Below are 144,179 nucleotides of genomic sequence, written 5' to 3'. Positions count from 1 at the left end.
GACTAAATACGCGTTTTCGTGCCCACCGTAATTTTTATTTAAAAGAAATATTTGTGAAGGATCGGTTAGGTAGGTAGCTGATTTTAAAGAATGGGCACAATCTTCACAATTAAATTTTTCCAGCACTTTCTTTACTAGATACCCGGCGTAATACGAATTGCCACATTCTTCTAAAGAAGTTTTCGTCTTAAGGGACATTTTGACTTGATTTTTTGGTATATCAACAATATTTTCAATTTCAGGGGTATCATTTGTTCCCAAACTCGTTGATGGGTTTGCTTTTTTTTTAGAAGAATCAATTAAAATTAATTGTTTGCCAGAATCAGTTTCACAATTGGAATGTTTTGAGGGGGTCAATAAATCCGTTACGCTTTTAATTCTGAAAAATAATCGGAAAGATCTAGCCGTAGGATTAAGATTCCAGCCACCACGTTGCCGAGCAATTGAAAAGAAATTTTCCAAAAAATCCTGATTTAATCTGTTAGTTGGCAAAAAATGATTTTTTTCTTTTTTTTTGTCTTCATACAAAATTTGAATGGCAGTTATGGACTGAACCAGACCTTTAAAACACGGCGGCCTACTTTTTGAAATTTTCTTTATTTGTTTTTTTTATTTAAAGTTTCACTCACTTTTATTAGAGACTCGAAAACACGTCTTCCTTTTTGCAAAATATCTATAACCCGTGTGTTTTGAGAACTTATTCCACAGTTATAAGGATTTTTTGAAAATTCTCCCGTTTCCCTATCAATAAAGCCTTTTGTGACATACGTCTTAATGGCTGCAGCCATTGTATTAGAAAAAAGTTGTAGTGCCAATTTACAGGACATCTTTTCAAACGCATCAGGATTAATATGCTTATCAGTTATTTTTGGAAGAATTCTGGCCGATTGAGATGCCTTGTCAATTTCATAGATTTTTGCTATTATACCAAAACAAATATTTTTATTAAATAATTCAAATCTTATTCCTGATTGCCAATTATTCCTGATGCTTTTGAAAAGATGAGGAACATCATACAATGCAATTATCTTTTTTCCGTTTACATAAAAGTATGGTTTATCTGTATTGACACCTAACAATTTCATTGCGCCTGTATTATTCGTCCCTTGGTCACAAACTACAGCAACGGGTAAAAATCCAATTGTATCTAGAACACTACGAACATATACAATTATTTTTTGTAAGTTTTCTTTACGAACTGAATTCTGGGAAAAAAAGTAAGCTAATGGAAATTTCCAATTGAAATATATTCCCCTCATAGAAAAAACAAGAGCGTGATTAGCTTTTTTCTGAGTCCTACCTAAAGGTCCTAGGTCTTCAAATCCCTCTATTAGATCTAACTTTTTATTAAATTCTAAATTTTTCTTGATGCTTATTTCATCAAAAGCTATGAGACATTTTTTTTTCATTTTTTTTTCATTACCATAGCTTTTTGTTTTAAAAAAACTTGAATATCTTCGTCAATGCCCATTTTAAAATCATTTTGTGAAATCCAGTTTTGAATAGTTGACAGAGCGGGTAATACGATGCCTTTTTTTCTCAAGAAAAGGTAAGCCGATGAAGATTTATAGTAAAATGATAAACAAAATTCTTTTTCTTTTTGATTCCAAATCACACGTTTTTTACCTCTTAACTGCATTCCAAAAAAGTTTTTGCCACTGGTGATAAAAAAGTTAACAGCGGTAGCGGTGATGAATACATTAATTTGGATTTTTCTATTTTATTTTGTAATCTGAAAATATTTTTCTTATAAATTATATTCTTTTTTGTAATAAATCTAATTTTTTTTCTAATTTTTTATTCGATCTCTAACCATTTATGATATTTCAATTTTAAGCAACTGAACACTGACCAACCGGCATAATTATTAAATGCCTAACATTGAATTTTTGTCACAAAATATCTTGTCGCTTTGTAGGTTGGTGGCAAGAGGAAGAGGTGAAGCACCCCTTGGGCCCCATGCACCTTAACCCCAAAATCTTAAATGGAACCACCCTTTTTGTGGTACCTCAAATGTTCTTTTTGAGTAGTATTCACCTGCATAAGATTTTTTCAAAATTTTATACAGGGTCGCATTAAAAGTTTTCAAATTGTCACCCTGTATATACTATTATAATAAGACCACCATACCATAAGCATGAATAGCATATTTTTACATAAAAAATAACGAACCCTCCTTATTATTATTTTAAATTATAACCAAAAAAAAGAAGCTTAATTCTTAAAATCTAAAAAATACTTACCACAATTTATTATCCATTGGTCACAAATATTCTTAGTTTTAACTGGAAACCTAAACATTCGAGTTGTAGAGTTTCTTCGTGAATTTCCACAATTAAAATATTCACATTTACCACCACTCGGGCAGGTTTTTTTTGGAATAATATTCATTGTTATGCAATACTTTAATACAAACTCAAAAAAAAAACTTAAACTTACACTAAACACAAAAGTTTAAACTAATTACAAAACAAAACGCAATCAATTGTATAATAATGTATATCAATTATAACACAAAACAAAACGCAAATACCTCGGCAAATTGCAACCAAAATAATATCGTAGTTTTAACCCCATACCTCAGGTTTTTTTTCTTCGAACAACAAGCCGAGATACCGACCGGCGCCGGCTTCCACCAAACTTGGCAACAATGGCGACGTAAAACGCCGATGGTTAGCTCGCTCAAAAAGCCGGCTAACATTTGGGGTCCCGCGATTTTACTATTCGAATGGGTATCTGTTGCGTTAGCTAGTTAAATCTGTGATAATACCTTAATTTCGGCCCATTGTTCACATTGTTTTTTTTGTGAGTCATACCACTTCCTAACATTACCCCTTATTCTAGATGTCGCGAGTTTTATGATAAAATTGTTGTCCCAATTATAAATGTTGCTAAGTTCATCAATTTTGGTTATCCAATCTTTCGCCGTCATGCTTTCATTGGAGGCATCAAATATAGGTATTAAAGACTCATCGACAATTAAACTGGCATAAGTACTTACAGATTTCTCCTTACGTAATTTTTCACTCCGTTTTAATTGCCTTTTTAATTTTTTTATTTGTTTCTCAGCACTGTCCGAATCACTAGATGATGAACTAGAGGATCGTGTTCTACTTCTTTTCTTATGTTTTCCCATAGTAGACGTGAATAATTCCACCTCTGAATTGTAAGAGTAAAAGTTAAACACTCATCATTTCCCAAAATAACATTTATATTCCCGTAATATTAATTATAACTTATATATTTATTATAATAACGAAATATTCGTAGCCAACAAAATATTCGACAAACTTCAGCCGATATCTTTTTGTCACTGCCTCCTGCCTCGCTGCGATTCTCCACCGTCGTGGCTTATCGCTGACGCATCATTTTTAGAATTCCTTAACACTAATTTTTAAAAAAGTTTGTTTAACAAAGGAAGGACAGTTGTCTGTTAGTGGAACACACATGTTCCACATCCAGACACTGCATGTTCCACAATAAGACAAAAGGTAATAATGTTTTAACGAACTTCTAAAGTTAAAAAATATACTTCAAATAAGACTGTTGCCGCTTTGTTGTTCCCACATATGCTGGTTTTGGTAACACCGTCTTAATGTTTTCCAAACATACCAATGAGACGTCTTCTATTTCGGGGTAAATGAAGCTGTTATTATACTTAACGGACTTTCTCAAAAATTTGACCTCGCATTCCTTATCCTTTTTACATAACACTTCAGCTATGTAATAATTTTTTTCTTTTTGTCCATAAATTCTATCAAAATAAAATCGCCAACTTCTGGCTCTTTATTAAGCTTATCTAGAAGTGGTGGTGGATCGATTTCTCCTACAAAATCAATATCATCGTCGGAACTTTCGGTTACAAGCATCGCCGCGTCTTCATTTTCTTCGTCTGTTGAGTCTTCATCGATTACTTTTCTTTTCATGACCTTATTCTTCTTAACACTTTTTTTTCTTTCTCGCTCCATTTGTTTAGCTTCTAGGGCGATCTTTTCTGGAGTGTCCGTGGCGATAATACTTTTAGCTTTTTCTCTCTTCTTTCTCTAATTTTTTCGTTCTTCAGCTTTTGGCTATCCTTTACATTGTTGTGGACTTGCGAAAGTTTCTTTGTGATTTTGTGTAGGTGTTGTGTTTAAACTAACTGATACTGAAACTAAGGAGTCTGACATTATATTTTCTTCAATGCATTTTAATGTTGATGGTTGATTTGGATCCATAAGTTGTTGAGCTTCTTCATTGTTTTGATCCACATTCCTATCAGTTACGCTGCTAATTGCAAAGTCGTCATCTGTAAATATGAATTTATCGAAGGGATAAATCCCAGTTTTTCGAAATTCGGATTTGATATTAGCGGCAGTCATCGATTTTTCAAATGCATAAGCAACACAGTCAGCGATATCAAAAATAGAAACAGGTATCCCAGGGTGCTCTAAAAGCCATGTTTGTAAGGCAGTATTGTAGAATGATTTAAACGAAAAAAACACCGAGACATCTAATGGTTGCAGCTTGTTGGAAGTATGTGGCGGTAAGATCAAAATGATCACTCCATTTCCTTGGCTAGATTTATTCCTTCTATCGTTAGATGACTCTCGTGATTGTCAAAAATTAGGGGAGAAGGGTTTTCTTTTGTGCTGGACGTATGTTTAATGAAGTGCCTTACAACGCTTGGAAGCAATTCACCAGCCATCCATCCAGAATCGGAAACCAATCCCAAAGTACCATGCGGTGCTCCATAAGTCATTCGAGGATTAAACTTTTTTCGTGGCAAAATCATGACTGGTGGTATTGTATTCCCGGATGCTGATATAATACAAGTGGTGACCAGTAAACCTCGTTCGGGGCTCGTGCAGGAAGAGACCTCCTTGATCCCTCTCTGAGCAACAATCTTTTTCGGTTTTTGGACGGTTGTGGTGGCAGTTTCATCTAAATTATAAATTCTTGTACCGCTGTAAAAATTTCCATGGTTCTGAAACACTTTTTCCAAATTTTTGAAAAAAAGTCCAACATTGTGTTTGTTGAATGATTTCGCTCTGGAGAGGCTACATCCTTTCGGCTGGCGAAGACTTAATTCTGCATGTCTGGACATAAATCCAAGGAACCATTCGCGTCTAGCTTCCTTGTTTGTTTGCCAATTTTCCGGAATTTTACAATTATAAATAGTTGCCATTTCATAAGTCAGTTTTCTGATATTAATGACCGTTTGTCCATAACACATTTTTGAGCAAGTTAATATGTAATCGGCTAGGGCTTTTTCTTGATTTTCAGAAAAAACTTTTCTACAAGCATAATTTGGAGCCATTTTAATTTCTTTGGTGGGATTCTGTTTTTGCCTTTTTACATATTCATAAACCATTTGAAATTTTAAATTGTATCTTTTAGCTGCTTGTCTTAAAGATATCTTCTCTTCGGTGACTGCTCTAACAGCAGCTCTCATGGATTGTTCATCAAATTGCCCTTTATCGCTTTTTCGCTGACGTCCTCGAGCCATTTTTCCTGAAATATAAATTAAATTTTTACAAAAACAATTACTTTTTCAACAACACTCCAAACGTTGTGTTCCACAATCATGCTGTCTAAAGGTGGAACATGCTGTCTAAAGTTGTGTTCCACAATCATGCTGTCTAAAGGTGGAACACAACCTACAATACAAAACTAAATTTAACTGTGACCTTCATACATAACCTACAAAAGTAAACTTGCTTATAAAATGTCGACAAAATAGCCGATAAATCTGATGTAAAGGTTGTTTTTGTAATACTAGTTTCAGAAGAAAAATTAGAGCATATAATATCATATCAACGATAGAAAAAACTTACCTTGAAAAACGATTTTTTATTAAAAAATGCACAAAACCAAGAGAACAGCGTTCAAACTTTGTTTACCACATCGGCGTGTATGACCGCACTATCCGAACGAAAAACGTCAAACTTGCGGCGGGAATTTCAAAATTACATGCTTTGTCTGATTGTGGAACATTCTCCCCTACTCTATGTTGTCTCAACGAAATATACATACAGGGTGTTCATTTGAAAACATTTTCCCACCACGGATTTATCGAAAACCACTTTTTAAAAAAAAACGCCGAAATACGTCAAAAGATTTGTCAAGGGGGACAACTTTCTAACCTAAAATTGCTTCACCCCTTTCACCCTCTGCCCCCCAGGGTCATCCCCTTAAAAATTTTAAATGGCAAGGGGTATCGAGTAATAGCTTGTTTAAAAGGTCTTTCGAAGTCTTTTATTTTGACGTTTGATTTTTTTAAATCTGTCGATTCGTTTTCGAGAAAATTAGAAAAATCTTTGTTTATCTTAATTTGTTCAGATAGAAAACAAAAACATGAAAATATCAGTTTTTATTTCAATAAGTGTTCAAAATGTTGCCCGTTAGGGTTTGCCAAATCTACAATTCGTTTATAATTTAAAACGGAAACTACCAACATAAACAGCAATTCCGAAGATTAGACGTGTAAAAAACTAAATAATAACCTGAATTTTTTTCCGCATTCTTTTCATCAACCCAGATATCCTAAGCGAACTGTATTTATTGTTATACCTGCTTAGTTATTTATAGTTGCTAAGGAAAATAAAGAATTTATTTTGCCGTCAGTTACATTTGTGACAGTCTTGGAATAGTGAAAATTTATTTGTAGAATTGAAGATTTTACTTCCAAAATGGTTTACACACTAGCGGAAAGAGTGGAAATTATTCTAATTATGGTGCCCAAAATCAATGTGCTCGGCAAACTGCCGTCACGTTTAATGCCAGACATCCGGAGAAGATAACTTCGCATAGGTATGTTTTGGACCTTTTTACTAAGTTTACTGAAATTGGATCTGTCGCAAATAAAAAACGTGATCATCGGCGAATTTTGGATAAAGCCGCTCAAGTTGAAGTTTTGAGTCATTTTGGAATAAATATTAATACTTCATTACGCAAAATTGTTGCTGCCACTGGTATTTCATTAGGCTCTGATCACACAGTTACCAAACTTATGGTGTACAAATTTCATCGATTCAAAATGAAAATATTGCCGATAATATAAGAGTTAACCGAAAACGATTTCGATAGGCGAGTTGAGATTTGTAAAAAAATGACTGAAGCGATTAATGCTAATACTATTCATGTAAAGAATATCTGCTTCAGCGCTGAATGCATATTTTATCTAAATGGATTTGTTAATAAGCATAACTGTAGATATTGGAGCAATGAAAATCCTCATGCATTTGTAGAAGGGCATACCCAGTACCCTCAAAAAATTAATGTATGGGCAGGCATCTTAGGAAATAAAGTGATTTGGCCATTATTTATTAAGGGAAATTTAAGTGGAGACATTTATTTGGATATGTTGGAAAATACCATCAATCCGCTTATCACTGAATCCATTGAAAACCAAATCGATGATGATCGAAACCCTATACTTGATGGGGCTGAAATATATTTCCAGCAAGACGGCGCTCCTCCTCACTATGTTCTTCCCGTTCGGCAATGGCTAGACGACGAGTTTCCAGATTAATGGATAGGGTGAAGGGGGCCTATAGAATGGCCTGCTAGATCTCCTGATATAACGCCGTTAGACTATTTTCTATGGGGTCATTTGAAATCTATTGTGTTTACTCCCCAACCTCAAAGTTTGGATGAACTTCGTCAACAGTGGGATATCATCGACAGCTGCCATGATATCCCACAACATGTTTTTGAAAATGTCCGTCGAGAATTTGAACATCGCCTATATCATTGTTTGGCCAAAAATGGGCAACATTTTGAACACTTATTGAAATAAAAACTGATATTTTCATGTTTTTGTTTTCTATCTGAACAAATTAAGATAAACAAAGATTTTTCTAATTTTCTCGAAAACGAATCGACAGATTTAAAAAAATCAAACGTCAAAACAAAAGACTTCGAAAGACCTTTTAAACAAGCTATTACTCGATACCCCTTGCCATTTAAATTTTTTAAGGGGATGACTCTGGGGGGCAATGGGTGAAAGAAGGTAAAGTAATTTTAGGTTAGAAAGTTGTCCCCCTTGACAAACCTTTTAAAGTATTTCGGCGTTTTTTTTAAACAGTGGTTTTCGATAAATCCGTGGTGGAAAGTTTTCAAATGAACACACTGTATATAATTATACATACTTTATTTGTTTCAGATCTTGAATAGGCAAAAAGAGACTTACACGAGAATCTTTCAACTGGACCTACTGTAATATGTTGGGAAAGTTGGAAATGAAACATGCTACCTTAAGAACGGTTAAAAAAGTTACTATATTTCTAGAAGCTTTTACTGGTCGATTACTGTTTATACATTTTTCACATTATCAATATAATCATAATAAGTGCCTACGTAATGGCATAATTAATATGTTATTAATAACATTACTAATCTACTTACAATAAGCACGTTATAATATACAGTATGTAATAATTATATTAATACCTAAACTATACCTATACTACACCTTCTATGTAAAAGACAAAAAGAAAACTGAAAAAAAAATTTAAATCTACTAATAAAATATCTAAGGTACATATATAAACTTATTATACAAAGTATGGCTTGACTCTATTTTTATGTAATAAAGTAACCTGCCATAGCAATTGACATAGCCCTCGAAAAAGAACTAGGACTTATTTTAAGCCCCATAGGAATCCTTGTCATTTGGAATTGGCCCCTATCAGTGGCAAAAGCGGTACATGACCTACTTTCTTTTTCAAGTTCAATTTGATAGTACCCTTAAGAAAGATCTAAATGTGTAAAATATCTTGCCCCTGACAAAGAATCCAAAATATCAGTTATGCAAGGCAAAGAGAATTTATCATCCTGTATACAATTGTTTAATTGGCGATAATCTAAAACTAAACGCCATTTTTTATTTTCTTGGTTATCAGCATGTTTTGGAAAAAGCTAATAAAGAAGCTGACCAGGGTGATCTAGCTTCCTCAATAATTCCCTTATCATCATCATCATCATATCCTCTATTTGTTTATTTAACTCATGCCTTTGAGCTTTTGGCAATCGATATGGTTTAACATAAACAGGCGGTTTTCCTTGTTGTAAATGGATTTTTTGTTTGTATATATTAGTAGTAGTAAATTGATCGTTATCCAAATAAAATACATCTGAAAATTTTGAGCAAATTTTCTGAATTGAAAACTTCTCAGATTGCTCTAAATGGTCTAATTGTAATAAATCTAATATTTTATCTACTCTATCTACAGTTTTTCTAGTACTTTCAAATGCACAAATTTTGTAATCACTCAACGATTTAATTTTCGGCCTAAAATTTTTAATATCTACGACATCCTCACGAACATTTAATATTTTAATGGGTATTTTATTAAGTTTAGGGCTCGCTACGACACTAGCAACAAAAATTCCCTCGCATATTTTTTGTGGCAATATAATGACATCTCTACTTAAATTATCAACATTAATATACTTAATAATTTCACACCTTTCCGTAATGTGTAATAAAAATCACCTTGCGCATACGTTGACCCCGAAATACCATTAATTTTAACTTTACTTGCATAACTTATATTTTTAAGGTTTTTAACTCGATCTTTAAAAAGTACACTGATAGATAGCTCCTGTGTCGATTAAAAGTTTGAAAATGTGATTTTCGTATTTTGCCCAAATAAAATGTAACCCATTTATATTAGTTATATATTCTTTATTGGGGACGAAAAAATTTTAACCCTGAAGAACCTGCGCCATCTTGTACACTACTAGACTGTTCTTCTTCATTCAAGTAGTATGACTTATTTCCTCTATAACCTCTGTTTGACTGAAAATTACCTCTATTTGAATGGAAATTGCCTGTATTTGATTGTGAATTGTCATGATTGTCAATTGAGAATTGCTTCTTGGGTTATAACTATTTCCGTTTCCCCTATACGAATTAAAATTTTGACGAAAATTGGAGTTGTTATTAAAACTTCTTACCCCATAGTTTCCCCGTGGAGTAAAATTCGTACCTCGTAAATAATTTTGCCTACCAAAATGCGATTGACCTCGAAAATTGTGATACGCATATTGTATAAAGGTTTTGAACTTCTATAATCTAATCCTCGTCCATTGCTCCAGCAATGGCCTCTGAGAGAGATTGATAATTCCGCGCCCTTATAAAGGTAAGCGCAGACTAGCCAGAGGCGAACGAGCCGCACGCGCCTTCCAAATCGCATTTTTTTTTCGAAGTGTATACACTGTACGGTGAGTGAACGCGACGAATTTTTCAGTTCACGGTGAGCTTACGAAGTTAACCGGTCCAAGAGCTTAGTCGTACTTAGTGAATATTATATTATACAATGAGTGATGAAGAAGAAATTGTTATTATTAGTCTATTGCTATCGGAAGAAGAGGTTATCGTAAGAAAAAAATGCAAAATATGAATCCATAATATATGTAAAAAACGATTAGCCAGACAGAAGAATATGTATTATCAGAAGTAAAATCCGTTGGATTTATTATATTGGGAGAACTTTGCCGATTATCGGTAGCTTCATTATTAGCCAATCTCATTTCAACGGAATTGACTATTTCAAATAGCTTGGCTTTAATGCGAACTTGTTCTCTTATGCAAAAACCTTTGACCGTGTCGGCCATTGTCAGAAAAAAATCAGTCAGGAAAAATTCAGTTAAAGGGGTCTTTCCTTTGACTTTCACATGCCAGATATTTTTTTCTATAGAATTGGAATTTTTTTTATCCAAATACTCCTTCAGAACTACAGCTGCAGTTGGTGCCTGCTGAGCGTGTTTTCGCTTTCGACGATTTATGTTAGAGGCAGTAGAAATACTAGAGGATGACTGATTTAGTAAGGGGCTTTGCTGTTCGACAGTAGGCTCTACTTCATCTATATCGGTGCTTGATTCTGCTGAATGAAGACTTGGGGGCGAAACAATATTCTATTGACTTGGGGGAGAAGAGATATTTGAGTGTGTCTAAACGACATTTTTTAAATATTTTATATTTTTTGGTAGCCTTAAATATTCATACATATTTATATAAAATTATTTATATTAGCCGGTCAAGGTGTTTGCGATGGATCTTAAGCTCACGTTTGCTATAAGTTCGCAAGGTCGAAATTAGTAAATAGTTAAAATTATGATTACGATGCTCACCTTGATTTGTATAATTACCTCGAATTGTTATCTTAAGACTGATATAAATAGTTGTTAATTTTTGTGAATAAACCAGTATTGAGTTCTACACCCAGTAGTTCTTATTGCTCAACCTACTACGGCCAAGCCACCCTTGGCTGTAAACCTATAGTGAGGCTGCTATAGGGTAGTAGGGAATAAAAAAGGTTTAGGGATAAGCCCTAGATCTTTTCATGGTTCTTTTTTTTTTTTTTCTAAATCTAATGAAACAAGCATGCAGAACTATAGAATTAAGTCTATACCTAATATTACAGATTACACTGACCGATCCTACTAGAATTAAAATGAGACGTTTTTATTTTCTTTTTTTATTTTTTTTATTTTTATTTAATTTGGTCTTGAACCATTTGTGCAATCATCGACACTATTGCACTTCCATCAACAGCTGGTGCACTACCTCTTGTAGAAGCAGCCTGAACGATGGACAGCACCTGTGTATCAACCCCTAGTGTATCAAGGAATTGAACATCATCCTGAGTTAATCCAGCATAAGATGTTCCTGTCTTCTTCTTCAAAGGCACTTTTAACGCATCCTTAAGGATTGTAGAGTCACAGGGGGGAATGGATGTATGTCTTTTTAACCTATCTAATGATTCTTGCTCGACTTTTGCTGATCTAATATTACACCAATACAAAAGTTTAATCCAGGATATGATGCCATATCGAGGCTTGGAGAACGAGGAAGAAGTAGTGTATAATAACAAAGGTCTGGTGTCTCAATATCTGATAAATAATGAGCAAATTTATTCTTCAGGTCACGAGTTAGATCATCGGCAGCGGCTCTGATCTTTTTTACTTCATTCAAAATCGGTTTGATAAGATGTGCCTCTGTTTCTGCATTATTCGCAAAGAGGAGTGCTCTGGAGAAGATTGCTGTGTCATGATCTTGGGCAACAAGGAGAAACTGTTTTTTTAGAGATGAAGCAAACATGGAGTTATTGGAATCAAGTTCAAAATAGAAATATGTTCCTAACGATAGTTTTAATTGGTTATTCTGTAGCCAGAATATATTTAATATTCCAATGTCTTTGTTTAATTCGGGGAATTTATTAGGTGTAATATATATTCCACTCTGAGCTAGAAGGGCTTGAAATTGTTTGGATTCCCACTCTGGTCCCTGATCAGCATGTGAATCTGCAGTTATACTCGGCTTAACAGCAGTAAGTAAGAACGCTCGCTGAACTATTGTGACCTCAGCTTCTGTAAGCTCTCTACTACCTTGATTAACTGCTGTGACAGGATGAGCTTGGATATTTTCGTTGTTAAATGAATAATTTAGAATTTGGTTCATTATCTGTGGGAAGTCTTTTGCATCTGAAAGAGTTGCAACAAAGCATGAAGCATAAAAGTTGATTATACTGGCCTTTAGAATTTCTTCCGGAATTGCCCGTTGAGAGCTTCCTGGACGGAGAACAGTCTGAGGAAGGTTTAGAATATTCTTCCTAATAGCTTCCTGTATAGCAAATTCTGCATCTTTTACATTGAATGGTAAGTACCAAGTAGTGGTCTGTAACTGTGAGTATTTTGTAGTAACAGAAATAGTAGTTTTTCCATCTAAATATGGTAATACTAAATCTTGAATCTTTTTTTCTATAAGTGTGGGAAAACAGACTATAGTGCTTCCGTATCTTTCTCGATATTTGGTATATGTAGACCGTATATTTTGAAATGACCAAGCTGATAAAATCAGACAGTGTTTTATTTTGGCAGAATCTGAAGACTGGAAGAGTCCATAATAACGATAAACTGCTCCTAACGGAATAAATGCAATGTTGCCAAACTTTTCAGTTTTGCAGAATATTACCTTATTTTAGACTTTAAGCACTAAAACTTAACGTATTTAAAGAAAAAAGTCTTTTTGAAGAAAATAATTTAAACAAACAGCTGTTGTCCCAAAGTTACAAGCCAAGTCACAAAGTAACCCCGGTTTACGGTATATAGAATCTTACCTGAAAACTAGATCTTTATTAAACAAATAATAATAGTTTTGTAAATTGCAACCCTAATCTGGAAATTTACCACAGGTTACAGCACTATAATCTATTCTATTATGTCCTGTTAGTTTGTTTTTTTAATAATAAAACACAACACAAATTGTCACAACAGTATATAATAAGAAACTAATCACTATTCACATAAAAAGAAAGTCTATTATGCGGATAAATATCATAAACTCCCACAAAAATATGAATTCTATATGTTTTATGTAATTCCCAGCTAACTACCAGGAAACGAAAAGTAAGCACACTTTTTTGCATATAGTGCTGCCATCTGTCAGTCAAAATAAAAAACAGAAAATAAAATGGGACAGTGTTACTAGCGCCAAAGTGGACGCGATCCAAACCTTTCCCGTGGCGCAAATCCCCATTTATGTTTTTTTCTATTTTCCTCTTTGTGTTCTGTGCGTTCACCGGCCTAAGAATATTTGCAGTTTCCGTGTTACCCTCAGATTGCGAAATTGTAAGCTCAACCAATATTTCTTCTATTGATTTGCCAAATTTGTTTAACTATTTAGACCCCTGTTTAGCAGAATTAAGTTTGACTGATATTGCAGTTGACGATTTCTTTGAAATAAAATGCAACCTAATATCTTCAATCAAATTAGCATTATCGCGATATGTTTGTTTAGGTCTTATTTTTGCTCCTTCAGAAAGACGTGTTTTCAATACATATGTGGTTAGCAACTTTTTACCCTCGTCATTCAAGAGCGAATCATACCAACAAATTGCATCAATGAGCTGCTTTGTAACAACCTCAGAACTATTAATTACAGGCAGCAAGCTAGCTGCTGTTTTAAGGTCAAAGTTTTCCCCCATTTTTTCCTCTTCCGAACAACCACAATCGGTATTTAAGGCAGAGTTACTATCGCTCTGTTTAGACGATTCCGTTTGTTCAGTTTGAGCTAAACTTAGCCTACTTCCTAAAATACTACCTATAGCCTCGACATATTTTTCTATATTTTTTACATATTCCCTTACTTCACTAAGAACTTTTTCTTCATGTAAATCACTATTAAATCTTAATTTTAAATCTGCAAATTCATTTTTTACCATATCTAATTTACTCACATAACGTTGTGTCTTTCCTACGTTCTTCCTTCTATCGTCTGGATCTTTCCCTAAATTCCTGTGGAATACCTTGACTTCCTCTAGGACGTACCTAAATCCACTAGGCACTGGCATGGACACAAACAATACACATTTTCACGACTTTACTGTTTTTACACTATACTATACTTGGTCTACTCCTAATCACATCTTCACGAATCTTCCTCTCCAACCGTTTTTTACATCTTACATAACAAAAAGCAAAAAAAAAAACATCTTGTCGGACTTGCATTGTCTTATTTATTTAATGTAACAGGACGTTCAGTTTACACTTGATAACGGTTGGAGATACTTACCAACCGAAACGTTGTGTTACATTAAATAAATAAGACAATGCAAGTCCGACAAGATGTTTTCACTGTACCATTGTACAGTGAAACAGTACAGTACCACCTTCAAAAACAAAAAGCAAAAATACAGACTGCTACCACTACTACCAGCAATACAGTTAGGATATCTGCTACACGCCACTAAGCAACACTGGGCTGTTGTTCCACCACTGTTTCCACTCTGAACAATCACGGTCTCCTCCTTAGACTGATTCTTCCCCATTGTGGCTGTGTCTTCTTTACTATTATTTTTTTCTTCTAGGTGCTTGCGATTTCATTGCATTGACTAAAATTAACTTAAGACTCCATTTTTCTCCGGTTTAACAGGATCGCCATGTAATATGTTGGAAGTTGGGGAAATTTTAATAATTAAAGAGAAAAATGATCTATAATAAAAGTTGAGTTTTATTCAACATTTCATTCCTTAAGCCATAAACCATATTTGCTCTATATTTCTCTGCAGCCATTAGCATGCAGTTATTATCCATTTTATACATATGTTTAATTTTAATCACAATGTCTATAATAAATAGTTTACATTTACACTTCTTAGGCAAACAATCTTTACTCTCGTATAAAGCAGATATTATTGGGACAGTTTTCTAAGAGCTACTGTTTATATGTGGCGATCAGTTTAAATTTGTACATACACTTAATCCGAAATATTTCATAGAGAGTATTTATACCTGAATTTTCTTACATACTTAACTTATGAACTGGTTTATTCTTTTGCTTAATCATAATACATTTTGTTTAATCAATGTTTTTAATTTATTTGGAAAGTCATATAAGATATGTATTTAGAAAATTAATAAGTTACAATATTTTGCAGAACAGCAAACATATCTGGTTTCTAAATTAGTATGCTAGCTGAAAGGGAGGACAACAGAAGTCCAAGGACTAACCCTTTTAGCACACTTACAAGTATCTTTTAGTTTCACATAATGCTTTCGGTTAATTAAATATGTTAAATCATCTATAATATTTTCACTAGATTAGCTATTTTACAGTTTTATTTTCCAGTATAAAAAGAACATGAATACTTACCCAATTCTCTTAAATATTCCAAGACTTTTCTCCACAAATGAAAATGCCAATCTTTTGCCAAGTTATCCATTTCAATGAGTTCACTCGTCATCATCAGACTCTTAACACTACATTGCTGTAATGTTTACATGAAAAACCAGTAAGTTTTTCTGCCCTCCCCAACCCGCTATATTATTTCAATGGTATAGGTAGGAAAAATAAATGATGACCACAGTTAAATAATTAAGTAAAATCATCTTTATTTCAGGAACACTTATGTTACACTTACATATCTCTTTATGTGATAGAAAAGAGAGATTTAACAAAAATAGCTGTTCTTGCACCTAATATATTCTTGCATGTGATTAGAAGAAGAGGAAACTATCATTGGTACCCAAGTAATAAAGAATATTAAGTCACAACAATAAGATTAAAAAAAATCTCTCCAGTTTTAGACTGGCTTTTTCTGCTTCTTTTCACTACCGTCTTCCACCTTATCATCAACTCAAGACTTGAAACATCTTGCTGCCAGAATCTGCATTCCTCCCCATCGATAGTGCCACACCTGGATGCTATCTACTGCTTCAGTTATCCTCTTTTTAAAGCCTGCCATCTGGCTGACCTGTTGCTACCTCACCGATCCAGTTTTTAGGTTATGGGTAACTGAGCATTCAGACCAAGTGGTTTGTTGCCAGTCAGAAGCAAAAACATTACGCTACCCTTGTATGGACACTAATTGTTAGACCCTACAGATATCTATTTGTTATTCATATTTTACTAGGGATATATAACTCTAGTTGAATTTCCTTACTCTTTTAAGGTTACACACCTCTTGCTTGAAACGCTGAAAACTGATTATATACTTATATGCAAGGTGTAATATAACATTTACAGCGTTTAGTTAATCGGAAATTTGCCAGTCTTTAACCCTCCGTTGGTAAGGTTGGTAATTGTCACAAGATTGGTAAGCTGGGGTATAGCATACCCCAATAAAAAAACAAACATGTTTCGAATATAAACTAGACATTTTTGAAATATTATCAATAAAAAATGTTTTTGTATTGGTCTGAAAGTAAATAAAAATAAAACACATGACAAATAACCACCAAAAAAAAAAATTAAACGTTTATTTTCAAAAGACCTACATTTTTACAAAAATTTCGAACAAGACGCAACCAGGTATTAAAAATATATTATTATTTTGAAAATATTTACTTAAAAATTAATTTTTGATTAAGTATAAACTACAAATAACTAAAGAAAAATATAAACTAATACATTGCTTTATGTTTTATGTACTATCTATAGAGCTACACTGCCCTGCTTAGGCAAGTTGTCCTAACTGCTAAATAGTAGTTTTGAGAAATCTCTCATTTTAATTTATTTGTATGCACTATATTTTTTTACTTATTTAATCCGAATATTTTTTTTTCTGAAATATATGGTAAAAAAAATAACACTATACCTCAATTTAGGGTTAGGTTTATTAACTCTCTTTATTCTGCAAAATATTTGTAGTTATGACAATTTAAACTACAGAAAAATACAAAATCCTAAGCTCAAATATCACAAGTGAAAAACAAATAATAGCAACTAGGACCTAAAACAACTTAAACAAAAATAGATGACAAGGTACATATACAGGGTGTTGGGTTCATTATTTGCTAAATTGAATTGGCTGAAAGAAGAAGTCATTTTTCAACTCTTCTTTCAGCCAATTAAATTTGCCAAGTGATGCACTAAACACCCTGTAATTTTTAAAACTATTCATTTTTAGTTCATATCACAAGAATCATCAATTTCCCAAAATAAAAGCCTCTTTGGTGGTATCATTATACCTTTAATTTACTGATTAAATTGTTTTTTCTAATTAAATTAATTCCCTTAGGAGCATTTTTTTGTTTTGCCGTAGTTAGCCCATATTTGCAAAACTTAGCCAAAATATATCGTCGCACAGTGACGACTTTTGCTAATCTAGGGGAACAAAAGTATTACTTTGTAATAGACACAATTTTTGTGTGCCAAATTTATATTTTATGCATATATTAGTAAAGAGAAGTAATTTTTAAGCAGTACCGTGCGCAGGGGGCAAGCCCTCCCCCCTCCTAGTGCTCAAAAATTAACTCTTTTAAAAAGCAAATCCCTCCAATACTTTTTGGGTATATAATAGTTAGGTTATTTTAAAAAAATACCCAACGACCCCCCCCCTCCTCCCTGAAACACCCCTCCCAGAACCACTGTTTTAAGCTTACATTTTTTTAATATAAAACAAAAAATATCTCAATATTTTTTTTATTAATTGAAAATATTCTAAGCTGTCTTTAAAGATCTGTATTGTAGTATTCAAGTATTTCTAATTAAAATAAATTAGATAATAATTATTCTTTTGCTTACATATTACAAAAAAGATAAATATTTTCTTAAGTCTAAACACAAATTAAAAATTGGCTACAAAATTTTGGTTTGAAAACAATAGATACTTGAATAGTATGTAAAATAAATTAAATAGTTATTCTGCACATATAAAAAAAAGTTCAATAAAAATTAAAGACTTAATCAGTCTCACTGTCACTATTATTATCGCTATCGATATCGCTCTCATAAATTCTTTCCAATTCCATATCTGGTGCTTTTAAAAGACCCAAAGCCTCAGGTGAAAACTGTTTTAAAGGTTTACTAGTTTTATTTCTAAAGCTATTTATTACTGGATCTGATGCCACTAAAAGATGATGCATTAAATCCTGCATTGTAGCTTTCCTGGAAAATTTTCTGGTGTTGTATTCTCGCACTTTCTTAATATCTTTATGCATGCACTCTTGCGCATCTTCGGATAGTTGTCCAATTGGGATTAACGCATTTTTTATTATGGCTGAGCCATGTACCAAGATTTTATGCACAGTCACCGGCAAATAGTACCAACTGTAGTGTTCTAATTACATAGCTAGAGTTCGGTCTGCATAAATCTGATATTTTTCTGGATCAATTTCAAACCCAGAGGATAGTACCTGAAGAAGTATTGCAAATTTTTTTATTAACTCCAGGTTCACTCCAGTAATTAGGCTTGAAGTTTCAGGATTGTCGAAGAATTTACGGGCCGTATTCCCGTCATTACTGCATCCGAAACCCTGCTTTACAGTGTCAACCAAAATATTTAATTCTTGTTTAAATCTTTTTTGCACTTGTTCTTTTTTCTTGTTTGCTATTTCTTTATCACTTCCTTTTGCTTGCCATTTTTTGAATTCTAATCTGTAAGATATTTTAAGAAGACATTCCATTGTTCTGATTCGTGCATGTAAAGAAGATATACCAAAACTATATACTTCTGACTTGGCTTGTTTATTTAAAAATTTGTTTGGGTCATTCATTTCTTTCGGTCCACAGCCACAAATATAGCACTTTTGTGATGCAATGTGCAAAAGGGAATTACAAATTTTTGTGTCAACCATGGTAAAGGAAAGATTTGGTGTAATTCTTACAGTATTATTATTTTCGAGATCATAAGAACATTTTTTTAACTGTGAAATTTGCGATTTAATCTTGTCTGTTTCAGTTATAATAAGTCCTTCGGTTTCTTTTTTTTGCAAAAGCTTAACTGGTCTGCAGAATCGGGTGCTTGCTGGAGTCGGATTTTGCCATAAAATATGTTGTTTGCCCTCTGACTCATAAGATAATCGAATTGGAACAAGGGAAATTACAAAAATTGCACTGTCATCTTCATTTTCGCAATTTTCCATTAAATAACGTTGCTTGTAGTTAGTATAACCACTGCTTCCATCGCAACCCCATTTTAACAAAAGTTGCAGTTCAGCATCACCATTGCAAAATTGATTAAGAACTTCATTCTGAACGGTACAAAGCCTATTTATGGTATGATCCAACAGCGATTGCAGAATGATTTCTGCAGAAATGTCTGTCACGGTAATATTTTCAGGATAACAATTTTTTTTTGCCTCAATTATACCTTTATCATACGAGGGTAACAGTTTTATACCACGACCTTTTAGTTTTTGATAGACGCTTATATAGGACCTCCTGCTCATTTTACCATCTAAGAACATGGCCAATGCCTCATTCTTTGAGAAATTTTCAAAATTATTATTAGTTGAAGTCCTTTGCTCGGCTTTTTTTAGTGCTGTGGCAGCGGTATTTCGTTCAGAGGCAACCTTTCTTACTATCAAAGCAGCATCCCTTTTTCCCTCTGCATAAAGTTTCACTTATGCCGCATACAAAATTTTTTCTCTTGAGTGCGACTGGAGTAATCCTTCTATTTTTTTTCTTTTATTTTTTTTACAAAGTTCTTCAAAATTTTTCTGTGGTCTTCCCATTTTTGAGGTTGATGGTTGTTCAGCTTGCTTAGCATTCAAATCAAAATTTATTTGTTGATTAAGCCAATTGAAGTTTAATTCTAGAAATTTTTTTTCAATTCGATAACTTTTTTCCCACTTTTCAGCAAATTTGTATCCTAACTTTTTTAGCTTTTCCTTAATTGAATTTTCTGAGTCTTCTGGAAGCATATCCACTTTATATCTTGACAGAAAATATGTATACATTGCTTCATTTTTGATATCTTTTGATTTCTCGGTGCGCCAAGCATCAAACAGGTTTCTGTGAGTAATGACAACCTCATCTAAAAATTGAGAAAAAAAACAAAGTTGCAAAAAGTTGCAAATTTTTATTTTTGTATTTGAAAGAACATTGCCGAGGGACCATATAAATTTTTTTAATTTTACTGGAATCTGCTGGACTCAAAATATATGACTAGTTGTAATCAATTTGTTAAAATTTAAAAAATTTTGACATATCTAATAAAAAAAATTAAAATCTTATATAACGCTACTCAAATTTTAAAAAAATCATACTGTTTGCAAAAGTACATACCTACATCCATTTTATAAAATAGGAACCGAAACAACAAACCAATACACTTTTCACTACGAGCCTTTTACAACTACTTGAAATTGCAAATAAAAACTGCTATAACATAAACACTTCAGAAATGCTTTACATTCTTATCAATTAAACCGATAAGAACTTATAATTTTTTGCTTTTTCGTTTGGATTCATGCGAGTTCGGCATATTTTTAAAATATTTCGAGCAAAAATTAAATGAACTATTTTTTCTAAAAAAATACTTTTGTTCCCCTAGATTGCCAAAAGTAGTCGCTGTGCGTCGGCTGAATGCAAAAACTAGGCAACAATTTTTTGATAGTTTCGAGAAAATGGGCAAAACATTATAAGCGATATAATTAGAACTGCTCTGCAGTAAATGTATTTAATAAAATAGCTTAATTTTTTTGTAAGTTCTTTATTGTGATGAAAACATTACATTTAGTACAAAATTAAATATATATATATATATATATATATATATATATATATATATATGTATTATGCAAGGAAAAATAAATATATTTAAAAATAAAACTAAAGATATCTACTTTTTGCACTAATTTTTTTTCCCTCTTTGTATTGTTTTCTCTCTTTCACCTGTACGTGAAAGAGAGGCACAATACATAATTAAAATAACGTAAATTAAAAGTTTTATCCTTTTATGGTTGCTTAAAGTAAACAAAATTGCTGTGATTCATCATCTTCTTCTTGTTCCCTCCTACCGTGGGGTAAGTTATGGTAAAAATCAAAATAATCACGACTTAATACTGGTGGGTTTGTAGAAAACAATGACATTAGGTCATTATATTTTTGCTCAGTTATGGGATGGCCCTGTGGATAACAAGGTAGAATATTGATTGACTGCCTACGTAAAGTTTTTTTTTTACAATCCACCTGTCTAAAGTTAGCTTCACCAAAAGACTCTTTGCACTCATATTGGTAAGCATTTTCCTTTCTAAAGCGAAACCAGCAGAGCTTTTGAAATGAAACAGGCTCATTATTAATATCTGTTTTTCTCATGGTCAACTGGCTATTGGCAAATGCCTTCCAATCAAAAAAATCATTGCCCTGAATGTCATGAATTGCATAGGGCTGATCTCCCCTTTTCCTTGCACTTCTGGCAATAGTCTTCCAATCGCCTGGCCACAGTGCTTTACCAACCCTTTTAAATTCAGTGCCTATAGCGGAGTGCATTGAGTCGCACTCCATTTCGCTGTGACCAGGTGTCCAAAATTTTAGATGGATCGTTTTTAAATTGCCTATTACTTGTACTGGATGTATGCACATTGCAACAAAGTACTTGTTAAGGTTTTGTCCACCACATCTATCACTAAAACACCTTATTTCTTCTACAGAATTTGGCAGGGATTTAAAATATCTAAATAAAAGACTCGCTATTTCACAACTACCTCTACCTCCTTGGCTCTCGTGCCACATAAAACAGTCTCCTTTTCTGTTACCAACGTTATAAATTGTAAAGTTATAAGTGGCTAATCGACGTTTGTAAAATAAGGCATTGTTCGTGGGGCCACTAGGACTAAGTAAAACTTGTTGCAAGTCAAAATTGCAACTGACAATTTGATCATTGGTAACGGCAATTTCTTTGTCCGTACGTTTTTGCTCTCTGGCGGATTCTTTTAATTATTAATGTACTTTTAAAATCATTTGCCTCCTCGTCAGTTATATTTTTTTTATTATTAAAAGCCACACAGATTCGACACTGGTCTTTTCTTCGCCCATGAAATCCTAAATTATAGTTATCCTTAAAAATATTTCGATAGGTCGATAACTTTGCTTCTGGCCTTATACATTGTAGGCAAATTTAAAAAAGAATCCAAATATTTTCGTTCAATATCAGCTCTGCAATAATGAGAGGGAACACGTGGAAAACTTTCTATGTGTGACTTTATGTCTTGAACTAAAGTAGGATTCAAGGTTTTACCCTTTCCCTTTTCTCGGCCATCAGAAGCTGAAATATTTTCGTTGGATCGCTTTGCCATGGCAATGTCAACAACGCCTTTTTTTATACCTAAAGTACTCAGAAACATGGGCTTGCATACTTTTCTTCTTTTTCCATCAACGGGAAGAAAATAGCTGATTGAATACTTCCTTTTAGATTCGTGCTGAGTTGTTCTAATTTTTTTCTCGTTTTTTTCCGAATTAGAGAGAATAAAATCCCGTTGGCGCGAGTAGTTGCCCAGCCCATAGTATGCGTTAAAGATTTGAAGCCGTTGAGCCTCAGGGACATCAAAACATTTGAGCCGACAAGATTTTTTGCAGGGACCACCCATTTTAGCAGCAGGTTTTATAACGCCTTTAACTGATTCATATTTTTTTCCCTCATCTCTGTTTTTTTTCCTAATATTTCTTTTCCACAATTCTGGCCTTTTTCTTTTCCTCCGAGGTTTACTAGTTACTTCTGGATGTTCCTCCATTCCAATTAAATTATTTTCACTAATACCTTCTCCTTCATTAGATGCTGTATCTTCCTCCGAATCTGAAGAACTAACTGTGCTAGGAAGATATTCAGAATTGTCTGGGGAAAAATCGCTAAAGCTTTCATCTTTTTTCTTTTCATAATCAGAGTTCCCTGCTAACGTGCAGTTATCTAAAACACAGAATTTTTAATAGTGCATGATAGTTGCTATTACTAGTATAATATTATACCCAATGGCTCCTCCTCAACGGTTTCTTCATTCACATTACCATGATTTAATTCAAGCTGGTCTACATTAAACGTTTCTTCAGTTATCTCATGATCCGATCCGTGCATGGAATTATTGACCTCATCTAAAGAAAATTCAGTAGGGCTGTTAACGCAATTAATTTCGCCAAAATCTTGCAGATATTGTTCATCTTGATTGGCTATAAAATCTACAATAAAAAAAATTAGAATACTAACACTAGAAAAAATTTGCATCTACCTAATAATATAACTTCCTCAGCAGATGCTTGTACTAATGAATCATGACGCGGGCCAGCTATTAATGTATCTTTGATTTGACACTCGTCTCCATTTGAAGAAAGTCTATTTAGTAGGTTGCCTTCGGTACCAAAATAAGTATTAAAATCCAAGTTTTCTTTAGATTCACATTGGTTTCCGATAGTCGTTAAAGATCGGTTCATCGAATCTAGAATTTAAAATACTTGCATATTAAATCGGTACTTATTTTTTCATTAATTTAATAAAAAAAGCATGAGGCCTTACCATTTATTTAGTTATGTCCAATATCTTTACTTACCTTACGCATCATGTTACGCATTAATTCTTAAAATGTAAATTGCAAATTTTAATCATATAAGTACTAATTTCAGTCACTTAAAAAAAATCAAAGCAATTAAGAGTTTTTTAAATAATAAAATCTCACAAATTTTTCCTCTATAAGGTGGCTTTCACATTAAGGCACACCAATAAGCAATTGGAAAATGTTAATAGGCAATACGCAATATTATTTAAGTTCCCTGTCACATTAAAACAATAACAGTATTGCCAGAATTCTCTGACCATTATGTCATTCGACGACTCCAAAGACACAAGAATTTTCACTATTTCTACAAAAAATTTTATAAAAACCTGGAACGGCGCAAATATTTTACGCCTTTTTAATAAAATAAATAAATAAAATAAAATAAAATAAGTACTAACAGTCTAATGCGCAAACTTCTCACAGCACTATTTGCAAAACCGCAATATTTAACGCTTTTCACGGTGCATGTATCGCTATAGCAATAATATCGCTGCAACAAGCAATATTTTTGGTTCAACCCAAGTTTAATGTAAAATTGCGTGTTGCCTATTGCCAGATTGCTTATAGCTGGTTGCCTTAGCGTGAGAGCCGACTAAATCCCCAAAAATAACACGCAAGCAAACTACGTAAAAACCGTTGAAAAGAAAACATAATTCTAACCTAACTTATTTTTAAATACAAGTTTTAGAGTTAAAAATTGGGAAATATAAATCGCCTATATAACATTCAATTACCTTCATCTTTCGGATTTGCCTCAAGCACTAAATTCACCATTTTAACACCATTTAGTATGGTGTTCTAGATTGTTAAGGCAACACCAATATATTTATAATTTATATAATGCTTATTACATAAAAAACAGCACGTAGACGCTGCGTAGTTAAGGTTACTAGTTTAGGATTATTGTAGACGTAAGGCAGTTGTAAGTCAGATGCTAATAAATGTATAGTAAAAACCACTCTAACGCCTTCGATTTACGATGAACCTTTTCCCAACATCACACTATACGCGTAGCACGCCTGACGTGTGCGCACAGCCTTATTTCCTGGATTAGCGACCTATTTAGTTTTTTTGTCAACTCTCCATAAGTACCTTGACTTTACTTCAGGCGAAAACTCCTCGACAATGTCATTTTCTAATATTTCTTGCTCAGAATCAGACTCCTCAGAACGCTGGCTAACGTGGTCGTCAAACTCGCCCTCAGAGCCGGATTCAATGGGTTCCTCATCAAGTATTTCGGGTACCTCTGATGAATTATCCGAAATTTCCCAAAGCCTCAACAACTCTTCTTGCTCTTTTTCATATGATCATCGAGCAGACATAATATCTAAAAATGAAATTCAATGTAAACAAAAAATATCAATAGAGTAATAATAATTATTATTATTATAGGTTTATAACATATTAATATTATACGTAATTATTATATAATAATAATGATAATAATAATTTATATATATGTCGTAATTACCGCACCCAAAATGCCATGTATGCGTCCTTTTGTCGCTTGAAAACACGGTAGACCTCAAAATTTTGCCAAATTATCACGGCTAAATATGCACATAATCGGATTCTACAGAGTCTCTTGAATAATTCCATACCAATTTCAGGAAGTTCTGAGCTAATTTAAGCATTTTATCAATTAAAATAAGAAGCAAAACCGAGCCGATTCATCCACGTTGACGTCATGTTATCAAAACTGCCGTAAAACTCGGCATTAAAATCGCCCGTAGACGTCAAAATCGACCATTTCAGACGATGTTATGGTATAAAAAAAGGTTTTTACCTTATGATTTGTACATGGAAAAATAGTATAAAGCCTTAGGAACAGATTAACATCAACTTTGGACCGATTCCAATTGGTTTTAGTAGTTAAATTTCGATTATAAAAATGGTCTTATTTTCGAAGAAAATCGCCGTTTTCGTTGCCATGGAGACGCGCTTGTTGGGTGCTAGATCATATTAGTTATTGTACCCTGAGAGCCGGGCCCGGGGAGGTACCAATATTCGGCTGTCCCAAGCAGAAACACAGTAACTGCATTTTAGTAAAAGTTGAGAAAAACGCATTTTTGTTATTTTTTGAAAGCCTTACTTTACTATTTGACATAGAGTTACGAAACTCAGCATAACTATTCAGTACGACTTAAGTTACAATCTAAATATAGAATAAGTTGTTTACGTAAATTAAAAGTGAGAACGGCAATAGTATTCATGGTTATACACGGTATTTTTCTGTTTAATTTTTTACGAAATTTAGGAATAAAACCCAGTAACTGAAAATTTTCAATAAAACATATCAAAAACACAGTAACTACTTCTAAGTAGTTTTTAATATTAACTTAACCCATTAGTGCCCAAAGTTAGTTTTTGTTTTATTTTTAAATTATAATTAGAAAAAATACCTTATTATGGGTCTAATAAACATAAAAAAAATGTTTTTTAAGTTTTAATTTACTAGAGCCTTTGTTTTAGGGCGTCCCTTTAGAGGGACGCTGGGCATAAGGAAAAAAAATAATTAAAGCAAGATAACATGTTTATTATATTTTGTATATAATTACATTATATTTTAGTTATCATGGTAAAGCTTGAAACAAATTTTAAGATGCAATGCAATGTTACACTTTTCGCAGATGAATTGACATTTTTTCCACATAAGGCAAATCGGCGGTCGGTTTCATTGTAGACTATCAGATGCCCAATATTATCGAATCGTACGTCATGTAATGGTCGAGGCACTCTGGTTTTTCCTCGCAGGGGTTTAGTACCAAAACTTTTCAAAAAACTTAGCGATATGTATCGTCGAAACGCCAATAAACTAACAGAGTCAGGATGATTTGTTTTCAATTTTTGCATAAGTAACCAAGCATTCACAACAGATACATCTAATAAATATAAGACTAGTGGCCAATACCATTTCCGCTGTCGAAATCTTGATCTATAAGCCTCAACAAGACCATCTAGTTTGTCCACACCACCCATACATTTATTATAGTTGGCTACTATTTTCGGCTGAGGAACGGTCTTCTTAGATCGGGTGACCCTGTCCCAACGAAGTGTGTTAGTTACTTCAGTGGTTTTAAAATTGGATGCAACAGAAACAACTTTATTATCTTTCCATTGTACGAGCATGCTGGTGTCATTTCGATAAAACTTATAGCTTCCCCTTTGCTGAATATTCCATTCCTTCTTAGTTTGTACCGGACATTTCTCTACACGATTATCTCTTATTGTGCCTGTGGCACAATAATTGTTTTTTGATAAATAGTCAAAGAGAAGAAGGCCTGTAAAGTAATTATCCATATAAAATTTATAACCCTTACCTGAAGGTAATTCGACTTGCTCTAGTAAAGATAGTATTACATCTCCACCCAAACCAAATTCCTTTTCTTTTTCTTTGTTCTGATTTTTTCCGGTATAAATCTCAAAACCATACATGTATCCGCTTCTCGAACAAATAGCCCAATTTTTGTAGCAAAATCTTATGGGCTTACCCCAAAAGTATTACTTGGCATAATGTTTTCCATAATATGGCACCATGTGTACTGTGTTTCTGCTTGGGACAGCCGTATTCAGCTGACCGATTTTTTTTGACTTTTCATGGAGAAATGCATTTTCTTGAAAAATGGTGATATTTGAAACAAAACGGTATTTAGTGGATGATAGCCAAATAAATTCCGCGTGTCTGAAGGCAAAAATGGTCTTCGTACGTTGCATAGGTATGCCAGTATTAAACGTCAAAATTAAAAAATAGTGTAGAGGAAAAACTACTCTACGTAGAGGACTGTAGAGTGTATGGGAAAAAAGGTCTTAACAAGTATTAAAAATGTTGAAAGTTTTAAATCTGCAAGTGCTGCAAATTTGGCGATTTGTAAACGACGCTTGGTCGCTATATCGTGTGGAACAGGCGATGTATCTTTCTCCTTATTTAATACGTGAATAATGTATCACCATCTTTATTTAAAGGTATTTGGTTCAGTTTCTCAAAACCGAATTATTGTGAATTGTCCGTCTGTGTTGTTTATAATAGAATAATATATTGAGTTGTTGACAGAATAATATATTTTTACTATATAAACCCTCATAAAATCATCTATATTTTGGTTTTTATAGATGGTTGTAATTATTAATGTGGAAACACTACACATACTCGTAATAGTAAAAATAGAAAGAAAATAAGTGTTTTTAACCACAGTATAAAGAACAAGACAGTAGGTTCACTCTCTTGCGGCCGTTTGAAGTAGGGACTTCTAAACAGTGCCGACTTTTTTTACCCGGTCGTAAATCATTATTTAGTTTCGGCGGCATTCCTTTACGATACGAGGGGTGTTTGAAACATTTTTAATAAGGAATATTTTTATACATCGCGGCGGGCAGCGTGTAATACTACCTACCTAATATTACATACACTTAATTAATAATAACTTCGTTAATATAGCCATTTTTTAAATATTTAATAAAATTTACATAATAATGTGATAACAACACTCAGCATATGGAACTCGGTAATAGTGAAATATAAAAAGGCAGTTAAATAAAAAAAACTTATTAAATGCCTAATTATTTGCTTTTAAAATAGGGGATGAAAGAACAAACCACTAAAATTAAAATAAAACGAAAATAGGTGTTTTACAACCTAGAATTCATATAAATATGCAAAATAAATACAGTTTTACATTGGGGATTATAGTACACATCAATATTTTGAAACTTAAACCCTTAAAAACCACCCTTAATGATGAAAAAAATGCAGTTTTAAGTATGGTTAGACGGTATAAGTGGCTAAAATTTATATCATTCAAATGATTGTAATGCAACTAATAATAAATCGGATAGCTTTCACTATTAAAAACCACCACTAATAACAGAATATTACCAAAAATTTTGCATTTTTTTAGATTAAAATCACGATTTAAAAAAAAAATGTACTCTTAATCGCTGATACTTTTTGAACATATTATTGGTACCTATATATAGTCCGTTGTAGAAGGCTACGCTTTAATTTTTGAAATAAATACATAATTTTTTTTGATAAATTTTTTTAAAACTGCAATTTTTTTTTATTTTATTCCTAACTTTTTTAATTTTTATGCTAATGACTTACAATCAAGTTTATTTTTAAAGTTTTTGATAGTACATACTCGAAAAAATGTGCTAGATATTTGTCTAAAAAACGTTTTTTTTTAAAATTATTTCACGTTATTATTTTACGTCATTATATCTTGTTATCTAAAAAAAGGGGTTATGTTCACACAGTTGTATCTTAGCGCCTATAGCACCTAGATAAATTAAACAAAAGCCAATCTTTTGTTTTTAAACCAACTTTTGTTTATTAGATTTTTTTGTAGGATCTCAATTTTCCGAGATATTTAAGAAATACTGAAGAAAAGCGTGTATTTTTTTCTGTGAACTAATCCATTTTTATTTTTAAAAAAATGTATATCCCCTTTTACTCCTGCAGCCATCTACGCAACATATCGCCGGCATTTTTAAAGTACAAAATTTCCGCACAACGCTATTATAGTTCTAATATTGAAGACGCCCCTGTATAACGCAGTCGCCACCGGGCAGCAAAAAAGAGTAGCATCAGAAAGCGAGTGAGAAAGGCAACATTTTGGGCGGCGCTTAGAGTGATCCTTCTATTCTAGTTTATGTTCGGTGTTTTAACTGAATTTGTTAAGTAAATACAAACAAACATTTAAATAAATATCGTGATTTTCATGGTATTAGGTATTAGGATTTATAAGATTCAAGATTATCAGAATACAAAACAAATATTTTCAAGTGCGTGCATCTATTCCAAGTTGATTGAAACTTTGTCTCATTTTAGATGAGAATTACTTTCTTTCATAAATTTTAACAAAATTCTTAAAGAAATACTAGAAAAATCACAGATCTAACGCAACTATCTTAAATTCTTACCTATATGTAACTTTCTCTTTTGTATTTTTGTAAACATAACCTCTCAAAAACTATAATTGTTTTGTTTCCCTACAGTTGGCACAACTAAAATTTGTCTGAGTGACCAACATCGAAAGGACACAATCACGCAAAATGGCGGCCCCCTAGTAAAGGTCATTTACTTTTCATTGAATTGGCAGTCCAGGTATATTTATAAGTTCGTGCCTACATATGATAACGTCAGGCCAAAATTATTGTGAGCGCTCTGGCCTTTCTAAAGCGGGTTTTGATTGGACGACAAGCATGTAACTATACAGGTCCCGAATTTATCAGGTAGTCTCTACTGGAACTACAAAAAAATGTACTCCATTGTACTTCTTGCTCTAGTCGATGCTTCTTATAACTTTATAGCTGTAGATGTAAGAGCAACGAATACGAAAACGCATTCGGTATTTTACAATAAAAAATTCGTATTTTCAGCAGAAAACTTCAAGGAAAGCCAGAAAACCTTACTATTATCATAATGGCCGCATCTGTTTTACATAATTTTATAAGGAGAAATGAAGTTATAAGTTACAAACAGTTATACAAGTCTTTCATCAAATCTGCATCCACCAAGTCGCCTTCGTGGACGATCAACATATGCAGTGTTTCTAGTGCGGGATCAGTTAAAAAATTACCTAAATTCCCCCGAAGAACGTCTAAAGGTAAGCGCAGACTAGCCAGAGGCGAACAAGCCGTACGCGCCTTCCGAATCGCATTTTTTTTCGAAGTGCGTACACTGTACGGTGAGTGAACGCGTCGAATTTTTCAGTTCACGGTGAGCTTACGAAGTTAACCGGTCCAAGAGCTTAGTCGTACTTAGTGAATATTATATTATACAATAAGTGATGAAGAAGAAATTGTTATTATTAGTCAATTGCTATCGGAAGAAGAGGTTATCGTAAGAAAAAAACGCAAAATATGGATCCATAATATATGTAAAAAACGATTAGCCTGGGGTGAATTTCACACATTATTTCCGGATTTAATGGAGGATAAAGTAAAATTTTTTTAAATATTTTAGAATGAGTTTTGAGAAGTTTGAAGCTCTTCTTAATATGGTACAACCTGAAATAGTGAGAAATAATACACCTTTTAGAGAGGCTATAGGATCAAAAGAACGACTCGCAGTTACGTTAAGGTGAGTATATTACAAAAGTACATATTTATTAAGAAATAAAATGCAATTTGTGGTCAAACAGAAGTTACTGTGGACATTGAGAATCTAAATTATAGTAAGTAGGCTGAAAGTGATTCATCGAAATGTTGTAGTTTTGGCCAGAGTAAATATTTGATTCCCAAGGAATAATATCCTGAGGGACGACAAGAACGTGGCTCCGAGATCTTTCGGTCTTGCGCATGGCTGGAACCCATAGATGGAACAGAAGATAATGTATTATCAGAAGTAAAATCCGTTGGATTTATTATATTGGGAGAACTTTGCCGATTATCGTAGCTTCATTATTAGCCAATCTCATTTCAATGGAATTGACTATTTCAAATAGCTTGGCTTTAATGCGAACTTGTTCTCTTATGGGAAAGCCTTTGACCGTGTCGGCCATTGTCAGGAAAAATTCAGTTAAAGGGTCTTTCCTTTGCCTTTCACATGCCAGATATTTTTTTTCTATAGAATCGGTATTCTTTTTATCCAAATACTCTTTCAGAACTACAGCTGCAGTTGGTGTCTGCTGAGCGTGTTTTCGCTTGCGACGATTTATGTTAGAGGAAGTAGAAAGACTAGAGGATGACTGATTTAGTAAGGGGCTTTGATGTTCGACAGTAGGCATTCATCTATATCGGTGCTTGATTCTGCTGAATGAAGACTTGGGGGAGAAGAGATATTTGAGTGTCTAGTCTCTTCATCAAATAGATAAGAAACCAGAAACGTTAATTCGTTTTCGTACTTCGGAGCTTTCATTTTCTTTGCTGCTTGACCACTCTTTGTCTTGCGTAAGTTAAGGGCTTTTCGATGATTTACCCGGATTCTCGACCATCTGTCTCGACACGTTTTTGCTGAAACAAAAAAAGAACTTAAAATTTGCATTTATTAACATTAACCAACGTTCAGGATTTTGATAATAATTTTGTTCTGAAAAAACAAATATATTAATTTCTTTATTGTAATTTTCCTCTTAATTTCTTTTAATTTAAATAATTTCTTTTGTAGATATCTTGCAACAAGAAATCCCTTTCGTTCTATGGCATTTAACTATCATATGGGTGAAAGCACTATACGAGAAATAGTTTATTCCACTTGCGAAGCTATTTGGAAAAAGGTGCAACCTTTAGTTATGCCGCCACCAGATGAAAATCGGTAGAATCGCATAGAAAAAGAATTTTACCACACATGGAATTTTCGAAATTTGGTAGGAGCTATAGATGGTAAACATATACTTATCCAAGCCCCTCCTCACACTGAATCACAGTTTTTCTGCTATAAAAAAACTTTTAGCATTGTTATGTTATGTTTAGTTGATGCAAATTATAAATTTAACGCAGTAGACGTAGGAGGTTTTGGTAAAAATTCTAATGGAAGCATCTTTAAACATTCCAATTTCGGAAAACGTCTGCGTAACAACGAATTACAATTTCCACCCAATAAATTGTAGCCCGGAAGCAAAGCACTGTTGCCGCATGTAATTATTGGCGATGAAGCATTTCCTCTATGTGCCAATTTAATGAGGCCATATTCGCGAGAGTCAGCCCAAGGTGATGAGGAAAAAAAGATAACTAACTATAGGCTCAGCCGAGCGCGAAATGTTTCAGAAAATTCATTCGGAATTCTGGTAAGAAAATTTAGACTTTTCGTGCACCGATTATCATTGTCTCATGAACACATTAACACCATTGTACTTGCCGCGTGTTGCCTTCACAACTATTTGAGAAATGATAATTGTTACTGGACCGAAAATGACTTAAACTTAGATGTTACTAAAGTTGGCGGATTGCAAAATCTAAATCGAATAGGAATGAAACTCATCAAATGAAGCACTAATGGTTAGAGATGAGTTTAAGAAATATTTTAATTCTCCAGTCGGTTCTGTTCCATGGCAGGTTCAGAAAATACGCGTTGGAAAGCAAAATCCTAGTTAAGAACGGAATAGTACTTTACTTAAAATATATATGTTTTTATTACATACGTATATGTTTTAACAATTTGTTTTTCTTCGTAAATGAATAATAACATTTCACAAAACATTGTAAGCATTTTTTTACTAATTTAAGACGTACGTACCTGTTAATTTCATAATATTTCCAATTTCCTCCCATATGTTGTCCCTACGTTGCAAATTCGAATACTGGGAGTGTTTTAAATTATACAATTCTTCGTAGTTTTGTACTAAACTTATGAGCACTTCGTCTTCCATAATTAAGTTCCAATAGAACAATACAACCAGGAATATAAATAAACAACCTAACCTACAAAGATCGGAAACATGGCAAATTCGTCCGGTGCGATTCGATCTGGCACGCGCACTAGCTGGAATCGATTCAGCAGCATCAGCACGAACCGCCCGAGCCGAAGAAATATTCCTTGCCTTTCATCCGAGTCGCAGTTGCGTCAAGTCTACTCTTGCGGCTCCGGATGGTCTGCGCGCTTTCGTTCTACACAACGATAACAATATTTTGTTTCGGCTCGGGCGGCGCGTGCGGCTCGTTCGCCTCTAGGCTCCAGTACACGTTCGGCCAACTAGTTTGGCCAATGAGTTGGGCCAAATATAGTACAGTGATTACATGCTTGACCAACTAGTTAGGCCAATGCGTTGGGCCAAAACAGCCAAAAAATAAGTAGGTGGACTTGACTCAGCTGCTAAATAGACATTTTTTTGACGATGGATGTGGAAACCATGGCAGCTGCGGCAATTTATTTGCATAGTGCTTTCAATGTTTATAGAAAGGTGCGCCAAACGAAAGTGATTAAAAAAAAATGGCGTAAAAGAAGACGCTGGATGCTGAGTATTCATTGAAACAGGACAAGGTGATTATAAAAATACATCTAGTATAGTTGCATGTTTACTTTATGAATTTATGAGAGTGCATGACGTTAAAGATATGATATGTTACTATAGCAGTATAGTAAAGATGTAAAAATATATGTTTTAAATATTTTTGTTTTAGAGAGACCATGAACAACCAACTTGCGGAGCTTCTTGCAGAACCATCTGGGGAGTTCGATAATTTCATTCGGATGTCATATGCAGATTTTGAAACTCTTCTACAATAAATTTCTCCAATGGTTGCAAAGCAAGACACTGACTGGGGAGAAGCTATACCAGTAAAAATACGACTAGCATTGACCTTAAGATATTTAGCTAGCGGAGATAGCTTCAGAAGTTTATATTATCTGTTTATAATATCAGGTTCACTGATCTCACGCATAGTAATTGAAGTCTGTGTGGCACTGAATGAAGTTCTGAAAGATATGATTAAGGTAAATAAAACTTATTTAATTTTTATATGCCTCATATACAATATCTTGGGAATTGCTTGACGGGGATTGCAAAGAAATATTGTACGCTTCATTAGACTCTGGAGACATTTCTGGTAGTTGAGTATAGACACGAGATTCTGGCTGTATATTTGATGATGGTTGTATAAATTGGACAGGTAAAATTTCATTGGAAAGTATTTGAAGCCGTTGAGTTGGTGCTTGATAAGGGTTATAAGTTGAACGATTTACGTTTACTGATGAAGAATGGCTCTGTGCTGAATCGGATATATATGACCATTCAGATTCATCTGAACTTCACAATCAATCTGAACGAAGTGCCTGGATGAGTGTGTGTGTATGAATGAGTGTAAATATTTTGCTTATTTTGTCGTCTCTTTATTATCATGTTGTCTATGTCCAACATTATTTCTTCACTTTCACTCTCAGAAAACTTCCTCAATTTTGTTGCAAGTTGTAAGAAGTCTACCATACAAGTCACAATCATCATCTTGTCTGGCAGTTTTTTTGGCATTATTATTATTATTATTATTATTATTATTATTATTATTATTATTATTATTATTATTATTATTATTCTAATGCCTGAAACTACAGACGGATGGATTTCCAAGTCACAAGGGTTTAGCTTTCCCCTTTGCCTTGGGGCTATTGATGGGAAGCACATAACTACAGTCATCTTCACATTCAGGATCCGACTATTTTAACTATAAAAGAACTTTTAGCATCGTTCTGTTAGCAGTAGTGGATAGTAATTACTGTTTTTTTGTTTGCCGATATAGGATCCCAAGGGAGGATAAGTGATGGCGGAGTTTTCAATCAAAGTGTTTTATGCCGAAAACTATTATCTAATAGTTTGAATTTACCCCTCCCTAGTACACTTCCGGGTAGTGAAAATAATATACTCTACGTATTTTTAGGCGATGGCGCATTTGCTCTCAGTACCCGTATAATGAAACCTTTTCCCGGTCATTATGCACTAAGGTCCCCGGACAGAATATTTAACCAAGAATTGTGCCGCTCTCGGGTAAAAGTAGAAAATACTTTCGGTATACTCTCGGCCAAATTCAGGATTTTTCAAAAATATATACCTCTAGAACCCACAAAAGCTGCCATTGTTTCGATGACTTGCCTTTATCTACATAATTTTTTTGAGAAATAGTAACTCTTCTCGGGATAATTATACACCTCCAGGTTCATTTGATACCTATAATGTTAACGGAGAACTTATTCGACCCGGTTCATGGAGAAATAATACTGATAACGCTTTTTTGCCATTATTGCCTTTACCGCGTAGAGCCCCGCGTGATGCGACAGACATACGATTGGATTTTATGAACTATTTTTATAGAAATCGTAGATAATTTAACTTTATGTAATAAACATGTTATTTTACTTACACTATTATCCTCAGTGTTAATTAAGCTTCGGCACTCATACACATCCTTCAGAAAGCTGTACAAAGGCTCGTAGAATGGCCAAATGGGATTGTAGAGCTCATCCTCACCCATGCCTGATTTTATAGACTGCATTTTCTTTTTATGATGTAATCTAAAGATAGCCATAAGCGATTCCTTTTTCTTTTTTAGTTCATTTACAGGTACATGCAAATTATCAGCAATACGATTCTAAGCATCATTAACTTAAAATACAAAATAAATTAAATATTTAACTTTTTTTTATTGCTGACCAATAAAAAAATTTAATTGTCTTTTTCGTTAATATTAGATTTGTTTTTTCATTTTATGGCTTAATATTTATTCACATTCAGAGATATAAAAAAATAGATAAAAACTAACTTACTTTGCTTTTATTTTTGTGTTGTTCATGTTTAGGATTCCATATTATTGGTTCATTTTGGTACAAATCTATAAACTTTAAAACTTCTTCGCTCTTCCATGCTGCCATCGTAGCCGTCATTTCACTTTTTACGCCGTAAAATCAACGACCAACGTGTGAACGCTGTTTGGTAAATGGCGCCAAGATCCTTTGATTTGTGCACGAAAAACCGACAACATTCGGTTCGTGGACCAACGCTGGCTGCCAATCACCAAGTAACGCCAAACGGTCCTGTACACGTTGGCCCAACTCATTAGCCCAACTAGTTGGCTGAACGTGTACTGGAGCCTTCTGGCTAGTCTGCGCTTATCTTTATACAAACAGCTGATATTGCGCATGAACAGCAGAACTGAACTTTTAATACCATCAAAAATCCGGGGACTACGAGAACTAATTCTAAATCGGTAACGAACCAATCCGATGTTATTCGCGAACGCTGAACTGTTACTAAAAATTCAGAATTGTGTTACCATGAACGCTCGTGTTTATGTTGCGCATGCAAATATTCCCTGAATCGGTTCGGAATTGGACCCGCGAACAAAGCTATGCTATTGACAAATTGAGGTACTTACACAAATCTTATATCCATTTTCACAACTAACAAAAATGGTGAATATAAAATCTCACAAACACGAACGAATTAAGTTTTTGTTACGTTAAGTGATTTTAAGTAAATCTTAAAATCACTTAATTTCTGGAGATCGGCACGTTCTTGGGCACAAAACAAACTAACATAACCTCAAAATAATAAGTTTCGTACGTCAATGCCAGCGTTGCCATATGGCAACTCCAGTTCTTCATGGGTTAAATACCTAAAGAAATAATTTTAATCAGTCTCATCATCAAAAATCGTCCATTAAAGTATGAAATAAATACTATCAATTTCTATTTAAGAAATGTCAGAGGAATTTAAGAACAAAACCAACAGACGTTTATCTTTCTAATGAAACAATGATTTAATATTTATTTTAATAATAGGGCACTATTTTCTAACTTTCCCTAACATTCGCATAATATAACTTAACCCTCTTGAACAAATCGAAGAAAACGCATTTCTTATTAAATGCAAAAATAAAACCATTATCACAATCATCTCACCAAAATTCGAGAATCAAAAGACCGGATGAAACTCAAGGAAACTACTTGTTTTAAACAAAATTTTTAAGGCATTTTCATTAAAAAAAAAAACAAAAAACCTGATGCAAGTAATTTTTCTATTATTTAACAATTAAATAATTATTACTACGCTCTAAGGAAAATCTCTATTAAACATTATCATTTTTTAGTTATTTTAATTTTGTGCCTCCTTAATAAAAATAACATGATTCATATTAGTTGTAGCTGATTTATAATTAAAATATAGTTCAGAAAAAAATACAAAAAATGATGTGATTATGCCTCCTATTAATAATAGAATTAATGGATAACAATCGACTAGGCTTACGCTAAGAAATACGTTTTTTAATGAGCAACGGGGCTTTTTGGTATATATTAAGTTATTCTCTCTCTGCTGGATTCCACTTTCTCTTATAAGCCTTAATCTGAAAATGAAGACTAAAAATAGTTAATTATTAACTTAATTATCACTAAAAACTATAAAATTATGGGACAAAAAGCTAAGAGAATTCTCTAAAATTTTCCCTCTGGAACTTATAGGTACTTGGGCGACTCAGAGGGCGTAGTTAGAGGAGAGCGGAGTTAAAGCGCCAACGTAAAATTTAATTAAGCAAAATAATTGAATTATCTTTATGATAAACCAACGGTTTAGCCATAAAATCAAATTCAAAAAACGACAAAGGGGAGAGACGCACACATTCTCGTTTTTAAGCTTTTCACGTAGACCACTTACGATTGACAAATAATAACAGATGCATAGATTTCTTAAACTTACAGACAGACCTTTTATAATACCACACATTGGCTATATGAGAAAAATATCTGGAAACGAGTTGCACGTAGGCAACAGTTTAGGTCTCTGACAACAGTTTGAGTCTGACCAGGTTCGAGTTTAAGGTTTTTTTATTCATATACTTTTAATATTTTTGTTTTTTTATTCAAACAAGCGTTCACCTAAATTTAGAATATTGTCACATCACCAAAAGTATTTCTCAGAGGAGAAGATTTTTTCTTTTTTTTTCTTAAAATGTAATCATATTTTTTTAATAATATTGCTAAAAAGGTCCTAGGGTTAAACCTTTTGATGTGACACTCAAATTATTAGAAAACAGTTTTAACACTAATCAAAACTTTTTATTTTATTCTCGACAGGTTTTTCGAAAACGATGTTAGCATCTTTGGGAGAAGATTAAGACTGGTTAAAAAAGAATAAAACTGTTTTAATCTTCTCCCAAAGATGCTAACATCGTAAGCGAAACGTGTCGAAAGTAAAATAAAGAGTTCTGGTTAGTGGCAAAACTATTTTGTGATTTGAATATTGCTAAAATTAAATTAAAGTGCAAATATAGGTTTAATGCTAATAAGCTTATAATCCTGTTGTTATAGTTAAAAAACGTGGACATGCTCCTATCTGTATATTGTTATAAGTTCTCACTGATGATTTTGGCTTTGTTTGTCCAATTCGCTGACTCCAGCAAATGAAATTTGTGGGTGGTGAATTTCTGCAACGATTTAATCACATCAGACCTCCAGCACCATCTCACACTCTCGAGCGCATATTTTTCCAAGGGATATCTAAGCTCTCTTCAAGACGTGAAGTCGGTTAAATCCTTTACTTTAGGCTTGATAGCACCCAGCCAGTTTGCCTTCTGTAGTGAAAGTTTCCTCGGGTAGGCCAAAGGCATTGTTGTTTAAGGTACTCTTCGTTGAAGTTCCAGCAGCGGAATGGCAGGTAGTGCAATGTTGTTTTCTTATCGATCTGGTCTAGTACACTTATTGTAGATGGGCCTCGGCGTATCTCATCTCTAGGATACACACCTGTACCTCGTAGTTAGGCTGACCCTCAGACGATATCATTATTAATATTTTTGTAGCTTTTCCTCTTAGTCATAGCTTAAGATTGATTTCAGTTACTTCTCTAGTCGCTGCAAGACTAAATTGAATAAAATTAATTCTTCTTGACCGTCAAACTTTGACGGATTTACTTTCACCATTACGATTAGAATGAACAGCAGCACGGTTTACTCGGTGTACACGGTTGTCATTTTCAGGTCTTGTATATTTTCTTTGCATTTTTCCAATTCTTTACTGGTTACTTTTCTGGTAAACTTTGAATGGTTTTATTGATTTTTGTCTCCAGGTCTTTCTTAATATTTATTTGGCTGTTGTCTTGTTCTTGTTGTTTTGCATTATGTTCCTCAATAAACTTCGTTAATATCAACTTTCAGCAGTTTCAACAGTTATTTTTCAGACAGACACTGTCTTGAATTTCCTGTTAAAGGCATCCACTAAATTGGTCTTAAGAGAATAATTTGGATATAATTGGTTAGGCACCAATGGTCCAAAAAGATAGTCAGCAAGATCACCGGATCTTATCCTACTTGATTTTTTGATTGAGGACATCTTAAGGAGTCTTTTAAACGACGTCCACTAATAGAGATGACCTAAAAAGACGCGTAAGAGCTGCAGTAGGTCAAATTTTAGAACAAGGATGGTCGTGAATAATTTCAACAATTGCTGTGAGAACAACGTGTATTTTGATTATGTTATTATTATTGTTATTCTATGCATAGTTTAGTTTCTTTGTTTTGCTTTTTGTGTTTATGTCAGTAAATTCATTAAAGATAATCTTAGTGCAATTTACAAAAAGCAATTGATATAATATTTTCAGTTTTGATTATACTTTTTCCATAGATAAATACGTAACTTCGTATTTATCTACGTAACTGTGACACAGAGTACGCTAGCTCTGAACAGCGCACTATTTTCTTTCTACTGATCCAAAGTTAAGATGTTATAACAGAAACTAATTCATTGCGTATTAAATATATTCGAACTTTGTTAAAATATCTAAAAAAATAAAATTCAAGTCAAAACAGTTAATGATTTTTGACAATAACAAAAGAATGATGATTAAATACACTCTTGTCCACCATTTCTAAATACCAGCCATCTAGATCTTTATTAACTTAATCACCCATAGCCATCTAGATTATTTACATTAAAATAACTTTTAACTTAACATGTTAATTAAATGTCAACTTGTTATATGTTGATGAAAAATGAATTTACATGAGCAGAAACTGGTGTAGAAAAATATTCAAAGTTCTATAAAAATAAGAAAGTTGCTATAACTTTCTGTTAAAACTGTTTCTGTTCTTTTTAAACGAAAGTAAAAAAAATTGTAAATTAAGCAGAATCGTGGCTTATATACATATTTAAAATTAAAAAAAAAAAGCTAAAATTAAAAAAAATTAAGTTAGAAAAATTAGAGCCTGTTACATAGTTACTGTGCCACCCAGTATACAATATTGTATTATACCTAATTTAGAAAAACACATTATATCGCACCTTCGGAAGAACAATGACATACATGCGAAACACTAAATTATTCAGAAAATACATTTGAAAAATCAGAAAATAGATTTTGCTATATGTGCTATATGTGAAAACTTACTATTATTATTAAAGGATTTGTCTTATTATGATACTTAATGTAAGCTTGATAATGAATTAAGTTTTATAATTAATAAAGTTTTTTCTACATTTTATAAAATATTGACATTTGTTTCTTATTAAATATTATAAAATTTTATTTACGTCATTGCTCTTCTAACCATTGTAGCAATATTAACCAACATATCTTAAAAACAAATTATATAATTATATATTATTATGCAAAGAAAGCATCATTTTACTTTCAAAAAATATTTATTTTGTTTAACAAAAATATGAACAAAATTCATGTTATGAAAAATACATTTTATTAATAGAGAAAAAACAACAAAAAAAAATCTTAACTTAAAGGTACAGAAATACAATGTATATTAAAACAAAGTGTTAAAAAATGATTCATAAAACTTAGGTATTATGTTTTTTTGAAGCAAACTTATATCGGAATTTTTGATTGTTTGCCATGCTTACCCCGTTTATCTTCCAGCATTATTCCATTGCCTGTAGCAATGTTTTTTATTACGGTGGGTACAGCCCTTTCAGTAATACCAAATGTATTTATCAAAAAGGTTTTGCATATGTATGTTTTAATGCCATTCGATAGATAAAAAACAACATTTGTACTTCTAGGCTCCCCATCAACTGTAATTCATATATATTTAGTGACTAATGGTTTGACGCACGAGTCCAGGAAGTGTTGTTGGCGCTCCAGCGTTCCTAAATGCCCGTAGTCCTCAAAGAATTTAGTTAATTTATTTCTTTGATCTTTTGTAAATTTTTTTAGGCACTTTAATTTGCAGCTCTCTAGGCAGAATTTCATAAGTTTCTTCTTAATCTGTTTACCATTTCGAGAACAGTTCTTTTGGATTGAGCTGTCTTTTCTCTCCTCCCTTTTTTCTTTTCTTTCCTTTCATGGGAGCAGAATTTTCTTTATTTCAAGAAGTTTGGTTGTTTTCGTTTTCGATTCATTTATGTGAGATGAGGACAAAACTCATCGCTATCATCTCCTTAAAAGGCGTCGTCATCTAATTCCTCATATGTGACTTGACTTGGAATTTTTCTTAAAGCGAGTTTAGTAGTAGTTTAATAGCGAGCACAGTTAGTTATCATCGGAGCGTAATATACTTTTTGAGTTTGTTCAGATTCCTTAATTTGTGGTTCTGCTTTGATTGTACTTGCCCTTAGTTACACCGAATCCAATATTGATCCAATTTCAATCTAAATCTTAAAGTGAAATAATTAAAGATAATTTATATCTTTTATTAAAATTCAAAAAAAAAATGTGGCTTGACGATTATTATAACTAAATACTTTAAATAAAATTTCAAAACGCAGTACCTTTTTCCAATTACAATTATGTATATTTAACCTAAGCTGTAAAATAAGTTTATCATTATAAAATATAAACATTAGTAGTTATCTTACCACGTTTCTGTGACACATGCCATCCACATCTGAAGAAGTTGATGACACATGCCATCCGCATCTGAAGAAGTGGATGGTATTTGTTCTTGAGCTGTGCCGTCGAGGTCATGCAGATCTGAAGAAGACACAATATGTCGTCGACAGAAGTGCCCTTTAGGTGTAGCCGAAGAAGTGATGACGTAACGCTGAAGAAGTAGTAATAAGAAGAAGAAGTTATGACTAATTGCCAAAGAAGTAATTATCTAAAGAAGTCATCAGCGTGTCTCATCAATTTCTTCAGATGTGGATGGCGTTCCGTAGCCGAAGAAGTTATGACGCAACGCCGAAGAAGTAATTAGCATAGGGTGTGGTCGGTGAGGGTGCCTGAGGCAACATATCACCTAACTTAATATGAAAACTCTTTGTGGCAAAGCCACTTTTTTTACTATTTGCGCATATTTCTGTTAATTGCCAAGGTTAAAAAAACCAATTTTGGTCTACCGCGCACCTACCAAAACGTCCGTACCGTTTTAGTATAATATTATTACAATCATATTTTACCGTCGAGTGCGAGCAACAAAGCGGTATCGCGACCTTGCTTAAATGTTAATTACTAATTTATATGAGAATAGTAATACTACTAATAGGTACATACTTATTTATTGATAAATACACATGATATTTATTATTCTCTTAAATTAAACGGTGTACATTTTGTAATTGTTTTTGTTGTTGTTGTTCTCCTAAATTATACAACATTTTACATATTATATTACCTAAAATTAGTATAGTAATTATAAAAATGGTCTGTGTTACATACATAAAGACATGGAAATTTGATCTTAAAGTATTTAACTCTAAGTAATTACCACTAGTATTAGAATTTAGATTAATAATTATAGAATTTTCTGTATTTAATCCTTTACTAAAAGTTGTCCAGTTCCTACTTTCAAGTATTGTTCCATTAATGAATCGAAATCTTAACCTATAGTGAAGTCTATGTCTAGAGGTCATTGAGATGGTAGTTGGAATCCATGTAAAAAATATTGGAACTGATTCATTATGAATGCGTTTGTATAGTAAGGGTATCCATGAATTATCACTTGAAAAATTTTCACCTTTCAGTTGAACAAATGCAGACACTATTTCCGGAGGTTTATGAACGTAGAAAACATTTTGTACTACTGCAACTAGTGTTATAAATGTAGGACTTAACCAAATCATGGTTTGTTGTTGAATATTGGTTAATTTTGTTTAGCAAGAGCTTTAATACAAAAACAACATTTATTTTGTGGTGAAGGAGTTCCATCTACGTGTGTTCGCCAATCTGGTCTATTATAGTGAATAAAACATGGTAATTTTATTTGTAAATCAAACTCTTGTCTATAGTTAGCAGGTAGTTTGTTCCAAATAAATAATAAAGTCATGGGATCCACATATTTTAAAAAGAAATCCATCGGTAGATTTTCTAATTCCTTTGCATTCAATTCTCGCACATTTTTCTTTCCACCTATAATTTGTAATAATTGTTCACATAATATATTATGTTTTTCTTCATTATAAATGTTTGTCACACTATCACTATTATTTTTCACTACACACTTTATTCCAAATAAATATTTTAATGAATTTAATATTTGATTCAACATCTTTTGTGGTTATAGTTGATCTACTCAAAACCAAAGAATAATTTTGCTTTTAACAGATTTTATTACATAATCTTCTACTATGTACATGGTTTGGTTTAAAATTAAAAATTTAATAATAAAAAATATATTTAACTTAACTAACATTTTACAAAACATCTTTTTTTAGAATCCAAGAATTATGTGTCTTATCCATTCCCAACCATTTTACGTAAACTTGGTTCCCTTTACGCCGTAGAATTTTTTCAACCAAATAAACGTCAGGATGTTTTACTTTTTGCAACTCAGCCCCATAAAAACCACCTTGAATTTCCACATTATTTTCATCTTGTAGTAAATAGGTTGTAGGATTTGTTAGATTAATTTTTTTCACTTGAAAGATTTCATTTGACCAATTGGGTGTATATCCTTTTGTGAATGCTTCTCTTTGTTTACTTATACGTACATGATCACCAATTTTAAATTTAGGAATTTTTGGATCAACCATTTTTATATGGTTAAAGTGAAACTTTAAAATGTCTTGTTCATTTTTTTCGTTTACTTCATTTGGTTTTTTTCCAATGCTAGAATGTCTTGTATTATTATATTTTTGCACAATATCATCCAAGATATCGATCCACTTATAATTTCCTCTCAAACTAAATTTTTTCCACATTAAAGTTTTTAAAGTTCGATTTACTCGTTCCACAACACTAGCTTTTACATTTGAAAATGTACTATAATGATTTATTTTAAATTTTTTCATTAATTCCTGAAAATGTTTACCGTAAAATTCCGATCCTCTGTCGGTATGTAGGTTGTTTGGTGGTGTTTTAACATTGCTAAGAATATTTGCCATTGCATCAGCCACATATTTAGCAGTTTTTGACTTTATGGGTTTTGTCCATACGTATTTTGAAAAAACATTAATAACTACAAGTATATATCGATAACCTTTATTGAGCTTATGATATGGAATCATTTCCACTAAATCTGCCTGCCATAAATCATTAAGTCCTTTAACTATAACACGTCTTCTTGGATATTTTTTCCTACTTAATCTATGCAGCTCATTAACAACATCTTCTTTTATCTTGCTCATGGTTAATGTTTATTGTTCTATTAAAATAGGACATTTTATTATTAATTCTCCATAAAATTGGTCTATCTGAGATTTTGAATCCCGTCGAAATGCAATTAAATCACCTGCCTTTAGTTCTCTTCCTTCCACTCCACCTTGTTTACAATTTATTAATAAATTTACATGTTGTTTTGGAAATTCGCCGGCTATAATAACACCAGAGTCAGTTGGAAATCGATAGGAAACTCGTTTATCTTGGGTTAAAACGAAATTTTTTTCACTTGGGTCATGGTGACCAAGAAATGGCAATGTTATATGGTAAAATAATTTTAAATTTGCAATGTTGACTAAATTAACTTGATTATCATCATCAATTCTGGAATATTTATGAAATATGTGAGATCCAAACTTGTCTAAAGTCATCTTCGAAATAAACTTTATTTGTACTTATTTATTGTTTTATTCTACTAAAACGGGACATTTTATTATTAATTCTCCATAAAAAAAGTCAATTGAGGATTTTGGCTCTTTACCAAACTCAATTAGATCTCCTTCTTTTATTTCTCTTCCCTCTAATTTTCCTTTTTTACCATTAATTAATAAGAATATTTCTTTCTTTGGATATTCAGCCCCTATAATAACACCAGAACTTAATGGAAATTTAAAAAATGTTTTTTTATCAAATATCAAAGTAAATTTCGCATCGTTTGGAAAGCAGTTTCCCATAAATGTTAATGATATGTTGTAAAACAACTTTAGGGGCGTTAATTGAATGAAAGTAATTGTATCAGTTTTACTATAGTTTTTCCTATTTAAGTGAAGATGAGAACCGAACTTGTTCAAAGACATTTTTAAAATACCATATAGTGGTTTAAACAGTCTATAAAATAACTTTTGCTTCCTTTAGCTCTTCAATAATGGAGACTATTTCATTATTATGTCCGGTATGCCCTGCCATTTGTGATGATATAAGTAATTTTAACCGTTCCACTAACTCATTAGGATCATCATAATAGACATAATCAGTTTTTTTATTTGTTAAATTCATCATCATTCCTCCCCCCTTTTTCGAGGTTATTCTAGTGCTTCTCGGCCGTGTTTCTGACGGTGGTTTAGGCTTAGAAAAAGGAATGGCACTAGATGTGGAAGTAGATCTTAAAATTCCCTTTTTTATCAAGTACGGTTTTATTATTGTTAAGTATTTTGGATCGGTAGTGCCTTGAATCTGTGCCTTTGGATCATAGTTTCTTCTATAAGCATTGCTTCTTTGCAATATATCCATGTAATTGTCAAGATCTTTTGAGGTATAACCGCGAGGTTCTTGAAAAAATAAAAGTTCATAGAGACCGGGTGTACCCTCATAGATTAAATCCTGAATCTTAAAATTTTGTTGCACAAAGTCAGCTTCACTGTCGCCAATTTTCCACTTTTCATTTTCTGCATCATGAAATAGGCCATGCGTATTATCTAAATCTCGTTCACTTTTTAAAGATGCATCAACAAAACCTCTTACAAGCGGATGAAATGCTTCAAGATATTGTTCGTATGCCGGACTTCTGGTTAACTCAAAAATACTCTGTCTAATTTCTTTTGTTGTTGGTTCAGTAATGGTAGATTCATCTAAATTATCTCGTCTCGTAGAACTTAGACGAGGCTCCCTTAAAGATGATTGTTGATTAAAAAATACATCATCGTCATTCTCATCGTTTATTTCAAATGTATCTTCTCTTGTTAAAAATGATGGTAATTCCGAAGGTAGATATTTGTTATAAATATTTGTTTGACGTCTTTTTTGCGGTGATAAATCGGTTTTAAATTTTTGAGGAGTAGAAAATGCTGGCGGTGTTAAGGGTTCTGTTTTAATTTTTTCCTCCGCTTTTACAGCTTTAATTAATTCTTTTAAGGGTTCTGTAATTGGTTTAAATTCTTTTTCTTGTCGAAACTGAGACTTGGCCACATCTGTTTTTAAAGATTTTAGTTTTCGTTTTACAGCTTGACGGGCTTGTATTAATTCTTTTACTAACTTTTCATTCATGTTCGCTTCCAAACTATAGGCTTTAAACTAATTAACTCCTTAGTGATATATCTTATTTATTTAAATGAATAAACTGGTCAAATTTATTTCGATACCTTCCAGTCTCAACACCACAATCTTTATCAATAACAATAAAATCAAAATCGGATCGCCAGCAAGTGGAACAGAGATCTTTAAACTGTTGAAATGACATGTCCATATTTACATGATCATCATAGATATGTTTTAAATTGGTTCCGTCTTGTTTAAATATAATTAGTAGGTTTGCATTATCTCTGATTAATTGTTTAGGAATCGATGAGTACGTTTGACATAGGTAAAAACAGTCCGTATATTTATGTCTACCAAAACAAAAATAATCTCGCATAATACTTTGATTACAGCACACAATATCATCAAATATTATTACTGAATTAGGTTTAACGTCAACTGGTGGTACAATATCCTGCTCAAAACACGACTCAAAATAACCTATTCCCCTAAGTGGTTTTAATAATTTTCTTAGAAATTCATATTTTGGTTGATATAATGATTTAGAATACACATAAACACTTTCAAATCGTAATCCGTTGGGGTGTGTTAATAATGTAATCATTACATTAGTTTTTCCACAGCCAGATGGACCCACTATGATTCCCCGTTTTGATTCACCTCCAAACAACTCCCCATGTTTCTTAAATATCTGCCCATTACTGATATTTAGGTCATAATTTTTCACTGGTAACGAAAACTTTTGTTTTTCCAACCACATATTCAAAGTATAAAAGGGTATTAACTATTATATAAAAATCTATTATGATACTAAAGTTCACACCGAAAGGTGGCTCCTTAAATACTATAATTAATAAATTACCATTTGAATTACACATTCCTGGTTATAATTTTTGTGGGCCCGGTACAAGATTGGAAAAACGTTTAGCTGCCGGTCATCAAGGCGTAAATAAACTTGACGAAGCGTGTAAAAATCACGACATTGCATACAGTAAATTTTCTAGCGTAAAAAGCCGTAACAAGGCCGATAGGATATTGGCTGACCAAGCAATCAATCGGTTTAGGTCAAGTGATGCAGGTGTGGGTGAACGTTTAAGCGCCCTAGGAATTGCAGGTATAATGAAAGCAAAATCCAAATTGGGGATGGGTTTAACAAAAAAGAAAAATAGAAAAAAAGCGTCTGCAAGTAAAAGAAAAAAAGGTATAATCGGAAAGTCTTATAAAAAGTTAAACGTTACAACCAATGGTGCTTTAAAACGTCTTAAAAAAAGGAAAATTTCTTCAAAAAGAATAATTCCTATTCCAAAAATCAAAGGTGGTGTCCTTCCTTTAATTCCAATATTTGCAGGGCTATCTGCCTTAGGCGCTTTAGGAGGAGGGGCAGCAAGCATTGCTAAAGCCATTAATGATACAAAGGCAGCACAACAAAAATTAGAAGAAAATAAAAGACATAATCGTGTCATGGAAGAGATAGCTATTGGGAAAAAAGGAAGTGGTCTTTACTTAAAACCATATAAAAATGGTTATGGGTTATATCTAAAACCAAAAAACTATTAAATATATTACCTCACAATAAGCCGTTAACAAACCTAGATATAAATAGGTATATTAAAAAATTAAACATTTCTCATTTTAGAGGCATCTTCATGCGAGATAAATTACCAAAAGTAATTAGAAAAATTGAAAGTGGAATTATAAACTTGGATAGTAATTCTGGTCCAGGTACACATTGGACGGCATACGTTAAAAAAAATAAAAAAATAAGTTATTTTGATAGCTTCGGTAATCTAAGGCCCCCTAAAGAAGTTATTGCATATTTTTTAAGTGATGGTAATAAAAATTTAATTAGCTATAACCATGATCCGTATCAAACATATGATAAATCTAACTGTGGACAGCTATGTCTACATTTCCTTTATAATAATAGGTAACCAAATTGTTTAATCCAGATAAAAAATAAACAGTTATCAAGAAGCATGTCATCGTTTACCATAACACTTTCAGCTAAAAGTAGCATACTTTCGGCAAATTTTAATCCACCTATTTATTTAGATGATAATTCAGATTATGTTGTGGGTTTGACAAATTTTGAGACATTTTATACAATTCCCAATATTGATTATTCAAATAATAGGGTTTATTATGGAAGTAAAGGAGATTTCATAGAAATACCTCTGGGAAGCTATGAAATTGAAGATTTAAATCAACTACTACAGGAGAAATTTGAAGAAAGGGAAATATCCTTTCTTTTACGTGCAAACAATAATACCCTAAAGTGTAAAATTAAATCATCTACAGATATCGTTTTTAAAAAGGGAACTATTGGAGAGCTTTTAGGCTTTAAAAGTGACCAAACAATTAAGGGTGATAAGAAATATCATGAGTCAGATTTTCCAGCAGAGATAATAAAAGTAAATTCTCTTTGTGTGGATTGTAGTATAGCCGAAGGATCATACCTGAACGGACAACCCGTTCACATTATTCATCAATTCTTTCCCAATGTTCCACCTGGATATAAAATTATTGAAAGTCCACAAAATATCATTTATTTTCCAGTCGTTGTAAAGGTGATAGATAAAATTATTGTAAAAATTATAGATCAAGAGGGAGACGTAATCAACTTTAGAAACGAAACCGTTACCATTAGGCTACACATTAAAAAATTGGAATAATGGCTATCTTATATAATAAAAAGGAAAATGGAATGTTTACAAATAAAGTATATAAAGTTAAACATAAAAAAAATAAATTTAGTTATAACTTTAATTTGAAACCGTTAAGTAAGTCTAATAGAAACTTTTTAAAATCACTTGGATTTATCATATTGTAAAACGTAAATTAAAAAAAAAAAAATGTCCTCAATTCTTAATGTTACGGAAAAGCTCATAATGGATAATTCTATTACACATTATGAAACACATTCCTATGAACCATACCTACCAACAAAACTGGGAAATAACGATGAAATAGTGATTCCCGTTAATGAAGTTGAAAAGTATACTTTACCTGGAGAAAGTTCACTCTATATAGAGGGAAAATTAACCAAGAGTGATGGAACAGTTTCAAAAAAAGCATCATTTATCAACAATGGAGTAGCTTTTCTATTTAAAGAAATGAGGTATCAGCTCAATGGTGTAACAATTGATTCCGTGCGAGATGTAGGTATGACATCAACACTAAAAGGATACCTATCATACAATAATAATGAAGTAAATAAGCTTGAAAATGCCGGATGGTATTTGCCAACAACTACTACTACTACTACTACTACTGAAAAAAAATCAATAGTGGATGAAAAAACGGGTTTTTTTAATGTAAGCATTCCATTAAAAACTCTCATGGGATTTTTTGAAGATTATAAAAAAGTGATAATAAATTCTAAACAAGAACTGATTCTAGTTAGAGATCATACTGATAATAATGCTGTTACGACTACGGAAGCAAATGAATCATTAAAGGTAACCCTGAGTAAGGTATCCTGGAATGTACCTCATATTTCTGTAGGAATATCACAAGAATTGCTTCTTACAAAAATTATTGATAAGAATGTCGACATCGAAGTTGGGTTTAGATGTTGGGAATTAATTGAATACCCAGAGCTTCTTAAAACTAATAGACATAATTGGCCAGTGAAAACATCAACTAAGATAGAAACACCCCGTCACGTAATTATTGCATTCCAAAGTGGTAAACGAGATCAGCTTAAGGAAGATATGAGTAAATTTCATGATATTAATTTAAGGTCTATAAGAGTATTTCTAAACTCTGAACGGTACCCTTATATAGACCTTAATTTAGATATCAAACAAAACAAATTTGCAACCCTCTATGAAATGTATTCACAATTTCAATCCACCTATTATTCAAAGACCGATGAACCGATGTTTAATCCCGAACAGTTTAAAACCATAGCACCAATCTCTTATATAAATTGTATTCATCAAAAAGAATTGCTTCAGTCAGGTCCGGTAGTTATGCGAGTCGAGTTTGAGTTAAATAGTGATTTAGACAAAGATACTTCAGCTTACTGTTTGGTGATATACGATCGCGTATTTACCTATAACCCTCTTACAAAAATAGTGAGGCAAATATAATTGTTTAAAAAAAAATATGAATTTTTTAATAGTGGATGTTCAAGGTTTTAAACTTGAAAACCAAAAGTTTCTTCCTAAAGAATTGGCTGTCTATGATGGAGAAAAAATAAGCCATTTTGTGTTTAAGCCACCATTTGCATTGGATCAATTATCAAATGAAATTATTAAAGAAGCCAAATGGGCAATGATAAATCAACACTGCATTCCTTGGTACGAAGGATATACCCCAGTTTATGAATTTTCTGAAATATTGAAAAATCTTACAGATAAAGAAAATATACATAGGATATATGTAAAAGGAAAAGATGCATGCAAATATGTAGAAAAGTATTCACTGAAACCTGTTATCGAAATTAAAGAGAATGTCGAGGAGAAGGAAAAAGAAGTGGAGATGGAAAAAACTGAACCTCTATGCTTTTATCACTCTCGATCACATTGTTTTTGTGCACTTGTTAATGTATATTCTTTATATAACAAACTAAAGCCTATGTGTTATTAAAAATATATTTTATGATTTAAATAATGCATGTTGTATAATTTCTAACTTTAGTTTGCTGAAAGTTATAGTGAAAGATACACGCACGTTGTCCAAGGTAAACAACTAGCATCATGTATATTTTAGACGTTCAAGGATTTCAATATAAAAAAAGTCCATTTCTTTGTAAGGAGATTGCTATAATTGATATGGAAAATGGTGACGTTTTTCATCATTTTGTTAAATTTCCATTTCCATTTCACTGGTTTCAACGGTTTGATGATAATGCCAGTTTTGAAGGGAAACAAATGGATTGGATAACAAGAAATCTACATGGATTGCCTTGGGACTTTACTGACGTCAACTATTTACCCTTGGAAGGTCTTTATGCATTTTTAAAAGACACTATTAAACCAAATAGGACAGTGAATGTTAAAGGTTTGACAAAAAAAATGTGGTTAAGTAGTATAATTCCAAATAATATTGTAGACTTGTTAGAGTTGGGTTGTTTAAATTTAAATTGTCTTATTAGTCAAAGTGGTCGTAAATACCACTGCAAAAAACATATTTATAATAATTTAAGGTGCGCCAAGGAAAATGTTTATATTTTAAGGGATTGGTATATGAATAAAATTGATTAAATTTCAATTATATACTTGTTTTATTTATTAATTTTAAATGTAAAATTAAAAACGTTTTTAATCACTTGCTGTTTAAAATAATAGTTAATATAGGTACACTTGTTTTATTACTAATCAAATAAGTACATAAGAAAATTTTTGTTTTTTTTTAATTGGTTTTATGTCAAGCCATTTTAAAAAAATAAAGCAATGAATTTAATATCTCGATATTGGATATCTTTACTAGTTAGATTAATAAGAATTTATTTTTAGAAACTCAACCATTTAAAATAAAAAACTGATTTTAAAATATATTTTATTTATATTCATTTAAGTCAAATACAGAGTATTTTTGCATCTCAAACTCATCTGCATCTTCATCAGGTATTTCAATTAATTGGGATGGTCCAGCTGTAGTAGTAGTAGTAGTAGAGTCTCGGAATGTTCGGTTTTCCAAAATTTTAATTTTTTTTTTATTCGGTTCCTCTTTATCTCTACCGTCCGTTAAAGCGTGACGTTCATCCTCTTCCAGTTCCACAGCTCGGTAAAAGTTTACCTCTGTAAACTCCCGCATAGCCTTGAGGAACAGTTGTAGCTCCTCTTCATCACTAGCTGCCACCCGTAAATATTTTACGGGTAAGCCCTTCACTTTTTGTGCAACTGTTTCGTTGCGGGGCGAGTAAGAGAGGTAGAGGTGAACTCTACCCTGTACTATTTTAATATCCTTCTTTCCAAATCTATGAAAAAAAAAATCAAAATTTTTATTTACAAAAATAAAAATATTAACTTTCAATAATAATAATAATAATAATAATGGTTAAACATTTTCGAAATTTTAAATTAAAAAAATACTTACTTGAACAAATTTTTTAACATCACCACTAATAGTTTATTGGATAACTTTTTTCGATCAACAGATTCGAAAATGAAGGTTGATTCTACATTCATTGTAGTAGTTAGTTGATGAAGTTGATGAGTTGATAAGATTAACTTTATGCATAAAACGATGGTGCTTTTATACTAGAAAATTTGCCTAAGCGAGTAATTGGTAATTATTCTAATAAGGTTTTACATGTTAAACAACATTTATGCATCTTAAAGATAATTGGAATTTATAATTATTGCAGATTTATTTATGTTTGCAAAATGACCTTAACATTTAGCAACGTGATGCAATTATTATAATAGGTGTGTAATAAAATAATACCCGTCTTGTTAAATGCGAAAAAAAAAATGTAAATGGAATACATGATATTAGTATATTTATACGAGACATATGAAAATATCTGATTCAATTTAATTCTACAACGTAAACTTATAACACTTATTCTCATCATAATGTCTACTACAAAAGAAGTTAGCGAGTTGAGTGAAAAAATGTTGTTAAAAATTGGCGAACTTGGTAAGCTTATAAAAAATAAAAATGATTATTGCAAGTGGATAAAATTTTTAAATAAAAATATTTTAATTTTAAAAAAATTTTTAAGAAGTCAGGAAAAAATAGATAGAAAATCTATGATTAAATTAGAATCAAATTTAAGTATTTTTAAAAATTATCGAGAACAATTTAAATACAAAAAGAATAATAATAAAAAGGGGAAACAATTAGTTTGGACTGCACTGGAATCATGTTTTAATAATCGTATAAGAACTGGAGCAATTGTTAACTTTAATATTAAGGACCCGCTGATATTTTTCAAAAAAGCTCTTAGATCATTTTTATGTCAAGTACGAAAGGAACTCAAAAAATCTTTGTTAAAAATAAATGTTATATTTTTATGTAATTTTATTAAACCTCAAACTGGTGAAATTGAATTAAAACATTTTACCACCAAAAATCAAATAGTTGATCGTAACACCGATTTGAGAAAATTTTATAATGATTACATAAAAACTAATATTTTAACAAAGTTAGAGGAGTTTCAAGAGAGAGATTCCGGTTGGGCACTGTATGAAATTTTACAATTAAAAATTAATTTTAATAATTATACCCCTATAAATATTGGCTATTCTACTTACATTACGGTGCCGAAATTTATTCAAAATACTAAGGGGGTTCTTAATATTAAAAATAATGATAAATACTGTTTTCTCTGGTGTATTGTGGCCGCTCTTAATCCCTGTAATACAAATCAAAATCCATGTAGAACATCTTCATATCCTCATTTTAGTGAAATTTTAAAATATGACAATATTAGTTTTCCAATTAGAATAAAAGATATAAGTAAATTTGAGAAAATGAATAATATCGGAGTGAATGTATTTAGTTTGGAGAAAAAAGAAGTTGTACCTGTATGTCTGAGTCAATATGACTTTTTAGTTAAGGTTAATTTATTAATACTTTCTATAAATCAAGAGGATAATTTTAATACAGATGACGATGATGATGATGATAATGATGGTTTAGGTCAGCATATCTTACAATTTCATAGAACATATCATTTTGTATTAATTAAAAATTTATCAAGATTATTAAATAAGCAAATTGGTGATATTACTAATAAAAAAGTTTATTGTGACAGATGTTTAAATTATTTTTATTCTGAACAAGTTTTAAATAAGCATATGTTTGCCTGTAAAAAAATGAATAAAATTAAAGTATCACTTCCATCTGAAAGGGAAAAGAATATATCATTTTCACATTTTAAAAATAAAGAAAAAGTTCCATTTGTCATTTATGCCGATATTGAGAGTATATTAGAAAAATATGAGGATTTAAATGTTAATGTAAATAAATATCAAAAACATATTCCATGCAGTATTGCTTATTATTTATTATGTAGCTATGATAATTCTCTATCAAAATTTGAGCTATATACGGGGCAAGACTGTATAAGTTGGTTTTGCTTAAAACTACAAAAATTAGCACATCAATTAAATCCTATATTTTATAATATTGTTTCAATGTTACCCTTGTCGACATCAGAGCAAGAATCATTTAACACATCTACTATGTGTCATATTTGTCAAAAGCCTTTTAGTGAAGATGATATAAAAGTTAAAGATCATTGTCATTTTACGGGTAAATATAGGGGTAGTGCTCACTTTTTATGTAATCTCAATTATAAAGATGATCATATTATACCTGTAATATTTCACAACCTTTCTGGCTACGATAGTCACTTTATTATACGGAAATTGACAACCGAAATACCGGGCTCGGTTACCTTATTACCTGTTAACAAGGAAAAATTTATATCTTTTTCAAAATATATAGAAAATACAAGTATTCAATTTAGATTTTTGGATTCTTTTCGATTTATGTCTAGCAGCTTAGATCGATTGAGTTCCTACCTAAGTTCTTCTGAAAAATATATTACTAAAAGTTTTTGCAAAAATGAGACTGAATTTAATCTTATATCAAGAAAAGGTATATTTCCATATGATTATCTTGATTGTTGGGAAAAACTAAAGGAAAATAGCTTACCATCGATTGATGCTTTTTACTCCAAACTTAAAAAATCTAATGTAACACAGACTGATTATAACTTTGCTGTTAAAATTTGGGAATCATTTCAAATTCAAAATTTACAAGAATATTTAGAGTTATACTTAAAGACTGATATTTTACTTTTGGCAGATATTTTTGAAAATTTCCGAAAAGTTTGTTATAAAACATATGGTTTAGAATGTCTAAAATATTTTACTGCCCCTGGATTGGCCTACGATTCTTGCCTTTTAATTTCAAAAGTTACATTAGAATTAATTACCGATATTGATCAAATAATGATGATTGAAAGCGGAATTAGAGGTGGAGTATCTCAGTGTAGTAATCGTTATGGTAAAGCTAACAATAAATATATGGAGAATGAGTTTAACCCCGATCTGCCATCATCATATTTAATGTACTTTGACATTAACAATTTATATGGAACAGCAATGAGTGAATCGCTTCCTACTGGTGATTTTAAGTGGGTTGACATAAGTGTCTACTATTCGGAAAATATTATTAATACACCAGACGATTCAGATGTAGGGTATATACTTGAAGTAGATTTGGAATATCCTAAGGAACTCCACGATCTACACAAGGATTTACCTCTATGTCCAGAACGCTTAATACCACCTGTCACATCATCAAAACAACCTAAATTATTGACAACACTTTTTAATAAGAAAAACTATGTTATTCATTACAGAAGTTTAAAATAAGCTTTATCTCTTGGCTTACAACTTACTAAAGTTTATAAAATTTTAAAATTTAAACAATCACCTTGGCTAAAAACTTACATTGATTTAAATACAAATTTGAGAAAACAAAGCCAAAATGAATTTGAAAAAAACTTTTTTAAGTTAATGAATAATGCAGTTTTCGGAAAAACTATGGAAAACGTGAGGAAATACAAAGATGTTAAAGTAGTAACTACTTGGCTCGGTCGATATGGAGCAAAAAATTACATTTCAAAACCTAATTTCCATAGTTTAACCATTTTTGATGATGACATGGTTATAATTGAAATGTCAAGGTTAAATATTAAATTTAATAAACCTATATATGCGGGTTTTAGTATTTTAGAAATTTCTAAACTTTTTTTATATGATTTTCATTATAATTATATTAAACCTAAATTTAATACAGATGCCAAACTATTATATACTGACACTGATTCTTTAATTTATCATTTTCACGTGGAAGATATCTATGAATTTATTAGAAATGATATAGATAGATTTGACACTTCTGATTATCCTGTAGACAACATTTATAATATTCCTTTAGTTAATAAGAAAGTATTAGGATTAATGAAAGATGAGAATAATGGCAAAATTATGAGTGAATTTGTAGGTCTTAAATCAAAAATGTATGCATTAAAACTGTTTGATTCAGATAAAGTTGTTAAAAAGGCTAAAGGTATTACTAATACTTCAATGAAAACAATAACATTTGATGACTATTATAACTGTTTATTTCATAAAGGCACATTTTATACACAAGAACATTTAATTCGAAGTAAAAAACATGAGGTCTACACAATAAACCAGAGAAAAGTTGCTCTTACTCCATACGATGATAAAAGAATTATTAATTATATATATACCGATACACTACCTTGGGGTTATAATCAATAAATTTATTTTATCCATTTTCAATACAAAATTTTTATACATTTAAGCCAATCAAGAAGTAAGTCCAATTTTAAAATATACAAAAATCACACCTCACGCATATACACCCGAAAAGGGTAGTAGACTGGCTGCTGGATATGATTTAAAAAGTAATCATGACACAATAATACCAGCTAAAGGAAAAACTCTAATATCAACTGGACTTAAATTTGAGCTACCGAAAAACTGCTATGGCAGGATTGCTCCAAGGTCTGGTTTAGCTGTAAACCACTTTATTGATGTAGGCGGTAAGTTTTATTTTTTTTTTTTTTACAAAAATATATTGTAATAATGAAATTTTTTTTATTAGCTGGCGTTATCGATGAGGACTATCGAGGTGAAATTAAGATCCTACTGTTCAATCACTCGGATGAGGATTTTCACGTTAGAACTGGCGACAGGATAGCTCAAATAATATGTGAAAGGATCTTCTATCCAGAACTTCAAGAAGTCAACAACATGTCCAGCACAGAACGTGGAGAAAAAGGATTCGGCTCCACAGAAAAAAATATGTAAAACAAATAAAGTGATTTGTTTTAATTTTTAAGAAATGATTTTTATAAAAGTAAATAAAATTGTTGTTATTATTATTTTATTTAAAATTATAGATATAACTTAAAAATATATTTTTTAAATATCTAAATTCTTTTACTTAAATTAAATAAAAATATATTTATTTCTACAACAATGTGTTTTATTAAACGTGTTCATCAATAAATAAGTATGTACCTATTAGTAGTATTACTATTCACATATAAATTAGTAATTAACATTTAAGCAAGGTCGCGATACCGCTTTGTTGCTCGCACTCGACGGTAAAATATGATTGTAATAATATTATACTAAAACGGTACGGACGTTTTGGTAGGTGCGCGGTAGACCAAAATTGGTTTTTTTAACCTTGGCAATTAACAGAAATATGCGCAAATAGTAAAAAAAGTGGCTTTGCCACAAAGAGTTTTCATATTAAGTTAGGTGATATGTTGCCTCAGGCACTCTCACCGACCACACCCTATGCTAATTACTTCTTCGGCGTTGCGTCATAACTTCTTCGGCTACGGAACGCCATCCACATCTGAAGAAATTGATGAGACACGCTGATGACTTCTTTAGATAATTACTTCTTTGGCAATTAGTCATAACTTCTTCTTCTTATTACTACTTCTTCAGCGTTACGTCATCACTTCTTCGGCTACACCTAAAGGGCACTTCTGTCGACGACATATTGTGTCTTCTTCAGATCTGCATGACCTCGACGGCACAGCTCAAGAACAAATACCATCCACTTCTTCAGATGCGGATGGCATGTGTCATCAACTTCTTCAGATGTGGATGGCATGTGTCACAGAAACGTGGTAAGATAACTAATAACATTTACAATAATAGTGACACAATGTACATTTATGTCATTATTGCACCAAGAAGATACTAGATTTTATGCTTATGTATAACATAATAACTACTTACGGTGTTGTTGCACTAAATTTCCACTAACCTGCTAGAATAATAACAGCACAATTTACAATCACGTCTATGTAGCACTAAAATTTAAAGAAAACTGAACTTAAATGCACAGTTTAGTACATTTACGGCAATGTTCACACAAAGACTAAAGGTACGGACATACCGAAGATGCATGGATGACAGCGGTGGAGGTCGCGGTCGCGATCGAGGTTTACATCGATGCCTGATAAAACATGCCGAAGATGCTTTCCTTTTAGTCAAAGCTTTCGGCTTTTAGTATTTTTTGAGGTTTAGGAGGAGACTGACGTAATTCGGAACATTTTTATGTTTTAAGTTTTATTATTAAACATTTAACAATGTATAGAAGTAATAGTAGTGATTGTACGTCTGCAGGTGCAAAGTGGTCTATTATATGTAATTCTTCAAATCGAAGGTTTAGTGCTCATCCTATAAACCAAAAAAGACAATATTTGGGGAAATACTATTACTTGTTTAAATAGCTTCGAGATCATCCTGACAGATTCCATGCCAATATGAGAATGAGTCTAGATACAATCCAGTATATATATGACAAAATAAAAATTAAAATTGAACGTTGCAATTGTAATAACTATCATACGAACCCGATTTTAGCTGAAGGAAAACTGGTATTGACAACAAGGTAAGTGAAACTACATTGTAATTATTATTGTATCGCAAAATTTATAAGAAATATTAGTTCCCATAATTAGTTTAACTTTGACTTATCTTTTAATTTTCGAGTAGTAAAAATCGTAGTTAAATAGATAGTCAACCTTTTTTTGTGCAGAATTATTTGAATAAATTTCATTTTTAAAAAAAGTTAGTATTCATATATAATTCCATCACTGGCGCCGTCGTTCGTGTAGGTATCTCGGAGGTTCCTGGTTTTGCAAAAACATTGCCGAAGCCCAGAAAATCGTCAGTATTAACTGTTTGCTGAGACAGTAACCAAGGCAAGAAGACCACAGTTGCGAAGAAAAAAATCCTAAGTGAGTTTTCCTTTCCATTTCCATTATTTTTATATTTTACCTTATACAATTGTTGTGTGTATTTAAAAAAAAATACTAAAAGAGCGAAATAATTCGTTTACACTAGTTACATTTTTAAATTACATTTCATTATTTTTCATCTTAATTTTAGTAAAGTTAATGTCACATTCTGAAATTGATGCTCTTATAGAAAATCTTTCAAATATTACGGTAAATCTTTTAAATTCAAATATGTGTACTCTTACAGTAGCAAAAGAGATTGCTCGTACCCTCAAAACTTTTACAGCAATAGCGATCATTTAGAGTTTTTTATTTTAAGCGTAGATAAGTTTTATAATAGATATTATATAGGTACCACCGATGAATGTCTTAAAGAATTTGTTTTTGCTGCAATTTGCTCTAAAATTACCGAAGAAGCAAGCGATTCCTTACTTTGTAGACCAGATTTGACTACCTAGCCCAAAATAAAAGACGCTTTAAGACGACGCTTTGGTGATCGAATAAATAGACAAGTTCTTGCTCAACAGCTTAATTTTCTGACTCGATCTAGAAGAGAACCCATTTTAGACTTTATCGAAAGAATAAAACTTTTAAAATCTCGTATTTCTTTAAAAATTGCTGCCGATACTACCCTTACTTAAGGCACTAAAGACGCCTTATTAGAACAAACAGAACTAACAGCCGTTACAGTTTTAATCTCTAACTCTCCAAGTGAACTTCGAACTATTTTAATGTTGCATAACCCTAAAAACATTAACGATGCAAGTGCACATGTTTTAAATTAATGCTCGTTCGTTTACTCCACGACAAAATAATTTTAATATTTGCAAAAATAGAATACATTCCCAAATAAGTAACCATCAAAACCATACTCATATGTATTCTATGCCTTCACAAATCCAACAACCTTTAATTAATCATTTACCAGCTCCAAATCATATTTTAAATAACAGTATTCAACCCCAGTCTCAGTATCCAAATAATGCAAGTGCAATTCCTAAACAATAATTTCCGAGCTAACCTGTAAATATTTAACCATGACCAATACGTCAACATTTTCCCACTAATAAACAAGTCTTTGGGAAACCAAAAAATGTATTTTCTAGAGAAAATTCCCATAAACCAACAAATCCCTTAACCCCAATGTATACAACTAGTAGAATACCATCGAAACATCGAAATATCGATATCGATAAATATCGAGATGCTAATATCGATGTATTTGATATATCGGTAAAAATATATCGATATTTAACACAGCGGAAAATATCGATATATTTATACAGTGCTTTCATTTCAAAACGATACACCCTTAATAACTTTCTGAAAAAAAAAAAAAAAAAAAAAACACGTCAAATTAGATATACGGCGGGACGTTTAATTATGCATTTACTGAAGTTCTGTTAATCACCTCCTCACCTCCAGCTAACCTCACTTTAATATGTCAAATGGGAACCCCCATCGTGTGATACATCATAGTAAGGAGCGTAAAATTCTCTATTTAACGAGCGTCAATTTCACTGATTTGGTTATCATCAACATCCGAAGGGAGTTTTGTTTTCTAATTTGGTCTTCGATTACTCGGGACAAATACGTAGTTGTCTTGCCTAATGCTGGAAGATTAGAGTGCTGAATTGAATAAACCTAGAGTCTAAGATCGTCCTCAAGGACAATAAGTGAGAATTTTCAATTTTTCCGAAGCGTTTTTCTATTTCTGTATCTAATGCAGTTTTTAATTTCTTTGCCGTCGCTACAAATGACAGTTTTATGAAAACACTTCTTGAGGCACTTTACCATAGGAATTATTTTGCTTAAAGTTATATGTTTGACCTTTGAAGAGGCTTCTACTGTTAACTTCTCAAATACTTGCAAAATATTTCTAACCTCCTTTAGGTTTTTGACTTCAAGGGCGGATAGCAACGAAGGGAGGCTGGTTTATTCAATACAATCTCATTAACCAAAGGCAGTAGTCCTAAAACCCTATTTAGCAAGTAGAATGTGCTACTCCATCTTGTTTTCACGTCGAGAATAGGCTTTCTTTCTGTGTTTGACGTAGCTCATCACTAGCTTTGGTACTGCGCTTAAAAAAGAGCACTATAATTCGAACTTTTGATATAACTTCTTCGAGTCCACATGATTTTAGAAAAAGCAGCAGAAAGTAGCAGCTTTCTGCCGCTAAATTTGACGTACATTTTTTCCTGATCAATGTGCCAATTCGCCATGAGATCAATTAAGACACTAGAAATGTATTGCTAAGTACGAGCTTCGTACAGTTCTAGCGTCTCTACTGCAACTGATAATAGTTTAGTGCCCTTTAGAAAGTGTACTGTCACCCCAAGAAAACTTCTCATGGACATTGTTTCCGTCCATATGTCCGATGTTAGAATAATGTCAGTTGCGTCTTCTAACTCCTTCTTAAACACAACAGCCAACACATCAAATTTTTCAAAAATAATTTTTTTATAGTATTCCTTGTTGGAACTTTATATAACGAGGAAATTTCCCTAATAAGGTTTCTGAATCCATCTGAGTCAACCGTAGAGAATGGTAGATTGTCTACACATATATACCTGATTATAGCCTTTGTAATCTTGTTAAACTTCTTTCCCCCGATAACCCCGATGATCGGACAATCCTGCTTAATCATATAATATTATTTCATTATTATTGTATCGCAAAATAAGCATTCATAAGTAATATTAGTTCCCATAATTAGTTTTACTTTTACTTATCTTTTAATTTTCGAGTAGTAAAGATCGTAGTTAAATAGATTGTCAACCTTTTTTTGTGCAGAATTATTTGAATAAATTTAATTAAAAAAAAAAGTTAGTATTCATATATAATTCCATCACTCATGTTCTACCTGGGTGGCAGGAGGTAATGAAGGAGCCTGCGTCTACTGATTTGAAGGATAGATAATTTTAAATAAATAGTTTTGCATATTCATTCGAAACCTTAATTTATCTCTAGGTGCCAATTTTTTCACATAAGGAAGAAGGTAATTGAAAAACCCTATATTATCATCATTGGGGTCCTGGGACATTTTGTTTGCCCGTAAGGCTAGTTTTTCTTTTTCAATACCAACTAGCTGTCTCCCAATTTCTATTTGCACCACTTACATCTGAGATTGTTGCAGCCATGTTTTGGAATTCGGAATTAGAACTTATCACATTTGTTATTGAGGTAGTGGTAGATTGTTTAGCGTCACTATTAGATGCCTCTAGATTTGAATCCTCTAAGTCGCTGTCCCAGTATCCTGTGTTTCATCCATTAAATTTGTAGATGAGTGACGAGGTGTGAACTGTTTGCGTAGAAAATGTAATTTTTCAAAATAAGGCTACTGGGAAACAATTTCATCTTCTGCTCCATCTCCTGATCGACCCTGAATTTTCTTTATTTTTTATCCATATTCTTGCCTTACATTTTTCCAACATTTTCTTGCTTCTGCTTCTGTAATAAAAAACAAAATGAAAACTCGGTCTTTTCACGACAACAAAAGTAATCATATTTAGTTGAAAAATTCATTTATACGGATCCAAAAAAATATATGGGAATTAACTATCCTTGCTTCGTAAAGTTTTTCATTTTCTTAACATATTGTTTGTTACAGATATCTTGCCACAGGATGCAGTTTCAGATCATTGGCCTTTTCGTTTCGGATGGGATCCTTAATAGTTGAAAACATTATTAAGGAAGTATGCATAGCTCTATGAGAAGTGTTCCAGCCACTTCACATCAAACAACCCACAACGGCTGACTTTTAACGAATATCTGAAGAATATAAACGACTTTGGAACTTTCCGAACTGCATTGGATCATTATATGGCAAACACAAACGTTCAAATAAAGTGTCCTTCTCACTCAGGTTCCAAGTTTTTTAACTACAAACATTACTTCTCTATAGTTTTGCAAGGGCTAGTTGATGACCACTATAGATTTATTTATATTGGCGTCGGTGGCTACTAAATCAGAGTGAGGGAGGAACATTCCAGGCCTCAAAAGTTTCCAAATTGTTAGAAAAAAATAAATTAGGAATCCCAGAGAAAAAAAAATTACCTCATTCTAACCACAAACTACCTCATGTTTTCATTGCCGATGAAGCTTATCCCCTAAAAGAAAATTTGATGAAACCCTATTCCGAACAAATGTTAAACCCCTCACAAGAAAATTTAATAAAGCGATTATCTCGCCCTCGAAAATGTGTAGAGTGTGCATTTGGAATATTATTTGCGAAATAGCGAATTTTGATTTGTTCAATTGAACCAAACGAAGATACTGCGGATAGTAATATTCCTCCAATTCCAGAAAGATGTAATTTACAACAGTCTAGATCTCATAATGCTTCAACTACCAGAGCAAAACTTATTCGGCAAAAATTTACCGTCAATCCTTTAAATTTACAATAATAATTTGTTAGTATGATTATAATACATAACACCGTATAGGGGTTGAAAAATAATTTTGATATTATAAAAAATTTTATACCTATAATAGAATACTCTGTATGTTATTTAATATACCTACATACCTGTCACTTTCATTTTTGCTGCTATTTTCTTCCACTCCCTTACCAAAACATGCATGTTATGATACTGTTTATGGCGCTTATCCCATAGAGCAAAAGACCAAATCTATTAATTCATTCTTATTCATTGTTTTTAACGTAATTGATAATTAAATTGAAAAATTTGATTGAAAAATTAATTGAACGTAATTGAAGTGAAATAATCGAAACGTCTCATAACTTGACAACAAACAATAATCATAATAAACTAAAAAATAAATACGTTCCGCATTCCCTACTCACTGGAGAATGTCAGGTGATTTGAAATAAAGGTTTGCTTGACATCGAGGTAACGATCGTGACCTCCAGCGCGCTCATCCATGCATCTTCGGTATCAGGTACCCTAACGCATCCGCCCACCTGTAGCCGAAACAAACTGACGATGGTGCTACTTTGACCACCAGAGAGCGTTTTAAATCAAGATTTTGAATACCGACAGAACTGCCCTCTCTTGGGTAATATTTAAGTTACCTTTGCAACATTGTTATACTGAAATATTTTTAATAGTTTGCCATTTTAACCCAAAAACAAGAATATTTGCAGTTACATCATTGTTCTTTCATCCACCACTTAAAAAAAGTTCGTTGGCGAAAAATTTAGTTAGCGAAGTGATAAATTTAATATATTAAATTTAAAAAAATTACCCAATTTTTAATAATTCCTTGTAGGAGGAATTTTTTTGTATTGCATACCATGGATCTATGGTATTTAAGAAATCAATTTCTTGAAGACCACACCTTTCATCTTCAGTAAATTGTTCGCCTAAAATAAACAATTTTAATAGTTTTAACTATGCGCAAATTGTGTAGCAAGGATTTACAAGTTTAAGTTACATTAACGTGTTGAAAAAAGCTTACCTATAGCTTTATAACCAGGACCTAGTTCCATATGAAAAGCAAAAATACCCGCTCTCAATTTTTTAAGTCCTTCGTTAAATTCCAAAAACCCACCGGTTTTTCCTTGAGAGGCTATTTTCTTTTCATATATTGCTTTTCTTATTGGGTCTTTGGCATTCTGAAAAAATACCTGACATAGTATTAAAACATAAAGACAGAAAATTACGGAATAAGCAATTTTTCTTTATTTTGTATATGGTTCAAGTATTTGCTAAGCACGCTTTGTTAAAATATATTATTAAAGCATTATTAAAAAATAATCTGCATTTAAGGAATAATTCTGCCTTGAGAGAGAATCCTGTCTGAAATACATTATTTTAATTCGTAATTAGGTTAACTTTAAGAAGCAACAATTACGATTATTTCACTCATATCTGATTAAGATGTTACGAAAAGTGGTCCTTTTAAAGACCCTGTGGAACAGTTTACAAATACACTTCACATACACATACAAAAAAATTGTACTTTTGCATAGCTTTTGTCGAGGAAGATCAGCAATTTTAAGAGAATTGTAACAGTCAAATCAACCAATTACATAAACGGTAAAATATTAACACAACCAGGATTTATAATAAAATATATTCTGAATACTAAATGGTGGAGTAGTAAACAATGCTTTTTTGTAATAGCCAAAGGCTTACATTGCCTACTGGATCGGTCCATATTGGCTATATTGAAATTAATTTTTAAAAAACTACCGCCAAAAATAACATGGTATTTTTTTATTATTTTTTTGAATAAGGTGTAGCGTTTTATTTTTCTACTCTTATTTTCACTAACGCTCCATTGATATTTCATTAATTTCAATAATTATATTAATAATTTAAGTCAACTTCTTTTATCGATATTTCTTCAAATTCACACTGTAAATGACACATTACTACTGTAACGCATCACTCTCCTGGTTTTATTATTCATGTTTTCTGTTGACGGTCCGTCACTCTTCTGGTTGGTCTTGATTGATGTTTTCTGTGTTGTGTAATGATTGGATTGACATTGACAGCTCAGGCGAGAGGTAGGGTCGTAACTTATTTAGTCGGTACTGCATCCATTTTTCGAGGACTTGTTCCCGTGTCGCAGGTAGAAGCGCACGTAAAAGGTCAGTTTTTTATTTCCGAAATTTGTGAAGCAGGAAGTGGCCAATATGGTTTATAATTTATAGTCCTTAATCTTGTTCCTTTAGGGAACTGTTTATTTCATAATTCTGGTGCAGGATGCCCGAGATTTTGATGGATAGATAATGAAACTTAGCAAGGTGAGTGTGTCACATTTTGAACGCCCTTCATTTTTATCCACAGTGAATACAATGGCAATCGTTGTTTTAGGGTTTTACTTTTCCGTTTTCCTCTTTATTCTTCTTCAATCGTTGATGGCTACAGGTTGTTGATTTCCACGGGAAATTGCTGAAAGCGGTGGAGCTGGAGCCAGAGTTAGAGCTAGTATTAGAGATTCCCAGTCCGGATCCCTAAGATACAAATGGCATACATTCTCAGCCTCGATTTTGAAGGCAAGCCGTTCATTTCTTGGAGGAATATACAGGCCAGTTTATTCCATTTATTTAAATATTACTAACCATAGATTTGTCTCATTTATTTAAATTTTTATTAATATACCTTTTATTTCAATTTAACCTTACAAATATTTAATTATTGTCATAATTTAATATGTCAATTTCTTATCTATAATATTAGTTATTTCTTGTTCAGTATTTTTCAGTACCCTTTTTGGTAATTAAGTAGATATAAAAGGGTTAAAACTGATATGCCTTAGGTAAAAAGGTTCATGAACTTTCCCCTGCGTAAAACAAATATTTACTAAAAACTTTAATAATTGCAATTTATTTTCCAAGTGCTGAAATCTACCTAGTAGTGAAATCATAATTTAAATGTTACTTTTGTCAAATTTATTTTAATCATGTCAACATTATTCATATTTCAATTCATAATAAATTATTAACATTTAACAGATTAGAAAATGAGGTGTATACATATCTTTGGTGTAAATATAATTTGATTGTATTGTTAAGATATTTTTTTTGCCTCTTTAAATCTACTTTATCCAGGGTCATTTAATTGTTAATTGAAACCTATATACCAAGTGTTTTTCTTAGTTTTCTTGCATTTATAAAAAAAAACTAAGTGGCGCCCTCTTATTTAATAGTTATAATCAAGATTATATTCTTTAATAGCCAGTCATAAGTGAACCTTCGAACAATCCCAAGCCTCCAATAATTCTGAGCTACCGTCTGCAAACTCTTGGCCAAAATAGTAACACTGTAAAGTTAACGCCACAAAGGCACCTAATACAAAACTGTATTTAACATTAATTTTAATTTATTTTAAAATTTTTTATAACCATATTTTTTAAGGATTAAAAATCATACTTTTGTAATGCAGTAAAATATATTGTTCTTACATCATATTAACAAAATTAATTTCATCATATTGTGTATGATACTGATCTACAAAATTGGATAAAACGTAATATTTTGCTGACACGTAAATGTTCGGACAAACCGTTTCAGAAGCGGGTCATCTCTCCCTTTGCTTTAATAACAACACTAACTCTAGCACGCATAGTTTCAATAACCTTTTAACACTCTTCCAAAGTAAAAGAATCCTATGTGTGTTATAGTTTTACTCGCAAATCAAAAATGTTTCTCTGTGGATCATTTTTTAACTTCTGCAAATTTTATCTTCTAACAAATTCTAGGTTTTAAGAATATTTTCATATTTAGGAGCGTTTATAATTTCGTACATAAAATAAAGTTTTCCCACTATGAAAGCAAACATGCTTCCCCATACCACTAAGTTAAATATTTAAATTGATATCCTTTTACAATTTGTTTGAGCCCTATTCATTTCATAAATGTTTTTAATTTTTTTTTGTTAAATAATCCAATATTCAGCGGTATCCAACGGTTAGGCAATATTTCGTTTGAATATTAATGAATATTGACTTTTTCAAAATCAATTTAATCAAGATAATTTTACAAGCTAATTTTGACTCTCAATTATCTACTTAATCGTCCAGAATTAAACGATCAAACGAACTTACCTGTGAGGTTCGATCGTAATTATATGAAGCGTCCAATCGGAAGATATCACTTTACCAGGTAGTACGTCGTACGTTGCTATATCGCGCACAAAGTTTAAAGAATATTTCCCCCCCTTCCCCCCATCCGTCCTCTATCATCCATCCAACATTCTGTTCATTTTGTTCAAAGTATTTTTGTCAATTACAATCGTTTGGGTGAGTATATTATTATAATAATAATATGTTGGTTAATTTTGGGTTAGAGTGGGAGTGATATCTTCGGATTGGACGCTTCATATAATTACGATCGAACCTCACAGGTAAGTTCTGCATTGCATAAACATTCTGTTATGCTAGAGGCAGCAGTCGTATTGTCGGTCCTAATCAACAAATTATAATTCTTATGTTGTTTAGCTAAGCATTTTAAAGCATAGTATATTACTTTTAATTCTAAGATGTTAATATGAAATTTCTTATCATCTTCAGACCACCAGCCGTTAGCTACTTTTGCCTCTGCATAAGCCCCCCACCCTGTAAGACTAGCGTCACTAAATATTTCTAAACAGAAAGTATCTTGTTTTATTTCATTGTATGCGCCTAAAATATTTTTCTCCCACCATAATAGATCTATTTTTGACAAAGAAAATAATTGCATCCATGCGTCTTATAATCCATCCATTATTTTTATTTAAAGCTAAGCATTTATCTCTCTCCAATGCTTTGGTGTGAACCCAGCCATATTTTATTGCCGGGCAGGCAGAGCTTAGAGCGCCGATAAATTTAGCTACGTCCCTAATTTTTACATTAGTTTTTCTTTTTAAAATGAGCAAATTTTGTAAAATTTTTTGTTTTTTTTTCTTGCGTAATGTCGATTGTCGATTGTCAATAACTCATTCTGAATTCATCATAACAATACAGATTTTACTTGTAATTTTCATGTTTTAACTCGTTAACGCCAATTTCAATGTGTCTAATTATTCTGTCTTTCGACAATGATTGCAAAACTTTTCTATATATCCTATATTTTTTGTTGGCTTATTTTGTTTAACTTGATGCATGGTTATTGCTGCATCATTGATATTCGTAACTGCAATAGGGTCATATCCGATAATTTTATATTACGATTTTTTCAACATTATCCTATACTATTTTGCATAAAAACTGACCATACAAAATTTCACATCTTTAATAGTTTTCGAAATATTAAACCCCAAAGTTGCCGCGGACGGAAAATTAACTCGTGCTCGCGTTACGTCACTAGGCTTAAACGGACGGTTCGTGCTGTTTTCCGCCCGCCATCATGCGTCAGTAGGTAGAATCTATAACAGCGTTTGTTTATATCAGTTTTCGAAAGTACGTTGCGTAAGTAGAAGTGTTATTGGATATTATTTTTTTTAACTGTGGACATTTAAAAATCGGAAAATGTTTAAAAAAGGCTTTGTAAAAGCAGATTCTTCTAATCTTCCGGAAGTAGACTTGTTAATGGTTATGCAGTATTTTAATTCCAATCATGAATATTTAAGTGCAGAGATGAGAGGATCTAAAATGCAAAGGTAAATATGATTTAATTTTATTGGTATAAAAATTACTTTATTGGTTATGATTATTTGTAAAAATAAGAGCAAATAAATAAGTGTACGTACTTAAAGACGCTGTAAACTGTATACATATTATCACACGTTTTCACAGTAGTGGAATTTCAAAAAAAAATGTATATGGATTATTATAACTGCAAGGAAAAGATATTTCATTACAGAACAAAGAATAAAAATATCCTAACAGTTGTTATCATCCGTTGTCTAGCTTGTCAACGACCAATAAGTGTACGGAAATATAGACTCTTTCTTTCAAAAATGCTATCATAAGTCTCAATATTTCTTTTATTGATTTGATAAAAGTTTATAGTTAAGTGATATTATTTAATGAGCGTTCGCAGGGTTCGCGTGTTTTGAAAATAAAGTGCTGAGAAGTCTCCCTTTTTGATATTGTAGGCATGTAGGCTGTATTACACGAGCTGCAGTCGATTAAGAATTAATATATTGATTAGGTATTATTATCGATTAATACACGAGGCATTTTTTTTGTTCTTGCTGCCTAATAAATAACTTACATGCTTACTCTGATTAAATGAACTATTTTGTTTGCTTTTTCTTTTCAGATCAGCTCGACAAAGTTATGGAGATAATGTGATTGGTTATGTACAACTAAGCCGAGAAGGAGATATTTGTAACGTATTTTCCAAAGTAACTCCAGAGCATAAAATAAATGCTAAAAATTATGTAGTTTCTTGTAAAATAAATGAAAAAGAACATAATATTTTAGAGGTAATGTGCCAAGATTGTGCAGCTTCTGAGGGCGGTTGTAAACATGCGGCGGCTTTTGTAATGTGGTTATATCGTCGAAGCGAAGAACCCTCGCCAACAGATAAAGTTTGCTATTGGAAAAAATCTGTTTTGTCTGGAGTAACTACAACAAAAAAAGTTGTCACAATAGCCGACTTTGGGTCTAGCAACAATACTTCTTTATGTACTCGTATTAATGAGGGACACAATTTAGTTTACGACAAATATATTAATGAGGCAAAAAAAAGAAAGATAGAAAACTGTATTACACGATATTACATCGACGATCCTTTAAAAAAGAGTGCTGCCCTTCACTACTTAAAACATCAATTTATGGCTAGATAAGGTAGCGCAAGAATTTATAAATTTTTGCAAAGTAAATATGGCGCCGGAACTTCTTAAAACTATAGAAATGGAAACCCGAAATCAAAGTGAGTCCAAACTTTGGATGGAAATGAGGTATGGGCAAATAACTGCGTCAAGCCTATGAAGTAGCCCACTGTCATAAAAAGGATGGTGTATTGGTTGAAAAAATACTGGAAGCTAAAGTTTTTCAGACCAAAGCAATGAAACGAGGTTTAAAATTGGTAGATTTGGTAATAGCAGAATTAAAAAAGAAAACAAAAAAATCTTATAAAAAAGCAGGTCTGTTTTTATCCCGAGAATTTCTAATAATAGGAGCATCTCCAGATTTTATAACAGACGATTCTGTTATTGAAATTAAATGTCCATCAAATGAAAATACGTTTTTAAATTATATAGATAATGAAGGGAAAATTAAAGAAAAACCATTACATCAAATTTAGCTACAAATGCATCTTGCTGAAAAAAAGACTGCTGTTTTCGTTGTTGCTAATCATGACTTTGAAACAACTAAGAAAATTACCGTTAAAGTTGTTGTTTATGATAAAAATCGTGTAAAAAAGATAATATACGACGTCATGCAATTTTGGAGTGATTCTGTGTTCGCTAAGTTATAATGATGTAGGTACTAAAAAAAATAAACTTATGCAATAAAATTAAATAAAATTTCTATTTATTAAACCCAAATTCTACTAAGCAAAAATGGTCACAACATTATTTTTTTATAGTACATGTAAAGAGTATTTAATTGTTTATCTTATTTAATTAAAAAATTTTGAATATTGATTATTCCACAAACAATAATAGAAATATTATCTAAATGAGCAACTAATTTATTTTGTATACAAGCATGAGGAGCTAGTATTTCAAATTCTCTTATCCTGCTTATTACCCTTTCGATATAGATACGCAAACTAGCAATTCTTTTTGCCTCTTTGACTTCTGTCTTAGTGCTTTTTGTCTTGCTTAAAACCGACGGTGGCCTTACCAATACTACATTTTTCGAGGCTAAAACTTCTTCTATACGTTTGAAGCCTCAATGCCATATTGCTAATAACAATTTATCATAATGTCAGCTCCACTCTCAGGAAGATTAAGAAAGCCCGATTCATTAACTATAGTTATATCGGACGTTCTCCCGCCAAAGCCTTTTGATATATAATTTATTAATCCATCAGGTGCACATCCAATTAAATATTTAAAGGTATTACATTTTTTGTACTCAGACCACGTGAGGGCCTGTAAAACAGGATTGGTTGGTTTTTGAATTGACACCTCGAAACAATCAATAATGCATTGCACTTTATTATATCTATGCCTAAAAGGTATTGGCAAAGGCTTTTTTATTTCTTCCAGTGGTTTCCATTGAGTAAAGTTCTTAAATACTCTACATAATATGGGCAAAGATTTTTGAAAGATAATGCACAACTCTACTTGATACGCCAAAGTCGTCACCTCTGCAAGCATACGATTGATTAAGCTTAATTTTTTTTAAAGTAATAAAAATGTCAATCTTTGTTAACGGATATTCTGCAAGTATATCAATCAGTAAAAATGAATTTTCAGGTATTCCTAAATATTGTTTTGGATTTTTTCCATCGCATATACTTGTCTTTTTTCCACGGTTTGTTTTATATTATAAGGCTCCAAAGATTCACTTTGCGATACTTGCAATTCAGTTTCAGAACAGGCATCTATTTTAAATTCCGATGAACTACCAGTACTATCACAAATACTAGATGAGGAGCATGATTCAACGATTTCAGTACTTTTGAAATGTTTAGCTTTGATTATTTTAGGCGGTCGCAATAAACTACACTGAATCGGCTTAGATTTTAATGATGGTCTTATGTTTACTTGTACACCAATACTTTTGAAATCCATTGTGCTATTATTTTTTTGGAATTTTTCTTCTTCTGGGACATCAGCTATGTCCTCGGCTATCTCTATGGCGCACAGGTTTATTTTAAGTTTTTTTGGTCTATGCATTCTTCAATAATATCTTGACGTTGTCTCTTTAAGAATGCTGATCGAGAAGAACTAGCTTGTGCACCTTTTCTTCTAGTTTGGCACTCAAAAAAATGAGGAACAACGCCTTCTTTTAATTTAATTTTCACGTTTGGCAATAATTTAAATTTAACATAATTTTCAGCATCTTACTCTAACTAAAAAAAAAATGTACCTATTAATTTCAAAATAAATATTTAGTTTAGTAGTAAAAAATCACTCCTAGCATTCAGCCGTTTAACGTCAAAACACCATATGTAATATTTTTATTATCAGGACTTTTTTAAAAACCATAATACTTTTTACCTATCACTTTTTTACGCTTGTCACTCAATTAACTTAAATTCCTAGACTTAGAACACTCCTCTAGGATCCAAATTTTATTCCGATTCGACAGCAAAAAATCATAAAGAAATAACCTTAAAATTTAATTATTTTTTATATACAAGGCGCTTGGGCTAAAGTTTAAGAATTTTTAACAAAAGCTTTTTCTCTAAACAAGGTATAAAACGAAAACATACGTTGTTTTTCTATTGTACGGCAGTGTTATGTCCATTGGTATTTACGTTTTATTTTTTATTTATGTGTCGTAAAACTTACATTAAAATGATCCTGGCAGCAATAGGCTCCTGTTTTTTCACTTAATAGGACATCCCGGCGCATTGCTCGTTGCCAAAGAATTCTCTTCTTTTTGTCTGTCGGCAAACGAATAAAATATTTGTCCGGTGTTGATGCCGTCGTACTTTTGCATTCAGGAACAATACAATATTTATGTTTGTTTTTATGGTGGTATGATGCTATATTCAAATAAAAACGTCCTCCTACAGCGCGTCGATCAAACTAAATCGGATAATTATTGCAGGGCACAGGGATTTCACACCAGGCGCACTACAAGATTAAGCCTAATGACGTCACAGCGGCTCGGTCGGATTTAGCGTCGCCGCGACTTTGATATTTTTTTAAAATATGATCGGATTGACAGAAGTTGTTAATTTTTGGTAGATTATCTTTTGAAAGGCCATTCTACAAGAAAATTGTATTTTTAGTATACATGGATGTTAAATCACAATCACTGAATTTACTTTTTTTAAAAAAACTTTAATTACATTATACAATTATAACTTTTGGATTTTAAAACAATTAAGAGTTAAATAAAAGATATGATTATTACTACAGTACAACAATAATAATATTAATTAATTAATCATAGAGACATGGCCAAGCTTAAATAGTTTCTGTGGTGCTGATGCTGCAATTTAGGTCACGTAGAGTCCTGGTGGCGTTGTGGATAAATAAATGGAATCATCGTCAACAAGCTTCTTTAGTTTCGTGGGAAACTACGCCTTATTTACTGTTTACTGGTTCTTCTATAATTGAAGTAATTAAAGATGTTTATGGTTTAGAACAATAGTCCTTGTTCTAGAAGTAATCTAATATCTGTGCGACTTGTTGATGTTTTGAAGATCTATTGCGTTGTGGAGATAACTTAGGTTGTCCTATTAGACCACTGATATAACATGGATATGACCCTATTGTATATTTAAGTTTTTTTCAACATATTGAGCTTATCTCCCTAGATTTTGCTTCCGTATTTTGTGGTAAATAAGTATCTATAAATAAACGCTCTAATTTCGGCATAATTTTTTTTGCTGTCCTATGACTCTTGCTTTATATTATGTTTATTTTTGTTTTATCCTACATTTATAATTATTTATTGATGGCAAAGCCATTTTATTCAAGGCGATACCTTAAGGTTAAATACTTAAAATTAGATAATATAAATTATGAATCACTCAACCAATATCTACAATTATAAAAAAACACTAGGAGTTTGCATTTTGTGAAAAACTCCATTCAAAATTTTAAAAAATAAAACTGCAATAAAGTATTTTAAGAGCTGACACACTAGAAAACCCTCCAGAGTGGCGCTTTATGAGACCCAGAAGTCTTATTTGTAATGCTTGAAATGTGTTTAATGAATGATAGTTCGGGGTCAAGAGTAAAACACAAGTCCTTGATATTTTCGGCGGTTGATAACTTATTTAGCTGAATAAAATATTCATAATCTATCTGACGTCTCAGTTTAAAAAATCTCATAAAAGAACACTTCGAGGAATTAAGCTCTATTCCATTTTTCTGACACCATGTCACCAATCTATTTAAATCCTGCTGCAGCAAAAAACAATTGTGAATGTTTTGAACTGAAAGGAATTACTTAAGATCATCAGCGAAGATTTGAAATTTTGAGTGAATGAAGCAACCAGCGATATCACTGATAAAAATGTTGACGACCAGTGGCCCTATATGAGAGCCCTGCGGAACTCCGGAACAAATAGTGAATGAAGCAGGAGGTTTAGCTCAGTGTTTTTCTTGGCTCTAATACCGAATTGCTCTGGCATCAGTAGAAAAGACAGTTGAAAAGTAAGACATCTAGTGACCAGCCTCTCAAAAACCTTCGGTATAACGCTAAGGATAGAAACCGGCCTATAGTTTTTAACGTTAGTTCGATCTCCACATTTGTGAATAGGAACTATATAACTGGTCTTCCAAAGTTCCGGAAATTTTCCGAGCAATAGTGATTAATTGAAAATATGGCACAGGGGACAAGCCAGAACAAATGTGCAGCTACAAAGAAATAAAGGATGGAGGCAGTCAGGACCTGGACACTTGTTGATGTTTAACTGAGACAGTCCAGAATAGACGTCTGCTATTGGGATTTCATAGTTCGATATGTGTGTGTTATTTAGTGATGGATGACTGTCATTAAGATTTACATCACTATCGTGAGTAAAAACTAATCCAAAATAAGTAGCAAAGAGATCCGCTGATTCTGGCCCCATATTTAGAGAAACATTCTCCAATGAAAAAGTATTTGGACAATTATTCGTCAGTTTAGAACTGATATAGTTCAAAAAATATTTGGGGACGCTATGTAAAGAGTTTTCAACCTATTCAATATAATTTGCGTGGCATTTCTTGGAAAGGGTTTTACATTGTGATCGTAACTGGGAGAAAATGTCATAATCTGCAGGTGTTTTACTAATTTTAAACCTTCTACGGGCCTTAAAAATTAGATTGATTAACTCCCTTGAGAACCATCGAGGACATTTTTGACTGGCTATTTTATTGAGTGATACATGAAGGCTTAAAGAATCGTATACAATCTCATATAACCTATTAATCATATCGTTTACATCTCTATTGAATAATTCATGGTCCCAAATATTTATTCAACAATTGATAATTGGCCGATTTGAAATCATAGTAAAAATTATCAGCCTGTATAGTTCGGCGTTCGGTAAGGCATCAGTAATGCTGTCAATGATATTACTGACCATATTATGGTATACGTTGGATGATGAGTTTGGGGGCACATATATAGAACCAAAAATGTACTGTGCACTACCCGAACTTAGCTCTAAAAATGTTTGGAATTATGGTAATTATTTTACCAAGGTTAGAATTATTTTACAAATTAAAGATTTGTTGACCATCGCCAATATTCCTCCCATACTCTTTTTCGTACTGGTTGTCTCGGACCGATCTTTCCGAAAAAGTTAGTAGCCGGTGAATCTCAACTCTACGTCAGATGGGGATAGATTTGTCTCTGTTAAAAGAATAATGTGATTGATTGAGACATTGGTGGAAACATAATTAAGATTAATTTTGAGCGCATTCCTCGCACATTTTAATAAAAGATATTTGGTTTTTTTGTTGGTTTAAGCTTGTTGAGGATACAACTTTGACCGTCACCGATCCGTTTCCCGATCACTTGACAATCGACGGTGTCCCATTTAAGTAGTGAGGCTGAAGTTGACATCAGGGTGAGACCAATGTCAACTTCACCCTCACGTTTGCGGTCTCTAAATCCGTCCATATAAGCCTTTTAACCTCCTGTTATCGCAGAGTAAGGTCAAGGCTTATGTACACACTTTTGTTCTTAAGCTTCTGACGGTTTCGAATAAGAGTTAGGGTATCACTGTTAGAAGATAATACGACCCTATTACCGTGAGAATTATTGTTATTCTTTCTGCCGAATTTCGTTATCCGTACTACGTCCGGTAGATTGTCCGTTAGGGCATTCAGTACAACCGACACTCTTCGTAAGGTCACTTCCCTGTTCAGTTTCAGGAATGTTGAATAAGAGAATATTGTCGGCGCGTCTTTGTCATTCTGTTCGTTGATGTTTGATGTGCTTTGTTCGTTGGTTGTAAATATTTCATTTTCTCGTTTTAGTTTTAATTTAACATTTTAATGAAATATTTCCCTTTTCCAAAACACCAATTTTATGTAATAGCATAGTCAATGGTTTATGAATAGTCATAGTAGCCCTATTTGGGGTTTTCCGTTCTTTGCGGATGCTTTATTATTCTGTAATTTCTGAAATAATATCTATTCATGAAAAGGCATTAGAGACCGCTTTCTCAAGATCTAATTTGTTTTCCGCTTCTGAGGATTTTGACTGATTTTGGTTTAGCTGCACTGAAGAATGCAGTTATTTTCGTGCACATGGTATTTTTAAATAAATATTCGCTACTGATATATCGGTCGACCTATTTTTCTTGACAGAATTTTGTTTTATTTTTTTTTATCAACATCATTTTCCATTTACGTGAGTTGCGAAAGTGCCTAGATTTAAACATAACATTTCGATTATCACTATTTTCCTCTTCCATGTGTTTGGCCGCATTACAATTTTCCATACGTATTTTGTCATCATTTATGTAAACGTAGTCATTTGTATTTTTATGCCAGTTTCTTGTTTTCATTGTCTGCTGCTTTGCATATAATTTCACTATTGGTATATTATATATAATATACACAGGGTAGCCCATCAAAAACGTACCGCAAGCCATTACAGGGTGGGACAAACCTTTCGGCAAAATATAAAAATACGTCAATGTCAGTCAAGGTAGCGAATAAATTGACAATCATTTAAAAATATAATATTGTATATAACAACATTGTTGTATAGTAACATATTGTTGCAATGTTATATAATAATTTTCTCACTGGCCTTTTTAAATCATAGGTGACACCCATACATCATCTTTTTTGCCCATACCGTGTCTAGACAACCTCTGGTATACAAGACCAATTGCACCATTCAAGCTAAACCGTATAAACTAACCAGCGAGTCTCAGCTAAGCTGAGTAATAGCGTAGCCAGAAGTTACGTCTTATTTGTTTGTGCTTCATGTTGCGTTAACCAAAAATTTTGAATTACTTTGAAGTGTTAGAAATATTATTTTTCTATAGTTGGTTAAGTGTATATATAAAAGTATTCTAAAGTAATAGGGACTAGGCCATTTAATTAATATAAAAAATAACTTATTTACTTACAGGAAAGTAAAATCTGCTGTAAACAGTGTCATCAACTCCCAATGTTATTCTTGAATTTAGCAAATCTTCTAAGGTTTGTATATTTGATGAAGATGATTGAATCAAAGCCACTATATTCGCTGAGTAAGAAACATAAATAAACATTAAAGATATTAATAAAAATACAGTTGCCACTCTTCCTGGAATGCTAAAAATAAATACATAGTTAAAAAGGGAATAAGCATAGAGAAACATAATTGTATTACCTTGATGGCAATACCATTGATGCTTGCTGACACACGGCAATAACCGTTAAGAAAAAAATATTTCCAATTGAAGTAGTTTGATTTATATAAGTGGAGTCCTATAATAAAATACAAATAGGTATATTAATACTGAGTTTAATTATTAGTATTAGGAATATGGGTAAAACAAAAACACACTAATAGGAACTATTCTTTTATTTGTGCTTTTAGGTTTGATGAAAATAGAATTACGAATGAATTTCTTTTTTACTATAGATCGAACCAAGATATTTGTTTGATACTATATTATATTGATTTATTTTGTATCTCTAGTATAATATTTAATATCCATATGTTGAGTTTATACTGTTTATAATTAATAATTGTTAAATTGTTAATAAAAGTTATAATTGAATATTAGTAATTGAAATACAACCATTATTATCTACATAGACCAATAGGTATATTAAGGTATATTTAATAGATCAAACGAACTTACCTAGTGATGTTCGATCTTAATTATATTGATCCTCGTCGAAGTAAATTAGGATATCATTGTAGTTTACATTCCTATATAAACCGCCACGAGTTTATAGCCAAAAGCGAAAAAAGCCCGTCCCTACTGCACCAGCAGCAGTCCCCGCCTCTCTACGGCAATCACTTCTTTAAAGATTATTTACCAAAAATGTCTAACGGGTAATGTTAAAAACAGGGTTGGGAGGGACTTATTTACTTCGACAAGGATCAATATAATTAAGATCGAACATCACTGGGTAAGTTCGTTTGATCTATTAATTTTATTATATTGGTCCTCGTCTCGTAAATAAGGATACCATTGTAGATGTTTAAAGATGACTTTTTTGGTATCTAGGTACAAAACACAAAAGATACAATAAAGATGCTTTAACATACATGTATGTGTATTCAGATCGATATCTTGATGAGAAGAAACGAAAAAACAACAAAAAACAACTGTACAGGACGATGAAGATGCTGTGAGCAGAGGCATTATGATACGGCTTTTTAAATGTAAGAAAAAGATTGTTACTTTTATTAACATTAGATTTTCTTATGTCACTAGTTTTCTATAAATAGTACAAAAGTGTTCTAGCTACACATATATCGGGATTTTCAAAAAAAGGTAGTAATAGTAAGGGCTGTGACTTGTTTTTTCCTGTAGTTTTAATTCTTTGTTCAATTCTTATCTCAATTCCTTTTTCTGAACTCAATATGTTATTAGTATTAATTAAGGCTAAAGTCTGAACCCTTTGTCCTGTAGCTAAAGCCATTAAAATAGCTAATTTATAAGTCAGATATTCCAAGGAGACATCTTGATTTTTTAAATTTTGGACATAAGAAAGTACTAAAGCAGGATCCCAAGTATTAGAATACCTAGGTTTAGATGGTCTTAAATTGAAAACCCTCTTAAAAAATCTTTTAATTCTATTGTCTTCAGCTATATTATGTCCCAGAACCTGAGCTATTGCAAATCGATAAGAATTTAAACTCCCATAAGACGCCCCTTTATTATATAAAAGCATTAAAAAATCTAAAACTTTAGGTATAGTGGCCGAATATACATTAACCTGATTATCCCTGCAAAAATTCCACCATAATTTCAATCCCACTTCATACTGCTTGAGAGTTGTTCCGGTAATAGATGCCAAGCAAATGTCAAAGGCCGAATCTGAAACGTTACCTAGCTGCAGTGCCTTCCGGATAAGATACCTACCACCAGGGTAAGATAATAATAATAATAATTCGTTTATTAGGACCAACAATATTAACCAAAAATACAGAAATTTCAATGCAATATGTCCTAAAAGGCTCCTCAGACACCTTACAATAGAAGTGTTGTAAGGCACTGCTTAAGCCCAAACACAAATAAATTAAAACTTTTACATTTTTAAATATTTAGAATCTAAGGTAATCATTACAAAATAAGGTAGAGTAACAAAATTGAAATAAACATAATTAAAAATAAATGCAAAATACAAAAATACATAATGGCCAAAGCAAACACATAATTTAAAATCATAGAACCATAAAATACTTAGAATAAATTTAAAATGTAAAACAGAAATACAGAGATATAAATAGAAACACAAAGCAAAAACAGCAAACAAAAACACAAGAAATCAAAAAAAAAAAAATTCAATAACTCAACACGTAATTTAAAAACCATTTTTCAAGAAATCACAGCTATTTAAGAGATCCAGTTAGACAAGCTTACCCCTATAATTCGTTAGAGCCTATTTGTTCAACAATCAGAATTTGTTTAAGTGGTTTTTTAAAGTTCAACAGCAAAGTGTTTGAAAATGACGGTGAAAATAGGTTTATAGTTTTAGCCGCACAATATGAAAATGATCTTTTAAATATTTCTTTTCGATGTCTAGGTATGGACACTTTATCATTAAAACGCAAAGGTCGATTACAAGCATCAACTCTAAATTCAAGTTTCTCAAAAAGATATCCTGGTTTTTTTGTTTTAAGAATTTTAAAGCAAAATGTATTCATGTGTAGTTTTCTACGATTGTACATGTTAAGCCATTTTGATTTACGTAAAAGCGGTAAAATGTGTTCGTGTCTACGGACGCCATAAATTAAACGTAAACATGAATTTTGTACTTTTTGAATCCTTCTAGATTCAAAACTATCAAGACAAGGCCCATAAATAACATCACAGTGATTGAAATGGCTTAGCACTAACGAATCACATAGCAATAATTTAATATCTTTTTGTAAAAAATGACGACTAGAATAAATAAGACGGAGAGTTGAATAAGCTTTTTTCAATTTTGAAATTATATGTTCCCGAAACCGCAAATCACTATCTATTTCCAATCCCAAACTCTTGGCATGTTTTACACAAGGTATATTCACATTGTCAATTTCAAGACTTAGGCGCTCCTGGGCAACTTTTTTTGACACTTCATTACCAAAAATAATAAAATTTGATTTGGCAGGATTAATTTTTAAATTATGATCTGCGGAGGTTTGACAAACTCTCTGAAGGTCAAGGTTTATATTCTCGTTAGCAATGTCGACTTCACTTATATTAAAAGAATAGTAGAGCTGAGTATCATCAGCGTAAAGATGGTAATTGCAAAACTGAAGACTGTCAATAAAATTACAAGTATGAATTGTATAAAGGAGAGGACACAATATGCTTCCTTGTGGTACGCCAGCAATAACTTGAAGACAGTCAGAAAGCTTGTCCCGATACATAACCTGCTGTGATCTATTTGCAAGGTATGATCTAATAAGCCATGCAGATGACATACTAAAACCAATGTAATGCAAAATTGACATGAGAATATAATGATTTACCATATCAAAAGCCTTACTATAGTCCAATAGGATTAAAGCACTTATTTTCCCGTCATCAACCGACTTAATCAGATCATCTGTAACAGCTGCTATTGCGGAGGAGCAGCCAAATCCTGGGCGAAAACCAGATTGCTTTGAAGGAATGATATCAAACTCACCAATAAATGCTCTCACTTGACCTTCAAGTACCTTTTCGAAGATCTTCGAAAGGGCCGGAAGAATGCTTATAGAACGCAAATGATTAAATTCAGTTGGTTCATTAACTTTAGGTAAGGGAATTACATATGCATGCTTCCAACGCTGTGGAAAATAGCCAATTTCAATGCAGACATTAATAATATGCGTGATGTAAGGAATAATACGAGGGCAACAAAGTTGAATTAGGTGGGCATTTATTTGATCAGACCCAAAAGCTTTGCTTTTAATGTCAAATATAATTTTAGTGACTTCTGCCTCTACTACCGGTTCAAAAGTTAATATATTTGTTATACCTTCCTTAATGTGAGTACTATAAAAGTGAATTAGATCATTATTTAACGGATGAGTAACCTGTGTTGGATTAGCAAAAAACGAATTTATATTGTTTAGGTTTTCAGTTAAATGTTTAGGAATTTTATTATTATTCTTTGATCTTGTTAAATTAAGTTTCTGCAGCTCTGCCCATTTTTTCCTTCACAGTTGAAATTAAAAATTTATCCCTCAAATAACCCCTCTTCTCAGCTCTTGTAGCCTGTTGTATAATTGTATAATTTCTCAATTCTTTGTAATAAGAAAAATGTGCTGGTAATTTTGATTTTTTATAACGTCTTAAGGCAGTGTTACGTAAGTTCTGTAGGAGTTTAATATTTTCAGTTATCCATGGCGCATAATTTTGTTTATTGCTAGTTTCAAAGGTTTTTATGGGAGCATGAATATCAAAAAGGTTTAAAATAAGAGAATTCAGATATTCTAACTTATCATCCACGTTTGGCATATATAAAATTTCATCCCAAGGACCTATAGACAAATCACGACTAAAATCATTTAAATTAATATTCTTTAAAGGTCTATACTTAATAGTTCTCGACTCAGATGCTTCTTTTGGAGTATTTATTTCTAAATAGATGGCAAAATGATCAGGAATCTGAACTGTACTAACGCCAGAACATTTAACAATTTTTGAATTACAAAATATAAGATCAATTAGAGATGCAGAGGGGTTAATAATTCTAGTAGGTTCGTTTATAACTTGCGTTAATTCAAACACTTCTGCAATATTTTCCAGCTTTCTTGTATTATTAGAAGCCTGAAGCAAATTAATATTAAAGTCCCCAAAACATATAATATTTTCGTATTGAGAATAGAGGTTCGACATGCTGTTTTCAAAAAAGTCCAAGAAATCACCAATGTTACCATTTGGAGGTCTGTATATTTGTTCCGTAATTTCAATAAGTATAGCACCGAAAATATTCCGTCAGCGAAATACTCTTTCGGACCGGGATTGGGTTCCAGGAAATTCTCCTCTGACCTCGCTCGCCAGCATAGCCCCCTCTCATTATCTTTAAGTTTGTAATCGTTTACTAGCGTTTGATGCGTTGGTGGGTGCGTATCGTTGAGCGTTGTAGTTATATAATTTTTACGTTAGTCTAATAAGAGTAGTATGCTCCTTCAATTATAAAAGTAATAATAGAAAGTATTAATTTATAAATGAGTGTGAAGTTTAATAAATAATAAATACAAGTGACATTTGGGCTTTTATTTGGGCCTTTAATGAAATACAATGTAAATGCGAGAAAAAGCAAATAGAACCAGTGCAAGTTTAATTAAATCTAGCACATTTTTTGGTGACCCCGACGTGATAATATCACAAATAGAAGTGTGGCGCTGTGAGTAGTAATAAAGAAAAAAATACATCAGTACCAGCAAGGGCTTTTGAATAGAAAGGATTGCCGTTTGATGGTTTTGTCTGAGACCCGAGAAAATAGATTCCAGGGTGATTTTCAAGTTTTGGTAGCAGTCTCGATCCAGTGTACGGGTACCATTTGTTCATCAAGTTGGGAAGCAGTTGATGTCATGGTGCAATAGATCGGCCGTAATAATTGAATTGGAGGCGTCACTGGGGAGTGTTTATAATAGTAAGCAATTAAGAAGTAAGGCAGGTCAGCAGCGGCCGGGTGAGTTTTTTAATTAAATATATAATTTAATAGAGCAGCGGTGGTAATTTTTGTTAGCGTTGACTGTTGTTGATTTTAGTAATAATGTTTTAAATGGTATTTTCTTCGCCTCATTATTTAATAATTATTAAATAAATTATGTAATTTTGATACACACAAATAATAATTGAATAAACAATAATCACAATATATCAATAATTAAAAATAAAATAAATAATTTAAATAAAAAGTAAATAAGTAATAATGGCTTCTAATAAAGAAAGAAAGGAAATAATTAAAAAATTAAAAAGTGATAGAAAACAAATTTGTGCACAATTAGATAGGTTCAGTGAATTCATTTCGGGTTGCGATGGTCTCACAAGTAAAATTATTATTAATGAAAGATACACTAAATGTGAATGTTTGTGGGATCAATTTAACGCAGTTCAAATAGAAATTGAATATTATGAGGAATCGGAAAGCGAAGCGAGACTTACTTTCGAAAACACATTTTTTGAAACAATATGCATGTTTAAGGATATGTTAAAGGAAACTTTACCAACATTAAATTTGGCTGGTAGTAGTATGTCAAATCAGAATCTAGTAAAACTGCCACCTTTAGATTTACCTACTTTTAGTGGCAATTACGATTGTTGGGTAGGATTTTTTGACACTTTTATGGCATTAATTCACTCAAATAGTTCTATCACTGATGTGCAGAAATTTTATTATTTAAAGTCGTGCCTAAAAGGTGATAGTGCACAGGCAATTCATTCAATTTAATTGAAGTCAATGACTTAAATTATGAGGTAGCGTTTAAACTTTTGAGGGAAAGATATGAAAATAAAAAATGTATAGTACAAAGTCATGTGAAGAGCCTTTATGAATTGCCTATGATAGGCAAAAATGTTTTAATTGATTTACGTAATATGGTAGATACAATTAAAAAAAATTTAAGGGCTCTAAAAAATCTTAAGGAGCCTGTCGATTCATGGGACACATTACTCTTATACATGTTTAGTAACAAATTGGATATAATTTCCAGACGGGAATGGGAATCAAAAATTGTTAAAAAAGATATCATAACTTGTAATGAGTTTCTGGGTTTCTTAACAGAAAGAGTTCAGATTTTAGAAAATGTAAATTCACACAAAGTAAATACAAATCAGTCCCAAGGATCTGCAACAGGTAAACCTAGTTTTAATTTTAAAAACAATTTTAATTCTCAAAGTTTTTTCTCTGCTAATAAAGGCATTAATGCACAAGAATTAAAGTGTGTATATTGCAAGGTTAATAATAATAAACATCCTCTATATCAATGCCCCAAGTTTTTAAGTTTAAATGAACAAGAGCGAATAATTGAAGTAAAAAAATTGCATTTGTGTCTTAATTGTTTTAAGCAAAATCATGTAAGTACAAGATGTACATTAGGAGGGTGTCGAAAATGTGGCAAGCCTCATAATAGCTTACTGCACATTGATTTTTCTAGGAGTGTACAAAATAATCTGAGTAATAATTCTAGAAGTAGTAATGATTCATCAAGTAATAATAATTTAAGTAATACAAACGGTAACTCAAATAATAATAATGCATCAAATCATTTAACTAATAATAATGCCTCATCAAGTTTTGAAATGACTGAAAATAGTGTTAGTTCATATAGTTCAATAAATACCTTATCAAGTGCATGTATAAATAAAAATAATTGTGAAGTTTTGCTCTCAACAGCGAGGGTTTTAGTAACAGATTTTCAAGGTAATATGCACGAGGTAAGGGCACAATTGGACTCCGGTTCTCAATCCAATTTTATAACAACGGATTTGGCGGCATTTTTAAATTTAAATATAAAGGAGCTAAGTGTGTCGGTCATAGGTATAAATAGTTCTGTGACTAATGTTAATAAATGTGTCAATATTAATGTAAAATCAAAATTAAATTCTTTTCAAATAGATTTGAATTGTGTTGTGTTAGACAAAATAACTAATGCTCTGCCAACATTATCAGTTGACAAGGAGAAACTTAAAATTCCCTCCAACATAGTTTTGGCAGACTCATTTTTCAATATACCATCAAAAATAGATATTTTAATTGGGGCTGAAGTTTTCTATGAACTATTGAGTTATGGGCAAATTAAAATTGAAGAAAATTTGCCAATATTACAAAAAACTTGTTTTGGATGGATCATTTCTGGAAGATTACCCTGCAGTAATAATAATGATAATAATCATGAGCAGGGTCAACATCAAACATTTTGTAACTTATCAGTAACTGAGAATCTTAGCCAACAAATAGAAAGGTTCTGGAAATTTGAAGAGGTTCAGCCAACAATGATTTTAAAAAAGGAGAAATTGGAGTGTGAAGAATTATTTATGACAACAACAAAGCATAATAAAGATGGAAGATTTATTGTGCAACTACCCACCAAAGGAAATATCAATAATATTGGTTCCTCTCTAAAAATGGCAGAAAAAAGATTTTTAAAGTTGGAGAGAAAATTAAGTGCAAATCAGGCATTGAAAAATGAATATTCACATTTTCTACAGGAATATGAAGAGCTGGGACATATGTCTAAACTCAATGAAAATGAAATAGTAAATAATGTGGAATGTGTATATTACATGCCTCACCATGCGGTGGTAAAAGAAGACAGCACAACAACAAAATTGCGCGTAGTGTTTGATGCCAGTGCAAAAACAGATAGAGGTATCAGTTTAAATGAAGTATTACAGGCAGGGCCTACCATTCAAGATGATTTGTATTCTATTTTAATAAGATTTAGAAAGCACAACATTGTTTTAGGAGCTGACGCAGAGAAAATGTATAGACAAGTTTGGATCGATCCTGCACAAAGAAATCTACAACGAATAGTATGGAGAAGTAGTCCAAATGAAGACATCAAACATTTTCGTTTAAATACGCTTACCTATGGAACCACTCCTGCATCTTATTTGGCAATAAGATGTTTGCATGAAGCAGCAAAGGAGCAAGAAAAAAATTATCCCAAAGCATGTTATGAAATAATAAATAATTTTTACGTGGATGATTATCTAAGCGGAGGATCTACAGTAGAAGAAGTAATTAAATTAAAAAGTGAAATATCAGAAATTTTTAAAAAACGTGGCTTTAAACTTAGGAAATGGGTGTCAAACAAAAAGGAAATTTTTGAAGATGAAGAGGTTAATAATCTACAGCAGTATATAGTCGATAAAGAAGTTACTAAAACATTAGGACTTATATGGAATATTAAACAAGAGACTCTACAATATGTGGTATCCCTAGATTGTCCTATAAAGGTCACAAAGAGAAACTTTCTGTCAATATTATTCAGAGTTTTTGACCCTCTCGGGTTAGTAGGTCCTATTATTATCCTAGGAAAATTAATAATGCAAGAAATATGGAAGGTCAATTTTGATTGGGACGAAGACCTTCCCAAAAATATTTATGAGCATTGGCAAAAAATGTATCAAGATTTACCCTATTTAAATAATTTAGTAATATCCAGGCATGCAATAAATTGGCATTCTATAAAAAATGAGATACATGGCTTTTGTGACTCTTCCGAGAAGGCATATGGTGCTTGTTTAATTTTGAGATCTGTGTCTTCAAATAATGAAGTAAATACTCATATTCTTTGTGCCAAATCTAGAGTGGCGCCTCTGAAAACTATAACCTTGCCAAGGCTCGAGTTATGTGGAGCGTTGCTACTTTCTCGTTTAATAACAAAAACGGTACATGCTTTAAAAATGGAAATAGATGACATTAGATGTTGGTCAGATTCGACAATTGTTCTGGCATGGTTATCTTCAGATCCATCTAAATGGAATACTTTTGTTAGCCACCGAGTCGCTGAAATTCAAAATAATAAATTAATAAGCACTTGGAATCATGTTTCCAGTGAAGAAAATCCCGCTGATCTTATTTCTAGGGGATGCAGTGTACATAATTTAATAAATTCCAAGTTATGGTGGCAAGGGCCTAAATGGTTAAGGCAAGATTTTTCATATTGGCCGACTGTTTTTGGCAAGGAGAATTTTGTGCAATGCTTACCGGATATGAAAAATTCAAATACATATATATTACACTCAGTTACAGAAAGGTTTGAATTATTAAATAAGTTTTCAAGTTTTTTCAGACTTAAACGAGTAACCGCTTTATGTCTAAGATTTTATAATAATTTAAAATTAAAGCCAGAAAATAGACTGATTGGGAATTTAACTTCATATGAATTAGATAAGGCATTAATAATACTGTGTAAATTATCTCAGTCATATGAATTTCCAGATGAAATAAAGGCTTTGCAAAATAATAAACCTATTTCTCGATCAAGTAAATTAATTTCGTTAAATCCCTTTTTGGATAAAAATTCTGTTTTGCGTGTTGGTGGCCGCATTAGCAAGGCTGCAATTTCTTATGATAAAAAATTTCCTATAATATTGGAAAATTGTAATTTCAGTAAGCTTATAATTAATTATGAACATAAGAAAAATTTGCATATGGGTGCACAAAATTTACTTGCAAATCTAAGGCATAATTTTTGGATATTAGGAGGTATTACTATCATCAAAAGGGTACTTCGCAATTGTATAGTATGTTTTAAGGTAAATCCATACAATATGACTACTTTAATGGGTGAATTGCCTGAGGACAGAATATCGCCTACTAGAGCGTTTTATAATTGTGGAGTGGACTATGCTGGTCCTTTTAATATTAAAACATCAACTTTACGAAATAGCAAAGTTTTAAAGGCATATTTGTGTATCTTCGTTTGCTTCGTAACTCGGGCTGTTCATTTAGAGGTTGTTTCCGACCTATCAAGCAATTCTTTTTTAAATGCGCTAAAGAGGTTTATTAGCCGTCGTGGTAAATGTAAAAGTATCTATTCTGACTGTGGCACAAATTTTGTGGGTGCAAATCACGAAATGTTAGGATTTTTAAATCAAATTAAAAGTAGTGAATTCAATAATAAAATAATTAATAATTTATTGCAAGATGGTATTAATTGGAAATTTATACCTCCTAGATCCCCGCATTTTGGTGGTTTGTGGGAGGCGAGCGTAAAACAAGCAAAATATCATTTAAAACGAATTGTGGGTAATGCTGCGTTAACTTTCGAAGAGCTAACAACAGTTTTTACGCAAATTGAAGCTTGTTTTAATTCCCGGCCGCTTAGTGCATTGTCAAATGATCCAAATGACCTATTACCATTGACCCCAGGACATTTTTTAGTAGGGGATTCTTTGGTGGCTTCCTGAGCCAGATGTGCGTACTGTAAATGTAAATAGACTAAATAGGTACCAGTACATGAAGCAAATTGTACAAAATTTTTGGAATAGGTGGCAGAGAGAGTGTCTTAGTGAGTTAATAAGGCGTTCTAAGTGGCGACATTCTAGTGGTCCGTCGATTAAAATAGGAGACCTTGTGTTAATGAAAGAAGAAAATTTGCCTCCATTAAAATGGTCTCTCGGGCGCGTATTGAAGTTGTATCCTGGTAGTGATAACGTCACACGTGTTGTATTAGTTAAAACTAATCATGGTGAATTTAAACGCGCCATTGCAAAATTGTGTGTTTTGCCTTTGTAATATAATTGTAATAAAGAATAATTTAGTTATAATTATGTATTAGTAAGTAGATTTAAGTTTAATTAGCAGTTTTAAATTGAAATTACTTTGTTAATTTTCTGTTGTTGAAAGGTGGTACTTTCAAGGGGGGCGGTATGTTCCGCAATTTCAATAAGTATAGCACCGAAAATATTCCGTCAGCGAAATACTCTTTCGGACCGGGATTGGGTTCCAGGAAATTCTCCTCTGACCTCGCTCGCCAGCATAGCCCCCTCTCATTAACTTTAAGTTTGTAATCGTTTACTAGCGTTTGATGCGTTGGTGGGTGCGTATCGTTGAGCGTTGTAGTTATATAATTTTTACGTTAGTCTAATAAGAGTAGTATGCTCCTTCAATTATAAAAGTAATAATAGAAAGTATTAATTTATAAATGAGTGTGAAGTTTAATAAATAATAAATACAAGTGACATTTGGGCTTTTATTTGGGCCTTTAATGAAATACAATGTAAATGCGAGAAATAGCAAATAGAACCAGTGCAAGTTTAATTAAATCTAGCACAATATTATTCCAAGTAGATACACTATGTTAGAATATCTAACTTCAACCCACATAAATTCAACAAATACAAAATCGCCGGAATTCAGAATTTTATATTTTATGCGTTCTCCAACATAGAGAGCAACGCCACCACCCCTACGATTATCCGTTCGATTATGTGAGATAAAAGTAAACTTGTCAATACCTATGACGTTTTTATTAAAACTTTGTGCAAGCCATGTTTCAGTCAAACCAACTATATGAAATTCCGTGTTTTCAATAAAATCTTTAAAATCAGTAAAATTTGCCACTAGGGATCGAATATTTAAATGACAAATATTAAATGCCAATGATTAAAATAAGTCATTAATAGTAAAATAAACAAAAATGAAGTGACATAACAAACAGTGTTTAAAATAAAACTACTTACACAAAAATACTAATAAATAATTTAGGACTACCTATCTAAGCCTTTCCTTGACAAGACGTAGAGTTTGTTCTTCCGGACTGCCTAGTATTTCTTGAAACTACCGTCACGGGAGATGATAATGTTTTACTCTTAATTTCAGGTCCCCTGTTCCTTTCTTTGTGCCTCTCGTTTACTACCTCTTTTAAATTTACCTCCTTTCTAGAGGTTTGTTGAGGTATTATCTTCGGTGATGCTACGCCACAGAAATTGTAGAAGAGGTTTTCGTCTGCCTTTCAGGTGTTGCAGGAGCACTGTTGTTAGGAAATAACTGTTTTTTATTTATAAAGAGGTCAGTGAACGTTTTGCCGATAGCTTCTTTCAGTTCAGTTATACTAAAAGTGTTTTCGTTCACTAGTAATTTATTTTTCAATATTTTTGCCTCGAAGTTCTTACTTTTGGCTATTTTGAAGTATTTATAGAGGATTTTTTGATCTTGCTGCTGCTCAACTGTAAGATCGTTCGATATAGTAACACCGGTACTCTTTAGTTTGCTAAGGTTTTGAAAAATTTGTTTCTTCTAAGAAAATCTAAGGAATCTTACAATTACAGGACGGGTTCGTCCCTCAGTTATGGTTCCAATTCTGTATATATTATATATATCTTGTAAGCTGATGTTCACAAGTAAGACCTTTTTAAATGTTTCCAAAACAAGCTTTTCCAATGAGCTCCCTGCCTTCTCCTTAAGTCCAAATATTACAATCTGATTTATCTTTCCTGCCTCTTCACAACGTCTCAACCTTGCCTTGCAATTCAAATTTTCACTTTCCAACTCAGCAATTTTACCTTCCAACTCCTGTAGTCTTACACAGTATTCCCCCAGGTCCCTCTTTATCCCATGAATATCGGCCTTAATGTCAGTATTTTGTTGTTTTACTTCTAACAATAAATCAAAAATTAAAAAAAAAATATCGATCGGCTACGGGCGTAGCCGATCGAGAGTTCTAGCCGTGACACTGGTTTCGTGGCGTCAAAATTGAAGCCGAGATTTGGTGGCGCACGCCGTACAGTGGAACGACTAAGAGGAGATACCACGGGACCTAATATTTTACATTTTACAAGATAATATATTTTTTTTATTATTACGTATCTTTTAGTATATGATAAATGTTTTAAATATTTTTTTTATTTATTTTATTGCAGAAATATACATAAACGGTATTTCAAATTCGTCTCCCCTTAAAATACGAAAATGGATAATTTACCCCAAAGTTGCACATTATTTACTTGTAAAAGAATATGCCATATAAAAAATATAATATATATTATATTTTATGTGGTTTTGAAGATTATTGAAAAAAAAACAATTTTTCAAAAACTTATTCTTGACACTTTTGTGGATTATCTTGGTTGCTATGGGAAAGTTTTTGCATTGCTGTATTACTTTTTCGTAAAGATGTTAATGGCGAAAACAAAATTAGGTAGGTACCTACGGCAAATTTTTTTTGCTTATTTAAAAAATCGAAAATTTGAACGATTCCGACGATAATAAAAAAAAAACAAAAAAAAAAATTAAATCCATTTTAATTTTTTCTGAGCTTAAACAGGAATGCAGCAAGAGGTAGGCATTATTCTAAATAAAATTAATATTGTAAAATGTAAGTTAAAAATAAAATTGTTAATTTACCCACCTAATTTAAATACCGAATTTTTATTCTTTTTAAAACTCAAAGCGAGTATCAAAATAGTTTGGTAGTTTAAAATTTTAAATGCGTAATCTTACTATAAACTATAATAACTGCAGTAAAATATTATTTCGAATCAACGCAAAATATGTGCCACAGCGCGGAATTTTTGCCATCGCGATGCGGTCGTCGCCTCGCATGATTTCGGCTTCTGTTGTGAGGTATCCATGAAAGCGGGGATAAGTGTCCAGGCTAGAACTATCGATCGGCTACGCTACGGGTTAACACGAGAACGAGAAGTGATTGTCGTAGAGAGGCGGGGACTGCTGCTGGTGCAGTAGGGACGGGCTTTTTTCGCTTTTTGCTATAAACTCGTGGCGGTTAATATAGAAATGGGGAAACTACAATGGTATCCGTATTTACGAGACGAGGACCAATATAATAATTTTTATGATTGTTAATAAAGACTTAATCCATAAAACTCTCCTGAATTTTGTTGTCTTGTATTCCAAGAAATTATACAAGTCTCAAATAATTTAAATACATATCCTGTTATACTATTTCGATCTATTTCATGATTACCCTAATCAGCATCTACATAGCCAATTACAATTTCAATATATTGATTTCTAGTATAAACTAATTTAAAGTCATAAATGCCCTTAATATACCGTGAAACCCTTTTTAGGCATTGTGAAAACTCTTTATTATTTTTATTTTGATAATGGCTTAATAAGTTAACAGCTGTACAAAAATCTGGGCGAGTGCAAAGAGCGACATATATTAAGCAACCTAGTAAATTTCGGCATGGGGCGTCATATTGTTCATTAGCATTTAATGCTAAATAATTTAATTTATATGGAAGTGGTGTTTTAACAGGTTTACAATTAGTCATATTAAAATTATTAAGTACATTATAAATATGCACTTTGATCTAAAGAAATTGTATTTTCATGTTTAAATTCTGATACCTAGGAAAAATTTTAATTCATTCATGTCATACATTCTAAATTTATTTTTTAAATGTGTTTAGAACTTAACATTGTATTAATATTATCTGTAAATATTGCTAGATCATAAAGAATTACGTAAACGTTTTCTCTTATATTGCCTTTATCTACAAAATATAAACAATAGTCGACACTTGACAATTTTGAAAATTATGTTCCTTTAATATTTTGTTTATTTATCTTGTTGATTGTTTTAACCTATATAAAAATCTATTTAATTAACATACATAATCATCTTTTACTTTCATTCCTTCAGGTATTTTCATCTAAATATATTCCATTAATATGCCATTTAAGTATGCCGTTTTAACATCCATTTGATGTATGTGCAAACTAAATTGATTTGCAATTGCTAAAAATATTCTAAAAGTACATATACTGGTACAAAAATTTCAATATTATTTTCTAAAAGATACTAGTGGCTAAAATCATGCTTTATACTTTGGCAAACTATCTTGTACATTGTTTTTAATAGTAAATACCCATTTACAATCTACAATATTTTAAGTGTACACTAAAGATGAATGGTGAAATATATTGATCTTTGACCAACTTTTGATGAAACAGTCGTTTGTCAAGTCGAATTTTATCCATTGTGAAGGTTTAGTAAAAAATGTAAATAAACAATCGGTTTAAATAGGCAATCGGCAGTCGTTATTCAAGTTTTTCTTTGTGTTTCGGTTAACTTAAAATATATATATTTATTTTAAATTTATAGCTTTAAACAATTTTCGTGCAAGTTATTTAAAGAATGTCATTTAAGTAACAAGATAAACACATGAATATCTTTCTTTAAATATACCGACAATGCGCGTGTATATAGAATAACAGTAGTAGCGATTATAGCAAATCAAAAGAGCAGGAAAAAGCGTACTCTTTAATGGTCACTGATTTAAATTTGCCCGAATTAACTGTAGCAGATATAAAAGCAAAAATAAAAACTATTTGAATACGTTATGGAGCAGTCTTGATGATGTTTATGAGCTCCGACTATTTTGGTTTAAAGATGCAAATGTGTTCCTACGCAACGTATGCACTCCAAAGCCAACTTCTTCAAACTTGCAGTTTAATACACAAATTTTTTTCCTTAAAATCAATTAAGGTACTAAAGTTTTGATGTGCTAATAATGATTGACAAACCAAAGATGTTTATTTATTTTTATTTTTTTATTGCTAATCACTTCAAATCTCTTTATTACAATTACAATACATGCATTATCAGAATATAACATGCTAGCATCAAGGTTGCTAAATCATTTTCCATTCCCAAAGTATAATATCTGTTGTAACAAATCGTTCAGCATAGTAAGTTCGTACTTCTCCTGCTGCCCTGGTGTAGTGTAGTAATTTTTTGCACAGTGGGAAATTTTTTCAAGACCGGTATGCTAATGTTGGGTAGCAGTACCTGGCTTAACCCTTCCTTCTTCCCACTCTTCAATATCCAGCATATCTCTCTGGATATATGGATTTAAAGTAGTTAAACTTTTTACTTAACCAGTTGTGACGAGCACATGTAGTTTTCACCACTTGTTCTGTTATTTGTACAGAGTGGAATCAGCTTCTCAAAGGTTCAAAATTTTGACACAAGTATGTCGAAGGTGTTTTCGACGACTCGACGAACCCTTGAAAGTCTGTAATTAAATATGATTTGTTTTTTTCGGCTAGTGGGCTACAACTGGAAAATGGCTTCAAAATATTAACTCTTAATGGGAAGGCGTCATCAGTGATGAAAATCCCTTGTTCCGGTATATTCAGTGAGTTATTTCGCAAGGCCTTGTTAAATGTTGATTTCGAAAACACTGCGGCATTATTTACTCTTTCATTTGTTCCCACGTCGATACACAAGAATTTATCATTAGCATCGACAATTGCAAATAGAATCGTACTGAAATGTTTCTTGTAATTAAAATATTGCAAATTAGTATTCGGCGGACACTCGATATTGAAGTGTTTACCGTCCATAGCCCCACATACATTCAGGAAATTCCATAAAGTTTCGTAGTCTCGCATCACTTTTTCCCAGCTCTGAATGTTGTTAGGTACCTGTAACAAACATTTATAGACAATAGTATATTGGGTATTTGGAAGAAGGTACATTAAAATTAAGGGGGTGATTTTATGTGAATGATTTTGTATTTACCTTTTTACAAAATAATAATATTAAGATTTACAGTACTAATTAAAATAACACCTTTGCTGTGCCAATATTATTTAGCAATGTTCGCTTAATTTTCGTGACGTATGTTATTTGTACTCAAATTTTGTATTATATATTAAAATTTTTGTATTTCTGTTAATTATTTTTAGGAATGCTATTAGTCAATTAAATGCAAATATTTTTCTGTTCTAGGACTTCGAAAATGGACGGGAAAGAACACTTCTGGAAAAGCAGGAAATGATCAGCAAAATTTGGAGTAACATAACATAGAGAGCAAACAGTATACGGTCTGGACACTGAAGCACCTTTTTCAGATAATATTGAAAGCTCTTCACCGGCAACTACAAGTACTCCAAAAAGTCTTGCCAACATACATAATTTCAAAAGGGGCCGAAAGAATTCTCTTGATTCGGCTTCGGGGGTTCATGATGCAATAAAACTCAGTCAGTCAGGTAATCAGTCTCAATCATCGGTGTCGTCTAGTCCATCTAATTATCAACATTCCATGGAAACACGTAATTTTGACTAGTACTCTGTAATATCATCACCCATTTTGTCTTTTACAGCAATCACAAAACTACTACCAATCAACAAACTCAGATAACCGCAACACAGACACTCAATATGATTTCAGCGATGTTTTGTCACAGGCTCTTTCTTCAGCCGGAGTAAATGAATATTATTATTATATGAATTAATTTAAAAAAATTAAAAATGTTTTGAAAGTTAATAAATAATTTTTTAAATTTCTTCTAATAAAATTTTATAATTTTTGACTATTCTACTAACTTTATTCTATTACTAATGAATCAATTTAACTGTAAGGAATAAATTTTGTACTTACCAGTAAAAAATCTACCAAAACATTGTATATAGCCTCGCATGCCTCAGGAAAAAACACTGAGAATGTACTTCTTGGATATCGTACCGTCCATTTGTAGTTTTAATTTCGGGCTCAAAGCTTCTCGGAACCAAGTATCCTATTTTATTTAACGGAGTTACTTTTTCAAGAAGATATGCTAATTGGTCCTCATTCATTGTTAAATGATTTCTGTACACTTCAAAATTTTCTTCTGCCCATTCTCTTAAGAGCGTTGACGATGCTTCTAGATTTTCTTTCCCAGATGAGTTTCAACCATGGTTTCAAGCAAGAAATCAATTTCTTCCTTAACGGCCCTTTCCCATTCATTTTTATCAGCTCATTTATTATGTGTTATTTCTGTCTGTATTGTGTTATTTATATGTCTTATTTCATTTTCGTTATATGAAATTTTAGAAAGATTTCTTATTCTTTTGCTCCGTCTGAGTTCCGAAACGGTAGTCTTAGATTTTTGTTCAGGATTTTGTTTAAATAAGTGACTTTTATCCTCGATTTTGTTGACAGTTTAAATACTATTATTACCTGCCTCTAATTCCGATTCTAAAGGAGCAGAAATCGGTACCGCGTTTATATCAGTTTTAGATATTTTAATACCGTCGGAACTTTGTGTCGGAAACCCTTCGTCAAGGTCAATTTTAGGCCTTGATCTGGTAACAGAGATTTCATCAAAAATGACATGACTAGCTGTATTGAATTTATTTGTTAAAAACATTTGGATTAAAAACATTAAAGCCATTAGGTAAATAACCTATAAGTATACATTTAGTAGATTTTTTAAAAAATTTGTGATGACCCAAAAACACCACTTTTAAAGAAAAATGAGCTTCACCTTTAAATAAAAAATCTTGGAAAACTTTATATGTTTCAGATTTACAGGTTGGTAAATAAGTTACAGTATAATAAGTAAATTCATTAATAAATGTTAATAAATAATTTTTATTATTTATTGTTGGTCGAGAAATTGATCCACATATATCTGAGTGAAAAACATATAATAATAGCCTTTGAACATAGGACTTCTCTTTGCCATTAGCCAAAAACAAACACGCTTCCTTTCCATAGATTCAAACTTTACATAAATGTGTGATTGGAGCTATACTATTAAATTTTTCATAATATTGTTGCTTTTTTAATTCTAAAAATTAATTTGTATGTACATGACCTAAGCGTTTATACCATAATTTATAATTTTCATATAACTCTTTGGTTTTATAAACATTTACTTTATTTTAATTAATTTAAAATATTTTAATTTAATTTTCTGTTTATTTCAAAAATTATTGGTGTTAAATTATTAATCACCTTACCGGTTATAATAGTTTTGTTGCCTTAGCAAGATTTTACTTGCCCATTTGAAGTAAACAGGATGTCTATACCAGTTTCTAGTATTCGTCGCATAAAGAGCAGGTTATAAGGGATATCGGGAGTAAATAGGACATTTTTCAGCTTTCTATCCATGAACGCCCATGTTGGATATAATGTTGATTTCTCCTCTTTGGTAAGTTTTTACTGAAGTATTATGCTTCGAAACCGCAATATCTACTGGCTTAGGCAATACCATGAATTAAGTGAAATAATGGTGTTGATTTATTATATGGTTGGTGGCTCCAGACACTAGATGGAATTACTTTGGCGCGTATTCTGAATTTGCATTGAATGACTAGACATAATAAATGCAAAACTTGACTCATCTTTATTGGTTTGAATAGTATTTAAAGTTCTCCTTTCCTGTGTAGTAGAATCAATTTGCCCTTTCACCTTTCACCTAAAGTAGCCCCTGCTGATGTTAATTCAATAATCATTTCATCAAACTTACTGAAATGATCGATTAAACATGTATTTTCCTTCTATTTAAAACTCAGCAATTTCCTTTGCACATCAAGCTGAGTGCATAGGCTTTTTCTTTGGTATATTGTGTCCAGCTTCTTTATTATTTTTACTAGCAGTATATTAAGTATTTAATAATACAACCCTCAACAATTAACTACATTTGTTGCCAATTCGCAGGTATGTCAACAGGTGGATTTTCTGCCAAAACTTGTGATGCATCCTCTTCGGCATTGATGGCTTCTATGCGGAACTTACATATTGAAGAATTGGTTCCACTGATCGAAGTAATATTATGTCGCACTTTTTTATTGTTTTCTATTGTCACTACTTTTTCACACTAACAAAACACAAGTTTGTTTACACGAAAAGTTTCTAACTATAACCTACCGCACTTATTCGTTTAAACACAATAATAGAACAAAAACACAATAATAAGAACTATTCTTTTATTTGTGCTCTTAGGTTTGAGGAAAATAGAATTACGACGAAAGAATATTTTTTTCATTACAGACCGAACTAAGAGGTCTAATAAAGAGGCTCTAACTAAGAGGTTTGTATATATTATAAAATAACTGCGTCAGCTATTAGAACCAAATTCTGTTTTCATTTATTAGAGAACGACGAGGATAGCGGCTTCAGACAGGCAATAAACATACCAAGAAAGAACTGATACCTGATATACAACTCTAAATATAATGAGACAATTTTGTAAATAATATTATAAACAGATTTCAATAAATATAAAATAATTGTGGTATACAGGGTGTTTTTCAAGGGTGTTTTCCTATATCTTGTTTGTTTTTTTAAGAGCAAATAGCTATAGTATGCCTAGACAAAACAGTTTTTTTACCGTTTTTTTACAAAGTCGTAAAAGCTTTGCAAAGCAAACCATGCTACAAACAATAATTCTGTGAAAATGAGATTCAGTTGTTACTAAACTACTAAATCTCAAATAGTGCATATACTACAGGGTTCACTAAACAAAAATACATTCCTCCTCTTAGTGGACAGCGCAAGTGTGCAACTCTCTTTAACGTGAAAGTTTAACTATAGTTTTTCTATTACATAGGTAATAGTTCATGGGTATTTCGGCAACTAACAGAGAAGTTGGTCTCGTATGTAATATACACATCTATTTAACGAAAACACTGTGACTTAACAAGCAATAACAAGTCACAATTTAAATAGAGAACGAGTGCGTTTTTCCTCTATTAAATACACTGCGGTTTAAATTTAACTTCAAGATGCTCCAGACGTGCGACAAATTGCATTTCCCATCTAGTGGCAAGCGTAAGTTGGAAATCAGTCGGTATTGTTGTTTTCCCTTTAACTTAAGGCTTTGCTTACAGTTCTGTTGATTGCTAATATATTTTGGCGCCCAAGAAGGAAAATTTCTAGCCGTGTATATTTGTACTATTACTAAGATACCCAACACTTTTATTTCAATAGAGAATAAATATTAATTGCAAATAAAACTTACTTTTTCTTTTAAATGCCTCATTTTTATGATTTCCCATTTTGTCAGTATAAACAACGCAACTGTCATCAGTGCAATTAGTGCTCCTAGTGAAATCCAAACGTTTCTATCAAACGGTAAAACGTAAATATTGCTTATGTATGATAACTTTGGCTTTCGAAAAACGAATTTCGCTTGCGTTGGAGAAATCATGGAAACATAGTCGATTAAGTCTATTCGATTTTTTATCATAAACAGGGCTGTCCCTAAAAAAATATGGCATTAAATATCCGCTACGATTTATAAAGTTCAAGCCGTAAGCTATGTTAAAATTACAATTTGTATATATTATACCAAGTGAGTTTTTTAAAGTTCTACAATACGATATGTCAAAAACGGCTGCAATTTTTTAACATCTTTGTCATATAAGTATAACATTATAAGGTATGCAAAGGAACAAGTTTTTTGATATTTTTTAAAATATTTTTTACATGTGTGCCTACTTCACCCTCTTAAGATTTAAGGAGAGGATTACTTTCTTATTTTAAATGAAATGATGTATTTTTTATTTTAAAAATTGTAGGATCTGCGTCAAATATGAAATATGTTTGCTAAAAAAAGTTGAATCGCTCTACTAATTACGAATTAACACCACTTTGTCGGACAAGAATCAGTTATAACATTTTTATTAATAGTAATAAGAAATTCATCACTCATAAGTTCTGCGTGTAAGCCCATAATATTTGTCTTGTTATAGGAATAAATTCGAAATAGAAATTAAAAAAACGATTAATTTATTTAATAAATTACATGTTTATGTTTGCAATTTTGTCTAGAATTTTACGAAAGGCTCGTTTTATCGGAGCATTTTCTTTGGTGTTAATTAGATGCTGCACGAAATCAAAACTTTCCAGGTCATTATGGCGCAAGAAAAACACATTTATTTGGTATCTATTATATATTTATTTTATATATTTGACTCAATTAAAATACTATTATGTAAATGTAAATACGTTAAATATCTTAGTTTTTGTACTATTTTATTCGTATTTTGTGGTTAAAGTTGATTCGTAGGGTCTTATGAGGGTTCTATTTACGTTTAATTTGATTTTTTGACCTATAGGGTCTAATTTTTAGGTAGTTCATCTTGTTTGAGGGCCCCATTTTGGCCCCAATTTAGGTTATTTAGGTGATATTAAAGTATAGTTCAGTTCAGAGAGCTATAGAATCTTTGATGTGCCGCGAATAGTCCGTGTGTCGGTGTTGCTTGTATTGTCACATGACATGCATGTTTAAATCGCAAAATTTTATGTGGAAAGAGTCATAAAGTCATATTCTAAGCGATATTTAATCATTCCATTAAATAAATAAATGTTTTAAGCATTTTTTTAAGAATTTATACATTTGATTCGTAAAATTTGACTACATGCGCCCACGTACTATTTTGTTAGACGTCTGACCTCAGTCACAGCTACTCAAGCGTGAAAAGTTGCACAGGTCCGGCCTTAAAATTTATTTGTATTTAAAACTTTATTATTCGGGATTTTTGTGTTTAGTTTTATTAAGTTAGAAATTCAGGATAGTTGATAGCAAGATAATATTTAATTTAACTATAATATTTAAGAAAGTAAAATGAGTTTAACCAAAAATTTTAATTTAATAAGTTTTACGAATTACTAGGCCCATTTATTCTGTGGATTAAGGCATTAAAGATTTACTTTTTGACACAAAAGGGTAAAATGTTTTGGTTTGTCTTCAAATTTTATATATTTCCTTTTTTTGGGTATTGAGATTTATTTTTACTTGGTGGTGATTATTAATGAGGATTTTGGCTGCCACATTCAATGTCCTTTATTATTGTTTTTTTTTTAATTAATACATATTATGATATATTATTATAATAATATACTCATGAAAACCCCCTATATCTACATTTAGTACCAACATCTTTTGATCAAAAGTAATTATGTAGTCAGAAAAGTGGAAGTATATTTTTTAAAATAAACTTTTGGATTAAAAATCATCTAGCTATCTATATCTTATGCGTGTAAAAGACACAAGTTTTACTTTTTACATCCTGAATGTAATATTTATTAATTTGTTTGTCTCATATTTAGTTATTGCGCATATTAGGAGAGATTAGATGAAAATTAACAAAAATAAATGCTTATACTAAAAACTAAAAATCTTTTACAAAACACTATATTTTAAGTATACTGGATCCTAAAACTACAGTGAGGATATTAAACACTTTTGTAAATTTAACTACTCTTTTGAATCTGGCCCAAAGAGTTTATACAATTTTCTAAATTCTGTTTTTTTGCCTTTATTCTTCTAGCAGTTTCTTCCATTAAGGAAGGAAACAATTTCTCTATTGCCGCTACGGATTCCAACTTCATCTCGCACATCAGCATAATATGGATACTAAAGCATTACATTATATATACTTTATTGTGTCGCTTAAGGACAAACAGGGGCAGTAAGCTGAAAAAAACAAAACTTTAAACTTGTTTAATTAATAAAAATAGGGTTTTCTTACTATGGCAAAAAAGAGACTTTTTCCCAGAGAATGGAAATAATACATCAATCATAAATGTATCATACCATGTTTCGGCTAATAATATATGGATCTTTCTTCCTCCCAAAATTTTTTAATTTTCTTCAAATATTCTATACGCCACCTGATAATTCCATTACAGCAGCTCTTTTGTTAACCATCTTAAGCTTAAATCCAAGTTTTATCAAGTATCTCCGCAAGGTTGAGACTGAGGAATGTTTGTCTGTTGCCGATAAGGTGTCCTTAACCATCTCTATGGTCAGAATCTCATTGTTTTTGTATTTAGAATACACACCTTTCCTTAGAAATTTGGCAATATCCGTGCCTTTGATTTTCCAGCATCTTTCCTTTTTTTTCTATCTTTAATCCCTTTTTTTACAAGCATATTGTACTATAGGGAACCCCTGTTAAAAACGCTGTTTGTTGCAAAGCACTACAAACATTTGTGAACTGAGGATCATTCCTTAGATTGTTATAGACATTTAGATAAATTTGTTTGGCGTCTGTACTTAAACAATTACGTTTTAAAACTGCTTGATTTTCCCTTGTAGTTTCTACTTCCCTTGCATCTTTCTCTGCTTTCTCAACACTAGAAAATGAACTATCAGAATTATGTGAGTCTAAATCACTGTCCAGATCACTCTTATTGTTTTTATCACAATGTTGTCTTTCTTGTGCACCCACGGTCTCTCGCACAAATACTTTCCTCTAACCTCTTCGTTTGCCATATTTTTCCAGGGTCGAAACATTTTAAGGTCTTTAGGTATAATACCAAAACAAATCCACAAACATAAATTAAAAAAAACACACTTCCTCATAGTAAAAATTGCTAAAAATTTACACGTATACAGGCCAAATTCTAAATTCTCCACTTTCATAAACGTGTAAAAAGAAAAACCGGCAAAACATATCAAATAATAATAACCTCACATGACGCCCCCTTCCAACTATTAAAGGTGATAGACCCATCCAACAACTATTTTAAAGGCGATAGACTTATCCTTAAAGATCTCTTTAAAAACACGACGAAAGTAATACAAAAACAGCCCAAAAATTTATTTGGGTACAGCCCCGTAATTCTCAAAATCAGTGGGATAGAAAGAGATACAAAATCACTTGCACAGCCTGAAGTAGGAATCGCCAGAACGCAGGTGTTTTATCTTTGTTTAATAGACTGGCTAAAAAGAGGTGAGAGGTCTGTGAGTGCTGGGAGTGTTTAAAATGTTTTGTAAGATGCTTGGGTTTTAGTCCACGGTCAATTTTTTGATATTATTTTCTGGTGATATTATTTTCTTTCTAAAAATGGACATTTTCGAAAGAAAAATAAAAAATAGTATAAAACATGGGGTTTTACGTATATTTAAAATGATTTCATAGATAAACAATATTAAATTTTGCCATTTAAACATGTATATCATGCGACAATAAATACGACATAGGCGCACGGACTAGTTAGGGCGGCATCTGCGACACATCAAAGATTCTAATACATTTTTGAACTAGACTTTAATTATAATTTGTATACTTGCTTGCTTTAACTGTCATTATTCTCTTAAAATTATTGGTCTCTTTCGGCAAAAACCATGAATAAAATTCTAAATATTTCTAAATTGTTTCATGGGGCTTTAAAAGAATAAGTTTCATGACGCGATCTGGACGCCTGGTGATTACTAGAGTATCCCTGTACCGTCTTAAGTTCTTACTTATTGATGATTAGTCAATATGTAGGATACTTGCAATTATTTCTTAACTAAATCTCCGAACAACATAATAATAGTGCGCTTCAGCTATTTGTATATTTTCTTTTATCGTTGCTCGTGTTGTAAAAAATTGTTACATTTCTACTAGTTAAATTTTGGTTCTGTGTAAATTTATAAATGTATAGCATTTTGCAGTAAAAAAGAAAAAAAGGTGTAAACACTAATAGCAGCAGCACATTTTTATTTAAGGTTAAAATGCTTTATACAGGATTTTCCAAAATATGGGTGTGGGGGTAAGAGCAATAAATTTATGAGAGAAAAGGATAATAAAAATGGACATACCATAGGTTGTTGATTCCTTTCTTCTATATACTTGATCTGCCCCTCACTGCCGGTATTTTCGATAACTTTGGCAAGGTTTTACGGAATTAGATACTGAATTTGAGTAGTAGTGAAATATACACAAAATGCGTCGAATACACGAAAATGGTTCCCTTTTAAGTGCTTGTTCACTTCTCTCACCCCTGGTTCCTCGTTCATTTTTAGGAGGGGAATTAGCAATTCTGGTGTTAGCGAGCAGACATATTTTTAGATATAGGGGTCATTCAAAATTTACTTGGAGAAGTGAGATTAATATGAGTATTTAAACAATTAGGGCAAGTCATGCTAATACTATTACTGAACATACAATCAATATACAAACCCCAAAACAAACAAAAATTAAATTTATTACTTATTTCGAAATAAAAACGTGAAATAAAATATCATAAAAATAATAATAAAAATTTATTAAGGGTGTAATAAGAAAAATTGATTGACTGGTAAAGGACATAATCTATTCACTGGGCGTACAAAAGTTCCCTTTTTAATGTGACAACTCTTGTGATGCCATCGCGACCGGGATATACGTGAGTAACTCGACCTAAAGATCATTTATAGGCAGGTAAATTATCTTCTTTAATTAGGACTAAAGTGTTTGGTACTATATGTACTGTATTTTTGTCCATTTACTGCGTTGCATTAGGGTATGTAAATATTCTGTGTGCCATCTGGCCCAAAAGCTTTGATGAAGTTGTTGCAAGAATTGCCAGCGTGAAAAACGACCAATATTGACAGCACCCAAGTCAAGTTTAGGAAAATAATTCAAAGAGGCGAGCGTTAGGAAATGTCCTGGAGTTAAAACCTTAAAATCATTTGGCTCCGAGCTCTGAGGGCATAAAAAGCGAGAGTTAAGAACAGTTTCTATTTGAATGAGGACGGTATTGAGTTCTTCAAATGTGAGTGTTTGCAAACCAATTACACGAACAGGGTGTGTTTTTACTGATTTGACACCTGCTTTCCACAAACCTCCGACATTTGTAGCATAGGGTGAATTAAAACGCCATTCAATTTTTTCATCTTGTGAGGCGAGATGCATAAAAGAATTAATTTTCTTCCATGCACCGGTAAAGTTTCTTCCCTAATCACTATAAATGTGGCTTACCCTACCTCTCCGAGCAATAAAACGGCGCAAGTCCGCCAAAACTGCAGCACTTGCCATATCTGAAGCAAGCTCCATATGCAGAGCCTTAGTTGTCATACATATAAAAAGACAAACATATGCTTTTAAAACCTTAGTACCTCTAACACGGCTTAAGGTTATAGAGAAGGGTCCCGCGTAATCAACACCAACATGAGCAAAGGCATTTACTGCTGTTAGGCGACTAGGGGGTAAGTCACCGATGAGAGGTTGAATTGGTGTAGCGTTAGAGCAAAAACAATTATGACATATAGAAATGATTCGACGAATGGTACGTTTTTGAGCCATAATCCAATATTTTTGGGAAAGAATATATTGAAGAGTTTGTAAGCCAGGGTGTAACATAATTTTATGAGTATATTCTATAATTAAATCCGTTAAACGATTATTGGAAGGTAAGAGAATTGGGTGTTTTTTATCAAAATCAATTGGGCTATTTTTAATACGGCCGTCAGCGCGTAAAATATCTCTTTTTATTGAGAAATGGAGTGAGTTTACAAAATACCTTTGATAAAAATTTATTAGATTTAAGAGCGTGTATTTCAACTGAAAAACATTCATGTTGAACAAACTTTATGAGGAGGAGCAAGGATTCTTCCAATTCAAAAATTGAAAACATTCTTTGTGCAAAGGTTGTCCATTTTCGTGGCTCATATTTTATCCAACATAAAACAATCTCATTAATTTTAATTAGAGAAAACTCCCAAAACATAAGTTACCAATTTTGAGAGTAATACGGCCGCGCATAACTCTAAGCGGGGAATAGAAATCCGTCTTAAGGGGCATACCTTTGATTTTGAAATTAAAAAATTGGTTTTTATTGAGCCATCTTTATCTAAATTTCGTAGGTATACTACTGCACAATATGCGTCCTGACTAGAATCGCAAAATTCGTATAATTGAGATGAGATTAAATCATTTTCAATTATTCGCCGAGGAATTTTTAATTGAGATAAATTATTAAGTTATTTAGGAGGCTGGGAATCTCAATCATACCCGCTACTCCAAAGCCTTTGAACTACAATCTTTAGAGATATTGTCACTGGAGACAAAAATCCCAGACGATCAAATATTCTTGCCAGTTCTGATAGTAAGTGTCTCTTAGTGCAAGTTATATCCATTTGAGCAATTTTGAATGTAAAACAATCAAAGTTTAAATTCCATGAGTGTCCTAACATTTTTGAGCGTAGATTCATCACTTGAGTTAAATGAAAGAGAATCGAATAGCCTGGAACAGGAAGGTAAGTGCGAGAGAAGATCGGGATGGTTACTGGCATTTTCGTAATTCAAAACCAGAAGACCTAAGAATTAATATGAGATCGTTTTGCAACTTTAATACATCTTGCAAAGAGTTTTCTCCTGAGAGAATATCGTCAACAAAATATCATTTTTCGGATAGCCTTTACAGCATTCTTATCCTACCTCCAAAATGGTTTTGATGGCTAAATATGGACTACAACTAACGCCAAAAGTAACAATTTTTAATTCAAAATCCTGGATTGGATCATTGGGGGAGAATAGATGTAATATTCGTTGATAGGGAGTGTGCTTAGGATTTACTAAAATTTGTCTATACATCTGCTTTATATCCGCAGTAAAGACAATAGAGGCAAATCTACAATTTAAGAGAGTAGTAACAATATTTTGTTGAAGCTTGGGGCATAAAGACATTTATATAAACTCTGCCTATAATCTGGTGCGCTAGCATCAAAAAGAACTCTTAACTTGCTAGTAGAGCTATTTGGTTTGAGAGAATTTTTTCATTTCAGTTATGCCTCTATGGAAAGTTTTAGTGGTATGATATTATGTGAGTTTCATCTTTTGTTCATCCATTGTTTCAATATCTTGTAGCATTGTTGAACACTGTACAAATTTATATGCTGTATTGGCAAAATAATTTTGTAAAGTTACTGTAAAGAGTTTACTAAATTCCTCATCTTTAAAGAATAAAGCATACAAGTTTTTTGAATTAATATATTCTTTTAAGAATTTTATAATGTTCTCTACTGGGTTTAATTTTGAAAATGTTACACACTAGTATTTTGGAAAACTTGTTCCAAGAGGCATATTAAATTATATTTTATAAATATATCTTCTACTGTAATAATTATTTGTCTTTTATATGTATTAATTGCTCTTTCAGTAATCGGTAGATTAAAAATAGGGATTTTCAATGAAGTATGAACTGTTTCAAGATCATCTGATTCCTGTATTTGTTGTTAAATTTTTCTTTTTGAAATAATTATATCAGATATTATGTTTATTTTTGGTTGTTATTCAAAAAGTTTATTTATAGTTTCTTGATCTAAATCAGGAAGTTCTTCTGGATGTTGAAGTAATTCATTAATTATTTCATGTACATCACAATAATTATTGTCTGTTGAAGCAGTTTCTAATGCATTTCAGTCTACCGGATTTCTTAAAAGAAAGTTAGCAGCAATATTTGATTGTCCTTTCTTATATTTTATAAAATAATCAAACTCTTATTTGAGACGCCACCGTACTAAGCGGCTATTTGGTACTTTTATGGAAAATATCCATTGAAGAGGCTTATGATTAGTTATTACTATAAATTTATTACTAAACAAATAGGGTCTAAACTATTTACATCCCCAAACTACTGCAAGCAATTCTTTTTCAATTGTTGAATAGTTGATTTCTGCAGGATGTTCTTCTTGTCACAAAATAGCTCCAATAGCAAAATTTGAGGCCATGCATGCTGCATAAAATGTCAACTTCTTTTCTTAAAAATTCACTTTTATCAAGTTGAATTTTTAGATGAGCCCTTAGTTTCTTATGAACCCTTAGTTTCTTATATATGAGATTAATATAAGTTTTTAAACAATTAGGGTAACTCATGCTAATGCCATTACTGAACAATGGGATAAGTGTTTTCAGTAGTGTATTTTTATATCTGTACTTATAAATATTTGTTTTTTTTTATTCTTTTTGTATTTTTTATTAGTTTCGCAACTTCTTAAATTTGTTTTCAAGCAAATAAATTAATATTGAAGATTTGTTATTAAAGAAATTTATAATACCAATTTAAACAAATGTATGTAATATTTATTAAAATATTAATTGCAATAAAACTTACGCAGAATTTAATGGATGGCAGGTCCTTAAATCCAAGCATCTGTGTAGTATATTTGTGTGCAGCAAAGGCTAACAGATTTCAGCACGCTGGTGCCGTCATATAGGAGCATGAGTAAATATGCAGCCCAGCACTTTTTATGTCTCATTAAATCATTTTGAAGACTAGCGAGTTGTTAATAATACTTTGTTTCCTTAATTCATAGAATCTTTTTGGTAATTAAATTAAAGGTCATGAATTCGCTAAAGAGTCTTCAGATACATATTCATTTGTTGTGCTGAATTGCAACTTTCCCTTTTCTAGAAGGAGGTTGTGCTTGATGCAAGTTATGTGAAGAGGCTCCACTTCTTACTTAATAACATTAACTTAATTACTGTATATTTATTTAACCTTGTCTTCACAACAATGTAGATTCAATATTGGGTTTGAAAAGTTAGGTTTGCAGTGCTAAATAGCTAGTTTTAGCTAATCTAAAAAGTGCAGGGTGACTTGAAATATTTAGATTGCAAGTCGGTTCCAGAAAGTCGAATAACAACAATAGGTATCAAATGAATTGTAAAACTTGTAAATAGAAAAAAAAAACAATTTATTTCCTATTCCCATACAGGGGGTATGTTGGAATGCTTTTAGTGGGCATTTACTTTAATAATCGTCTGCGGCGCCCATTCTCGAACTGCAATCCCCCTTCCCAAGCTGAACTGTATAAGGTAGATAGTCAGCAGAACTCGACAAAGCTCAATAATAATAAAGCATATGTCGAGAAATAAAACGTCAAGAAATATGTCATAGGTCATCATGGCAAGCAAGAATCAATAGATTATTTTATTATATTTGATTATTCTATTCAAATTTTTATCGAAATGAATTGTAGGCAAACTAAATATATAAAAGTTAGGTATCATGATTATCAAGAAGTTGAAACATTTAAAATAAAAAATTAAACTATTTTATGAGAAACAAAAAAAACTTTACCTCCAATATCTGCATCTCTTGACACTAATTCTTGCATCATACCAGTCCAGTGAGAATTATTTATTTTGTAGCCCCATGAATTTGTAAAAGTTTGATTTATGGTGATATTATAAATGGACGCTAATACATTTGTTAAAACATAGCATACTTTTGTAATGGAGTCTATGTGTTTATCTCTAAAATATGATTTTGTACATGAAGTTTTATTAAAGCTATTATTTTAAACGCCAAATGCATTTTACCTTTTATCAGTTAAATGATTAACACTTTCATTATACGTTAAAACGTAAGAGCTTGTTAGAGTCACTCCAAGATTTTTTCTTTCAAAAATTCTGGTGTCATATATTCTTCTTTTAAAACTATTAATTTCAAAATAGTTGCTTGTAATGTGCTTTTTATAGATTGTTAAGAAAACATGTCTTCGATTTTCTTGTTTTTTTATTAAGTGAAAGTTACTATCTACTAGGATAGATAAGTTATGTAGCTCACTAAGAGATTTGTGCTCATAAACAATTATCCATTTAAATGGATTCGAATAGAGCCGCTCATTATTTGCCTAAAAAAATACATCAGAAATATATATATTTACAATATGGCAATGTCAAAAATAGAGAATATATTAGGCAGAAATGTATTTGACTGATTAGTTCTTACTTTGGCACGTCGTCCAAAGTGAGGCAGCTCTAAATAAATTAGTAAATTTTTTCTGCCTGAGTTCAATTGCATTTTATATAGGGTATCCCACATTCTATGTCACAGGCTATAACTTTTTTATTTTTAAATATAAAAAAAATTAAGAAAATACATTTTTAATAATTATACGACCACTACTCAACATTACTTTAAAAAATTACCCCCGATAAATTCATCCCCTAAAAACCACCCCAACTTTTTTTTTTCAAATGGCAAAACTATTATTTCTTCCAATGATTAAAATGCTTGTAAAATTATCAATTCAATTTCAATAAAAAAGTTATGTGTTAATATCAATGTAAGGAATTTTTAAATCTTAAAACTAAAATGTTTCTGTTGCAAATTTAAACTAGTTTCTTTTTAAATTCAATTTATTTATTATAGAATATTTTAACATCATATTAATCTGTTTTATCAAATTTAAATATATTATTTAATTAAACGCTTAAATTTAGCTCCATTAGCTGTAGTAATCATGGGAGCAGTAATTGGTCGACAGGCTTCACGAATTCGATTTTTAAGCTCTCCAAGGTTATTGGACGGTCGTTGATAAATAATATCCGTTAAATAGCCCCAGACAAAAAATCCAATGGGGTCATATCTGGAGAGCGGGCTGGCTACCTAATAGAACTCCAATTCCAATCCACCTTTGAGGAAATCTTATGAAATTAAATTGAACTCTAAAATCGTTTGCACAGTGAATTTTGAAGCAAATTTAAATACCGTTCTAAAGTTAATGTACCTTCATAAAAGTACGCTCCAATAAAATGTCCATTAAATACACTGGCCCATACGTTTATGCTAATTATAGTTTGAAAACGAGTTTCCATTATCAATCGGGGATTGTTTTTAGACCAATAATGTGCATTATGTCTATTAACTATCCCAGTATTATGTAAACTACTTTCATCAGTCCAACAGCTTTGTGACAAAACTTCAGGATTGTCATGAATTAAAACCGGAAGGGATGCAATAACTCTAACCTTCGTTAGTAATCAGTAGGGAGGATTGTAAAATCCCGTGTAAATTCGCTGAATGGAACTTCTGGCAATATCACATTCTTTTGCGATAGTGTGAATGGAAACATGTGGATTTACTACAACATAAACCTATATAATATAATATTTTCCTTATTTCTTGCTATCATTTATTTTGATGATGGGAATGTTTTAAATTTGGAAATGATTCGGTGCGCATTTTTTCTCCATTCTTGAAAACGACTTATATGAAGGTGTAGGATGATTAGGAAAACGTTCTCGATAAACCATTTCTGCCTCACGACAATTTTTTGATACTCTCCGTAAATAAGAAGCATATCGACATATTCATTTGAAGTAAAAAGTTGCGGCATTATGCAAGATAATAGCAAAACTTAATAGTGAAACTATGAAACTAAAATGTGTAGTACCTATATAGAAAGGCAACAAAACTGAATATTAAAAATGACAGAATACCAAAATGGGTATTGCCAATTTAAAGAATGCATATATTTGGCCATAAAAAACACCTTATATATAAATATTTTTCAGTGAAGACCAAGTCAAATTATATCTATATAATAATTGTGAACAAATATACAGGGTGTTCTTTTGAAAACTTCCCACCACGGATTTATCGAAAACCACTGTTTAAAGAAAAAAAAAACGCCGAAATACGTCAAAAGGTTTGTCAAGAGGGACAACTAAAATTTTTAAGGGAATGCCCCTGGGGGGCAGAGGGTAAATGGGGGTGAAGTAATTTTAGGTTAGAAAGTTGTCCCCCTTGACAAACCTTTTGACGTATTTCGGCGTTTTTTTTTAAACAGTGGTTTTCGATAAATCAGTGGTGGGAAGTTTTCGAATGAACACCCTGTATATATATTTCAACTTAATCAAATTTGTTAATTTGTTCACAGATTCAAAAATACGCTATGCCGCTGATAATTTTTAACTAGTGTCAATAGTGTTTGGAGTGTTATTGGCATATATTTTTATTCTTTTTAACTTCTTTGGATTATTTAAATAAAATACTAGTAACTTGAAGATTTGCTAAGGTTTTTAACAAAGGCATGAGTGAACTAATAAAAAAAACAAGAAAAGATATTATGTGCCTTACGTTAATGTAAATACACCATTTTTTTATAAAAGTGTATTTATAATTTTACAAGCATTCCACACATTAGAAGAAATAATGGTGGTGCCATTTGAAAAAAAAATTAGGGTGGTTTTTGAGGGATGAATTTGTCGGAAGTAGGTATTTCAAGAATTTTGGGTAGTGGTCCTAAATTTTTTTATATTTAAAAATAAAAAGGTTATAGCTTGCGACGTTGATTGTAGGACACTCTCTATACGGAGCTGCGTACCCAAAATCAATAATAGTTCAGCAATTTACATAGCAGCCTGTATCAAGAAACTTGAGTAAAAAATAATATCTACGGATTTGAAGGTGTTCCAAATAAATATCCATTTAATGATTATTAAACTTCTTCTCCTTAATCTATTTATAAAGTACCTAGATCTTACCTGAATTAAAAGATGTTTTGATTCGCTACAATCTAAATCAGCCACAAACAAATGCCTTCGAGAACTTAAAACAGATAACGTCAAGTCATTATATTTTAACGTAGTTTTACATTGCAGGAAGTTTTGGGAAAAATGTCTAGAAATTTGTATTAGCTCTACAAAAAAAAAACTACTGCAAAAAATTATGTAAGCTTTAAAATTGTAAATTGAAAATGGGTTTGTTTTACTTCAGGATTACTTAAGTACAATATATAATCGGATTTTGCTTTAAAAACATCAAAAGTCAGACATTGCAATCCTACCAAAGGTTATCCTAATCAATAAATTTATCAGTTATAGTGACAAAAGTTAGGGAGTTTTTGAAGTAAATTTAACCACTAATAAATAAAAACGTATTATGCATAGTTCAGTTAAGATGCTATCTGTGACACCTCTCTAAATAGAATATAAGTTATTGGAGCAAAAGAAACTCGGAAGCGGTTTGCAAAGAATTTAATTAATAACCTGATTTAATTTGGGTATAAAACACATTAGCAAAAATACAAAGAAATATCGATTTTACACAGGGGTCATGACACAGGAACTAGAACGAGGACACATGATTTTACCACAAAGAAAGATAAAATATTATTCTAATACATCCAGCACCATCTATTAGTAAATGCTAGAAATTGAAACATATTAATTATTCCCTAGTACTGCATTTTCATCATAATGAGTCAGTTAATATATTTAACACACCCCCTTAATTTAAATTTATAAATTTTCTAACTCAAATACAAATTTAAATTGACAAACAAAAGAAAATATCACTACATATTACACATCTGTGATCCGTTAAAGTTGATAAACTTTTGTTTTTCCAAATACTTTGTGGACATATCCACACATGTCAACAAACATATTTAAGAGCTATAATATATTCAACTATATAGTACATATAGTTGAATATCAATATGTTTCCTGTATATGCCAAAACTTTAAATTCTAGAAAGAGATTATTTATTGTTTGACCTGATCTTCTGGTCCAGTTATCAGAGCAAATATTCACATACTATTCACATATATTCACTTGTCATAACTTCATTAAAATTTAATATTCACATAAGGCCCGTTTTAATTTAAGGCAATTCGGGTCTGTCTTCAAGCCTTGAGGTACCTTAATGTATACTTCATTATGTGAAAATCCGTTTAAAAATGCAGTAGTAAACACTGTTGCATAACTAAAATCATCTCTGAATATGGTACCTGGAAACCTCTTGCAACCAATTTGACTTTCTTTGACCCATCTTCTTTAATTTTAAACACCCACTTTATAGTCTATTGTAGTTTGCCCTCTGATAATTCTGGTACAAACCAGGTTTAAGATGACTGATGAGATGTTATCTCTTTTTATAATAGTAAATTGATACTTAAAAATATTATAAAAGCTGATTGTAGTAAATAAATTTTCCTTCATATACATTAACATTTATTATTAAATTGGTATATTATCGGAATAGAGATATTATAGTGACATAGTGATAGAGAAAAACTAGAACTAAAATTGTAATTTTTCTTCTATATGTAATAATATTCTATACATCCAATAATTTTACCAGCATTATATTTACGTTAAAAAAATTCTATGATAATATTGTTGCCATATGGTTGTTCTTGTCGCGTTGCGTGACTGAGTTGACAAAAGCAACTCGGAGAAGTTCTAACGATAAAATAAATATTGTTGGATCACCTGTACAACTATAAAACTTTGAGAAGAACTATATAAGTTACCTTTTTTGTTACAGCCAAAGTATGAAATTCTAGAATTTTCAACCATGTCAAGTATAAAATCTAAATATCCAGGTATGCCATTGACTATAATAATAATATTTAACAAGAGAAGTTTTATTATTGTACCCTTCATACTGAAGGATTTAAAAATTAGTGACATTTACATAAAACAGCCACACATTTTATGTCTTCTAACCTTTGTTTCATTTTATATACATGCTAAAATTGTGTAAGTAACAAAGACTTTAAATATTTGGCGATTTATTAAATCTTTGTGGTCGGCATTTCTAATAAGAAAATTATAGAGTAGTGCACACTTGCAAGCTCTTAAATATTTAATTTAAGCTGGCAATTCAGAACCAGCTATATAATTCATATTTTTTAGAAAGAAAAATATTTTTATAAAGAGGCAAAGTGTTTTTGTTCCCTTTTGGTTCAAAAACAACTCTATATTTTAATGATTTGCTTTTACTAGATATTACGAAAAATATATTTAAAAAGGAATCTGATACAAAATTGGACAATGTTTGTTATATATCTAAATGGTTATATCACATTCAAGATTTTGGTTAGCAGACTATATTAAACTAAAAAAAGAAAAAAAATATTTAGATGAATTAATTATCTTAATTTTTTTTAAATTTAATTAATTTAAATAATTAATGGTGTGACGAACATTTTTTTTCGAATTCACAGAAATACTTGTTTGCTCTTTATTTAATATAAAACGACCTAAAGAGACGAAATACGAAATGCAGATAAGTGTTAGTTCGACTGAGTAACTCTGAAAAGCCTTTGGTTGATTTATTGATAGGAATGGTGATCAAATCTCGACGATGATTACAATGATGATTGTTTCTTGTACACGGCAAGTGCACCTTTTTGCAAAAAATGTCAGTAAGTATGAAGTATTTATATGGTAAATACAGGCAGTGACATCATCCTGTGTCCTAGAAATTAAGGTTTGCAATGAGTCCGATCGTGTTCTCCACAAAAATTTGTAAAATATTTTCGGTGATAAACTGTGCCTCCACAATGGAAGCGTATTGAAAATTTCTGAATGGAAAAGTGCAAAGTAACCTAATAATAAATTAAAGCTTTTTAATCAAAAATTATTAAAGTTTAGTATATTATGCTCAAAAAGACACGATTTGAACAAAAATAAGTTTTAGTTTTCCATAGTTTTTAGATTGCTTCGACCTCATGTGAAAAAAAAATCGTACGTTGTAGAAAAAAATTCTTACACAAAAATTGGTAGATTATCAAACTCTCTCTATTATTTTTCACATGGCGTCGTTGCTGTAAGAGAAACTGTCGAAGCTAGAGGGTGGTAGGTACCAAAGGAAAGTGTTTTCGATTTTTCACATTAAATATATTTTTTTTATCTGTTGCAAGAAGTTGTTTAGCATAAAAACCCACAAAACCTATTTTTAATCATATTCTAAAGATGAACCTTTTGATTCAGCCCTTATGGACTGAGTTATTTTCTCTTAAACGTGTACTAATTTAATTAACTTTCAAGTAAATAAAAGCCAATTACTTTTGTTCTAAGCGGACTGTATTGATTGTATTGTGCACACGATGGCCGACGGATAGAAGCGATAGAAAAGGAACGCGGAACGCGGAGACTGCTGAACCATCAGCAGTCACATGACTGAAGCGGCGTTGCCGAACCTAACAATTTTTCTTAAAAACTGACCATACCGCCGGCCTTGAAAGCTCTGCCTTTCAATCTGAATACATAATATAAACTACTAGGCAAACCTTCATAGCCTTAAAAGCTAACAGGATACTAAAAATTACATTGTAAGTGTTAAATCCCTACTGTCATAGTATAAGACGGTATAAACCGGAAAATACCATATCGACGGCTTAGACTGCAACCCGGCTAACTCCGAAAAACTAAATTTTACAGGAGGATCATAAAACAAATTTTAAGAGTCTAGAATAAAAATAATTAAACGAGGATTATTATAAGTCTAAGTTACAATTCAAAAGATTTTTTTTGACAACATACAAGGTTTTTTGTTTTTTATTTTTTGCTTTATGAGCAAAATTTGGAGTTAGCAGGTTTGTGCTACCCAGGAACATTATTTTTTGGGAGATAGATGTTTTTCCTTAGTAAAATAAAACGAAATAAATGATCGGATTTTTTTGCATTTATAGATTTTTTTATTAGAGCAAAAGTGAAATAAGCAGTCATTAATTCTCAAATAATATATCATCATAAAAACTGTGGTAATCTGAAGGAATAACTATTTTTAGAGCTTGTAAATCATCGTATTTTCTCTTTTTTATTTTTCTTCGAGCAGTGTACAAACTAGGAATTTCATTCCAGGTTTTCGTAGCAAGTTGTGAACGGCGCTGTGGAATGACATCCCACTCATCTCCAAACCTCAATTTAAAAAATACTTCCCCATTAGGATTATATTGTAGGGCTCTTATATCCGTAACCTTAAAAAAATATTACTTTAATATAAATAAATATTTCAAATACAGTAATAACAGCGCTACCTTTGGATCTCCTTTCATATTTCCGGGTCTTATAGCTTTTAGGAACTTAATGTCTCGAAAATTCTTAAAAAAAGTGTGGGTTAGATACTCGACGTCATATGGCTCTGGCACTTTTCTTGCTCTTTTGCAAATGGGAATATATTCCGCTGGGACATTTATGATTTTATTTTTCAACTGTCTCTCTATCAAAGCATGCATGCTGTCTACCTCCATTTGGGTATGACCAACTTCCAAAAACTTTTGTTCTATTATGACGTTGTTGGTCATAGCCAAATCAAGTAATGCATTACTCATTGTTACGTTTCTATTTTGATACGTACATCCATCACTATACAAAATAATTTTTTCATTTTCTTTTACTTGAGGGATGACCTTATCTAGCAAGAATTTAAAAACAATTGAAGCAAACTCTTCTGCATTTAAGCCGCCTTCTGTTTCATTCCATAAAAAGCATGCTCCCTGTTTGCTTTTTAGGTTAAACAAACAAAAATTATGAACACACAATTTTGTTCTGTAATACATTGAGGAGACATTAGAGCGAGGTGATAAAAGTACAGCCTGTAGGTCCATAGTAAAAACAAAATTCATTTCTTTATCCAACTCTTTTTCTTTCCTGGCTTCTTCTTTCATTTGAATATGTAAATTGTACTTCTGCTCATCGTCGACCTGTCCTAGTTTATGTGAAAAACAGATCGAACATTGATCCTTTTTTAGTTGGTATAATCCAAAATTTTTAACATCAAAAGCATTGTTAAATGTACACACGGATAGGGCTTTTACATTATGTTCAATACACCATTTTACATAAGCATCATAGACCGATTTTTTAGATGACCAGTCAGTCCAAAGATATTTTTTTTCTGTTGATTTCCTACAATAGTGTGACTCCATTGTCGGTAAAGAGTTTAGGAATTCACACATAGCTTCATTTTCCTTTTTAAATGATTTATTTTTAGATAATGCAGAAGTAGTTGCTATACTGTTTATATTTTCTTTTTGGTTTTGAATCCCTGTTGTCTTAATTTTTGCAGACTCTTTCCAATTTAGAACACACCATTTCCCTATGCATAATGTGTTTAGAAATAGGGTTTTACATACCCTGACCAATTCTTCCTCCTTTCTCAAGTTGTAAATTACAGAAGAATTTCTTCTTGAGATTAATTCATGTTTTCTATCTCTAGGCCTTTTGGTGGGTATAATCTGTATCAAGCTGTCAACAAAAATTTTTTTTTCGCCCCAATTTATTTCCCAAAATTTCTTAAATATATTTCGTCGGTCCTGTTCTGTTATAAGAAAACATCTTAATATTTTTCCTGTTTGTGACTTGCACGTGCACCTCTCCTTAAGGATTCTGGGAGGTTTTGGAACCCTATTATCCCAAGTATCATTGTGCTGCTTTCTACCAAAATATTTTAAACCTTTTTCTCTATTTTTTCGGTTCTTCTCATAAACCCATGTTTTCTTGTCTACCTGACACCTCTTTCTTCGTTTTCTTTTGGAAACCTCAATCTCAGTTTCAAAATCGGAGGTATCGGAGCTTTCAGAATAATCTACTAAACGCGGTGCGTAAACACTTTCATCACTAATATTATCTTCGAAAGAAGCTTCGCTGTCGTCAATTTTGCTACCTAACTTATCATTGGTTGTCGTGTCAGTATTGGATAAACTGAATTGAGGCTGCTTTTCTACGTCATTATCTTTATGCTCTATAGGTTGACCCTCTGGGGTATGTTTACTAAAATTAATGTTAGGAAAATCATCAGGTTGAAAATTGTCCATCTCAGCCATTGAAAATGTAGAAGATTGATCATCGATAATCATTGTAGAATTATTTTCAAGTGTGTCTAAGACATAGTATGTTTGCCTTAAGTTAACCCCGATCTTTCTCCAATAGATTGAAGAAGGATTTGAAGAAGGGAATATTATATCATTTTGGGTCATATTTTGGTCATCAATGAATTCAATTGGTAGCGAGTTTATAAAATCTGGCTCATTTTCCAAACGGTCAATCAACGTCACCTGCTTATTTTGAGTGTCTTGTTTAGCTAGGGCCATGATTTTCTTTGTGCGGGAGCTCATTTTTAGAATAAAAAATCTAAAAAAAACATTTAAAGTACAGTAGCCGTCACCGATAATTTATTTCGGTTACCTGCCAAAATACCAGCTTTCCATCTGTCAAATAATGCCATCCATTTGCTATTTATATTGTTTGACAGATGAAAAGTTATTTCTTTTGACAGGTGACCAAAATAGAATATTATCGATGACGGCTACTATAATAACGTGTTTTGATCAGCAAGAAAAAGGTTGGCCTTCCGCTGAAGGTCGTTTTTTGTAATTTTATATTAAACTGTATCTATTTGACGTTAAAATGTTTAAAAATATTAAGGATAATAATGAGCGTTAATAAAAAGAGCTTAAAAATAGCAATTTTTGAAAATATTATTTTATAAATTAATTTTAAGACCCAATTGACACGCTTTGTATAAAATAATATTGACAATTGTAAAATCGACCCTTACTTAATTAAAATTTTAAAAAAGTAGTAACTAGAAAAACGGCTATATCCAATGTAAATTACTTGGAGCAAAGGTTTTATATTATACAAAACAGCTAACTCCATGTAATCTAAAAAAACCTTGAATAGAAGCTAGGATCGGAGAGAAAATTTACTAAAATGATAACAAAACACTTACCCGGCAAACACAAAGTAATTAAATTACTTTTAATTTACAATATCTTGCAATTTTTAACATACATACGAGCTAAAACGAGAGCGATCAAGCCACGTGCATAGTCATAGTAAAATAACATGGAATATGACCGTTAAGCCGGGAGTTAGACGCTTTGCAATGTTGATATTTGCTATAATGGAGATAGCTGGTATACGTGCGGCGCGATTTACAAGAAAGTAATAATTTTTGGGAGTTAGCTGCTTTAATATATGATATAGTAAGATTCCTTTACAGGTTGGCGCGTTAAAATCGTTAAAAGTGGAGTTAGCCGGTTTACAGTTTAAGCCATCGATATAATAATTCTTGGATGGCTCTGCGAACTATTCCACTACTTGTCTTGACACTAGCCACTCGCACCAAACCATCAGGCCCAGGATAAAGTTCGAGTCTTCTTTTAGGATGACCAGCGAACCAATCTTGACGTAAGCTGAAGGTCCATACCATTTGGTTCTTTGCTGCAGGGTTGCCAAATACTCGAGGCTCCATCTAGCCCACAGGTGCTAAACCACTTGTTGCAACTGTTGGCTAAGTGACTAAGCCTATTGCTGGGTGGCGCCATGACATCACGTTGCGGCAGTGCACATAAGGAGTCCCTGATAAGAAAGTGACCAGGGGTGAGGACGGCTAGATCGTTGGGATCAGAGGATAATGGGGTTAGGGGCCGAGAGTTGAGGACAGCTTCTATTTGAGAAAATATAGTGCATAGATCCTCAAACAGCAAATTTCTATTACCGATAATGCGTATCAAATGCGCTTTAGCCGATTTAATTGTTGACTCCCATAACCCGCCCTGGTGTGGGGACCTGGCTGGGATAAAATGCCATTCTATATGATTGTCTAAACAGTAATTTTTAAAAGGAATATCGTGTTGAACTTTAGTTAGAGCGTCATAAATTTTAACTAGCTCGTTGTTTGCTTTAACAAAGTTACTACCGTTATCTGTGTAAATATGCTTACACAAACCGCGGCGGGACACGAACTTTTTCAAGCAATTTAAGAATGAATCGGTACTAAGTTCCCCTGCCAATTCAATATGCACGGCTTTTGTCACAAAGCATATAAACAGACACATATACCCTTTAACAATTTTTCGGATTCTAAGCTTTCCGTTTTTATAAGATTGAAGGGGCCAGCAAAATCTATACCGCAAGAATAAAAAGGTCTTTGGGGGATCACTTGTGCCTTTGGCAAATTTTCCATCTTTTGGGTAAAGCTGATTGGCTTTACTCTAATACATGTATGACATTTAGCTAAAACAGAGCGTATAGTACTTCTAGCATTAATAATCCAAAATCGTTGTCTTATGATAGCTAAAAGAGCTTGAGCTCCCGCGTGTAAGTGTTTTCGATGATAATCAAGCGAGTAAGGGGATGTCTATGGGGCAGAATTATAGGATGCTTGACTCCAAAGGTCTCTTTAGAGTTAGATAACCTTCCACCAACTAAAATAAGGCCGTCTTTATAAAACGGGTCTAAGGTCTTAATATGACTTGTTATATGAACAAAGCCATGCTTTTCTAAGGAAGTCAATTCGGGGAAAAAATCTTGATTTTGAGCCACCTTTACTAAACAAACTAAGGTAGCATCTATTTCGGAAACTAAAAGAGTAGATTCAAGATTTCTACTTGCAGCCGGGATGCGAGAATTACGAAAAAATCTGAGGCACCACGCTACTAACTTTAACAACTGAAAAAGGGTCGATTTTAATTCAAAAATAGTTGTGTCTTGAATGATGCCTGCCAGGACTATTTTATGTTTTTCCCGTCCAGGAATATTGTCACAAATAAATGAGGATATCTTCTTGAGGATCTTGCAACCAAGATGGGCCTGTCCACCATAAGTCTAAGGTCTTTAACTCGGAGGGACTCACGCCGCGAGAAATTATATCAGCAGGATTGTCTGCTGAACAAACGTGATTCTAAGTAGCCCTATCGGACAATTCCTGGATTTCGGCGACGCGATTCGCCACAAAAACCGTCCAGGTACTCGGTTGTTGAGCCAACCAAGACAAGACTATTGTGGAATCTGTCTGTTGGGGGTAAAATTAGAATAGTGGACTGTATTTTTATAGGTGGAATGAAATATTACGACGGTTAAGACAACCCTATTAAAGTGGTGGCCTACCTTGCTGTCGCTTCTTTTTTCTATCCAATTCAAACTGCTTGTCCCACAGGTTCACCTCCGGAGGGTGATTTTGCTTAAAGGCGTGCCGGCACTTTATGTCTTTGGAATTCACTCGCGATAAAATATGTGTGTATATTGAGAGCAACCTATTTTGTTCAAGGTTTATGCGCTTCTCCTGACTGCATCAAAATTCGGTGCAGTACTACCTGGTGATGCGTGCGACTCTTCTCGGTAACGGGATAAAAGGCCGCGAAAGTAATTAGAATAAGATTAGAATTTAAAACCAATAAAGCTCATGTTAATTATATTTAAACACAAGACCCAATAAAGAAAAAAATATATATATAAATAAGCAACCATTCCGCTTTGACGGAACATACCGCCCACCTAAAATGTCCCACATTTTAAGTAAAAAAAAAGAGCAAAAATTTAAAAAAAGCATGAATTCTAACGCGAAATATAAATTTTCCGCAGGAAAAACTAATTGTTCGGTAATGAACATAACTTCGAGACAGGACGGCGCAGTATCCCCTTATGCGTCTTTACCGCTACAACACGCGTAATGCCATCCCTGCCTGGAAAACATTCTATTACACGACCCAACAACCACGAAAGGGGTGGAGCATTATCCTCCTTTATTAATACCAACGAATCAATTTCAATGGCTTTACTTGTATCATACCACTTCGACCTCTGATTAAGGGTGTGTAATTATTCATTATGCCACCTCTTCCAAAAATCCTGGTGAATACGTTGAATAAGTTGCCAGCGCGAAAGACGACCCAATTTAATCTCGGTTAGGTCGGATTCAACGAAAGTATTTATAGGTTCCAAATTCAAAAAATGACTAGGGGTCAAAGGGTTTAAGTCATTAGGGTCGCTACTTAATGAACAGAGAGGTCGAGAGTTTAGGATTGCCTCTATTGAGGTCAAGACAGTATTAAACTCCTCATAGGTGAGGATGTGCGAACCAACTACGCGATGTAGATGGCCCTTTACGGCCTTAATTCCAGCTTCCCAAATTCCACCAAAATTTGGGGCTGAAGGGGGGTTGAAATGCCACACTATGCCTTCGTGGATCGATGCATTACGCATATTTTGCATCAACTCTTTTGACGCACCCACAAAATTCGTCCCACAATCGCTAAACATGTCTGTGACACGACCTCGGCGAGAAACAAAGCGCCTTAATGCGGCCAGAAAGGCATCGCTTGATAGCTCTGTAACCAGTTCCAGGTGAAGAGCCTTTGTGCACAAGCAGACAAAAAGGCAAATATAAGCCTTACAAGTTTTGCTGCCACGATGCTTGCCCATAGTGATTAAGTATGGCCCTCCAAAATCCACACCACTTTTGGTGAAACATTTTACTTGATTTACTCTGAAGGACGGTAAATCACCCATAAGAGGAATTTGTGATAAAGGGTTACACCTAAAGCAACGCATGCAGGAAGACAAAACCTTTTTAATAATTCTTCTTGAAGAAGGAATCCAAAAGCGTTGACTGAGTAGGAATTGAGTAGTTTGTAAATCAGGGTGCATATATTTAATGTGAGTTTGTTCAATGATGAGAGAGGTAATTCGATGATCACTGGGCAATAGACAGGGATGTTTATGATTATAAGAAAGTGAAGCGTGTTTCAATCGTCCGCCCACCCTGAGGACACCATCCTTATCTAAAAAAGGAGAGAGCTTTCGAATATATTTCGGTAATATTGTTAGATTAGGATTGGATTTCGAAAGTTCTGCCATTTCTTAAGCAAATGAAACTTTCTGAACTTCTCGGATTAAAAGTAAGAGAGCTCTATCCAATTCTGCCAATGTTACATGACCTTTATTGTCAACGAGTTTTGGAGCCTTTACATATGCACAGAAACGTAAAACATATGCAACAATACGAATAATCTTTGATAAAGAGGAGAATCTGGATATCAAATTATCCCAGAAGCTAACTACTGGAGTCGAGGTTAATAAAACAATCCTTCTTTTTTCAAGGTCTATACTATCGTCAAGTATACAGGGATCATTAACCCATTCAGTAAGATGAGACGTAAGGAATTCTGGTCCAGCCCACCATTTTTTGAGGTGAAGTAACTCGGAGGGAAGAAGACCTCTGGTTGCACAGTCAGCGGGATTATTTTCCGACTTAACATGAGCCCAGCAATCCGCAGATAATTTTTCCTGAATATACGATACGCGGTTACTTACAAAAGTAGTCCATTTATGGGGAGAAGACTTTATCCAGCTTAAAGCTACAGTGGAATCAGTCCATGCAAACAATGACGAAATATTTATAGAATCAGCAAGCGCTTTTTTCACGGATGACATTAAATCTGCCAATAAGACAGCCGAGCACAACTCTAGCCTTGGAATCGAGATTGTCTTAAGAGGAGCTACTCTACTCTTAGAACATAGCAAATACGTCTGAACGTTATCATCATAAGTAATTATGCGAAAATAGACCACAGCTGCATACGCCTTTTCCGAGCTATCGCAGAAGCCGTGCATCTCACACAATTTCATCTGGGAAGGGATAATCTTTCGAGGTAATAAAAGGCTCGATAGGGTAGAAATACCTTCTTTAAATAAAGACCAGTATTCTTTAATAGAGTTAGGAGCAGGTTGGTCCCAGTCTAGTCCAGATGACCATAATTGTTGAATAATTATTTTCAAAGAGACAGTAACAGGGGAAAGAAATCCTAAAGGGTCGAAAATACGAGCCAAATCAGATAAAATGTTTCTTTTTGTACATGGTTTTACTATAGATTCTATTTTAAAGACAAAAGAATCACTAAGAGGATTCCATTGCAAGCCTAAAATCTTGACTATGGAATCAGTCTCTTTATCAAAGGAAAGGGGGTTCAACTGTGTCAAAGAGGTGTCTAAATGAGATATTAATAAAGGCGTATTACTCGCCCATTTTCGCAATTCAAAGCCACCAAGAGAAAGCAACGAAATTAGTTCTTGCTGAAGGGCAAGAGCTGATTCGATAGAATCAGTACCGCTAACTACGTCATCCACGAATATTTCATTCTCTAAGACTTCAGATGCCCTAGGAAATTTAAACTTATAATCCCTAGCAAGTTGAGTGAGAGTTCTAATAGCTTGGTATGGTGAAGAAGCTACACCGTAGGTTACGGTATTCAGTTGATAGTCTCTCACAGGATCAGACTTTGAAAACCTCCATAAAATTCTTTGAAAATTTCTACAGGGTTGATCTATGAGAATTTGTCGAAACATCTGCTTAATATCAGCAGTGAATGCAACAGCATGGATGCGAAACTTTAACAGCAAGTGAAATATATCCTGTTGAAGCTTGGGGCCGACTAACAAAGTGTCATTGAGAGAAATATTATTTGCAGCCTTCGCGGAGGCGTCGAAAACAACACGAAGTTTTGTGGTTGAACTTTCCGGACGAAGAATACAGTGATGGGGTATATAATAAGAGTTTTTTATATCTATATTTGAGGGTAGGATTTCCATATGTCCAGTGTCAAGAAAATCCTGCATAAAAGCGCGATATTCATCATGGAGCTCGGGATTAGACTCCAGACGCCGTTCAAGAGAATAAAATCTGCGCAGAGCAATATCTCGAGTATTTTCAAAAACTGGCAGTTCCAAATTTTTGAAAGGAAGTTGAAGGACATATCTTCCTGAGGAATTTCGAGTATGTGTCCTCTGGAAAAATTCCTCTGCAGCAACCTCATCAGGAGAATGAGGACTGTAATTAGGAATCTGTTCCAGTTGCCAAAATCTTTTAACGATATCCATAAGTGTGGAGCCCACAGTAGCGCAAAGGCTATTAGGAATTGAGCGAGAAATAGATTCCTGGTAAGACACACGACCCATAATTATCCACCCTAGTTGAGTATTTAGAGCAACAGGTTTATTAATCGATTGCGATATTTGACCTTCTTTAACAAGAAAACCAAAAACATCACCTCCAACCAACATGTCAATAGGACCCGAAACATTAAAACTTTCATCTGCCAGCTCGAGATCAGAAAACTGAGTGAAGCAATCTGTGGGTAAATCTGAAGAGGGAAGGTTTTCGCATATTTTTGGAATTATGGCAAAATCTAGAGAAAATTTGGGATTTGTAAAACATTTAGGCGTGAAGGTGCATGTGACTTCATGAGAGACATTTGAGACAGTGTCACCTAAACCTTTAACAAACAGGGAAAGAGGTCGTTTGACTAAGCCCAAACGTTTACATAATTTGTTTGTAATAAAATTCACTTGACTTGCGCTGTCCAATAAGATTCGCGCATTGATAAATTGACCCTGGGAATCCAGAACCCGAATCTGTGCCGTGGCCAATAAAACAGAGCTTTCAGTATTTTTGTGTGGTTTGATATTGGCCAAGGAAACAGGTTGAGATCTGTACTCACAGTTTGTAGAAGATTCCTGCTCAACGACAGGTGGCTGAGAAGCTTCAAAGGAGTCATGGTGCAAAAGGGTATGATGAGGCTTGGAGCATTTTTCGCAGCGGCGACGAGATGAGCAATTAAACGAGTTATGTTTTAAACCTAAGCAATTGGTGCACCATTTATTAGTTTTTGCAATTTTATATCTTTCGTGGGAATTTTTACTTAAGAATTCTGAACATTTATAAATTGAGTGATTATTTTTGTGGCAAAAGTAACATGACGCAGCACTAACAACAAAAGTTCTCTTTGGCATTGCTGTTTGTTTTATATATTTAGAAGTACTAGGCTTTACATCTTTAAAAGAGCTTGAGACGGTATCTAATGCGATACACTGCTTCTTAAGAAAGTCTAATAAAATTTCAAAATGCTTGTGTTTATTTTGAATTTTGTCTAGAGATTTACCACACTCAAGTTCGAACCTCGTGGCTGTGCTTGAATCAAGGCGATCAAATAGCATGTAAAATAAAACGAAATCCCATTGTGAGACAGGGTGACCCATATTTTCAATTGCAGTTAAGTGTTCAGTAAATGTATCTAATAGAGTTTGAAGAGATTTTGCATCATGCTCATCAGAAAGCTTCACAGTCTTTTCAATCTCACGCCAGTGACTAACCGAAATTAATCGATTATTTTCATATCTACCCTTCAATGTATTATAAGCTATGTTATAATTATTATCAGTTAAAGGAGTACACTGAACAATGCTTAGTGGAGGTCCTTCTAAGGAATTTAAAAGATATGTAAATTTTTCTACATTGGAAAGACTTGAATTATTGTGAATAATAGAATCATAGAGGTCAATAAACGTCTTCCAATTTCTTATAGTGCCATTAAATTTTTTAAGTTCCAGCTTAGGTAATTTAACATGACTGGGGGTTGCCCTTTCTGCCCCTTGCTCAGTATTATCAAACAATTCAGCGCAAGTTGCTTGGATTGAATAAAAATTTTCATCAAAATGTTTTCGAATAGCCTGTTGATTCGCCAAATCATCATCATCACCCTGAGCGACAATATTTAAAATGGAGGCGTGATGATTATTGAATTCAGTAACAATCCCTTCAAGGTGTTTGACCCGAATTTTTAACTGTGTATGAAGGCGTACATTATTAATGGCATTATCAGCAACTACTTTGATTTCTTCTAAGCGGCTAACAGCACTATCGCGTTGAGCAATAAGGCCTCTTAGCTTTTTATCAGCCATATTAACGTGAGCGAAAGAAGAAAAATTAAATTTGGATTTAAATATTTTAATCCGAGATAAAGCAATACTGAGCAAAAAACAAAGTTTTAGACAAAATGAGAAAGGGGTTTTATTATTTTTCTTATTTTGATTAAACAGTAAAAAATGCTTAATGAGGTGAAATTAACCAAGCTACTTATACCTATTGATATAGAGCTATAAACTCAGAGATTCAAAAAAAATGGATTTATTTTTGTATATTTATTTTATACGTTAAGCGTAAAGGGTATAGTTGATTAAATTAGTTAGAAAATTGTTCACGCAAGAGCAGAGATATAGAGAGATCAAGAGATATTAAGAGCATTAAAGAGAAGGAGAAATGGATGAGACCATATAAATGAAATAGTTTTGATACACTAAATTGCAACAAATTTCTGAGAAGGTATAGCAAATAGAGAGAAACTGTCACAATATATAATCAAAACAATTGAGGGAGTTATGCGAGATATTATGAGTAATATTACAAATAATACCATATATAAGAAGAGAGAGGCAAATATCGCCTATGAGTATCACAAAAAGAGAAAGAGAGAGAGAGAAGATTTGGCAAACCAGGGGGCTTAATATTTGGGGGTAATAAGATTAATTACCAAATCTTTCACCGAAAAGTCATAAAATATTAATATAAATATAATAAAAGGTGATGTATAACTATAAAGTAAGAGTACTATAAGAGGCAACAATGAAAACCAAATTATAAGTCCGCGCGAAGAGTATGAAAATGAATAAGTAAAGCCAACGAAACCGACTTGATTTCACTCTGTATAAAATTCGTGACACTAGCAATATAAAAGACGGACGATCGACAGCGGCGCTACAGCGGACGTCACCGTGCGTGGTGTACTTGACGCGCAACGCGACGCGAAACGTCGAGACGCTAGATGTGAGGAGAGAGACAGGTAGACGGTATGATCAGATTGACCCGAGAACGGAATTTCTATCTTTTACCAAAAAAAGTTCTAACATGAGGTTTACCGATAAGATAGCAGTTTGACCATGAGTTTTTTATGCATTAGTTATTTATTGACGACACGTTTTGGATGTAATTTTTAGCTAAATATATGCAATAAATCTTAAATCCAAATCCGCGATCGAAGTGACCAAAAATGTTGGGGGTAAAATTAGAATAGTGGACTGTATTTTTATAGGTGGAATGAAATATTACGACGGTTAAGACAACCCTATTAAAGTGGTGGCCTACCTTGCTGTCGCTTCTTTTTTCTATCCAATTCAAACTGCTTGTCCCACAGGTTCACCTCCGGAGGGTGATTTTGCTTAAAGGCGTGCCGGCACTTTATGTCTTTGGAATTCACTCGCGATAAAATATGTGTGTATATTGAGAGCAACCTATTTTGTTCAAGGTTTATGCGCTTCTCCTGACTGCATCAAAATTCGGTGCAGTACTACCTGGTGATGCGTGCGACTCTTCTCGGTCAAAGAATAAGGCTGTCTCACTATGACGCGATAAAAGGCCGCGAAAGTAATTAGAATAAGATTAGAATTTAAAACCAATAAAGCTCATGTTAATTATATTTAAACACAAGACCCAATAAAGAAAAAAATATATATATAAATAAGCAACCATTCCGCTTTGACGGAACACTGTCCAATAGCAAATTTTTGAAATCGACATTCTTAAAATCTATGCCTTGCAGTATCTAACGAATCGCCTAATTGAGAAATGTTATTTTTTAGTTGTAATGTCACACAAAATGAAGAAAAGAAATTATGTTCACATTCTAACTCTTCCCTTGAGTAAATTTTCTTTGTTTGGACCTCTTCGATTAACCAGAACCTTTTTAATATCGTATCGATATCCATTCTAGCAAAATGGCACACTTGTCTGTTATCTACATTTACATTTTGACCAGAAAAAGATCCTGATACAACCCAACCCAATAAAGTCTTTTGCAACAATGGCTTGTTTTTGCCTAATCTAATTTGACCTACACCAAGTAAATCGAAGAAAATTCCTGCACCCAATAAAACATCTATTTTTTCAGATCGATTAAATTCTGGGTCAGCCAAAGGTAAATTTGTTGGAACTTTAAGATTTGAGATGCTAAAAGAGTGTAAAGGAATATCTGAGGTTATATTGTCTAACACTAGGCATGAAATATCTGCTTTGTAATTGTTGTGTAATGATCGTAAGGTTAAATAAGCTTCATTAGTTATTTGGCTAATCCTCTGGTTTATTCCTGAAATTGGAATATTTTTCCTATACACTTTTAAATTTAGTTTGTTGACTAATTCTCGAGTTATAAAATTAACCTGAGAGCCCGAGTCTAAAAGTGCTCTACACTAAATAAACTCATTTTTAGAGTTTTTAATTTTTATAGCTGCCACTGGACAATTGCGTCTTTGTCAACTTACTACATGAAATGGCAACCGCTACTTCCTCCTCTAAGGCATTCTGATCTATAGAGTCTTCTGTAACTGAATGTGAAGATCTAATATCAGAGAATGGCCTTTTATCAAGGTGTAAAAGAGTATTATGCCTAGCACCGCATTTTCTACAACCAGATATTTTACAATTATCTACCTGATGACTAGAACGTAAACAGTTCCAACATAATTTTAATCTTTTTATTTGGTCTATACGTTGGGAAACTTCTAGTGCTAACAATTTCGCACAATAGTAAACAAAATGAGATCCCTTGCAAAATTCGCACTTAATACTACTTTTATTGCCTTTAAATGCCCCATATGACACCTTTGAAGCGCTACTATTGCCGGGATTATGGTTTTGTTTAGCCGGTCTATTATTAAATTCTACCGCACTAAGAATTCTAGCCTTATTACCTAGAAAATCTATAAAATTACTAAGATTTGGAGAACTACTAAAATCTGATATTGATGTTTCTTCCCATTTTTTTTTTGTTTCTAAGTCTAATTTCCTAGAAATAAAAAATATTACGAGCCTATCCCAATATTCTACAGGTTCACCTAGCGCCCTTACAGCCCTTAGGTGCTTTTCTAATTTGTCTACCAAATCCTGAATGGTTTTATGAGACCCTTGTTTATTTATTGGAATGTCAAACAAAGCTATTAAGTGCGAATTAATTATCACGGGCTTATTGTAAAAGCGCTTTTTTAATAGATTTAATGCTACCGTATAATTAATGCTAGAAACTTCTAAAGACTCCAACACTCTTTTAGCCTCGCCCTCTAAAGAGTCCAATAGATAGTAGAATTTCTGAATAGTGTCTATGGATGGGTTTTTGTCTACTAAAGTCGAAAATGTCTTAAAAAACCGTGAAATTTGGGTATTCCTATTTTGGTAGTCTAGCATTTGAAATAAATAAATTTGATTGAGCTAAACCAGGGGGCGATTGTTGTGGCACACTACTAGAAAATTAATTTTGCTCTATCTTGAGTCTGTCTATACGCTCATTGGCAGCCACCAGGCGTAAAAAAGTTTAATAAGTAATCTTGTTCAAACTCTTCATATTCTCTAGGGTAACATCGCAACTCATCTATAAGACTAATTTCTAAAGAGACAATCTCAAATTCTTCGAAAAGACTTTCTATATTCGCTAATCGAACTTTTAATTCGGCTACTTGAGATTCATCACTAAAATTTGAAACAAATTTCTGAAATGTTCTCAGTTTGTCTAAAATATGTTTACGACGTTTGATAAACCTATTTAGTTTATCCTCCCCTTTAGCAGCACCTGTTTTTCTACCCATTATACCAACAAAAAGCTAAAGAAACCAACAACGAACTAATTCAAATCTTGATAGAAAAAAATGTCTAACGTTAAATATATTCTACCAATATATTTTACTATAAATGTATACAAAGCGTCTATAAATTCTAATAACCTATTATCATATAAGCTTTTCTAAAATTCAACACGTTATTTTACTGGTGTTTTTTTACCCTTCAAATGGCGAAAATACCGAATTTGGTCTATTCTTTTATCGTACTAAAAAAATTCTAGTTTTTTAAAATACGTCGGCTTTTTCAAAAGAAATACATAGTAGTAAGTATCTATAGATACTGTGTTATCATTTTTAAAAACATCATAATTTTTTACCCCTAGCAATGGTGTTTTTTTACCCTTCAAATGTCGAAATTCCCGAATTTGGTCTATTCTTTAATCATATTAAAAAAATTATAGTTTATTAAAATTGGTTGACTTTCTCAAACGGTATATCCAGTAAGTTAGTAGAGATATTGAAAGAATTGATATTGAAGAGTTGTCATCCCTAAAAAAATCCTCAAATTGCGACCATAATAACGGTGTTTTTTTTGCTTTTTAAACGACTTATATCGAGTTTAAAATAATTTTTTTCCGATAAAATTTTTCATAATTTTTTTAATTGTGCCGGCATAACAAAATTAGTAAAGAGGAATTTTTTGCGTTGAGAAAATGCATCTAATGGAAGTTATAATGCATCTAAAGTGTTGCATGTGTTGAATAAACTATCAATTTTCATAAGCCCCGCTTCGATATCGCGCGCGGCTCGTGACCACCCGGCAACCGCCGTTGCTAGTATTCCGTTGCTAACATTACTCTAGTTGCAACGCAATTACAGTTCTAGATAATTTAGCAATTTTTATAAGTCATCATGGACTACCTCATCAGATTACCTGTGATAATGGCACATAATTTAAAACTTCCCTATTAATTGATTTTTGTAAACTTCACAAAATAAAAAGTCATTTCACTACTACCGGAAATTCAAATAGCAATAGTCCTATTAAAAGAGTCCATTCAACCTTAATTGACCACATTAGAGTTTTAAAACTTAAATTCCCAAATGCGACAATGAAACAACTAATGATTTATGCGAATACAGGTTAAAACCTCTCTGTACATAGTGTTACTAAACAAAAGCCCTTTGATGTCTTAAATGGACGTCCAAACGCCTTAGATCCTTTTGACTCAACTGATGAGATCATACTAAATAAATATGTTAATGATCGTAAAGACCGATTAAAAACTATCTATAACGAAATCTATAATCAATCTCTCAATACTAAATTACGTTTAAATGAAAAACAAAATAAAAATAGAGAAACCTCCATAGATATTCCATCAGGATCAAAAATCTATGCAACAGATAAATCCGCTTCAAGAACTAAATATAAAGCGCGTAAGAAAATAGAATACGTTTAAGAAGATATCGGCAATAAAATCATTACTAAAAACAAGAAAGTTGTACATAAATCTATGATACAAAAACCTAAAAAACACTTTCTTTTCCCTAGAAATAATGAACCTCCTGATACTTCAGAAGAGCTTCGCAGTTCTCCTACAAGTATTATCGACAACAGTGATAGCGACTAATCCTATCATAGCCCCAATCAAATCCCCTTTATTCCCATTTCATCTAGGAAATGCGAGAATTATCGAAAGTAAACATATTTTCCTCCATTATGTAGAAATTAAACCATTAGTTATAGAGCTTACTAAACTAGAAGATAATTTTAGAATTTTAATTGCCGCTTGTAATGAAACAAATATTATTAACGCTTTGCTTTTACATCATATTAACACATTAGATATGCTTAAACATGCTAGCTACTTTATTAATGAAATCAAAACTAAACTTAATAATATTAAACCACATAGCCGTGAAAAACGAGGCTTAGTAAATATATTAGGTAAAACGTCAAAATGGCTTTTTGGTACATTAGACTCAAAAGATATGACAAAGCAATTGAAGAATTACGCTATAGTCAAAATACATATAAAAAATAAATAAATATGCAAATATCATTAACAAAAGATCTAATTAATAATTACAATAACACTATATACAGGGTGTTTCACTTTTTTGTAGCAGGACTTTAACAGTATTTAGAAAAATTAATTTTAAGGTAGGTTTCTCATATAAATATTGATCGTCAAACTTTTTGTTTCTGAGATACAGGGCGTCAAAGTTTCCCAAAAAAAAAAGTTTTTATTTTTTAATATCCGAACTATCAAAGATATTGAAATCAAAATTGGTATAAACAATTCTAGGATGAAGGGTCATAATCGTAAATAATGTCATGTTTCTACGTTGGCCAGTGGCGGAGATATGACTAATTAATAATGTTAATGTGACTAAAAAAGTAGCACGCCACTGGATTAAGTCGATTAAACGATCATTTCTAAATAGTGCATATATTTTTTCGTATCTGACTCCGGTTTCTCCTCAAATTGGGTTGTGAAAATCACTTAAGATTTGAAGATAAATTTATTTCAACCGTCTAATAAATCGCAACATAGAACAATACCACAAATACTTATAACTTATTTATAACAAACAACAGATTACAAGAACACAACAAACAATTAACAAATTTAAAGAAGGTGTTCGAAATGTGAACCATTTTCTGCAATACATAATTCACATCGACGAATAACCGAACGTGAAATGTTATTTAAAAATGGTACTATTTCATTACAAGCAATCCTAATTCTATTTATAAGGTCATCCCTTGTTGGAACAGGTGTCGCATACACTCTTTCTTTTAAAAATCCCCATACTGAAAAGTCTAAGGGGTTTAAGTCTGGGGATCGTGGAGGCCACGCTACTGGCCCTCCACGACCCATCCACCTTTCTGGATAATGGGTATCCAACCAGTTTCGCACAATTGTCCCATAATACGCAGGACAACCGTCAAGCTGGAACCAACTCCGTCTCCTTAAATTTAAAGGAATATCTTCCCACATATTCGCATGCTCCCGTTCTAAAAATTCCAAGAAGGCTGCAGCATTTACCCGTGGTGGCAAAAAATATGGTCCAAAAAGTCGATTGTCATAAATACCAATCCAGATATTAACACTAAATTCATGCTGGAAGTTTCTTGGTCGAATTCCATGTGGATTTTCATGCGCCCAAATGTGCTGATTATGGAAATTGACCACTCCACGCCGAGTGAAGCACGACTCATCGCTCCACAACACGTTATTTAAAAACCTGGAGTATTATTAGCTGCATTAAGAATCCAATGACAAAATGCAGTTCTTTATTCTTCATCTCCTGGTTGTAATCCTTGAACAGGCTGCAAATGATAAGGACGTCTATGATCCCGTCTTAACACTCGGTAAACACGGGAAGCTGATATTCTTAAACCAGCGGAAACTCTTCTAATACTTGTTGTAGGATCTCTGTTGAACTCACGCAAAATTTGTTGCCTATTTCTCTCTATTCGAAAATTTACATTATTTTCATTTCCTCGTACATTGCCTAAACCATTCTCAATAATTTGCCGATGGACTCTTACAAATACAGAAGGATGTGGATGCCTTCTAATCCGATATCTGCGCATATATTCCCGGGCTGCTTCTGCGGAGTTTCCATTTGCAACCCCATAGATAAAGTGGATATCCGCTAACTCTTGATTTGAAAACATAAATGGCATTTTGACACAAAAACGATAAGAAGAAATAAACAAATAACACTTTTTCAGAACGCAATTGCAATTTGACACGATAATACTAATATGACATTTACATTTTATGACACTGTTTTTATTTCATGGCACACTATTCAAATTATTAAAATAAATTAATATAAATAACATTTCACGTTCGGTTATTCGTCGATGTGAATTATGTATTGCAGAAAATGGTTCACATTTCGAACACCTTCTTTAAATTTGTTAATTGTTTGTTGTGTTCTTGTAATCTGTTGTTTGTTATAAATAAGTTATAAGTATTTGTGGTATTGTTCTATGTTGCGATTTATTAGACGGTTGAAATAAATTTATCTTCAAATCTTAAGTGATTTTTACAACCCAATTTGAGGAGAAAACGGAGTCAGATACGAAAAAATATCAAGAGGGCATTTTTGTTTACAATTAAATGCACTATTTAGAAATGATCGTTTAATCGACTTAATCCAGTGGCGTGCTACTTTTTTAGTCACATTAACATTATTAATTAGTCATATCTCCGCCACTGGCCAACGTAGAAACATGACATTATTTACGATTATGACCCTTCATCCTAGAATTGTTTATACCAATTTTAATTTCAATATCTTTGATAGTTCGGATATTAAAAAATAAAAACTTTTTTTTTGGGAAACTTTGACGTCCTGTATCTCAGAAACAAAAAGTTTGACGATCAATATTTATATGAGAAACCTACCTTAAAATTAATTTTTCTAAATACTGTTAAAGTTCTGCTACAAAAAAGTGAAACACCCTGTATATACTAATTAAAAATCAAAACTCTTTAAAAAATCATGTTGACCTTTTCAAAAAGCAAATGAATAAAACAATTAATGATCTTTCTATATATTTAAAACTTCAAAATACTATAAGTCAATTAATTATAAATTACCAGAGTTTTACTACCTTTCTAGATAATTTAGAAGATGCGATAATGTTTGCTAAACTTAATAACTTACATGGTACCGTAGTTTCAGCTATCCAACGTTTCTATATTTATAAAAGAAACTTTCGAACTTTGCCACTTGTTTGCTATTCCAACAAACCAAACCATTATAATTCCCAAACTTCCTTACCTTATAATTGGCACTGATCTACACCAATATCAAGAAGAGGCCTGCCCATTGATTGAAGACCTGTACGTCTATCAAAATGCCCTAGGACCCCAAGTGGATGACTGTACTACGTCCCTCATAAGAAAAGCAGAAAACCTAAACTGCAAGCTGCTTAAAGTTAACGTAACTACCCCTATTATCCATCCTATAAATCAGCAATATGTTCTAGCTATTCCTGCTAGCACCAAAATAAAAGCACAACAAACGTGCCAAAACAAGCAAATATTCTTTATCGAAACACCTAGTTTAATAGAAATAGCATATAAATGCGGTATAAGCTTGCTAAGATCACAATTCTGGAATCAAGAAGATATCCTAAGAATCAACCCCTTTCATCTACCGAATGTAACATTCAATGACTTGGAAATGCAGCTGCCAGAGGAAACAATCCAACTAGATTCAATCGACTTCAACCACATCAGATTGTTAGCAGAATATTCCAATATCTTGAAACCCCTTCCAGAGGAAGAAGAAAGAATTCACCCTGCAGCCTGGAGCTTTAGTATAACTCTTGAAACCATATTAGCTATATGCTGTATATTCTTCGCTATCTACACACTTATCAAAAAGAAAAGGTCTACTGAACTAGAACTTCAAGAAGCTAAAGAAAAAGATGCTACCCCTGGTACCTCGAAAAACAACACACCATCCCTGTTGTTTTCGACTTAGGCGGGAGGAGTTATTACACAATTATGCCACCCTATATAATATTTTGCTTATGTATATGCTTACTCAGTTATATTGTATTTCATGCTCTATTTGCATTATTTAGTCTATATAATCACTTGTAATATTAAGTTAAGGTAATCTTCGTTCTTGCTTAGAGTACACTGTATCACGGCTTATCAACATAAACGTTTTTTAAAACGTCATTAACGTGATAGGAAACATAACTACTTTTGTATCATTCTTTTTACGTGTGACAGCAAATAATTATTGTATACAGTGTCACCATAATCAAAAAGAGTCAGAACTAAAGTGTCACACATCAAATACTTTTGCCTAGAGGGAATATATTTTTCCGAAAATAGATAAGAAATAATAACATTTTTGACAACATATTTGAAAGAAAAAGTCAATATTTCCTCCAACTTGATTGTTGCCTGGCAACCGAAAATAACAGTAAGGAAATATTCATCTCTGTACTGTAAGGAAATGTTATTTCCATACAGTAAACTTTAGAACATAAATGCGAACAGGTTTTTTCCTAAACAATTTTATTTTTAAAACTTTCAGCACAAAAAATAAGGTTAACATTATATTTTAAAATTATTACTTATTATTTGTTATATTTATTGTTATTTGACAATTAGTACAAGTATTGAAAACTGGACGAACTTGGGAACTAATAGCATTATTTTGTTGAATATTTTCCAAACTAATAATTTTATTTGTATGACAATAACTAATATTGGGTGTTACTGCAGTATTAAAAATATTAGATTTACTTTCTTGATTTTTTTCTGCTGTGAAAATTTTATTTGCCACTTGTTCCTTATTAGTAAGAGACTCTTCTATATATCCTTCAGCGACGTTTGTTGATTTCCATCCACTCAGTCTCTTTAGACTAGTAATATCTCCACCAGAATCAACAAGCAATGTGGCAGAAGACCGACGAAAACAGTGGCCGGTATATTCTTTCGAGTTGGGCAAATTCAAATAACTGGCCACTATTCTAGGCATTTGTTTCTAAATTGGTGAATTCCTACTACTTGTCTACAACCTTTTTCATTTTGGTACTTAAAAAAAAACCGTGTGGTATTCATGTCTTTTGGTCTTAAAGAGACATACTTGCGGTATAGATTTAAGTACATTTCGTTTACTATAAATGATCTTGATGTATTGGTTTTTGAATCCGGTATGGTAACTAAAAGTTTAGATAGTAGGTCTTGTATATCTTGTACCGTCATTTTAACCAGCTCGTCCATTCTGCAAGCTCCGGAAATTCCAAATATTACAGCTACCTACAACAATAAATAAGCATGTAAAGAATCCAAATATAATTTGAAGTTTTGTAAGTTACCTTAATCATTAAATATTCCTTATCTGGAGCTTCCTGAATAAATTTGTTTATTTCTTCTTTAGTTAAAAATCTTGGATTTTTTTGGCTTATAGGCATGTGCTTGCCGTTTCAGGAATGCTCGAAGTTTTGAATATTTAGATATATCCACATCATGTCTAATTGCAAGGGTTGCGTTCAGCATTAAATAATTGGCCCATAAAGTTGAAGATTTCATCTTGGAACCAAGCTCCAAGAAGTATGCCATTACAACATTTTCCGAGAAAGAAGTTACATTTTTATTCGTACGGTAGTCCATGAAGCGGTTGTATGCATAGTTATACTTATTTCTGATTTTACTGGTAACAATTCCAATGATGCAGCATTCACTGCCTCCGTGAGTTCTGGGAGGGGGGTTCCAGAAATGGAACAGTCATCATCACTCATCATTTTACACGTTACTTTGGCTTTTTAAAACGTTAAAAAATAAACACTTTGGAAAGACGCCACAAATAAACTTTTCACTCGTCAAGTTTGACAATTTAAAATTATGTACTTCGTTTCCGTAGTTACGAAACAATGTTTCATGGCTTCTTTTATTTAAGGGAAAAATAATAATGTTGATTTGAAATTTTTAACATGATAAGTAATAATTTACCGTAATTTTAATGATTCCCGATTTTCGGAAAAATAGTATGTAGACCTCGTAGGAAAAGCCACATTCCCGGACTCCATATTGCCGGTCTCGGCTTGCGCCTCGACTGGCAATTTTTACGATCGCCCGGGAATGTTAAGCTTTTCCTACTAGGTATACAATATACTATTTTTAGCTTATATGGATTTTTAAGACGCAGATAGGCAGCTTTTAATTTTATTTTAATATAAGGCTCAAAAGTAAGGGTAAAGTAAAGTAAAAAGTAATATCTATAATAATACCGAGATTTTTTGCTTAGTTAACAACTGGAATTTTATTACCTGAAATGCTAATATCTAAATTATGTTCAACATCTCTTCTGATGTGTTTACTTCCTAGCACTATAACTTGCATTTTCGCGGAATTTAATTTAAGATTGTGGTCTCTTGCGAAGGTTTCAATGCTTTTTAGATCGGATATGAGGGAGTTTTGTGTCGTTTCAATATTTTCCTTATTTATTGGTATATAGATTTGCAAATCGTCAGCATATTGTTGCAAAGTGGCATGTTTGACTACCTTATACATATCCGCAACATAAATTGAGAATAATAAAGGTGAAATGACTGAGCCTTGTGGCACCCCGCAAGAGATTGCCTGAAACTCTAAGTACCTCGTGATGCCCGCCCCTCTGGGAATGGCCACTTGACACTCTCGACTGTTAAAATAATTTAAAAAAAAAATGTACAGTGTTCGCTGAGAGGCCAAAATAGTGCAATTTCGCTAGTAACAAGTCGTGATTTACCGTGTCAAAGGCCTTACTAAAGTCGAGTAGCGCCATGCAGGTGCCAGATTTCTGTTCCTCACTGGAGCGAACATCATTTAATATTTTTGTAAGACAAGTACTTGCGCTGTACCCCAAGCGAAGTCCTGACTGGCATTCTGGAAGAATTTTATTGACTTCTGCAAAATGACCAAGCTCAATGGAAATGTGTTTTTCAATAATTTTCGACATAGCAGGTAAAATACTGATTGGTCTGAGATCCTTTAGTCCTAGGGGATTTGACACTTTTGAAATTGGTTTGATTATGGCTCTTTTCCAAATTGTGGGATATCTGCCATTAACAATACATGAATTTAAAACAGCGGCAATAATTTTAAGCAAAAATGCAAACACAACTTTACATTTTTCATTAATATACCATCCGTACCGGTTGCGTTAGACTTTAAGTTAAAAATAATTTTTCTTAAGGTATCAGAGTCTAAGAGAGGAATGCTAAAGATCTCATTAGTAAATCTACTACTTTTGTAAAAATTTAGTAGCTCTAATGATGTAGAGTCAGCTATATTGGAGTGGCTCAAAAAGAAATCATGAATGAGGGAAGCATTATTTAAATTTTCTGGCAGTTTAAATAGATGGTTTTTATCACGTGTTAGTTTTAGCTTGCCAGCAGTTACTCAAAATTCTTTTCCTCTTTGATGCGCTACTTGCTTAAAGAATGCTATTTTTTCTCTGATAATTCCATGCTTAGTGTAGTTTCTTAGTTGCCTGTAATACTGTAAGTGCGCTTCTGATTTTGATTTTTGGTATTTTTTGAGAGCCTTGTCTCTTAGTCTAATCATAGTTTTTATATTGTGAGTAATCCACGGATTAAATGGCTTTTCAACTAGGGGTTTATGTTTAAGTGCTGCATATTTATTTAAGTGATTTAAGATCTTGCTATTAAATATATTTACTTTATAGTCAACTTGGACACTATTGTACAAGTCGTCCCATTGGATCAAAAATCCATCCGCAATAAAATCAGTCATGTTTATATTATTATAGTCTCTAAATAATACCCCTTTCTTGGGGTCAACTATTTTAGGCTTTTGGAACAGGCAATATATGAGATTGTGGTCTGTTAAAGATTCAGATACTACTTTGGACTTGGAGTGAACAGATAACAAGTTCTGGGTGGCAATAATCATATCGAGAAGGGTAGAGGTATTCGTATTTAAGTTAGTCCTGGTAGGCTCCAAGATTCGCTGGGAGAGGTTAAAAATGTCTATTTATAATTTAAGTCGGTTGACATGCGGAGACTGTGATAAAAAATTAATGTTCAGGTCACCAACAAGTATTATATTTCAGGTCCAGTCCTCAATATTACAATAATTGTTTACTATGTAGTACATGCTTCTTCTACTCTAGAGCACAATGTTTAAAGAAAATAAGTCCGGCCCTGCTCCACTACCTATCCCCATTTCCTTGATGCCCCGCGTCCGATGTGTCATTGTGTTTCTTGTGCTCAGAGCATCCACACATTGCTGCTCTTCGCGACGTTTATTTTACGGCCAGTCGGCCCTTCAGAGTGAAATTTATATCTGTTTTTTTTTTGTATACGCAAAGCCCTGGGGTAAGTGGACGTCTTGACTGATATTGCATTTCAAATGTAAAAACCTATATTAATTTAATTCCCTTATTCGGATTATAGCTATTTTTTACAGTTGGAATGGGCAAATCAAAGAGGAAAAGGGGTCGTAGTTGCTCTTCGAGCAGCGAAGATGATTCTGTATCCACTCGGCAACTTTTAAAGAAGTTGAGAAGGGAAATTAAGAGTGTTAAACAACAACAAACTCAAAAATCCCGGTTTCGAAGTCGTAGCCGACGACGAGAACCATATCGTCAACCTCGTCACGAGGCTAGGCGACGGGAGTCAAGAAGCCCACGCGCACGCTCGCAGGGACGAAGCAGATCAAGGAATTTTCGTCATCACGTCCACCGTGACCGTGAAACGAAAAACATTGCGCCATTGGCTGCGGCTCCAACGCGGGCTTCGCTCGAAATTCCGACGTTGCCACGTCCAGCTGAAGATCCTTCTGATCGTGATATTCAAAATGACGCCTGTAGCGTTGTTTCAGAGGATAGTTTATTGAATTTGGGTACCTGTAGTGCTCAATCACATTTAGGCGGTACGAGGGATGTATGTGACGCCCCTCAGGGAAACAACATTGACGACGCCTGTAGCGTTTTGTCAAACGACTCTCGAGGAAATGAACTTGTAATTCATAATGACGTATCCTTACCAGAGGATGTCATTGAAATGCTCGGGGTTGATCCAGAAAGTACGGCAGTAAACGGTTTATTGTTGCACAATGAACTTGCAAAGAGGTGGAAGGCTATTCTGCAAAATGGCCTTAAAAAGGATGAATTATTAGCGATCCTAAATAAATATGACACACCCTCAAATTTGCCTTTTTTAACCCCCCCATTACTCAATCCGGAGGTTAAGGCCGCCTTACAAAAGTCTAATCTTTCGGTAGACTATTCACACTCTGAGGTACAGAGTCAATTAGAAAACGGGCTCGTTGCTTTAGGCAAAGCAATCACGAATGTCCTTGGAAATATTTAAAATATTCCTGGAGGCATAAAAAGCGATTTACTTACAGATCTTTTTAACTCTGGTCGTATACTAACTAACCTCTTCCATCGGAAATCTGGTACAAGGAAAAATCTTATTACACCTCATTTAAAGAACCTGCAGGTAGGTGCTGAAAAATGCGTGCCTGCTGAATATCTGTTTGGAACAGATCTATCAGAAAAACTAAAGTCTCTCAAGGCTATTGAAAATGCAAGTAAAGAACTTAAAACGGTGCAAAGACCTTTACTTATTAAAAAGAGGGGGGGTGATACTGTAAGTAACCGAAATAACCCTGGATCGAGTCAACAAAATCGGCCTTTAAACACGTACAGGCCGGTCCGTCATTATACAGAGACGCGGCCGGCCAGGCAACAAAAATCTGCCTACCGGGCAGAACCAGCCAAAACTTACCGCAACAAAAACCAAAGCACCTGGAGGAAGAGAACCTAAAGGTGAGAGAAAATTTAAAAAATAATGCTCTTTATGCCGGTCGCCTCTTTCATTTTTACGAAAATTGGCTCTTTATAAATCCTTCCTCAATTGTATTGAGCTGGATTAAAGGATATAAATTACCTTTTATTAAGAAGCCTAAACAAGCAGTTTTTCTACGTTCAAAATCATTTGATCATAGAGAAAGTTGCCAAATTAGTATTGAAATTTCCAACTTACTAAAAATAGGGGCAATACAGAAATGTATTTTTCAAAAAATCAATTTCTGTCTCCAATATTTTTAGCCGATAAAGCTAATGGGACAAAACGTTTTATCTTAAATTTAAAACGTTTAAATAATTACGTTTTTGCCCCCCATTTTAAAATGGAGGACACCAGAACGGCAAACAGGTTAATTCAGAAAAACTCATATGCAGCCACTCTCGATTTAAAAGATGCATATTATTTACTCCCAGTAGCACCCGAGCATAGAAAATATTTAAGATTTTCTTATAATAACACCCTTTATGAATTTACCTGTTTGCCGTTTGGTTTGACAACCGCGCCTTACACGTTCACGAAGCTTCTACGGCCGGTAGTAGAACATAAGCGGTCGGTATACCAGGGGGGTACTTTGCGTAAATTTTCTTCATGATTTTTTGGTTCTAGGGTCATCGAAAGACGAATGCACTCAAAGTGTTTAAATTCTTATGGTCACATTAGAATCATTGGGATTTATAGTAAATTTGGAAAAAAGTGTGCTTTTTCCGGACAGAAGATTTAAATTTCTGGGTTTTATTTATAATTCAGTTTTAATGACCATACAGCTAACATTGGAAAAACGAGACAAAATTTTTAAATGGTCTCAACTGTTAATTAACAGGAAAAATTGCAAAATTATTACACTTGCAAAATTTTTAGGTCTTCTAACGTCAGCATGCCCAGCTGTTAAATACGGCTGGGTGTATACCAAAATTTTAGAGAGAGAAAAACATCTAGCATTACAACAAAATAGTGATAACTATTATGCAAAAATGAATATCTCAGATCCTATGCGGAACGATTTAAAGTGGTGGGTTTCCAACATTTATACCACAAATAATGATTTGAGGAGAGATTCTTTTGATCTTGAAATCTTTACAGACGCAAGCATAACAGGCCAATGGATGGTGGGATATCCGTTATAAAGACGAACACATTAATTTCTTAGAACTCCAAGCTATTTACCTTGGGTTACAATGTTTTGCTAAAAATTACTCAAGCTGTAGGATTTTAATTCGTACCGATAATACTACTGCGGTTTCTAGTGTAAATAAAATGGGTAGCGTAAAATTTTTGAAGTTAAATGATATTACAAGGAAAATTTGGTGTTGGTGCGAATCCAAAAATATTTGGATTTTTGCATCATACATACCCGCAGCTGAAAATTATGAAGCTGATAAAGCTTCTCGTGTCTTAAATACGGAAACTGAGTGGGCCCTTAATAATGACATATTTTTAGAAATTACAAAAAAGTTTGGTTTTCCCGAAATCGATCTTTTCGCCTCTATGGAAAATCGGAAGTGTAAAAGGTTTATTTCTTGGCAGAGAGACCCAAAAGCTGAAATAGTTGATGCCTTCACTATAAGTTGGAATAGTTTAAGATTTTATGCGTTTCCGCCTTTTCCTTTAATTTTAAGAACCTTGCAAAAAATTTTAAACGACAAGGCATCTGGTATTTTAGTTGTACCGTATTGGAAATCGTAGCCGTGGTTCCCTTTATTCGAAAAAATTATTGAAGGTGATCTGCTACTTTTTGGGCCAGCAGATAATACTTTATTTTCTCCTTTCAGCGACCAGAAACATCCTCTTGCCTCGGATCTTATCCTGGCTGTAGCCAGGTTATTAGGAAAGCCTTTTTAATACAAGGCATACCAGAAAATGCTGTAACAGTTATGGAAAAATCCTTAAGTAACAACACATTAAGGCAGTATAATTCAACATACAAGCGATGGTGGGAATTTTGTGTAAACAGGAACTTTTCACCATTCGAAAAGAACAGTTCTCATATAATATCTTTCTTGCAAAACGTTTTTGAAACAACGGACAACATATTTGGTACGTTTAACTCTCACCGTGCTGCCTTATCCTTAATAACTTCAT

General features: G+C 32.5%; 2 protein-coding genes across 3 annotated transcripts; both read right to left on the bottom strand.

Moving 5' to 3' along the window:
* Positions 1-36,537: 36,537 nt before the first annotated feature.
* LOC126734132 (glutamate receptor 1-like) lies at positions 36,538-99,505 on the bottom strand. 2 transcript variants are annotated; one of them, XM_050437662.1, is made up of 6 exons: positions 99,243-99,505; positions 78,256-78,353; positions 78,011-78,197; positions 64,882-65,038; positions 64,669-64,786; positions 36,538-37,527 (listed from the first exon to the last, which is right to left on the bottom strand). In XM_050437662.1, the coding sequence occupies exons 1-6, from the start codon at positions 99,468-99,470 to the stop codon at positions 37,278-37,280; spliced, it is 1,038 nt and encodes a 345-aa protein (XP_050293619.1). In that variant the 5' UTR covers positions 99,471-99,505; the 3' UTR covers positions 36,538-37,277. The 2 variants fall into 2 exon arrangements, with proteins under 2 accessions (XP_050293619.1, XP_050293620.1); XM_050437663.1 differs by lacking the exon at positions 99,243-99,505 and having other exon boundaries at positions 78,256-78,522.
* Positions 52,183-52,890, bottom strand: LOC126734135 (uncharacterized). The gene is made up of 2 exons (XM_050437668.1): positions 52,737-52,890; positions 52,183-52,617 (listed from the first exon to the last, which is right to left on the bottom strand). The coding sequence occupies exons 1-2, from the start codon at positions 52,826-52,828 to the stop codon at positions 52,197-52,199; spliced, it is 513 nt and encodes a 170-aa protein (XP_050293625.1). The 5' UTR covers positions 52,829-52,890; the 3' UTR covers positions 52,183-52,196.
* Positions 99,506-144,179: the final 44,674 nt, after the last annotated feature.

The sequence above is a fragment of the Anthonomus grandis genome, chromosome 3 (assembly GCF_022605725.1).
Source record: "Anthonomus grandis grandis chromosome 3, icAntGran1.3, whole genome shotgun sequence".
Taxonomy (NCBI): domain Eukaryota; kingdom Metazoa; phylum Arthropoda; class Insecta; order Coleoptera; family Curculionidae; genus Anthonomus; species Anthonomus grandis.
The sequence above is the reverse complement of the archived record's forward strand: the minus strand, read 5'-3'. Positions and strand labels throughout refer to the sequence as shown.

What these genes read in the sequence shown, in the direction of transcription:
- LOC126734135 (XM_050437668.1), bottom strand. Translation starts at nt 52,828, where the DNA reads ATGAATGTAGAATCAACCTTCATTTTCGAATCTGTTGATCGAAAAAAG. An exon ending in ATGTTAAAAAATTTGTTCAA is followed by an intron (nt 52,618 to 52,736) that starts GTAAGTATTTTT and finishes TTTTTTTCATAG; the next exon opens with ATTTGGAAAGAAGGATATTA.
- LOC126734132 (XM_050437662.1), bottom strand. Translation starts at nt 99,470, where the DNA reads ATGATAAAAAATCGAATAGACTTAATCGACTATGTTTCCATGATTTCT. An exon ending in TCAATGGTATTGCCATCAAG is followed by an intron (nt 78,198 to 78,255) that starts GTAATACAATTA and finishes ATTTATTTTTAG; the next exon opens with CATTCCAGGAAGAGTGGCAA. An exon ending in TCCTGGTTATAAAGCTATAG is followed by an intron (nt 64,787 to 64,881) that starts GTAAGCTTTTTT and finishes TGTTTATTTTAG; the next exon opens with GCGAACAATTTACTGAAGAT.